General features: G+C 43.9%; 1 protein-coding gene across 2 annotated transcripts; it reads right to left on the reverse strand.

Annotated features, from left to right (window-relative positions):
- Positions 1-19,491: 19,491 nt before the first annotated feature.
- On the reverse strand, positions 19,492-120,029 carry axl (AXL receptor tyrosine kinase). 2 transcript variants are annotated; one of them, XM_062962109.1, is made up of 20 exons: positions 119,164-120,029; positions 97,618-97,816; positions 89,388-89,488; positions 88,317-88,499; positions 69,108-69,188; positions 61,164-61,279; positions 57,793-57,988; positions 56,463-56,602; positions 56,219-56,363; positions 55,113-55,139; positions 51,923-52,049; positions 51,702-51,793; positions 50,457-50,552; positions 33,130-33,207; positions 30,243-30,335; positions 26,121-26,242; positions 25,107-25,216; positions 24,784-24,943; positions 24,208-24,344; positions 19,492-23,605 (listed from the first exon to the last, which is right to left on the reverse strand). In XM_062962109.1, the coding sequence occupies exons 1-20, from the start codon at positions 119,234-119,236 to the stop codon at positions 23,242-23,244; spliced, it is 2,640 nt and encodes an 879-aa protein (XP_062818179.1). In that variant the 5' UTR covers positions 119,237-120,029; the 3' UTR covers positions 19,492-23,241. The 2 variants fall into 2 exon arrangements, with proteins under 2 accessions (XP_062818179.1, XP_008112060.1); XM_008113853.3 differs by having other exon boundaries at positions 51,923-52,052; positions 119,164-120,028.
- Positions 120,030-137,812: the final 17,783 nt, after the last annotated feature.

Raw genomic sequence — 137,812 nt, forward strand, 5'->3', positions numbered from 1 at the left:
ATTCTCCCTTATTTCCATGAAATCTATCTGTCTGCCTATATGTATTTGTACTCTTTGGGATCCCCGGAAAATATGTATTTTTCCCAGCATGGTTTATATTCCAACTTTATTTTATTTTTTCATTTCATTTTATTTCATATAATTGTCAAGTCATGAAATCAAATAGGAAAAATTTTGAACTCAACCTGAACCCCAGAACCTATCCCATTTCCTATGACCCAGGCTTCCCTTCCCAAAAACAAAAGGATAATCTGCCATCGCTAAACCCAATCAAATTCAAATTGCATGGACAATATAGGGCTTGAGTCGCCGAATTCGGAGTGTTGACCTAAAGGTGATTCGCCCCAAGGCAAACATTGTCATATCTCCTCCAAAGGGAAATCCAGGACACCTCAGGAAGGCGCCCTGCAGAGCCTGTCAATATGGCTCATCACCACCCATCTTTACTTCCACCTCTGACACCCCAAGGCATATCTAAAATCTGTATACGTGACAGAAACCCGGACACCCTTGATTGCTGCCATTAATCCCTTTAGAAATCGGTCTAGCAGGACTTAATCCGACAGTTCCTGCCCTGTCACTCCATTGTTTCAATAACTCCCGCCTTCTCTTTCCTGATTGGCCCGAGTAGAGACAAAAGGCAGCTTCCTATTGGGCCAACGGAGCAAGGCGGGAAACGAAAGCCCGCCTCGTTCAACCTTCTAGCCTATCAACGATCAGATGGGCGGGGGAGCGGGGCGGGAAATTCAAAGGGCTGTCAGACTGAAATTTTGTATAAATATGGCTTTATTTTGATTATGTGGTACCCTAGTAGACCGAATGATCGCTACTAGAGTCCTCTTCAGCTGAATTGCTCAATAAAGACTCCTTGGCGGATTTTCCTTCAACTTTGGCGGACCTTCTTCATTTCGGCTTCAGGTTGTATTGCGGCTCATATTTTCCTATTGGCTCCGCCAAGGTCCGTTCTCTCAGGACCGGATCGGGTCTCTCCTTAAGGGCCCGATCCCCTAAAACGCGGTCGACAACAGGGATAGGACTAAATGGCCCAAGGGGTCTCTTCCAACCCTCTTTATTATTATTATTATTATTATTATTATTATTAACATTGAGGCTGGGTGGCCATCTGTCAGGGATGCTTTGCTTGTGCTTTCGGTTCACAAGGCAGAAGGGGATTGGACTCAATGGCCCAAAGGGTCTCTTCCAACCCTCTTTTTTATTATTGTTGTTGTTATTGTTATTATTATTATTAATTATTATTGCTCGGTGGCCAACTATAGTCCGGCCCTCCAACGGTCCGAAGGATCATGAACTGGCTCCCAGTTTAAAAAGTTTGGGGAAGTTTGTTAATTACTTTAATTATATTAATCAAGAAATATCTTTCTAAGATCTGCAGAGATACTATTACATTGTACTAAGTGGTCTGTGGTAACCCAGCCTTCAAGTCAACAAGGGTTTAATCCACTGTGCCATCAGGGGCTTAAAAAAAAGTGTTGCTAGATGGTCTGGGGCAGGGGTCCCCAAACTAAGGCCCGGGGGCCGGATGTGGCCCTCCGAGGTCATTTACCTGGCCCCCCGCCCTCAGTTTCATAATATAATAGATTGTATATACATATAATATTTATAATAATATTATAATGTAATACAATATAACACTAATAATAATACCATATAATAATATTAATTATATATTCTATATTACATATAATATTACTAATAATATTACAGTATAGTGGTATAGTTCAATATAGTAATATTTAATGCTAATATTGTGCTATGCTAATAATATAATATATTGTATGTACATATAATTTGTAAGTCACTCTGAGTCCCGTTTGGGGTGAGAAGGGTGTGATACAAATGTAGTAAATAAATGCAGTAAATAAATAAATATTAAATAAATAAATTTTAGACTTAGGCTCGCCCAAAGTCTGAAAGGCACACAACAACAACAACAACAACAACAACCCTAATTAACTTGACTATCTCATTGGCCAGAAGCAGGACCAAACTTCCCATTGAAATCCTGATAAATGTATGTTGGTTAAAATTGTTTTTATTTTTAAATATTGTATTGTTCTTTCATTGTTCTTGTTGTTGTTGTTTTGCACTACAAATAAGACATGTGCAGTGTGCATCGGAATTTGTTTGTATTTTTTTTTCAAATGATAATCCAGCCCCTCAACAGTCTGAAGGATTGTGGACTGGCCCTCGGCTTAAAAAGTTTGAGGACCCCTGGTCTGGGGTCTCTGGGTTTCTAGAGAGAAAAAGCAGGACAATAAAAACAATAATAAACTGATTATGATGGTGTCCCATTTTCTAGCTATGTATGTGGCGCAGTGGGTTAAACCGCTGAGCTGCTGACCCTGCTGACTGAAAGGTTGGCGGTTTGAATCCAGGGAGCAGGGTGAACTCCTGCTATTAGCCCCAGCTTCTGCCAACCTAGCTGTTCGAAAACATGCAAATGTGAGTAGATCAATAGGTAGTGCTTCTGCGGGAAGGTAACGGCGCTCCATGCAGTCATGCTGGCCACATGGCCTTGGAGGTGTCTGCGGATAACGCCGGCTCTTCGGCTTAGAAATGGAGATGAGCACTGTGACGGCGCGAGTGTCAAACTATAAGTTTCAAGATTTGAATTGTTGTATCATGTCTGATTTTGCCCTTACCCTGTAAATGTAGTTGGATTGGTTATTTATATCTGTCAATCAATGTTGTTTGTACCTGTTATATTGCTTACTCAGCTAAACTGTTTGGCTCCACCTCTTCCTGGAGTAGGACTGTGTTTCCTCCTTTTCATTCCATCAGCAAGTTCTCTATCGGATGGACGTGAAAGAGAGGCTTGGCTCAAAAAGCCCTTCAAAAGTTACCTCTCAGCACCAATTCTGAGGTTCTTACCCTTGGGACTCACACTTCATGTTCAGGGCCAACCTGAACAACGTTGAGGAGTCTCAAGCGCCTTCACATCAGTCCTTTGGCAACAGAGGAAGACTCTTGTTTTCAGATATAGGTCATTGGACTGAGGCTGAGTTTGCTCCGGCATTCACAGCCAGAGAAAGAGGGATCTGGACAAGCTTCATGGACTTAAACAATCAAAGACTGTAATGTATATTTTCTTTTACCCCCTTTGTGAACAATAAACCCAGTTTTTGAGTTAACTTCAGTGTTTTGGTCCTTGGGAGTTCCAGTTTCTCTAAAGGAGGGCAAGAAGCAATCCCCTGGGGAAAGATGTCACGTCCATGCCTCTTTCACTAAGAGTTTACAGCCCCAGGCGCGACGGCACAGTGCTGAGAGAAGCCTTCTTTTCCAGGAGTACTGAGAGAGGAGCCTTCTTTTCCAGAACTGCTGAAAGAAGCCTTCCAGAAGTGCTAAGGGAAAAGAAGGAGTGAAAGGGCCTTAAATTTGCCAAGCCCATAGTCTCCTAAAGATAAAGAAGTCAAAGGAAGCCCAGCCTTCACAAAATTGAGACATTTGCAAGCTTTCCTGCTCTTTTGCATCTCGAGCCACCAGCTCTTGCAGCTGCAGCAAGTTCAAGCCTTCTGCAAAGTGGATACATTTTGCTAGAAGCCTAGCCTTTGCAAAATTGAAACATTTGCTAAGTTTCCCGCCTTTTCTGTTTTTCAAGCTAGCCAGCTAATTGCTACATTCAGCTCTTCAACTGCACAAGATCAAGCTTTTTGCAAAGTAGATACATTTCGCCAGAAGTCAGCCTCTTCCAGAACCCAGATTGCAAAGCAATAAATTCCAACCTTCTACAGTTCCTGCCATTTCTTCAGAGCTTGCTGCAAGCTTATGAAAGCCCAGGCTTAACTTCCCAGTTAAGCAGCTGTTTTAATTGTCTTGTTTAAAGTATTGCATTGCCCTTTTGTGTGCCTTTAATTGTATAGTTATATAGTATTGCATTTTGTACTGTTTGAAACTTGGGATAAGTTTCCTTTTGAACTACAGAATGTCAAGTCATAGCAATGAGATTTTGCAAACAAGGGTCAAATCCCCCCGCCCAGTCAGAGAAAGGCACCCCACAGAGAAAACAATGCTCTGCCTTTTGCAGCAGGAAGGCCAGCTTAGGCAGAGGTTTAACAGAGCTTGGCAAAACCTGCCAACCATAGCTGATGCAATAAAGGCATCCTTTTGCCCAAAGGAAAAGGAAATTCTTAGACAAGAATGTGTAAAGGCCTTCAATAATGGGAGTGCTATTGCAGAAGAAATAATCTATGTACTGAACAAAATCAACACTCCAGAGTCTTTAGATAGGGCTAAGGAAATTTCTTTTAGCCTACAAGAAGAGAGGAGGCGCTACAGCGCGGTTCTATCTGAACCAGAGCCCAGTTCCTTATTCAAAGGTGCAGAAGAAAGGGTTCAAGGCTCCCCATGTGTAAGCCTTAGATCTAGTCTGCTCAAGATTCCATCTAATGATGCTAGCCATAAATCCAAGCATTCATCTAGGCGTAGCAGTTCCTCCCAATCTACACACTCATTCATCAGTACTTCTTCCAAAGCAGCCCACTACAACAGAGAGGCTGTCCGTTTGAAAATTAGAAAAGAGGTTTTAGAAGCAGAGGCATCTGCACAAATGGCTAAGCAAGACTTTGCCTTCAATGAAGAGGAACTCCTCCTTCAACAGGCTAAAACCAAGCAGAAACGGCTTCTAGCACAGGCCAGGGCCCAGAGAGAAATAGAGCTTGCAATGGCTGAAGCCAAGCAAGATGAGCTGCAACGGGATCTAGATCTGCTTCAAGTAAAAAGAGACACAGCACAAAAGATAGTCAGAGCTAACGTTCTAGCCAAAGCCCTATCACAGGAACTAACCCAAGAAAACCTTAGTTTCCTGCCAACACAAGAGCCTACAGCAAAGGTTTCAGCACATCTGCAACTGGAATCACCTGTAGTGCAGAGTCATATCTCCTTTCGCCACCTTGAAGATCGCTCACCTGTTCCAGTGTTTGCAACTTCAAGGCCTGCCCATTCCTCAGAAGTACAGCAAAGCACGGCCGGGAGAGTGCCATCATCTCTGTCAGAGTCCATCCCTGCACTTAGGCCTCAGAGATACCACCTGTCTACTTGGGAACGAAAGGATGACGTCTTTCAACAACATCCAGATGTCCATTCACATTGGCAAGGCATGGCCGGGAGTGAACCACCACATTCATCCCTGCATACCAAGTCAATTCTCCCATCGCTGAAGATAAAAGCTTCAGAGGTGCTGCCTGCCAGCAATCTGCTGAACCCAGCATCGCCTACCATCGCGACAAGATGTGTTCAACCGAAGAACATTGAGTTTGTCACGCCACATCACACTACTCAGATGTACCCTTACACACTGGAGTCTCAATTGGGTTCCCTCTTGCGAAATCCAAGAAGAGACATCAGAGACAAAGGCGTCCAGAAATTCACTGACCGACCGGATGACTACCTTCTGTGGAAAATCACCTTCATGAGGGCCATTCGAGATTTCAAGCTAGAAGCGGATGAAGAACTGTCCCTTCTTATGGCGTGGCTTGGACCCAGCTCAGCCGAGCAAGTAAAAAGACTTTATGCTGCTCATGTAGCAGACCCCCAAAGAGCTTTGTCCACAGCGTGGTCTCGCTTGGACCAGCGCTTCGGTGCGAGCACTGAGATAGAAGCGTCCCTCATGGATCGACTCAATAGGTTCCCATCACTGAAGATGAAAGATTGCAAACAGCTTTGGGACTTTAGTGATCTTTTACTAGAGCTAGCTTCAGCCAAAGGAAATCCAGAGCTGCCAGGTTAATCATGTCTGGACCAGCACATGTCACAGAGTGCCATTCTCTGCAAACTTCCTTTTCCTCTTCGAGAAGCTTGGGGGAAACAGGTGTTCAAGTACAAAGAGGAGAATGCAAATGTATACCCGCCCTTCACCTTTTTGGTGGATTTCGTCACTAGAGCAGCCCGTGAGAGGAATGACCCTCAAACAGGTCTTCTCGCTTTGTACCAAGACCTAAAGCCTGAAAAGACCTCCAAAGAAGACAAAGCCCAGGGCAAAGATCTTAGAAGGAACCTAAGTGTCAAGATGACAGACACAACTCCTGCAGCTTCTGCTCAACCAGTCAGCAACAACACCATATCCTGTCCCATTCATCAAAGGCCACACAGCCTAGCTGAATGCAGAGAGTTCTCAAAGAAGCCTTACAAAGAACGACTCCAAATAATTCAAAAGGCCAAGGTGTGCTTTAGATGCTGCGGCGCCACTATTCACTTCTCCAAAGACTGCAAAGAAAAGGTTAAATGCCAACACTGCAACAGCATCAAGCATTGCTCTGCAATGCACAACTTCGATTCCCCTCAATTCAAAGCAAAGTCAAATTCTCCTGCCAAAGAAGAAACCAAAGAAGACCAAAAGCCTACAGAACCTCAGGTAGCCCTCAAGGCTCCTGCGGTTGCCTGCACCAAGCTTTGTCAAAATAGCCACAAGCCCAGAATTTGCCACCCAATCTGCCTGGCAGAGGTGTATCCAGACAAGCAGCCATGGAATAAGAAAAGGGTCTACGTCGCCTTGGATGCCCAAAGTGACGCATCTCTTGCAACCCCAGAGTTCTTCAACATGTTCAACCTTCATACCGAGACAATAGATTACACCATATCCACTTGTTCTGGAAAGAATAAGATGAATGGCAGAGTTGCAACAAAGTTCAAAATCTCACCTGTCGGACAAAAGGTCAGGTACGATCTTCCTGACCTTATAGAATGCAGCCTGATTCCCAGGAACAAAGAACAGATAGCCACGAAGGAGGTGGTACAAGCCCATCCTCATCTCAAAGGTATTCAAGATCTAATACCAGCTTTGGACTTGGAAACAGACATCGTCATGCTTATCGGTGCAGATTGTCCCACACTGTTCCGTGTTAGCAACCAGATTGAAGATCCTAAGGGATCACCCATGGCCCAGCAGTTGCCTTTAGGATGGACGGTGTTAGGCCCAGTCTGCCTGAACAAGATGTTCCAGCCTGTCACTAAAAAGCCTTCACTAATGCAAGGATGTGCCAGCCACATCTCAGTTTGCTGCCAGGGAGTAATGCCCGATTACTCTCCCATCATCAAAGTCACAGAGAGAGATGAGCAAACAGCCTTCTCTAAAAATGAACAGAAGTTCCTTGAGATGATGAACAGCCAAGTCACTCAAGTCTCTGAAGGTAATTGGATAGCACCTTTACCTTTCAAGCCGGAAAGACCATCTCTACCCAACAACAGAGATGTTGCCCTTCATCGTCTCCTGTCCTTAAGAAGAAGGATGCTAAAAGATCCGAAGGTAGAGACCCAGATCACCCAGTTTGTGGAAGACCTCTTCAGAAGCAACTACGCTGAACCAGCCAGCGTGAGTGCGGAGGGAGAAGAGCAGTGGCATTACATATCCACTTCAGAAAATCCGGCAGATGTGACATCCCGAGGAACATCAGCCGCAAAGTTGTCCAAGTCATCCTGGATCACTGGACCCAAATGTCTTCAAAATCCTTCCTTTCCAGAAAGCATCTCCGTGCTCAAAGACACTGAGTTGCCAGAAATTCAGTCCTGAAAATCTACCATCGATGGCCAAGACTTATCAAGGCAAGGTTTAAATCCAGCCAAGTTTGAAAGATTTTCAAAATGGACTAGACTTCAGGCAGCCATTGCCAGGCTCATACATTACATCACTACAAAAAACAGTGGTGCAATTCAGCCCCAAGATCTTTCGAAAGCCTCAACAGTCATCCTGAGATCCACTCAAAGACAGTGTTTTTCAGAAGAAATAGCTTGTCTAGAAAGAAAAGCATCCTTGCCCAAAAATAGTTGTTTAAAGGACTTGAACCCCTTCCTGGACAATGAGGGTCTCCTTAGGGTTGGAGGTAGACTAAAAAGAGCAAAGATTAGATCCTGTGTTAAAAATCCTTTTATTTTGCCACACCATAGCCACATAGCTCTGCTGTTGACACAGCATTTCCACACAAAAGTCAAACACCAAGGAAGGTCAATTACTCAGTCTGCCCTAAGAAACTGGGTTTTGGATTGTTAGGTGCCAACGTAAAGGTTGGGGATTTGGTGTTACTTAATCAAAGATGCTCCTAGATACCAATGGGCTAAGGGTATTGTGTCAAAATTATATCCTAGCTCTGACAATAGAGTGCGCAAGGCCCAGGCTAAGGTCATCTCTAACGAAAAGGTTTTTTTTATTTGACAGGCCTATCAGCGACATGGTTGTGTTATTTTCAGAAGACATACAGTCTTAAAGTTATTAGAGTTAAAGGTATTTAACTCCATTTTGTTTAGATTTCCGAAAGTCCGGAAATCTAGGCCGGGAGTGTGACGGCGCGAGTGGCGCCATCTATATGTCAAACTATAAGTTTCAAGATTTGAATTGTTGTATCATGTCTGATTTTGCCCTTACCCTGTAAATGTAGTTGGATTGGTTATTTATATTTGTCAATCAATGTTGTTTGTACCTGTTATATTGCTTACTCAGCTAAACTGTTTGGCTCCACCTCTTCCTGGAGTAGGACTGTGTTTCCTCCTTTTCATTCCATCAGCAAGTTCTCTATCGGATGGACGTGAAAGAGAGGCTTGGCTCAAAAAGCCCTTCAAAAGTTACCTCTCAGCACCAATTCTGAGGTTCTTACCCTTGGGACTCACACTTCATGTTCAGGGCCAACCTGAACAACGTTGAGGAGTCTCAAGCGCCTTCACATCAGTCCTTTGGCAACAGAGGAAGACTCTTGTCTTCAGATATAGGTCATTGGACTGAGGCTGAGTTTGCTCCGGCATTCACAGCCAGAGAAAGAGGGATCTGGACAAGCTTCATGGACTTAAACAATCAAAGACTGTAATGTATATTTTCTTTTACCCCCTTTGTGAACAATAAACCCAGTTTTTGAGTTAACTTCAGTGTTTTGGTCCTTGGGAGTTCCAGTTTCCCTAAAGGAGGGCAAGAAGCAATCCCCTGGGGAAAGATGTCACGTTCATGCCTCTTTCACTAAGAGTTTACAGCCCCAGGCGCGACGGCACAAGCACCAATCCCCAGAGTCGGACATGACTTGACTTAATATCAGGGGAAAAACTTGACCTTTACTATGTTTAGTTCTATGTCTCATTCTCCATCCCTCTTTTCTTGTACTGCTTTCAGAAGATGGCAGGGAAAACAGAATTCCCATTTTGATTATATGGCAGCGTAGATGGAGCCGGAGACCTGTTTACGATGGAGCCCTCTCCTTCATCCAGTGCTGGAGACAATGGCAACAAGGGCTTCATTTCTCGCCACTGAAGAAGAGTGAAAGGGAGAGCTTGTGGCCGGGAAAGATGCCGCTTTCAATCGTTTGCCTTGTTCTCTGTTTCTCTTAATCAGCTATTAAGCCAGCAAACCCTGAATGTGCCCATTGAGGAGCTTTGCCCTCTGCTTGCCGGAGGTTGGAAGGGCACAGTCTGGAGCTGGTGCCCCTTTCCCATTGCATGGGCTTCTGAGAATATAAAAACAATCCTTTCTAGTTGAGATCAGAAGCAGCAACATCATGGGAGCCAGGCTGAGATTTTAGCTTCCTACAATTATCAGAGTGCAGGCAGTTCCCGAGTTGCAAACATCAAAGTTAAAGATGGCTCATCATTAAGAACAGTGGTGAGACAACAGCAATTGAGAGAGATCTACCTCTAGGAAGGGAAATTCACTCCTGGAAGAGTTATTATCATGGGGAAAAGGTGTCTCCACTAAAGCTTTATCACCAGTCAATTTTTCCGTTTTTTTTCTTTTCTTTTCGTGTCAGGAGCAACTGGAGTTGCTTCTGGAGTGAAAGAATTGGCCGTCTGCAAGGACGTTGCCCAGGGGACGCCCGGATGTTTTGATATTTTTACCATCCTTGTGGGAGGCTTTTCTCATGTCCCTGCATGGAGCTGGAGCTGATAGAGGGAGCTCATCCACACTCTCCCCAGGTGGGATTCGAACCTGGCAGCTTTCAGGTCAGCAACCCAACCTTCAAGTCACTTAGTCCACTACGCCATCTGGGGGCTCCAATTTTTCCGTAACAAGCCATTATTTTAACATTTTATTTACGTACATACTAATGGCCGTGAGAATGGCTTTGGCAAAACAATGGAAATTGGACAATATTCCGACGAAAGAACAATGGCTGAGGAAATTGGAAGACATATATGACAAAGATAAATTAACCTTTCTCCTGAAAAAAAATTAGAGGAAAATCTATTAGAGAGACAAAGTGGAATAAATTGGAAGATTATACAAATAACATAATGACATAAGAAAAATGGACCAGGACGCTTTCCAAAACTTTATACCCTGTTTCCCCTAAAATAAGACATCCCCAGAAAATAAGACCTAGTAGAGGTTTTGCTGAATTACTAAATATAAGGCCTCCCCCAAAAGTAAGACCTAGCAAAGTTTTTGTTTGGAAGCATGCCCAACGAACAGAACACCAGAGCATGCAGGATTGGTAAATGTATGTACCATAAAGTGTTGTACATGGAAATATTGGTAGTAACAAGAAATTTTTGATAGGATTCACAGTTTGTCTGGTTATGCTGGTTTGTGATGATAACTACTGTACAGTACATAATAAATGTTCAATTTTTTGTTCAACAATAAATGTGAATTCTTCTTCATGGAAAAATAAGACATCCCCGGAAAATAAGACCTAGCACATCTTTGAGAGCAAAAATTAATATAAGACACTGTCTTATTTTCGGGGAAACACAGTACATAGAAATGTACTGTAAGGGAAAATAATAGAAGTTTATTGTATGGTTTGTTACCCCCTTATCCTAACCCTTATCCCTAATGTTTCTTTCCCTCTACCCTTCCCCCACCCCACTCTTTTTCTTTTCTTTTTTCTTTCCTTCCCCTAACACCCCTTTTTATCCTTCCAATTCTACCCCTCACATTCTCTCCCTCTTCCCCATTTTTAATACTTGCATTGTAATCACAAACACCTTCAATATATTTTTTAAAAAACAATAATATTAATATTATTATTATATATATAATATTATAATATTATTATAATATTTTATAGCTACTATGTCAGAACCATCTGATATGTCAAAAAGAATATACGCCCCAACATATAATACAGTCCAAACTGCATGAAATGACAGCATAGATATGGCTGTCAGCCCCATCTACACTACAGTTTCAGAATGCATATAAACCGTGGTTCAAAATGGATTATATGGCAGTTTAGACATGGCCTAAGAGGAAGGAGTTAGAGAAGATGACAGTACTACAATGTAGGGGGAATCTACACTGTCCTATTTCACAGGATCTGATCCCAGATTACCTGCTTTATTTATTTATTTATTTACAGCATTTATATTCCTCCCTTCTCACCCCGAAGGGGACTCAGGGTGGATCACATTACACATATAGGCAAACATTCAATGCCTTTTTAACATAGAACAAAGACAAACAAACATAGGCTCCGAGGGGCCTCGAACTCATGACCTCCTGGTCAGAATGATTAATTGCAGTTAATTGCAGCTGGCTTGCTCTCCCGACTGCTTTAAACTGGATTATATGAGTCTACACTGCCAGATAATCTAGGATCAGATCCTGGGATAAGGGGCAGTGTGGAAGGGACCGTAGTTAGTGCAAATATAGTCCTGGGCTTACAGTGGGGGGAGGCCCAGGCCTCTCTGGCGGAGGGTTTCCAAGGCCCCCCTCCCTCCACTGCAAATCCTAGGACTCTCAGCCCAGCGTTGGAGGAGATGAACCGCCCTTTAACAGCACAGTGAGAGTATCCCTTACGCTCTGGTTTTTTGTAGTTTACCTTATATGATTGTATCGTCTAATATTGTAATATTTAATATCTGTTCTGATTAGAATAAATGTACTGCCTTCTTTTTATTTTGGTGCTTTCCTTGGATTCCTTTGGGGAGGGGGAGGGAGACCCAAATTACCAGGACCTACAACTCAGGTCCCACCTACTCTGCCTTAGAATGAAGTTCAAACTGCACTATATGGTGACTGTCGACTCATATAATGCAATTTAACGCAGTTAAACTGCTTTATATGAATCTACACTAACCATTTAATACAGTTTGCACTGCATTAAATTGACAGCATAGGCAAGGCTTAAGAGGAAATGAAAATGCTGGTGTTTGGTTTATGCAAATATTTGTGTCATTATACTGTGTCATGTTAAGATCCTGTTGTCACCATGATGAAATGGCTGTGTAAATAAAATCTGCATATTTTTTTTAGAAGAACTGTTTGTGTGTGTGTTTATAAATGCTTTGCCAGGGGATACATTCCTTATGGAAATGCAAAACTGGGGGGAATAGCAAACCCTATCACAATGAATGACATCCTCCACGTCTATTCTGACCTGTTACGATGGGCAGGATAGAAATATTTGTCTCTTGGAAAGAAACTGTGGTCCTAGCCATACTCAATGTGAATTATCTCTCTCTTTTTTTGGCCCCAAATGGAAGGGCAGGGCAATGTCTTGGCAAGTGAGCCAGGATTTGCTGGATGGGGAATTAATCGATTGATCCCAGGTCACATTGAAGGCAGATGGGACTGAGAGAAAGGTGGGAAAGCCGCATGCAATTTCATCATTTGTGTGTGTGTGTATGTGTGTAGCAGCATTGCCTAGTTTGGAAGAAGTCAGCAATGCCATCAGCCAACAAAAAAACAACAAAGCTAGCGGACCTGATGGGATCCCTGCTGAAATCTTCAAAGAGCTGATACAACAACTCCACCAGCTCATTGAAAAGATGTGGGTGACCGAGAAAATCCCAGCACACTTCAAGGATGCCACCATCATCACCCTTTTCAAGAAAGGGGATAGAACAGACTGCGGAAACTATTGCGGTATCTCCCTTCTAACCTCCGCTGGGAAAATCCTCGCAAGAATCCTTGCAAACCGCCTTCTCCCTGTCTCAGAAGACACCCTCCCAGAATCCCAGAATGGCTTCCGTCCCTCCAGAGGAACAGTGGACATGATCTTCACTGCACGACAGCTCCAAGAAAAATGCAGGGAACAAAACCAACCTCTGTACATGGCATTCATTGATCTTGCAAAGGCATTCGACACGGTGAATCGCAGCGCTCTCTGGACCATCCTCCAAAAAATCGGGTGCCCTGACAAATTTGTAAACATCCTGCGGCTCCTCCATGATGACATGATGGCAACAGTCTTGGACAGCAACGGCTCCCAAAGTGACCCATTTAAGATGGAATCAGGTGTTAAGCGGGGATGTGTTATTGCCCCTACCTTATTTTCCATCTTCATCGCTATGATACTTCACCTTGTTGATGGGAAGCTTCCCACCAGAGTGGAAATCATCTATCGGACAGATGGCAAGCTATTTAACCTCAGCAGACTGAGAGCCAAAACCAAGGTCACCACAACATCTATTATAGAACTCCAATATGCTGATGACAACGTAGTCTGTGCACACTCAGAAGAAGACCTACAAGCCACACTAAACACCTTCACAGAAGCATACGAAAAGCTTGGCCTCTCATTGAACATCGAGAAAACCAAAGTGCTCTTCCAACAGGCACCAGCTAATCCCTCTGCAATGCCAGGAATACAGCTCAATGGTGTCACATTAGAAAACGTTGACCATTTCCGCTACCTTGGCAGCCACCTCTCCACAAAAGTCAACATCGACACTGAAATACAACACCGCCTGAGCTCTGCAAGTGCAGCATTTTTCAGAATGAAGCAGAGAGTGTTTGATGACCGGGACATCCGTAGAGATACCAATGTGCTTGTTTACAAAGCCATTGTCCTCCCAACCCTGCTCTACGCCTGCAAAACGAGGACGGTCTACAGACATCACACCCAACTCCTGGAGCGTTTTCATCAGCGTTGCCTCAGAAAAATCCTGCAAATCTCTTGGGAAGACAGGCGGACAAATGTCAAAGACCACCAGCATTGAAGCATCCTACGCCATCAACTCCACTGGACTGGCCACGTTGTCCGAATGCCCGATCACCGTCTCCCAAAGCAGCTACTCTACTCCGAACTCAAGAACGGGAAACGTAATGTTGGTGGGCAGGAAAAGACATTTAAAGATGGGCTTAAAGCCAACCTTAAAATCTGTGGCATAGACACTGAGAACTGGGAAGCCCTGGCCCTTGAGCGCTCCAACTGGAGGTCAGCTCTGACCAGCAGTGCTGCGGAGTTCGAAGAGGCACGAATAGAGGGCTTAAGGGAGAAACATGCCAAGAGGAAGGCCCGCCAAGCCAACCCTGACCGGGACCGCCTTCCACCTGGAAACCAATGTCCTCACTGCGGGAGAACATGCAGATCAAGAATAGGTCTCTTCAGCCATCTACGGACACACCCCCAAGATGGAAAACAATTGTCCTCGAACTATGAGGGATCGCCTAAGTAAGTAAGTGTGTGTGTGTGTGTGTGTGTGTGAATGATGGAACAGCAGGCAGCTTTCCTGGTTTGTCCTCTCTAAATATCATTTTATATATCCAGACACACAAACATTGGGCATATAAAATATTTAGGGAGAATTAATCAAGCACATATACAACACCATGCAAAAATAGAACGTATCAGACTTACAACACACTTTATAGCTACAATACTAACCTACAACTAAACTTCTACATACAGAAAAATACAAATGGCTTCAACCTTCCCAACTTACTGGTTATAATAGTCAAAACCCAGAAATTTCCTCTATGGGAAAAAATATTAATTGACCATAAGCGTATTCCTTAACAAGGCTGTGTTGGTAGAAGCAGAGAATTCATCTCCTCAAACTCTAATTGTTCTAATATGTCCAGGTTTGGAAAGGAACGATCCCAACTCTTTAAAGAATAAGTAAAAATAAAGCCCAAGCCTTCACCTATTTCCAGTTTTGGGGTCTGTACTTCTTTCTGCATCAGAGAGGATGAGATCTGCAAATGCTTCCAATTCATTCTTTCCTGCCCAGAGTTGAAGAAAAGCCTCCTCTTTGGGACTACAATTCCCAAAATCCCGCAGGCAGCAAGACTCGTTGGGTTTTCTGGGAGATGTAGTCCAAAAGGAAATAAAAAGAAGCCAGAATCCATCACTATTTCCAACTAGGAAAGACAGGAGCCCCCAGATGGCGTAGTGGACTAAGTGACTTGAAGGTTGGGTTGCTGACCTGAAAGCTGCCAGGTTCGAATCCCACCCGGGGAGAGTGCGGATGAGCTCCCTCTATCAGCTCCAGCTCCATGCGGGGACATGAGAGAAGCCTCCCACAAGGATGGTAAAACATCAAAACATCCAGGCGTCCCCTGGGCAACGTCCTTGCAGACGGCCAATTCTCTCACTCCAGAAGCAACTCAAGTTGCTCCTGACACACACACAAAAAAAAAACTAGGAAAGACCATTGAATCAATGTATTTATTCATCAAATCATTGGTTCCAAGACCCTGTACTGGTCTGGATTAACGATAATATTTTTCCCAATCTTTCCTTTTTTTGGTCTGAACCAAATCAAAAAAGAGAATGATCTCTGTAACCAGAGAAAGAAACTAAAACATCATGTGTTTTCAGAGGCTCTGATGCAAATTAATCTTCATGAAAGCTCATGCAAATATAAACCAATGAGTCTCAAAGGTGCTGCTGGATGGAGCCTTTCATCTGCACCCATTTGCCATGTTATGCCAGAGCAGAATAACACCATGGTCTTTTTGGAAGCTCTCCATGGGTCTGGAAACAGTTTCTAAATCAGGTTCAGCACCGTGGAAAGCTTCTTTGGGGTTTGTAAGTTCTTGAAAAGCTCAAAACAAAAATCACAATTCTGAAAGCCAGCAGAGGGCATGGATAGCCCATAGAAAAGACCCCTCCCAACGCCATAATCAGGCCAGATTTGAAAGTGAGAATGGAAAAGATATCATACTGTTTTTAATAAAATACGGTAGGTTGTTTATTAAAATATTTGTGACATTTACGTATCTGATGACCAGTGGTGTCTGTGGCAACAGGTCATATGGGTTTAGCATGAAAGGCAAAGGTAAAGTTTTTTCCCTTGACATGAAGTCTAATCGTGTCTGACTCTGGGGGTTGGTGCTGTATGGTGTTGTGTCTGTGCATCCGGTACCATGTGTCCATCCCTTCTGTACGTGGGGTGTTGTGTAGATATGTTTGAGGTGGTGTCCAATCTCTCCCTCCCTCTCTTCTTGTGTATGAGGTGTCTTCCTTCAGTGTGCCTTTGGTGTGCTGTGTCCCATCTCCTTTGCTCTCTTCCCTTCTGCCTGTTGTCTTGCTGCATTCAGTGCCATATTGTTAGATCCCAGCCAGCCAGGGCACCAAGGCCTGCAGTGTTTCGGGACTTGCACTTTGACACAGATAATGCTGAGGATTTTACTGACATTACACCCTCCACGGAGGGGCCTTTACAGCTGCAGGTGCCCGAAGATATTGACTCTGGAGACTTGCTAATTGGAGAAGATTCTTCTATTCCTCCCTCGCAGATAGAGCCAGATGTTGAAGAGATGCATGGGAACAGGGTTTTTAATTGTAGAGATTTTGTAACTAGAGAAAGAAGTGCAAAACAAGAAATCTGCCGGAGCCAAAGACTGGCAAATAGATGGGATGATGGTTAGCGTTCCCTTGGGAAAGTTTTGGGAGTTTGTACTCCCTAAATTCTGAACAGTCCAGAATCTGTTAAAAGTGTTTTGCTCAGTAGATTTCCTTGCGGTGTCAACGTTGCTTTCTTGTAGAGAGGTTTCTCCGTCTCCAGCTCCTGTTCCCAAGCCAAGTATTCCAGTTCCAGTTGGGCCGTGCCGTGCTGCGACTCTTGAGTAGACCTTGACTTTACTTCAGTTGTTATTCTTGTTCCTGTTTCAAGTTTGCTTCAGCTTTGACAACCTTGCTGCCTTGATTGTTACGAACTATTTCCAGTGGATTGAACTCTGTTTCCTGACAGCCTTGTTTCCCTGTTTCAACTCATGGACTTTGATTTCTTGGGAGAGCTATTGAGCTCTCATTGTGGATTATAATATCGGACTTTTCCCTTCACCCATTTGGAACCATCATTGACTTTCTAAAAAGAACTATTCCTTACTCAGACTCTATACCTAATTTCCTTGGGAAATAAAGATATAGTGTGTTATATTGGAGCCCCGGTGGTGAAGTGGGTTAAAGCACTGAGCTGCTGAACTTGCAGACCGAAAGGTCCCAGGTTCAAACCCCGGGAGTGGCGTGAGCGGCCACTGTTAGCTCCAGCTTCTGCCAACCTAGCAGTTCGAAAACATGCCAATGTGAGTAGATCAATAGGTACCGCTCTGGGAAGGTAACGGCGCTCCATGCAATCATGCCAGCCACATGACCTTGGAGGTGTCTATGGACAACACCGGCTCTTCGGCTTAGAAATGGAGATTAGCACCAACCCCCAGAGTCAGACATGACTGGACTTAACGTCAGGGGAAACTTTTACCTTTGTGTTATATTGGCTCTTGTCTGATTTTTGAGTGCTCACGCTGCCTTGGGTTGCAACACATATGCCCAGCCCTTCTCTGTGTGGGGTGTTCTGTAGATGCATTTGGTGTGGTGTCTCCAATCTCTCTCTCCTTCCCTTCTTGTGTGCATGGTGTCTTCTTTCAGTGTGCCTTTGGTGTGCTGTGTCCCATCTCCTTTGCTCTCTTCCCTTCTGCCTATTGTGTTGATGCATCCAACGCCATATGTCCATCCCTTCTGTGTGTGGGGTGTTGTGTAGATGTGTTGCTGTGGTGTGTCCAATTGCTGTCTCATTCTCTTCTTGTGTGCATGGTGTCTTCCTCCAGTGTGCCTTTAGTGCCTTGTGTCCCATCTCCTTTGCTCTCTTCCCAAGGCCTAGCCCTTCTGCTTGTTGTATTGGTGCATCCGGTGCTATATGTCCATCTTTCTGCGTGTGTAGACATGTTTGGTGTGGTATGTCCAATCTCTCTCTCTCCTTGTGTGCATAGTGTTTTCCTTCCGCATGCCTTTGGTGTAGCGTGTCCCATCGCTCTAGCTCTCTTGGTATGGTGTTGTGTCAGTGCATCCGGTACCATATGCCCATGCCTTCTGTACATGGGGTGTTGTATAGACGTGTTTGCTGTGGTGTGCCCAATCTCATTCTTTTGAGTATGGTGTCTTCCTTCAGTATGCCTTTGGTGTAGTTTGTCCCATGGTCTTTGCTCTCTTCCCAAGGCCTATCCCTTCTGCTTGTTGTGTTGGTACATCCAGTGCCATATGTCCATCCTTTCTGTGTGTTGGATGTTGTATATATGTGTCTCCATGTGTGGTGTATTCTCCCTCTCTTCTTGTGTGTGAGGTGTGTTCCTTCAGTGTGCCTTTGGTGTACTGTGTCCAATCTTCTTTGCTCTCTTCCCTTTTGCCGGTTGTATTGGTGCATCTGGTGCCACATGTCCATCCCTTCTGTGTGGGGGGTGTTGTGTAGATGTGTTGGCTGTGGTGTGTCCAAGCTCTCTCTTTTGTGTATGGTGTCTTCCTTCAGTATGCCTTTGGTGTGGTTTGTGCTGTGGTCTTTGCTCTCTTCCCAAGGCCTATCCCTTCTGCTTGTTGTGTTGGTACATCCAATGCATATGTCCATACCTTCTGTGTGTTGGATGTTGTTTATATGTGTCTCTATGTGCGATGTATTCTCCCTCTCTTCCTGTGTGTGAGGTGTGTTCCTTCAGTGTGCTTTTGGTGCCTTGTGTTCCATCTCCTTTGCTCTCTTCCCTTTTGCCCTGGCCCATAGCTGGGGGGGGGGGGGGCTTGAGGTGCTTCAGCCCCCCCCCCCAAATTCTCGGGGTGGTCCACGAGAAGGCCTTACTGGTATTATTTAAACTGTTATGTTTATTCATATTATGATCTGATCACAATGCTCAATATATCCCATATGCATGGGGATATTGGTATAACGATACAAAAGATTTGCTAGAGTAGATCCTCTCTCACTCAGACTCAGCCCCCCCCCCCCGCCCCCCGAATCAAAATCCTGGCTACAGGCCTGCTTCTGCCTGTTGTGTTTCCATAATAAAGCCATATCTCTCAAAATCCAATTATCACAGAAACAGGAAGTTAGACGTTGCTCAGGGGACGCCAGGATGTTTTTTTATGGTTTTACCATCTTTGTGGGAGGCTTCTGCATGGAGCTGGAGCTGACAGAGGGAGCTCATCTGCACTCTCCCCGGGTTGGATTCAAACCGGCAACTTCAGGTCAGCAACTCAACCTTCAAGTCATCAGTCCTGCCGATCCCACTGTGCCAACAGGAGCTCCAACCCCTTCGGGGTGAGAAGGGTGGAATATAAATGCTGTACATAATAAATAAATAAATACACAAATAAATATTTATTTATTTATTTACAGTATTTATATTCCGCCCTTCTCACCCCGAAAGGGGACTCAGGGCGGATCACATTGCACACATAAAGGCAAACATTCAATGCCATAACATAGAACAGAGACAGAGACAAGACGCAGGCACGGGCTGGCCTTGAACTCATGACCTCTTGGTCAGAGTGATTTGTTGCAGCTGGCTTGCTATCCAGCCTGCACCACAGCCCGGTCTAAATAAATGGTACATTTCTGATCAGGTCCATTTTTAAAATATGATTTTTTTATTTATAAGCAAAATATATCACAGAGCTCTCTCTCTTTCTCTCAAAACAGATCTTGCCCTGAGAGAGGGAAATGTGTTTGTACAAAAATGAAGGGAGTGGGAAAACATTTCATATACAGAATTTTGATTTTTTAAAAAGTATATACATACATATATTTATATATAAAAACATTTCATTTTTTAAAAAAAGGAAAATGAAAGATGCTGATTGTTCTGCAGACACATCAACGTAGCAAAGAAAAGAACTTGATTTGAACAGAAGTAGCACTTGACGGGGAAATCTTTATGTGTTATTTCATCCAAAGAAGGAGGAAGATGTATTTCACCCAATGGAATGGAAAACATGACTGGAGACCTGAAACCTAACGGCTGAAAATACGGTTTGGAAGGTCTATGTTTCTAAGACGATGCACTGATTTCAAAAGTGTTCATTTGTTTTTAATGTTTCTTCGTACCATATAATGAAAGTGACATCACGGCAAGAGTCATGGACAGCTTGGCACAAGTTAAAGCCCTGAATTAGATGGGAAGGCAGGTACCCTTGAGGCAGGTCCATTGCACAGCTCACAAGCAGGGGAGGAATTGTGTGATGAAGCTTTCCCTATCCATTACAACCCTATAGCATTATCTTCTCCAGCTCTGAGACCTGAAATACAACCCCATTTATGAATTCTTCTGCACACTAGTTTTGATGTTGGGTGGAAAACAGATGGCCACTCCTCTACACTGATCAGGATTGCTGGGAAATATATCATCTAGAGCAATGGTTCTCAACCTGTGGGTCCCCAGGTGTTTTGGCTTACAACTCCCAGAAATCCCAGCCAGTTTACCAGCTGTTAGAATTTCTGGGAGTTGAAGGACAAAACATCTGGGGATCCACAGGTTGAGAACCACTGATCTAGAGCAAAACAAATCTCAAACTCTGGGTCACAACTCTATTTGGAATCCTTTAAGTCAATGGGAAGCTTGCCACCTAGTGGCTGTTTTAGGCATTTTTGAGGAGCTTGCCACCTAGTGGCTGTTTTGGGCATTTCCATTAGCAATGGCATGCAGCAAATGCTTCAGCTGGACTTCATAACAAAATCAGCCTGCCTTGTTTAGCAAGCCTTTCAAATTGCTATATACTCAGAGTCACATAAACATCTCTTGGGCAAAAAGGGGTCACAAATGGAAAAATTTTAAAAAGCTACTGGACTGTGTGACTCCCATTCCTGCCATAACCCCCCTTTATCTGCAGCGGATACATTCCAAGATCCCCAGTGGATGCCTGGAATTGTAGAAAGTACCAACCGCTATGCATACAATGTTTTTTCCCTTATAAATACATACCTATAATCTAAGTGACTTATGGATGTATACAACATGGATACGTTAGACCAGTCGCTCCCAACCTTTAGTTGGGATCAGCACACAATTCCTAACAGCTGGTAAGATAACTGAGTTTTCTGGGAGTTGAAGTCCAAAACACTTGGAGAACCAAAGGTTGGAAACCACCGTGTTAGACAAACAAGGGTTTCCATTCCAAGCAGAATGGCATGTTTTATGACGCTACACAGAATCAAATGCAACATCAGACTTACAAACTGCTTCTTTCTGGAATTTTCTACATAATATTTTCAGATCACGGTTGGCTGTAGTTAACTGAAACCATGGAAAGCAAAACTACGGATAAAGGGGGACTACTGTGTATTGTAACAAGATCTATGCAGGGAACACTAGGGCAGTACCTATGAGCAAAACATAGTAAATAAATATCTTACCATCCTTTACATTATTGCTGATTGGACAGTAGGGATGTAATGGTTCATAAATCTCATTCTCATTAGCAAGGATGAATCCATTCACTGTTTATCTTTTGCTGTGAGAAAGTTGTCAAAAGTGTCACAGTTCTGAAGACTATACACAGGACTGCCCTTGAACTGCATTATATGAGTCCAAACTGCCATGTAATACAGTTTAATGCAGTTAAACTTCATTATATGGCAGTGTAGATGGCGCTACAGTTCAGGGTTTATTCTACAATGATAATGCATATGGCTTTTTGCACAGAAAATGAAACATTCCCGCACAAGAAACGGGTGCAGAAACAGCATGTTACACTCTATGCAAGATTTCTATGCTTTTTGTGCAGACTAAGCCCTGAATTGGACTTACGAAACTTCTCATTTGGGCTTCTCAACACTTGATTATTTTGTTAATATTTTAATACAGTAGAGTCTCGCTTATCCAACCTTCACTCATCCAGCGTTCTGTATTATCTGCCTGTTAGTAGTCAATGTTTTGGTAGTCAATGTTTTCAATACATTGCAATGTTTTGGTGCTAAATTTGTAAATACTGTAATTACTACATAACAATACCATGTATTGAACTGCTTTTTCTGTTGATTTGTTGGGAAACATGATGTTTTGGTGCTTAATTTGTAGAATCATAATTTGATGTTTAATAGGCTTTTCCTTAATCCCTCCTCATTATCCAACATTTTTGCTTATCTAATGTTCTGCCAGCCCATTTATGTTGGATAAGCGAGACTCTACTGTATTCTTTTTATACCTATTGGGCACACTCTAACTTGTGACGGTGTTTATGTGAGTATTTTTATACAACGCTGTGGCAGACAGCATGGAATGATGTGCAGACAGTACAGAACAAATCAGTAACAAATGTGCATTCATTGTGCTAAAAATACATTGTGCAGAAAGGCCTTTTCTGCAAAGGCTGGAAGAAGGCAACAGATTGGGAGAGATCTGAAGGTGGTCAACAGATTTATACCTATCTTACTTGAGATGCCTGGTCTGGAGGCATCTCAAGGAAAAGAGACCAACCTGGGAGACTTGGCAGTGAAACAGCTCATAGTGAAAACAAGGACGGGGTAATCGGGGAAGGTGGAGGCAGACACGGCTTTCATTTAGCTATATGGACAATTGTGTCCGCACCCAACCACTGCCATTTGAACAAGCCTTGCTCCTATATCTCTATGACAGGAAAAGTGTCCCCACTCCATCTTGTGCATTGGCATGACATTAAAAATGAAGAAGCAGGACTGCAACTATCTGACTGCAATGCAGTCCATGTAGCTCTGAGCTGGTGGGACACAGTACAGTTTGGACCTGCCCTATTTAGAGGAGTGGGGAGGAATAAGGGATTTCTTCCTCTGGAGGTTTTAAAGCAGAATCTGTATGGCTATCTCTTGGGAGGGCTTTGACCGGTCTTCCTGCCTGGCAGAATGGGGTTTGGATCTCCTCCAACTCAATAGTTATGTGATTCTGTGAAACTTTATTTTGAACAGGAAACGAGTGATGTGGGTTTGCTTGGATTGCTCCGTGTGGTCTTCCCCATTTTGCCATCTCCCTTTACAAAAGATAATGACTTTCCCCACTATACTGTGGAGTTGAGACTTGGGTTTCTTCCTTAGGTTAGTGGAGATAAGGGAGAGGAATGCCAATATAGCAATTGGTGAGTCGGTAGGTCTAGCTACGGGACACATTCAGGGGTCCGATCCTTTCCGAGCCCCTCCCTTAAAAAGAAGGGATAAGCCTGGAAGGAGGAAAAGAAAGGTCGGCAGAATGGAAGCAGTGGTTTGTTTGTGGATAAGGGGTGTGTGGCTCAGTTGTGGGCTATTCTGTGCATCCCTTCCCCTCGGCAAACCTCACAGAAAGCTGTTGTTGTTCGTATCTTCCTTCCTCCCCAACAACTGAATCCAAACCTCCCTCCGCCCATCTCCGTCTCAGGCTCCTTCCTCTGTGGCAGCACAGCTGGGGGACTCTGTCAGGAGTCGGCTGTTTTCATGGGGAGTGGGGCACACCACGTAGCGCCCCATGCCTTGGGGCGGGTGAACCTCAGCTGCCGTCACTGTGGGCTTCAGCGACTGGCTGTCCTTCATCGGTGCCTCATCGGAGCCTGAGCCGCCAACAGCTCCTAGCTCGGACTCCTCGGGGGCCACCCCGTCATCCATGTTGACGTAGAGGATCTCCTCGGGGTCCTTGGCAGGTGGGAGGGACTTGAGGATCTTCTCCAGCTCGTTGTGGAGGATCTCAAAGCTGGGGCGGTCCCGCGGGTTGAGGGCCCAGCAGCTCAGCATCAGCTCATATCTGTGAAGGCACAAAGATGGAGAGCACTTAGCTATAGTAGCAAAGGAGAGCTACTATAAGATTGCCAGATCTCAGGGCATGGCTTTAAGTTTCCAGGGGTCATCTTCAGGTGGTACTTATGCAGGCAGTCACCAAGTTACGAACAAGATTGGTTCTAGAGGTTTGAGTTGAATTTGAATGTAAGTCGGAACAGTTACATTTTTAAAATGTAACTCCAGCCATATGTGTGTGTGTGTGTGTGTGTGTGTGTTGGAAATAGCAACCTCCCAAGCCTTTCACTATTTATTTGTTAATGTATATATTTGCTAACCTATATTCTATGTGTATGTTGATTTGCCAGTTTAATTGTACCTCTTTAGTGTGGGAGGGGTTATAGACATGTGACTGTACTGAGCATATTCAGACTCAGAACTCCATTTTGTATTCAGTATCTGCTATCCACTCAGTGGAAGTGGATGCCTCTCTGCTTAACACTTCAGTGGAGGTGGATGCATGTTGCTGTTTGGACTTCAGTAGAGAAGTATGACTTAATGGACTTCTGTGAGTACAACTATACCTAAAGGCTATGGACTATTGATTAAGAACATTAAGGTGATGCTTACAAGCCATCTAGGCAGTCGATGGGCTGCTTAAGGCGGTTGCCTTGGCGCAGGTAATCATAAATTTCACTGTTTTCCACACCTGGGTACGGCGTTTGGCCTCGGGTTGCAATCTCCCACATAGTAACACCAAATGACCACTGTGGAGTAGGAATTAGATAAAAAGAAAAAGTGAGAGAAGCAAAAAAATGAATAATAATCATAGAACTCTAGAGCCAGAACCGACCCCAAAGGCTATGCAGTCCAACCCCATTCTGCCTTTAGGAATACACAATCAAAACACTCTCAACGGATGACTATCTCACCTCTGTTTAAAAACCTCAAGAGAAGAAGCCTCTTGAGGTACTTCTAACCCTTTTCGTGATGGAAGTAACATATCCCTCCAGATTCTGTTGGACTGCAACTCCCATCACTTCTAACAATCAGTTCTACAGGCTAGGTTTACTTGAAGCTTAGAGAGAAGGACATCAAGCAAGCATTATTTGTTTAGGATTAAAATGCTCAGAACTGTCCTGACTGCTCTGGAGGAAAGCTAGCTATGGGGTATCCAAGCCAGGCATCTCATCTTGGTTGGCTCACCACATCGCTCTTGATGGTATAGACGCGATCCGCTAAACTCTCAATGGCGATCCACTTGACGGGCATCTTGGAGATGCGGCCTTGCCGGTAATAATCCCCATTGTAGATCTTCTTGGAGAGGCCAAAATCAGCCACGCAAGCGGTCATGCTCTCGTTCAGCCTGGCACAAAACAGAAATTATACATCACTATAATGTGAGATGCGCATGCATGGAAGACTTTGGCTAGAGTGAACCCAAGGCTGTCACAAGTTGCTCATGCAATCTCCATCTCAGTTGTTCTTTAAATCCCCACTTGTGCCCATTTTCAATGCCATTCACTCACATGCAGTTACGGGCTGCAAGGTCACGATGGATGAAGTTCTTGCTACTGAGATACTCCATCCCGCTAGCAATGTCGGTCATGAACTTGACCAGCGTTTGTGTTGGTAGGTACTGCAAGATGAAGAGAACAAAAACACGATTAAATACAGGTAGGAACTGCACTGCAAACTCTTCTCCAAAAAGTAATTTGCACTCAGTTAATAGGGAGGATAGGAAGAAGTAGAATATTCTGCTGTTGAAGGCTTTCATAGCCGGAATTATTGGGTTGCTATGAGTTTTCTGGGCTGTATGGCCATGTTCCAGAAGCATTATCTCCTGAAGTTTCGCCCACATATATGGCAGGCATCCTCAGAGGATTCCCCTAGGCAGGAAGCAGCCAGGAAAGCCTTCAAACTACAGGAAAGGAGACTCCACCTGAACATCAGGAAGAACTTCCTCACTGTGAGAAGGGCAGTTCGACAGTGGAACTCTCTGCCCCGGACTGTGGTGGAGGCTCCTTCTTTGGAGGCTTTTAAGCAGAGGCTGGATGGCCATCTGTCGGGGGTGCTTTGAATGCGATTTCCTGCTTCTTAGCGGGGGGTTGGACTGGATGGCCCATGAGGTCTCTTCCAACTCTACTATTCTATGATTCTATGATTCTAGGATTTGAAGCTGCAAGACTATTCAAGGCTAATCAAGGTGGCCAATTGCAACATTCATACTTGCCTCCAACAAACAAGAGTTCTTTATCCCACTCTGGGCATTCCAGAGATATATAAACCCCACTTGCTTTCCAACAGCCCTCACAACCTCTGAGGATGCCTGCCATAGATGTGGATGAAACGTAAGGAGAGAATGCTTCTGGAACATGGCCATACAGCCCAGAAATCTCACAGAAGACCAGAGCAGAATACTATATTTCAGTTCCCTGTAGACTCAGGCAAAAGCAAACTAATGATCTTCTTCATTACCAACATTTCCCCCCCTGACCACCCTCTGAACCTGGCAAGAGACATCTCACGCAGTTACAACCTACCACCGGACTGTCTCCAAGACGGGAATATAGGAGGAAGCTGTGGAGGTCGCCGTGCTTCATGAAGGGCAAGATAACAACTGGAGAGGGATAGCCTTCACTCTCTGTGTTCTGTAAGCAGACTCCTGAAAGAAAGAAAGAAAGAAAGAAAGAAAGAAAGAAAGAAAGAAAGAAAGAAAGAAAGAAAGAAAGAAAGAGAAAGAAAGAAAGAAAGAAAGAAAGAAAGAAAATCAATTTCCCTGCCCTTCAAGTTTGCTGCAGCAAAATGTTACTGATAATAAGAAATCTTCTCTATGCTCTGATCCTTCTAAGAAGGAAGGATGGTAAGCAGAAGGCACTCTCATCTCATATGGGGTGCATCTACACTGTAGAATAAATGCGGTTTGACACCACTTTAACTGACACGGAGACTAGGACTTGGAGCAATGGATTTAAAAAAAAGAGATTCCACCTGAACATTAGGAAGAGCTTCCTGACTGTAAGAGCTGTTCAGCAGTGGAACTCTCTGCCTCAGAGTGTAGTGGAGGCTCCTTCTTTGGAAGCTTTTAAACACAGGCTGGATGGCCATCTGTTGGGGTTGCTTTTCTAAATGGCAGGGGGTTGGATGGGATGGCCCTTGGGGTCTCTTCCAATGCTATGATTCTATGATTCATGGCTCAATGCTATGGGATCATGGGATTTGTAGTTTTACATAATCTTGAGCATTCGCTGCTAAAGATTGCTTGATGCCTCACCAAACCACAAATCACAGCATTCCATAGCATGAAGCTATGGCAGTTAAAGTAGTGTCAAAACTGCATTAATTCTGAACATTAGGAAGAGCTTTCTGAATGTAAGAGCTATTCAGCAGTGGAACTCTCTGCCTCGGAGTGTAGTGGAGGCTCCTTCTTTGGAGGCTTTTAAACACAGGCTGGATGGCCATCTGTTGGGGTTGCTTTTCCTGAATGGCAGGAGGATTGGACTGGATGGCCCTTGGGGTACCTTCCAACGCTATGATTCTAAGATACATGGCTCAATGCTATGAGATCGTGGGATTTGTAGTTTTACATAATCTTGAGCATTCGCTGCTAAAGAGTACTGATGCCTCAACAAGCCACAAATCCCAGTGTTCCACAGCATGGACCCATGGCAAGTGAAGTAGTGTCAAACTGCATTAATTCTGCAGTGTAGATGCATCCAGGGCGTCTCTCTATGAGAACTGCCTCTCTCGAACCCTTCTAGTCTCAAGAGTGCATTCCTTTGGTGACTCTCTCTGGATGAATGCTATTTTTATTTCCTTCTTGATGCGAACCAGAAGAGTGTGAAGCGGGGACTGAGAGGGACCGTCCTTCCGAGCTCTGAAAGCAGGATGATTTGCATTAGCGGCGCTTCCGCCCACCCGGCCAGAGCTCCCAGCATCCTTGCCAACATCTGTTTTCTCAAGAAGTCTCCTCTCCTCTCTTCCCTCTCTCCGAGGCCTCTTCCCCAGGGACAGCTGGACCTTTTTTGCTTTTCCTCCTTCTTCCTCCACGCCCCCAAAAGTCCAAAGGCCCTTTTCTCTCTTCTGGTTTTTTCCCAGGCTCCAACTCACAAAGTCATCTTTCCCTGTAGACAGAACTGGGTTGACTCATATGCCCCAAATGCAAGTAGGCAATATTGTTTGCACAGTCTTGGTGTCACCCAGTGTGGACCGTCCCAAAAGTGGACTGTTCAAAAGCGAAGGGCACTTGTAACCCATGAATGACTACTCATCCAGATATGTTTCGGTAACCACTCTGAAGTCAAATAGGGAGAATGGTGTGCATGGTGTGCTCCAGAAGACAGAAGCAGAATTCAAAACGATCTTGACAGACTAGAGAGATGGGCCGAAACTAACAAAATGAAGTTCAACAGGGACAAATGCAAGATACTTCACTTTGGCAGAAAAAATGGAAATCAAAGATAAAGAATGGGGGACACCTGGCTAGACAGCAGTGTGTGCGAAAAAGACCTTGGAGTCCTCGTGGACAACAAGTTAAACATGAGCCAACAATGTGATGCGGCTGCTAAAAAAGCCAACGGGATTCTGGCCTGCATCAATAGGGGAATAGCGTCTAGATCCAGGGAAGTCCTGCTCCCCTCTATTCTGCCTTGGTCAGACCACACCTGGAATCACACTGTGTCCAATTTTGGGCACCGCAGTTGAAGGGAGATGTTGACAAGCTGGAAAGCGTCCAGAGGAGGGCGACTAAAACGATTAAGGGTCTAGAGAACAAGCCCTATGAGGAGCGGCTTAAAGAGCTGGGCATGTTTAGCCTGCAGAAGAGAAGGCTGAGAGGAGACATGATAGCCATGTACAAATATGTGAAGGGAAGTCATAGGGAGGAGGGAGCAAGCTTGTTTTCTGCTGCCCTGCAGATTAGGACACGGAACAATGGCTTCAAACTACAGGAAAGGAGATTCCACCTGAACATTAGGAAGAACTTCCTCACTGTGAGGGCTGTTCGGCAGTGGAACTCTCTCCCCCGGAGTGTGGTGGAGGCTCCTTCTTTGGAGGCTTTTAAGCAGAGGCTGGATGGCCATCTGTCGGGGGTGCTTTGAGTGAGATTTCCTGCTTCTTAGCGGGGGGTTGGACTGGATGGCCCATGAGGTCTCTTCCAACTCTACTATTCTATGATTCTATGATTCTATGATTCTATGTATGTGGTTTTATTATACTTCTCTTTCAGATTGAGCAGAGATTTCCAGTAGAGAAATGCCAGATTACTGAGCTTCCCAAGAGTTCCCAAGTAAACCATTCATAGTGTTGTCGAAGGCTTTCATGGCTGGAATCACTAGGTTGCTATGAGTTTTCCAGGCTGTATGGCCATGTTCCAGAAGCATTATCTCCTGACATTTCATCCACATCCGTGGCAGGCATCCTCAGAGGTTGTGAGGTCTATTGGAAACTAGGCAAGTGGGGTTTATATATCAGTGTAATGTCCAGATTGGGAGAAAGAGCTCTTGTCTGCTTGAGGTAAGTGTAAATGTTGCATTTGGCCACCTTGATTAGCACTGAATGGCCTTGCAGAACACCTGATGAACCAACCTGGACACAGCATATTATTTGAGAACACAAAAATGCTGGACCACTCTTACAACCATCATGTCAGACTTCACAGAGAAGCCACTGAAATCCACAAGTATGTGGACAATTTCAACAGAAAGGAAGAAACAATGAAAATGAACAAAATCTGGCTACTGTTATTAAAAAACTCTAAAATCAGGACAGTAAATAAAGAACAACACTCAGAAAGCAGAGGACTTCCAGACATGAATCAGTCAGGGCCAGCTAACACCTCCCAGCAAAGGATTCCTCTAAGGTAGGAAGCAGCCAGGCTTGAAGCTGTAAGGCCATTCAATACTAATCAAGGTGGCCAATTGTTGCATTCACACTTGCCTCAAACAGACAAGAGTTCTTTCTCCCACCCTGGACATTATTCCACAGATATATAACCCCCATTTGTCTAGTTTCTAACAGACCTCACAACCTCTGAGGATGCCTGCCATAGATGTGGGTGAAACATCAGGAGAGAATGCTTTGGAACATGGCCATACAGCCCGGAAAACTCACAGCAACCCAAACCATTCATTCTTCATGCTCCAGGGAATAGCTCAATTGTGCAATAAACAATGGCCAGAGAGAGTTTAAGAAGTAAATATATAAAAGTTTTAAAAGTAAAACTGGGCAGGATTCACAAGGAAAAGCATAGAAATTTTTTTTACTGTGCGTGTTCATCTTCTGGATCAGGAGAGAAGTTGGCGTTCTGTCCCATGAGAGCATTGTTACATAATGTACAATTGCGCAATTTCTCAATGACGATTTCTTAAAAGGGGCCAGTCTTGGAGCAAGTGGCAAAGCAAACTGAAGTGTGTGAATGTTATTTTGCATTCTAAATGCCAGAAGGCAAAAATTGGGAACTAATGCCATTGAAGTGCCAATGTAGTGATGGCAGGAGGCAGTGCAATGTTATCCTGCTCCCTTTCTGAATTTGGGAGACACTGTTTTCAGAAAGATACGGAACAACTGACTAGTGCGAGAAGCAACATAGATGTGATCCATCCACTAAAGTGTCCACGTGATGCAATAAAGGGTCAAAGTCATATATACTTATATATTCCTCTCACCGATCAGCTTCATGACATTTGGATGGTCGAAGTCCTTCATGCAAACAGCTTCACTGAGGAAATCCTCCATCTCGCTGCGGGTGCAAATGGCGACTGCAAGGAGAAGAGACAGGTTTGGAGCATGAGTTGGGTTTTGTGGATCCTGGGGCTCAGAAATGGCCTGAGGATCCAGATAATGTGGAAAGATAGCATGCAACAAGAGTCCCTCTGAGCCTGTGCAGAGTGCTCCTTCATCATCTGTGAAGACACTCCTGACAGTGACTTTTTCTAGGGAAGATAAGAAGCTGTCTTACACCGAGAGAAAAATCTATATTGTAAAATTAATACAGTTTTACACACTCTAATTGCTATGACTCAATCATATGGAGTCCTGGAAGTTGTAGTTTTACAAAGTCATTTGCCCTTTCTGTCCAAATTGCATAGTAATTTGCCCTTTCTGTCCCTCAGCAAACTACAAATCCCAGGATTCCATAGCATTGAGCAAAAGAATAAAATAGTGTCAACATACCTTTGGGTACATGTACACTACAAAATTAATGTAATTTGACTATATCATCATCATCATCATCATCATCATCATCCCACTTTATCTTTCTAAAAAGAGACTCAAAAGTGGTGAATAACACTAAAAACAATACTATGTCAACTATATCATTATTATTATTATTATTATTATTATTATTATTATTATTATCCCACTTTATCTTTCTAAAAAGAGACTCAAAAGTGGTGAATAACACTAAAAACAATACTATGTCAACTATATCATCATCATCATCATCATCATCATCATCATCATTATTATTATCCCACTTTATCTTTCTAAAAAGAGACTCAAAAGTGGTGAATAACACTAAAAACAATACTATGTCAACTATATCATCATTATATTATTATTATCCCACTTTATCTTTCTAAAAAGAGACTCAAAAGTGGTGAATAACACTAAAAACAATACTATGTCAACTATATTATAATTATTATTATTGTTGTTGTTGATGTTGTTATTATTATTATCCCACTTTATCTTTCTAAATAGAGACTCAAAGTGGTGAATAGCACTAAAAACAATACTATGTCGACTATATTATTATTATTATTATTATCATCATCATCATCATCATCCCATTTTAGCTTTCTAAAAAGGGACTCAAAGTGGTGAACACTAAAAACAATACAATGTACAGCTTAAACCCTTTAAAAATGACACCACTTTAACTGCCACAGCTCAATGCTATGAAATCCTGGCATTTATAGTTTGGAGATGCACCAGAGAAGGCTAAAGACCAGACCTTGTAAAACTACAGCTCCTATGATTCCATAACATTGAGGCATGACAGTTAAAACAGTGTCAAGCTGCATTAATTCTACAGTGTAGATAAGCCCTATTTTCCATATAGTGACACAAGTTTCTGTATACTAGATTTGGCTTCATGGTCTGAACAGTGAGATCAACCTTTCCACAGACTGGACGAAGGAGCAGCTCTAATTTTCCAGGGATCTCTGGAATCTGCTTCTTTCGCTCCAGCCTTGGAAGATGTGAAGCTGAAGGAAAACGGAGGGAGCCTCTAAGCATATGCAGAGTGGTATCTCTCATAAACACTTGCATAATGGAAATTATCCACAATTGCAAACCAATAAGGGGAGGGGAGAGGGAATTTTCCAAGAAGCTTGAGCCAAAGCTTGGAAAGGTTAAGATTTTGGAATTAAGCTCCTAGAGCTCCACAAACACTGTAATTAAAAATGTAACTTTACCGGGCTCTACAAAGGCCTGCTCAGAAGCTTTAGCAAAGAACTGAAGGATGGAAAGGAGCCCCCGGTGGTACAGCGGATTAGTAGCCAGCTGCAATAAATCACTACTGACTGAGAGGTCATGAGTTCAAAGCCAGCCCAGGTCGGATTGAACTCCCGACTATTAATAGCCTAGCTCACTGTTGACCTAAGCGGCTCAAAAGACAGTTGCATCCGTCGAGTAGAAAATTTAGGTACCACTTTATGCTAATTTATGACACCATAAAGGCCCGGTCTGTGGCGCAGGCGGGAGAGCAAGCCAGCTGCAACTAGCTGCAATGAATCACTCTGACCAGGAGGTCATGAGTTCGAGGCCCACTCGGAGCCTGTGTTTGTCTTGTCTTTGTTCTATGTTAAAAGGCATTGAATGTTTGCCTATATGTGTAATGTGATCCACCCTGAGTCCCCTTCGGGGTGAGAAGGGTGGAATATAAAAGCTATAAATAAATAAATAAATAAATAAATAAATAAATAAAAACTTCCAGCAGCAGCGTGCACAAAGAATGAGGAAGTACTCCATGAAGGACTTGGTGTCACAAGTGGACGGTGAAGCAACAGCTCCCCCTGTGGCCGGAATCGAGCATACCCTCATGAAGCCAGAAGCTGGAAAATGTTACATTGCCTCTGTGTCTGTCTGTATATGTCGTATGTCTACTGGCATTGAATGTTTGCCATGTATATGTGCATTGTGATCTGTCCCTTCGGGGTGAGAAGGGTGGAATATAAATACTGTAAATTAAATAAATAAATAAATAAACCGCTGAGCTGCTGAACTTGCTGGCCAAAAGGCCAGCAGTTCAAATTTGAGGAGCGGAGTGAGCTCCCGCTGTTAGCCCCAGCATCTGCCAACCTAGCAGTTTGAAAACGTGCAAATGTGAGTAGATCAGTAGGTACCACTCCGACGGGAAGATAACAGTGCTCCATGCAATCATGCAGGCCACATGACCTTGGAGGTGTCTACGGACAACGCCCGCTCTTCGGCTTAGAAATGGAAATGAACACCAACCCCCAGAGTTGGACACGACTGGACTTAACATCAGGGGAAAACCTTTTACCTAAATGATGGGAAAATTGAGCATTTGTTTCTCCCACTTACTTTTCATGGTCTTCACAGCAACCTTAAGCACGGCCCCATCTTGACTAAGTTGCCCTTCCATGACTGAGCCAAATTCTCCTGTAGTGTCAAAAAAGAAAAAAAATAATCATACCATATTTATCTTAAGGCAGCTGCACTTTCTTTGCCATTATTCAATGCAGTGGAATCAACGGATTTGTAGTTTGGGGGAGCACTGTACTGTAAAGACCTTCTCAAACTACAACTCCCAGGATTCCGTAGCAGTGAGCCATGGCCGTCAAAGTGGTGTCAAACTGCATTAATTCTACAATATAGATGCACCTCGAATGGGTAGGAAAACACTCCTAGGAAGCAAGAGACGTCTGGCAAGAATCACTTCTTTTTTTAAAGGCAGCATATGATTAATCTGGCACGATAGTAAACTATTTTTGTTCCTCATAATGTTTGTGGAAGCTTCTGTTGTTTGAACAAAACATTCCAGGAATTTGATGGGAAATAAAGAACTCTGACAATCTCCCTAAAAGGTCTCTCATTCCCATGCATCTCTCTCCTCTGCAGCAAATACAAACACACATCTATGTATTGGACAGCTCTGATGCTAAAGAAATAGAAACTCTGGGGGTGATCTTGCGAGAAAAGGGAAAAAACATCCCTATAAAATGCCCAAACCATTTCTATCCAAGCTATGGAGAAATCCGGAGAAAATAGTCCCATCAGCCAAAGCAAAATGTTTTTCCTGGATAATTGGCAAAACAGCTGTTTTTAGTTCCTTTGCTCCATTTTCAGATCAGAACAAGTTTGCTTCTTTGGTTTTGTATATCATTCATACAACGCATAATTGAGATGCAGGATTCCTTGCCACAACATGCCCAATGGAAAACAGGATGAGGTCAAATTCATGGAATATTAATGAGTAAAATTAATGCAGTTTGACACTCCTTCAATTGCCATGGCTCAATGCTATGGGATCCTGGGATTTGGAGTCTGGCGAGGCACCAGCACTATTTGATAGGGAAGGCAATACAGTAGACCTACAAAGCTACCAATCCTAATATTCCATGGCATTGAGCCATGGCAATTAAGGTGATGTCCAATTGCATTAATTTTATAGTGTAAATGTACCCAGAACTTTGAAAAGTTGTTGTTGTTGTTAATTTACTTTGTGTTGTCGAAGAATTCATGGCGGAATCACTGGGTTGCTGGGAGTTTTCCAAGATCTATGGCCATGTCCCAGAAGCATTCTCTCCTGACATTTTGCCCACATCTATGGCAGGCATCCTCAGAGGTTGTAAGGTCTGTTAGAAAGCAGGCAAATGGAGTTTATATATCTGTGAAATGTCCAGGGTGGGAGAAAGAACTCTTGCCTGTTGAGGCAAGTGTGAATGTTGTAACTGAATAGCCTTGCAGCTTCAAGGCCTGGCTGCTTCCTGCCTGGGGGAATTCTTTGCTGGCCCTGATTGTTTCTTGTCTGGAATTCCCGTTTTCTGAGTGTTGTTCTTTATTTACTGTCCTGATTTTAGAATTTTTTTTAATGCTGGTAACCAGATTTTGTTCATTTACATGTTTTCCTGCTTTCTGTTGAAATTGCCCACCTGCTTGTGGATTTCAGTGGCTTCTGTGTAGTCTGACATGGTGGTTGTTTGAGTGGTCCAGCATTTCTGTGTTCTCAGATAATATTCTGTGTCCAGGTTGGTTCATCAGGTGCTCTGCTATGGCTGACTTTTCTGGTTGAAGTAGTCTGCAGTGCCTTTCGTGTTCCTTTATTATTGTTTGGGCAATGCTGCTGCATTTGGTTGTCCCTATGTAGACTTGTGCACAGCTACATGGTATACGGTAGACTCCTGAAGAGGTGAGAGGATCCCTCTTGTTCTTCTCCATGGCTCCAAATGGTGAAGGCATTATTGTTGTTGTTGTTGTTGTTGTTGTTGTTTTTATGTTTAATTATATCTTGCTTTTTCTCTCCATAAGGAGACTCAAAGTGGCTAACATTAAAATTACATTACAATACAATTTAAAATATACAAATATTAAAGCAGTATTAAACATCATTAATATCAAAAACAATTCAGATTAAATCCATAAATCCAAGTTACTTATTTAAAATGTTAAATGTTTAAAAAGTTTAAAAGCAATGCTTTTGGGTTGGAATGCGGTCGCTGTTGCCTGCTTTTGGTTTAAAACTATTTAGCTGCTTGTAATTTCCTTTAGTTCATCACTTTTAAATTTATTTATTATGCAATGCTTTTGACACGAAATAAATAAATAAATAAATAGTTACTTATTTGGATCACAAGGCCAAGAGTCCCTTTCAACCAGGATAGGCTTGGAAAAAGAAGACAAAGAAAAGAACTTTTACAAACACTGTCAACAATTCAGATGCCGAGTTTTGCCTTCTAAACTACGGCCTTCACACTCTATTTGTAGGCTTCGCATTTGGCTAACTACCATTGGAAACTGGATACTAGATTAATTTACTCCCCTGCGTGGCTCTTCTTTTATTTTTATTTTTATAGGGAACAAGTCAGAAAGAGAAGGAAAAATTCTCTGCTGCCCTAAAAAGCAGCAAGATGAAGGAAGAAGCCACAGATTCGCATCTGGAGGATCACATGGCATTCACCCCGGTCAAAACAACGGCATCTGGATGGATAGGAAATGCAGACAGGTGGGAAAGCCATCTTCCCTGCTCCCCTCCCGGGGCAGAAAAACATGAGTCTTGTAAGGCTTTCCGCACGCGACGCAAGCCCTTGAAGAGCAGAGCCAACGGCTGACATTTCGGGACTGGTTAAGACTTTCCATGTGTGACTCAGTTCAGCTGCCTTGGCTGGCTGAAATCTAGGGCATTCAAAGGACAAACCCAGATGGGAGATCCAAGTAAAAGGCGCGGGGGGGGGGGGGGGATTGGGTTGGGAGTCTAGTTACTCAATGATTCACCTTACCATCCCAGACCCAAAAATGTTGCAGAGAAATGCAAGGAACACATGCACCCCAAAGAGAAAGAAAAGGATTGAAGCCCTGACTAGACAGAGAATATAGGACCACTTGGATTTTGCTGGATTGCAGTTCCCATCAACCTCAACCATTGTAGCTAGTGGTATGAGATGATGGGAACAGACAACAAAATAAGGAGACAAGTTGCCCAAGCTGGGCCCAGAAACGTTTTGTGTTGCCAGGCTTCCACCAAGAAATATGGTTGCTGTAGTCCAAATGATAACTTTTCCAAACTGTTTGACTGTCTATTCGAGGCATATACATGTCAATTCATATGCCCTATGTGGGATTATTTTCTCCCTCTTTCTTCAGCTTCCAGAGCATCCCATGGGACATTTTATATAGCCTCGTCTGTCTTCCAACTCTGTGCCAAACGGAAAGAAGGCAAAACCAAAGGAACATCTGGATATGTATGCATATATAGCCAGTTGCAAAATGAGATCTCCAGATTTTGACCTTCCACATTTGCAGATTTCGCTTGTGCTGATTTGATTGTTCGCAGCTCTGATTAATATGCTTTCTCAAGGCATCTCCAAGTCTTCCAGCAGCTTCAGCCCGACGTTTGATCATCGAGTTGCACTTTAGGACCGAGAGATTCCTCGAGAGAACACTTCTCTTCACATTTGTAGGTCCTTCCCTTCCACAGAGTTGTGCTAGAGGACCTCGATATTCTTAGAGAGGTGTTCTCTCATATTTATATATTTCCTAATTTCAAACTGTATTGCAAGGCTTTCAATGTAAGCTGCTTTGAGTCTCCTTGTTGGAGAGAAAAGTGGGGTATAAATAATAATACAGTATGTCTCGCTTATCCAACTTTTGCTTATCTAACGTTCTGGATTATCCAACGCAGTCTGCCTCCCGCCCGGATCCACAGCTAGACAGCAAGGACTAAACTTTTTATGAATTTAACTTCCAACAGTGTTGTTACTTATTTTTGTTAGTTCATTTTATGCAATTCTATCTTTTATGTAATACCTCACAACCTCTGAGGATGCCTGCCATAGATGTGGGCAAAACGTCAGGAGAGAATACTTCTGGAACATGGCCATACAGCCCGGAAAACACACAACAACCCTGCAATTCTATCTTTATTTGTAGTCAATGTGTTAGTAGCCATTGTTTTTGTAGTCAATGTTTTCAATACGTTGCGATGTTTTGGTGCTAAATTCGTAAAGACAGTAATGGCTACATAACGTTACCATGTATTGAACTGCGTTTTCTGTCATTTTGTTGTAAAACATGATGTTTTGGTGCTTAATTTGTAAAATCATAACACAATTTGACATTTAATAGGCTTTTCCTTAATCCCTCCTTATTATCCAACATTTTCACTTATCCAACATTCTGCCAGCCCATTTATGTTGGAGAAGTGAGACTCTACTATAATAGTAATCAATAATAATAATAATAATAATAATCATCATCATCATCATCATCATCATCATCATCATCATCATTTGAAAACTGATTTCTGAGATTCAGGGTTCTTCCAGACAGAAGTCTTGAAAAAGCTAGTTTTGGGACTATAACTCCCAGGATCTTTCAGCTACCAAGTTCAGGAAGTTATAGCCTGAATAAAATACGTGTCCAATCTCTGTGTAGTGCTATTTCTAACACTCCTAAGCTGTTCAGCAGCCTGCCTTCCCCCGTTGATGGACGTTCTTCCTGCTTAAAAGTAGTGGGGAAAACACCATTTGGGTTCTTATAAAAGCCCATGAACGAAGCAATACAGTTGCCCAATAAGGACCACATCCGGACGCTGCCTTGATATGCTTGAGGAAAGTAAGCTAATTGTTTGACCACCAAGAGAAACAGGCACCGGATATATTATTTTATTACTTTTCTGAGAATTAGCTTTTGTCCCTCTTTCCCGCAGTATTAATTTCAGTTCCAGGATGGTTCTCTGGTTTGGATCCTAGCTTTTACGAAAAATTTCACTGTGTTTCTAATCAAATGTTCTTTTTTGCCTTTTTTTGCATGCTGTTTTTATTTCATATTGACTTCAGTTGAGTTGCAGAACATTCAGGGAAAATAGCCACGTGAAACCTTGAAGGTTTTTTTTAACTTTGAATCCATTTTAATTGAATGTAACTGTGAATTTTTAAATACTGTTTATATTTCATTCTGTTTTAATGTTTTCCTATTTGTATATTTTGAATGGTATGCTAATGCTTTTATGTTACGCCACTTTGAGTGGAGAGATAAAGTGGGATATAAATATAATAATAATAATAATAATAATAATAATAATAATAATAATAATAATAATGTTAGCACCCCAAGAATTCTGGGGTTTGTCAGAATCTTTTGGGGGTCTTTGATGGAAAGCTGAACTCTTGGCACATTTGGGGGCACTGCAGATCTCACCGATATCCTTGGAAGTATGTGGATAAGCAATATCAGAGTTTAGTCAAAATGACAGAAGTTATGAAAAGGAAAGAACACACAAGTTCAGAACGGGCTGCAGTAATTTGCTTTTGCCTGAAAGGACTGAGAAGAGTAAGATTCTGCTATGTTTACTGGACACAAATGCCACTTTGAACCCAATTTGTAATGATTGACGTAAGCTGAGGACAAAGGTGGAAAATGGGAGAAGGAGAGAAAAATTACAACATTTTAAATGCAGCTGAGAACTAGTAAAGCAGAGATTTAATCTGAATGGTCCCTGCCAAATTGAGACAGTTTTTTTGTGTGTGTGTGTGTCAGGAGCAACCGGAGTAGCTTCTGGACGTTGCCTAGGGGATGCCTGGATGTTTGATGTTTTACCATCATTGTGGGAGGCTTCTCTCATGTCCTCGCATGGAGCTGGAACTGATAGAGGGAGCTCATCCGCGCTCTCCCCGGGTGGGATTCCAACCTAGCAGCCTTCAGGTCAGCAACCCAACCTTCAAGTCACAAGGCTTTTATCCCCTAGGCCACCAGAGGCTCCTATTGAGACATGCTGTACATCTCAGGTGAGTTGGAAATTGGCAGTCACCTGGCATTACACTCTAGCCCTTGAATTGTATTTATTTTATTTATTTGCCAGAAGGGACAGAGAATTTCATCTACGCTGACGATTGTGCCATCACCACTCAAGCAGGGAGCTTTGAAATGATTGAACAGAAGCTCTTCCAAGCTTTAGGTGCTCTTACTGCCTATTACAGGGGAAACCATCTGATTTCTAATCCATCTAAAATGCAGATGTGTGCTTTTCATTTTAAGAACAGACAAGCATCTCGAGCTCTGAAGATTACCTGGGAAGAAATCCCACTGGAACACTGCAGCATATCAAAGTACTCGGGAGGTACTCTGGACTGTGCTCTGACTTACAAGAAGCACTGCTTGAATATCAGGCAAAAAGTGGGTGCTAGAAATAATATCATATGAAAGCTGACTGGCACAATCTGGGGATCACAATCAGACACAGCAAAGACACCTGCCCTTACGCTTTGCTACTCTGCTGCTGAATACACATGCCCAGAGTGGAATACATCTCATTATGTTAAAACAACGGATGTGGCTCTTAATGAGATATGCTGCACTATCACAAGATGTCTACGTCCTACACCGCTAAGGAAATTATACTGTTTAGGAAATATTGCACCACCTGATATCCATTGGGAAGTAGCAGCCAACAATGAAAGGACCAAGGCAGTGACATCTCCAGCCCACCCTCTGTTCGGATATCAGCCAGCATGCCAACCTCTTAAATCAAGAAACAGCTTTCTAAGATCTACAGAGACACTTGCAGGTACACCTCCACAAGCAAGAGTCCAAAAGTGGCAGGCTAAACCCCAGAACCTCAATCAGTGGCTGATACTGAATGAGAAACTTACTCCTGGGTACACAGAAAACTGGGTGACTTGGAAGGTGCTGAACAGACTGCGCTCTGGCACCATGAGATGCAGAGCCAATCTTAAGAAATGGGGCTACAAAGTGGAGTCTATGACATGCAGGTGTGGAGAAGAGCAAACCACAGACCACGTACCACAATGTGGCCTGAGCCCTGTTACAGGCACAGTGGAGGACCTTCTCACAGTGACACCAGAGGCACTCCAAGTGGCCAACTTCTGGTGAAAGCAAATCTAGTATCATGCCAAATTTTTAACTTTGTCTATGTTTTTAAAATACATTATCAGGGCCGGTTGTTACTAGGCGGCCGCGGACGCGGCCGCCTCGGGCGCTGGCTGCTAGGGGCGCCATTCGGGCCTGACTTCCTGGTCGCGGCCGGCGATCGCCCGGGCGGTCGCCGGCCGCGACCAGGAAGTCAGGCCCGAATGGCCTAGCTGTGCTGTGCGCGTGCGCACAGCACAGCTAGGCCATTTTGCCCTTAGTAACAAACTAAGGGCAAAAATGGCTTCTCTGGCTGTGCGCATGCGCACAGCCAGAGAAGCCATTTTTGCCCTTAGTTTGTTACTAAGGGCAAAATGGCCTAGCTGTGCTGTGCGCACGCGCACAGCACAGCTAGGCCATTCGGGCCTGACTTCCTGGTCGCGGCCGGCGACCGCCCGGGCGATCGCCGGCCGCGACCAGGAAGTCAGGCCCGAATGGCCTAGGTGTGCTGTGCGCGTGCGCACAGCACACCTAGGCCATTTTGCCCTTAGTAACAAACTAAGGGCAAAAATGGCTTCTCTGGCTGTGCGCATGCGCACAGCCAGAGAAGCCATTTTTGCCCTTAGTTTGTTACTAAGGGCAAAATGGCCTAGGTGTGCTGTGCGCACGCGCACAGCACACCTAGGCCATTCGGGCCTGACTTCCTGGTCGCGGCCGGCGACCGCCCGGGCGATCGCCGGCCGCGACCAGGAAGTCAGGCCCGAATGGGCTATCTGCGCTGTGCCCGTGCGCACAGCGCAGATAGCCCATTCGGGCCTGACTTCCTGGTCGCGGCCGGCGATCGCCCGGGCGGTCGCCGGCCGCGACCAGGAAGTCAGGCCCGAATGGCCTAGCTGTGCTGTGCGCGTGCGCACAGCACAGCTAGGCCATTTTGCCCTTAGTAACAAACTAAGGGCAAAAATGGCTTCTCTGGCTGTGCGCATGCGCACAGCCAGAGAAGCCATTTTTGCCCTTAGTTTGTTACTAAGGGCAAAATGGCCTAGCTGTGCTGTGCGCACGCGCACAGCACAGCTAGGCCATTCGGGCCTGACTTCCTGGTCGCGGCCGGCGACCGCCCGGGCGATCGCCGGCCGCGACCAGGAAGTTCCTGGTCGCGGCCGGCGATCGCCCGGGCGGTCGCCGGCCGCGACCAGGAAGTCAGGCCCGAATGGCCTAGGTGTGCTGTGCGCGTGCGCACAGCACACCTAGGCCATTTTGCCCTTAGTAACAAACTAAGGGCAAAAATGGCTTCTCTGGCTGTGCGCATGCGCACAGCCAGAGAAGCCATTTTTGCCCTTAGTTTGTTACTAAGGGCAAAATGGCCTAGGTGTGCTGTGCGCACGCGCACAGCACACCTAGGCCATTCGGGCCTGACTTCCTGGTCGCGGCCGGCGACCGCCCGGGCGATCGCCGGCCGCGACCAGGAAGTCAGGCCCGAATGGGCTATCTGCGCTGTGCCCGTGCGCACAGCGCAGATAGCCCATTCGGGCCTGACTTCCTGGTCGCGGCCGGCGATCGCCCGGGCGGTCGCCGGCCGCGACCAGGAAGTCAGGCCCGAATGGCCTAGGTGTGCTGTGCGCGTGCGCACAGCACACCTAGGCCATTTTGCCCTTAGTAACAAACTAAGGGCAAAAATGGCTTCTCTGGCTGTGCGCATGCGCACAGCCAGATAAGCCATTTTTGCCCTTAGTTTGTTACTAAGGGCAAAATGGCCACGCTGGGCGGGGGCGGGGCCAACTGTGGCCCCGCCCCCCTCACTAATCGCCCTGGCCCCGCCTCCCACGCAGCGTGGGAGGCGGGGCCAGGGCACGCTGGGCGGGGCCAGGGCGCGGGTGGCGGGGGCGCTTTTCAGCACCCCCGCTTCCCATTAAAAAATATCTCCGGCCGGCCCTGTACATTATAGAGGAAAGAAGGGCAGAAAGAGTGGAAATGTCCATGGGGAACATGTGTGCCACTGCCAGGGCCTTTTCCATTCCCACTTTCCGGAATGCTTCCAAACTAATCCCAGCTGTCTTTGGAGGAAACTTTGTGACTCCTGAAGTGAAAATGAGAATGGAGCCTTTCCAGGCTTTCGATCCAAACGAGCAAAACAGGCCTCCGTCTCTCTGCATTTGTCCTCCAAGAACACTGGGATGAAGTTCCATCTAGCACTTTGTACCGACATGTTATTCATTATCCTCACCAAGTTGGAAACATGGTTGTGACATTGAAGCTGAGATGGAAAGGGGGTGGAGGAAGTTGTCTGTCTCCGGAACATTAATTAATTCCTTAAAAGTCTTTTAACTTGAAACCTTTTTTCGTAATCCTGAGTAGGTATAGTTTTCATGCAGCATGCAAACACTTCATCTATGCTTACAGACTCTCTTTGCCTTATTATGATGCACTAAAATTTGCATGAACACTCAAGCACAGAAAGCAGAAGCAGCCATGTCGGTCATAAGCCAAAATTTCATAATCCTTGTTCATAGTATCAGACATTTCACAGATGAAAACTGGGACGGATGTGGCCATGCATCATCAGACTGTGGTCAAGATGGAAAAAGTTATGTAAACAAGGTCAGAAGGTGCAGCAGTTTGCTTTTGCCTGAGTCTACTGGGAAGGGCATGATGCGATCCTCTCTGCCCTGAAGCTAAGGGAGTGCAAGCTTTTTGTGACTCTTTGCATTTACTTTAAACCAACCAAGTGCAATAAGATAAAAAGGCTTGTAGTAGCTGGCTATGAGAAAAAGTAGTTAACAGGATAAAGACCTGGAGAGGACATATAGTGGTGACCAAGCCTATTTGTCACAGAGGATGCATATATATTGTAAAATTGATGAATTGACATGATTGTTAGCACCTATGGTTCAATGTTATGGAACCTTAGGAGTTGTAGTTTGGTGAGGGACCAGCACTCTTTGTCAAAGAAGACTAAAAACATTGTCAAGCTACAACTCCCATTACAGTACATCACACCCTTGAGTGACAGCAGTTAAAGTGCTCTCAAATTACATTAATTCTATAGTTTAGAGCAGTGATTCCCAAAGTGGGCACTAGCGCCCCCTGATGTGCGTTGCAGTGATCCAGGGGGGCGGTGATGGCACCTATTAGGACATGGGGTGGGGCCAGGGGAGGGGTGGGGCCTCTTCCCAAGTGCCGGAGACAGGGCTGAGCACCTGAGGTGCTTGTTAGGACACAGGGGGCGGAGCTAGAGGAGTGGGCGTGGCTTCTTCCCAAGAGCCTGAGACAGGGCTGAGAATCTATACCTCTCCTGAGGTGCTTGTTTGGACACAGAGGGCGGAGCTAGGGAAGGGGGCAGGGCCTCCTTCCAAGAGCCCGAGACAGGGCTGAGCCTCTATACATTTCCTGAGAGTGTGATGACTCATGGGCCATGTAGTCCCGTTCCTAGCGCTGTTGTGACAGATGAAGAGGAAAACTTAGGTTTCCCACCGTTTCAGCCAGAATTGGAGCTTTCTCAGCCAGAATTGGAGCCCATGCACCTGCAGGAGATTTGTCTTCCAGAAGTTTGTCAAACAAGCCCTGAGCCGAAATCTCCCCCATTTTCTCGCCATGATTTTTGTAAACAACAGAGGGGCGCTCAGCAGGCGTCTCGCAGGAGCGCTAGGATAGCTGCAAAGCATTCAGCTGATTAAGCCTGCTTCCCATGGGAAACTTTAAGGAGTCATGCATCTGGACTCAGAGAATAGCTTTCGTTTCTGGTTCCCCAGAGAACTGCTCTTTGGCGGGAAAACGAGACCCTACTTAGGTGTTTTGCCCACGAAGGAATCTTGCGGAGTCAATTCGTCAGCTACGGGAGTAGGTTGTGTGTGGACTACGCTACTCCCGCGGTCGAGTTCTTGCTCCTGTTTCCAGCCCTGTCTTGCTTCCCAGGACCTTGCCTTGCTCCACGGACCTTGCCTTGCTTTTGGACCTCGCCACGAATTTACCACGGATCCTGTCCTTGCTCCACGTTCCTTGTTGCCTTGAATCAAGCTTTGTGTTCCAAGAATCAAGTTTACTTCCTAGCCTTGCTTAAGTTCATGGATTAAAGGACCTTGTCATCTCCCCTCACTTTGCTTGGCAAGTGATTGTTTCGGTTATTGGATTACAACTTTGGACCTTACTATTTCATATTGGACATTGTTTTTCTGGACTATATTTGACCTTTCCTGAAAGGTCGTCTTCTGAACTATATTCTACATTTACTTTTACTGACTTTACATATTTCCTTAATAAAGATATTAGATAGATTCTGGCCTCTGTGTATGGTTATTGGTGCTCTGCAGCCTGGGTTGTGACAGTTTGACTCCGCCTACTTAAGCACCAATTAAACCAGGCCAGAATGTCTACCGGAGCCGGACCGGGTGACCAGCCACTCAGCTACACCATCGCCAAGGATGAAGTGGACCGAATCCGGGATATGCTCAATACACAGGCGGGAGAGATACGGGGCTTGAAAGACCGCGGAGCCCGTCTCCCTGCCCTGGCGTTGCCAACCAAGTTTTCTGGGGAAGCTTCCAAGGTTCATGTTTTCCGTCGCCAATGCCAGGCATACCTAGAGGCCCGTAATGCCGAGTTTCCCCAAGAAGACATCAAGGTGGCGTGGATTTATAGTCTCCTAGACGGGCCAGCGGCCAACTGGGCGATGGCGCTGTTCGATCAAGCCTCCCCACACCTAAGTTCCGCGCAAAACTTCTTGGATCACCTTAAGGCAACTTGGGGGATCGAGGACAATTTAGAGGCGGCCGGCCACAAACTCCGACGCTTTTCCCAAGGGGACAGGCCTTTGTCCCAGTACATAGCCGAGTTCCGAGTGCTGGCCCATAACACCGGCTGGAATGACATAGCCCTCAGAGGACAGTTTCGGGAGGGTCTCAGCATCGAGATGTTGGAGGAAATCTCCAAGGTGGATCCTCCAAACTCTCTTGAAGGACTCATTGATCAATGTTTACGGGCCGAAGTCATGCTTGCCAACAGAAAACAGTGGATCCGAGGCCAGAGTGGAAGAGCTGGAGCAAAACCTCCCGCTCCCACCGGCATCCAGCCGCGTCCAGTGTGGAGACCCCCGCCACCAGCCCCATACCCCAGAGAAAGCGGGGAGGTGCCGATGCAATTGGGCAATGTGCGTCCCAGATTAGACGTTGCCGAGAAGGCCCGCCGCCAACGTTTAAACCTCTGTTGGTACTGCGGAGACGGGGGCCACTTTGCCAGAGAGTGTCCAGCCAAAAGAAAGCCCGCCGCTCGTTTGGCGGCGGCGTCCTCCGTGGAGAAGGAGACGGCCGAGGCGGCTGGCGCAAAGCCGGCGGGGGAAGCCAGCGACCGGGCGTAGACAGGCTCGCCAACCCGGTCAAAAACCCCACTCAAGAGCCGCCAACCGGGGTCCTATTTCTCCTAGTGGTCACCTTGTGGTCAGCGAAGAAAGGACCCGTCATGATCCATGCCATGATAGACTCTGGAGCCACAAACAATTTCATTGATAGAGAGTATGCCGACTCTCTGGGACTACAATATCACGATTTCAAGAACGCCCGTGTGGTGCAAGCCATAGATGGCCGCCCCCTCAAGACAGGTCCAGTAAGCCAATGGTCTGAACCCACCAGAATGTGGATAAGGGAGCACATGGAAGAGATTTCCTTCTTTGTTACCGAGGTTCCCCACTTCCCTGTGATTTTGGGAATCCCATGGCTGACACTCCACGACCCCAGCATCTCTTGGACCAACAGAGAACTGCAGTTTGCGTCCAAATATTGCCAAAACCATTGTCTTGTAGCCAAGGTTTGCCACGCTACAGACGCTGAATCCATCATCACCTTGCCCAAGAAATACTCAGACTTTTGGGATGTTTTCAATGAGAAAGAAGCCGAGAGACTACCCCCGCATAGACCTTATGACTGTGCCATAGACTTGGTGGAGGGGGCCCCGATTCCGCGAGGACACCTCTACTCTTTGACTGAACCAGAGCAAGAAGCTCTCAGGGAGTTCATAGAGTCAAACCTCCGCAAGGGGTTCATCAGACCCTCTCAATCCCCAGCCGCTTCTCCAGTGATGTTTGTGAAAAAGAAGTCAGGGGACCTACGCTTGGTGGTAGATTATAGGGCATTGAACAATATCACTAAGCGGAACCGCTATCCCCTGCCTTTGATCTCGGACCTATTAGACCGGCTTCGAGGGGCCAAGGTTTACACCAAGCTGGATCTTCGAGGGGCTTATAATCTAGTTCGCATTAGGGAAGGGGACGAATGGAAGACCGCCTTCCAGACTAAATTCGGATTATTCGAGTCCCTGGTCATGAATTTCGGTTTATGTGGAGCTCCCGCAACGTTCCAGCATTTTGTCAATGATATCTTTCAGGATTATCTAGATCGGTTCTTGATCATCTACTTGGACGATTTTTTGGTGTTTTCTAGATCACAATCAGAACATGAGAACCACATCAGAATGGTGTTACAACGATTGCGGGATCATGGACTTTATGCCAAGCTGGAAAAATGCGCTTTTGATCTACAAGCGGTAGATTTTCTGGGATACCGTGTCTCGCCACTAGGACTCTCCATGGACCCGGCAAAGGTTTCAGCAGTATTGGAATGGCCGGCGCCAACCAACAAGAAAGAGGTGCAGCGTTTCTTGGGGTTCGAGAACTATTACCGTAAGTTCATTCCAGACTTTGCCCGCTGGTCTGATCCAATCACCAGCTGCATCCGTGGGAAACAGCCTTTCCGCTGGACGGAGCAAGCAGAGAAAGGATTCCAGCAACTAAAGAAACTATTCACATCCCAGCCAATCCTTCAGCACCCGGATTCTCAAACCCCTTTTGTTGTACAGGCTGACGCCTCCGATGTGGCAATTGGGGCTGTACTTTTGCAACCAGTGGGAGATCATCTTCACCCTTGTGCTTTTTACTCCCGTCAACTAACCGCCCCAGAGAGAAATTATACTATTTGGGAAAAAGAACTTTTGGCCATAAAGGCAGCCTTTGAAACTTGGAGGCATTGGTTAGAAGGGGCCAAATTTCCCATTGAGGTCCATACTGATCATCGGAATCTAGAACATCTAAGAACTGCCCGCAAATTAAATCAGAGGCAACAACGCTGGGCTTTATTCTTTGAGCGTTTTGACTTCCAGATCCATTATGTAACCCCAGCTCAGACCAAGCAAGCAGACGCTCTATCAAGGAAACCAGAATATGCTGCAGGGCGCAAAGAGACCTTTGAATCCCAATTGCTGCAGCCCGAGAACTTTGCCACACTCACAGTGGGAAATACCAAATCCACTCCAATTGAATCTACTTCCTCTACTCCAGGGCCCCTCTGTGCTCAGGAAATCAGGGCCAGTCAACAGGCGGATGCCTGGGCTCAAGATCAACTTCGCCAAGGACTACATTTTCCCTTCTCGCTTAAGGATGGGTTACTTTGCTATAGAAATCATGTCTACATCCCTCCAGGACCGGGCAGGGAAAAGGCACTTCGTCTGTGTCATGACTGCAAGCCAGCAGGACATTTCGGACTATTTAAAACCATGCATTTGATCCTAAGAGACTTCTGGTGGCCCAAGATCCGCAAGGATGTGGAAAAATATGTCTATACCTGCCCAGTATGCCAGCGTTCCAAGACAAGAAGGGAGAAGCCCTCGGGGCTACTGCATCCCCTACCTACCCCATCCCATCCATGGGAAATAATCTCTGCGGATTTTATCACTGACCTACCACCTTCCCTTGGATTCACCACGATCCTAGTGGTGGTGGACCTTTTTACCAAGTTAGCCCATTTCATTCCCTGCGATGGCCTCCCTACGGCCAAAGAGACTGCAGATTTATTCCTTCAGCATGTTTTCAGGTTACATGGTTTGCCCAAAAGTTTGGTCACAGACCGTGGGTCCCAATTCACCTCACGGTTCTGGAAAGCACTACAAAACCTATTGGGCATAGACTCTCGTTTATCTTCGGCTCACCATCCCCAAACGGATGGGCAAACTGAGCGCACCAATGCCACTTTGGAACAATACCTTCGCTGTTATGTAAACTATCAGCAGGACAATTGGGCTTCCCTGTTGCCGCTGTCGGAGTTTGCCTACAACAATAGTGTCCAGGCTTCAACTAAAGAATCCCCGTTCTTTGCAAACTACGGCTTTCATCCACGTTTCTTTCCTTCTGTTATTGAAACCTCAGAAGTTCCCGCAGCAGAGGACTGGCTGCAAGAACTCACAGCGGTGCAACAACTTTTGCTCCAGCACCTAGATCAAGCCAAGGAGGATTATAAACGCCACGCTGACAGTCATCGCCAGCCGGGCCCCGAAATCAAGGTAGGAGACCGGGTTCTATTGTCCACCCGCTTTTTGCCCTCCCACCGTCCCTGCCGGAAGCTAGATGCCCGTTTCATTGGTCCCTATCCAGTGGTGGCGCAACTTAACCCCGTGACTTTCAAACTCCAACTTCCGCGCTCTATGCGCATTCATCCAGTGTTTCATCGCTCCCTGCTCCTTCCGGCGGATGGTGTGCGCCCTGATGCAGACCGGCCGGCCCCCACCCCTGTTTTGGTGGATGGGGAGGAGGAATTTGAGGTTCAGGACATTTTGGATTCTCGCTTTCATCGCCGCCGCCTTCAGTATCTCATTGACTGGGTGGGTTTTGGCCCCGAAGAACGCTCTTGGGAAGACGCTTCCACAGTCCATGCCCCCGATTTAGCCCGCCGCTTCCATCAGACCTACCCCGCCAAGCCGCGGCCCCGCACCTCGGGGAGAGAGCCCATTTTTGAGAGGGGGCTTGAGGAGGGGGATAGTGTGATGACTCATGGGCCATGTAGTCCTGTTCCTAGCGCTGTTGTGACAGATGAAGAGGAAAACTTAGGTTTCCCACCGTTTCAGCCAGAATTGGAGCTTTCTCAGCCAGAATTGGAGCCCATGCACCTGCAGGAGATTTGTCTTCCAGAAGTTTGTCAAACAAGCCCTGAGCCGAAATCTCCCCCATTTTCTCGCCATGATTTTTGTAAACAACAGAGGGGCGCTCAGCAGGCGTCTCGCAGGAGCGCTAGGATAGCTGCAAAGCATTCAGCTGATTAAGCCTGCTTCCCATGGGAAACTTTAAGGAGTCATGCATCTGGACTCAGAGAATAGCTTTCGTTTCTGGTTCCCCAGAGAACTGCTCTTTGGCGGGAAAACGAGACCCTACTTAGGTGTTTTGCCCACGAAGGAATCTTGCGGAGTCAATTCGTCAGCTACGGGAGTAGGTTGTGTGTGGACTACGCTACTCCCGCGGTCGAGTTCTTGCTCCTGTTTCCAGCCCTGTCTTGCTTCCCAGGACCTTGCCTTGCTCCACGGACCTTGCCTTGCTTTTGGACCTCGCCACGAATTTACCACGGATCCTGTCCTTGCTCCACGTTCCTTGTTGCCTTGAATCAAGCTTTGTGTTCCAAGAATCAAGTTTACTTCCTAGCCTTGCTTAAGTTCATGGATTAAAGGACCTTGTCATCTCCCCTCACTTTGCTTGGCAAGTGATTGTTTCGGTTATTGGATTACAACTTTGGACCTTACTATTTCATATTGGACATTGTTTTTCTGGACTATATTTGACCTTTCCTGAAAGGTCGTCTTCTGAACTATATTCTACATTTACTTTTACTGACTTTACATATTTCCTTAATAAAGATATTAGATAGATTCTGGCCTCTGTGTATGGTTATTGGTGCTCTGCAGCCTGGGTTGTGACAGAGAGGCCTTTTAGGACTAAAGGGCGGGGCTAGGTGTGGGGGCGGGGCCTCTTCCCAAGAGCGCGAGACAGGGCTGAGCCTCTGTATACCTCCCCTGAAGTGCTTAGAACACGGGGGCGGGGTATAGAGGTTCAGCCCCGCCAAGCACTTGGGAAGAGGCCCTACCCGCTCCTCTAGCCCTGCCCTGGCAGGCGCAACAGGACAGGGATAGAAGCTCAGCCCTGCCTCAGAGCTCATAACTCCGCCCATCCCAGTCCTGGCCGCCCATTTGTGGCCCCGCCCACCTCCCCCTCCCCCTCCCAGCCCTGCATCTTGGACTAGGAGAGAGGCTCAGCCCCATCCCCTTGAGCAGGAGCCATGCCCACCCCTCTAAGCCACACCCCCTTTCCAGGGGGCATTGAGTAATATTTTTTCTGGAAAGGGGGCCGTAGGCCAAATAGGTTTGGGAACCACTGGTGTAGATGCACCCTAGTTGGTGTCTGATCCCTGTCAACAATAGTGTTGGCTTATTTGGCATTCAAGCAACAGATCTCAAAGTTACTGCAGGTCAACCATTGGTTCTTCGGGGCAATAGCCACCATGGAAAGTTGTCAGCACTCAGCTTACCTTCCCCAAGTGTCTTCCCAAGGGCCACTTTGTGGCGGTCAATCATCACATCTCGTAGTTTCTCCTTTAGCTCTTCACTGATGCCCAGACCATTCACTGCAAGAAATAATAATGATATATCTTGGTGCAACATTCCAGAAATAAAGAAGGAAGCAAATGCCCAAATCTTGTCTCTGGCACAGGCAGAAACATTTGAGGCTCAAATGAAAAATCTGGGGAGCAGAGGGATTTGGAAATGTCTGGAATACCAAACATTTCAATTTTTCCTCCTTTTACTACACTTTGTAATTGGGGGATCAGTTCAATAATGTATTGACGTCTTTGTATTTTGGTCAGTTATCACTGTTTCAGGAGATGGATTTGATAGTTGGCTTTCACTTCAGCTTGGTTTAGCCTTGGGTTTCTTCTGTTTTGATATGTTTGTGTATTTATTTCGTACATGCAGCAAGACCCCTGTGCCTATGGGAATGCAATCCTGAAAGTACTCTAAAGGGGCAGAAAACTGTTTAGGTTTCTGAATCCTATTGAAATGAAGGATTGCTCTGGAGGACCTAGGAAATCCCTAGAGTTGTGTTTTCTCTAGGAATTCTCTAGAGCAGGCATGGGCAAACTTTGGCCCTCTGGGTGTTTTGGGCTTCAACTCCCACAATTCCTAACAGCCAGTAGACTGTTAGGAATTGTGGGAGTTGAAGTGCAAAACACCCGGAGGGCCAAAGTTTTCCCATGCCTGCTTTAGACCCTCCTGGGTAACTTCAGTCCCATATACACTGCCATATGATATAGTTTCATAATGCAGTTTAGCTGCATTGAACTGTATTATATCATATAATGTGAGCTCTCAGTGTGCAAGCTCTCAACAACTGGCCGGCCAGCATCCTTTTCATCTTCTGCTACTACTGAAGATCTCCCAAGCCCTGATTCGCTTCCAGACAAATTTTACAATTGGCCGAGAGCCCTCTATAAGGCCTTTCAAGTTTGGGCCAATCCTCCCACTCTTGGGTTTGTCTCTCATCGGCCGAGAACAAAACCAAGAAGAAGGGGCTTCCCCAGTGCAGACAGGGCTCTCCCGACCTGAGGCTCTGATCCTCCCAAACCGGCTGCTTGCCTCAGAGGTTGACTTCCCACTCAACACAATATCCCTTGCCAGCAAAACCAATGGGTTGTAATACTGGGAGTTGAAGTCCAATGATATTAGGAAAGCTGCGTGATTCTCATCCCTGCTTTAAAATGTAATGTAATACTCACGGGTAGCTTCGGTGGTACGGCGGCTATAGGATTTGCGGACTCGGTAGTGAACCACCAGCTCCCCTTGCTCCATACTTGGTTCGAAGGCTTCCCTGAAGAATGAACAGATATAAAAGGAAGACCATAAAGCAGAAGAACCACCTACCGATACCCATCCAGTTGACCCTATCGTAGCCTGGCTTTGCTAGAGAGCTGTTTCTTGGATAGGGCTTCCTACTTACCCATAGCGGGTTTCCTTCCTCCTCATCCGTGCCAAGAAGAAGGTGACGAAGGTGGCAGCAGCGATGGTGGCAGCTATGGCAATCACCACATACCACCAGTGCCAGGAGAAGGCAGGCGTGGAGATCCCTACTATGGAGAAGAATGTCAAACGTTAATGGGCAGAGTTGGGTCAGCAACCATCGCATGTTCAATGCAGGTCTTTGATTATTTTGTTAACCTATGTCCGGACAAATATCAGTCAGCCACCCATGCTCCCTGAATTAGAGGGATAGAACCCCTTTGAAAGAGGAGCTGAGCATAGAATTGCATTGAAGGATCTAGAGATACTTAGAGAAGGGTTCTCTCTAGATCAGTGGTTCTCAGCCCAGGGTCCCCAGATGTTTTTGGCTTTCAACTCCCAGTATTCCTAACAGCTACCGGGTTTCCCCAAAAATAAGACAGTGTCTTATATTAATTTTTGCTCCCAAAGATGTGCTAGGTCTTGCTTTCAGGGGATGTCTTATTTTTCCATGAAGAAGAATTCACATTTATTGTTGAACAGAAAAAGAACATTTATTATATATTATATAGTAGTTGTCATCACAAACCAGCATAACCAGACAAACTGTGGATCCTATCAAGAATTTCTTGTTACTACCAATATTTCCATGTACAACACTCTATGGTACGTGCATTTACCGATCCTGCATGCTCTGGTGTTCTGTTCGGCAGGCATGCTTCCAAACAAAAACTTTGCTAGGTCTTACTTTCAGGGGAGGCCTTATATTTAGCAATTCAGCAAAACCCCTACTAGGTCTTATTTTCTGGGGATGTCTTATTTTAGGGGAAACAGGGTAGTAAACTAGCTGGGATTTCTGGGAGTTGTAGGCCAAAAACATCTGGGGACCCCATGTTGAGAACCACTGATCTAGATATCTCCAGGTCCTCCAGCATAACTAGAAGACGTTGACCAGGGGTCCCCAAACTAAGGCCCGTGGGCCGGATGCGGCCCTCCAAGGTCATTGACCTGGCCCGTCCTAAACTTTAGACTAAGGGTTGACCTAAGTCTGAAATGACTTGAAGGCACGCAAAAACAATCCTAATTTTGGACTATTTCATTATAGTCCGGCCCCCTAACAGTCTGAGGGACTGAGAATCGGCCCTCCACTTAAAAAGTTTGAGGACCCCTGACGTTGACTATCGAGTCACATCAGAGGAACTAGAGATTCCAAAGGAGAACAATTTAATAAAATCGAGAAATAATTAAAACTGCAAAAGTAAAAACCACAAATGCAGAGGAACCACTGGTTTCTATTTTTCTCCATGTTGTAGATCAGTGGTTCCCAACCAGTGGTTCCCAAGAACTAAAATATGGACCGCGGCCTCACCCTTACTACACTGTTGCAACGAAAGCGACTGGTCTTGCAAAACCCTCTTGTAGTGCCAAGGCAACGGGGATGTCAGGAGGGGAAGGCTGACTACCCACGGAAGACATGACAACAAGCCTCCTGACTGTTGCTTCTCCCCCTCCCTCCCTCCCTCCCTTTGAGTAAAGCCGTTCCATGTGGCACCTGAAAGCCTTAGTGTCTTCGTTTTTAGGCCTGTTCCTGGGGTTATTTGGGGTGCTGATTCAGAAAATTGCATTGGATAGACCACATCATCTCTAGATTATTAAATATGGTTTTCTGTGGGCGAGCAGATGGTGACTACTGGATGGCATGTGTTCTGTATCAGAAACTAGATCTGATGTGGTCTATTCAATGCAATTTTCTGAATCAGCACCCTAAATAACCAAACTGAATCTAGAGTTGACCAAAAACTGATTTGTGACCCTTTGGCTACTAATGTTGGAGAGTGGTTCCTGGTAAAAATGGTCCCTGGTTAAAAAAAAAAAAAAAAAGGTTGGGAACCACTGTTATAGATGAAAACAAGTATGTCTGTGCTCAGTTTCCACCTGGCATTTGCAAATCCCAATGCGTTCTGGGAATTCATTCTGTGCAAAAATACATATGTGGGTTTCCTTGTCGGGAAATGAAAACATGGTTTTGTGTAAACACCAATATTGAACCCCAAAACCACATGGTTTTGAAAACAGTTTGGAAAAAAATCAATATAGGGCAAATACACCAACTTCTGTAAAAACCCTGCTGTTCCAGGAACAAATGTTTCTGCACAAAAACTATATTTTTGTGCTTCTAGAAAGTGTTTCCCCCCCCCCCCTACAAAATATGTCTTTGGTGGTGGTGGTGGTGGTGGTGTGTGTGTGTGTGTGTGTATGTATGTGTGTATATGTATATGTGTGTGTGTGTGTGTGTGTGTGTGTGTGTGTATATATATATATATTGCTATATATATATATATATATATATCACAACAACCTCACTCCCCCCCTCCCCATTTTTGCACAGAATATGTTCTCAAAAGACTTGGAGAAGTGGAAACAGTAGGTGAAAATTGTTGAAGGAAAGTGCTCGAAGTTTGTTATTCTTGCTTATTCTTGTTTTTCTGAGTGTTATTTATTTTTCAGCTATGAAATGAATAGTGGCCATTCCCATACTGTACTCCTTTTTCCTGTCACTACATGGACTTAATACAGAAAGAGATCCAGTGACTTAATCCAGTGACTTAATCCAAAGGGAAGATAAAACCATTTAACTTGGTTCAATCCCAGTCAACACCACTTCCTTACTGGGCTGTATGGCCATGTTCCAAAAGCATTCTCTCCTTCTTGCACATTTTTGTTGACATGCTCATTGGGAACATAGATGAAGCTAAGTATATTCATACTTTTCACAATGCTTTCTACTCCCATCCTTATGGCCTTTCATACTACACCATTATGATCCCACTGCTATGGCTGACTCTGGGGATTCATAGTTTGGTGAGATCTATGGCTGAGTGTATTCCTCCTTAACCTGAAAATCCCACGATTTTATAGACTAGAACTATGAAAATTGAAGTGGAATGATAGTGCTATAATTGTGCAATGTGAAAGGGCCTCATACACATACATGTATACAAGGAACAGGATATTTTTAGCACCAATGTTTAGTCCTCCAAGTGTTTTGGACTTCAGTTCCCAGAATTCTTGACCATTAGCCAAACATCCCAAAGGTTGGGAATCACAGTTCTAGAAGATAAACATCTCCTGTCCATACAAAACCCAGCCCATTTCTGGTGCTTAATAGAGCATTCGGAACAACATCTCACCTGACAAAGGTTCCGGAAGATTTTCACCTGCCAGAAAAGAAAAACAAGTCAGAAATTATTTGTATGCGGATTCTAGTTGAACCAAACACAAGGCCAGTCTTCTAACAAACTGAATGAAAACCAGGCCACTTTCAGGGCTCATCAAAGAAAATCAAAACATCTAAATGGCAACACTTGGGTCCTATTTTGGAGCTGGCTTTAGGCTCCATGACAATCCAAGGTTTCGAAGCCACAACAAGTGGGATCGAAACGAAGACCAGGGGATCTCAACATGATCAAAACAAGGTGTGAGTTCTTGTATTGCCAGACTCAGAATCATTCACGGAGAGCAGAAATCAAGGGCCGAATCCAGAAACAACAGCAACCTAGGAATCAAAATCCGCTTTGGGAAAAAGTGCCAGAATTTAATCCAGGAATATTGAAATCAGTTTGGAATTATTCAGCTAAAAAGCGTGGATTTGGGTAGCTAAACGGCTTGCTCCCCCAATATATCTCTGATGCTTCTTTTATGTGCAGGGATAGCTGCCTGCCAAAATTAAACTTTTATTTATTTTTTTAATAGTGCTTTTAAGTGTTTCCATCACCCCTGGTCCAAACCTTTGGATTCCTTGTTTAACAATAAAATAAGCTTTTGATCTATTTGTTTAGATTTTGGGCCCATCCAAGCAAACTCGTTTCATGCTTTACAGTTTAATGTGTCTTCTGCAAAACTCTCCTGTTTATTAGAGGGGAAAGTCAATAAAAATGCAGAAAAATCCTACCATTTTGAGTTGAAACTTTTAACACTCCTCTTACAGAAAGACTCAGCAATAACAATGAATAATTGGAAGAAGGGACAGAGGCAAGGAAAAGCAGAAAGACATCTGAAGGCATTGCAGTGGCTCCACTCCTTCCTGGAGTAGGTATCTATATTTTTATGTTAGGGGTCTATATTTATTATAAATATATTATGTATTATTTTCATAAACTTATTGCTTTCTGTTTTAGAAAGGAAAGGCAATGGCAAATTTCTGTTGAAGAACTCTTGCCAAGAAAATGTTAGCATAGGCTCACCATTCGACAGCGTCAACTTCAAGGAAAATAACTTTCCGCCTCCCATTTCTTACCAAAACCAGGGGAAGAAATCATGATAGCCCTGCTCCACGGCCCATCGCCTGCTTGTGTGTAGGCTGCAACTCGCACTGTCAGGTTCTGTCCTGTTGAGTTGAGTGTCAGGACGGTCTCATTGGTCAGACCCACGTCCACAACCACCTGGTGGGAAACGGTTCAAAATCGTCAAGTAGGTGGTTAGTTATAAGATAGATAGTTCAATGGGGAAGGGGGTTCTACATCGAATGAGAATTCACTGACCTCTGGTGAGTCGTCACTCTGACAAACCAGCTTGTATCCCCGCAAGATCCCATTGATGTTGCCCCGTGGTTCTTCCCACTGGATAACGGTACAGGTGCCATTTTGTGTGGCCATGATATTTGCTGGTGCGGCTGTGGGCACTGACATGAAAATGATACGTTACTCTAGAGCACATGTCACTCAAAGCCTGCGGGCTGGATCTGGCCCACCGTGTCACTCTTTGTGGCTCTCCAGATACAACTACAACTCCTGAATCATTAGACATCATCACTGAAGCTGATGGGAGTTGTGATACATCTAGAAGCAGTTTTTTTCTGTATAATACAATAGTCGGGTTTGGATTTAGATACAAAGCTTGTGGATATGATATCTTATTCTAAAATCCTATTTAACATTTACATAGCCTCTGAACCACTAGTGCTGTTGAGTTGCAACGTCCATTATCCCCATTCTGCATGGTGGATAATCAAAAGGGATGGGTGTTGTTGTTCAATAACATCTGGGGACCCAAACTGGGTAAAAACTAAAGAGCACCAATCACGATGTGAAAAAGTATAGTTAGCTCTTTGTATCCACGGATTTTCCATCTATAGTAATAATAATAATAACAACAACAACACCAACAACAACACAGTCCTAAACACTTGGGAAGTTTTCGATTTGTGATTCTGTGATACAAAATCCAGCATATATATCTCGTTTGCTATGTCATTCTGTGTCTTAGTGTCAATAATAATAATAGTTTATACGATATGAGGATTTAAAGATCGAACTGCAAAGATTCTGGCACAAGCCAGTAAAGGTGGTCCCAGTGGTGATCAGCACACTGGGTGCAGTGCCTAAAGACCTTGGTCAGCACTTGAAAACAATTGGTGCTGACAAAATTACCATTTGTCAGCTGCAAAAAGCCCCCCTACTTGGATCTGCACGCATTATTCGCTGATACATCACAAAGTTCTAGACACTTGGGAAGTGTCTGACGTGTGATCCCATACAACAGCCAGCATAATGATCTTGTTTTCTGTGTACTAATTTTGCAGTGTATCTAATAATAATAATAATAATAATAATAATAATAATAATAATAATAACAACAACAACAACAACAACAACAACAACAATACTTTATTTATATCCCATCCTATCTCTTTTAGTTTCCGACAACCTGTGATCAAAACTCAAAGTGATCATATGGTCACCTCAGAGGTAGGGCAGTCCATGGAATATTCACAGTCGCCCATTCCTTGTCCATCCGTTACTTCACCCATGATTCTCCAGAGATAAAATCAAAATCTGGGAGGCCCACCTCTGTCCCTGATTTCCAGCTCACCTCCTTCCAGAGTCTCCATAGCCACCCAGTGAGTCCATGGGGAGTTGCCTTCCCTGGAGCGACAAGAGACACGGACCTTGTACGTGGTGAAGGGGATCAGGTCTTTCAGGGTGTGCCGGAAGGGGGGCACACGGAGGTTCTGGTTATAGAGCTGCCTGTCCGACACAGTGCTGAGGTCTTCACTGGAGCGCACAGCCTGTGGAAAGCAGGTGACAGAATTAATTTAAGGTGCAAGACAGGAGGAACAGATACAGCAGCCCTGGATCTGTTGAAGCTACTAGTCTGCCACTGCCACTGCCACCCCGAGGCTGGATCTACACTGTCTTATATCCAAGGTATCTGATCCCAGTATCTGCTTTGAACTGGATTATATGACTCTTCACTACCATATAACCTGGGATAAGCAGATAATCTGGGATCAAATCATGGAATATAGGGCAGTGTAGAAGAGACCCAAGACAGGACAATACAGCACCTTCCTGTATTACATTTACAGTAGAGTCTCACTTATCCAAGCCTCGCTTATCCAAGCCTCTGGATAATCCAAGCCATTTTTGTAGTCAATGTTTTCAATATATCATGATATTTTGGTGCTAAATTCGTAAATACAGTAATTACAACATAATATTACTGCGTATTGAACTACTTTTCCTGTCAAATTTGTTGTATAACATGATGTTTTGGTGCTTAATTTGTAAAATCATAACCTAATTTGATGTTTAATAGGCTTTTCCTCAATCCCTCCTTATTATCCAAGATATTCGCTTATCCAAGCTTCTGCCGGCCCGTTTAGCTTGGATAAGTGAGATTGTACTGTATTTATAGAAGCCAACTGGGGCTGGTAGTGTCGTCTAAATTCAGCACTGGTGACAGCATTGCCAATAGACCCACGTAGAGAAAGAAGGAGTACACACAGCTCTGTCCTCTAAGGCTGGATCTACACTGCCATATAATTCAGTTCAAAGCAGATAATCTGGATTCAGAAATTGGATCATATGGCAGTTTAGATGGCACCCATGACAATAATGCTCAAAGTGATAGTCCCTGGATTGGTTCCAGTCCCCAAACCAAAGGCTGATGGCCCCTGCTGAGTTTCAAGAAAGGAAAGAACTTATTTTATTTTGTGTCAAAAGCATTGCATAAATAAACAAGTATAAAACTCATAAAAACAGAGGGAACACAAGCGGCTAAATAATTTTAGATCAAAAATAAGCAACTGCAACTATAATAGTCTATAGCTTTAAACAACTCTGTGCATGAGGCAGGGCATTGTGGTCCAAGCATACAGGTGCAGAGTTGTTTGTTCTGCTCCACAGTCACACAAGTTGGGGGATCCTTCTAGACAGTGCCATTTTGCCAGGTTGTCTTTTGATCTTCCCACTCCGCTTCTGAGTCTGTTCAGGGACTTTCAAGTGATCATTCTCGATTTGCCCCTGGAAGCAGACCCTCATGGGGGGCCATATATTGGGGATTTCCTGGTTTAGCTGCCCAGTGGGATACTCTTGCTATTGCTGGAAGAACATTAAGAGGAGTGGTGGTTCTCATGAAACTTTTCCTTGAATTAAGTCTACTGGGAGGAGGCTGATAGCCATGCAGTGGATGGCTTTCCCAGTGTTCGATCTTATTTCTCTCGTAGTTAGCATAAACTGCACAGGGGAGTGGGGGGAAGGCCAGCTAGCTTATAGAGTCTATCAACAGGTGGAGGTTTAAGACATTCTGTATTCTACATGTTTCATTCAGTGCTATATTCACCTGCTTCGCATGGGCAGACTTGTGCCAGACAGGACAGGTGAACTCAGCAGTTGAGTAAGACAAGGCCAGGGCTGATGTTCTTATTAATTTTGGGTCTGCACCCCATGCACTGCCAGTATCTTTCCTCAGGATGATATTGCATGCAGCTACTTTGTTCTTGGTGTTCGCACAGTGTTTCCTAAATGTTTGAGTTCAATCTAAGGAGACATTGAGATATTTAGGTTGGGAACAGTGTTGAGCTCTTGACCTTCCCAGATAACTTTCAATTTCCTGTTGGCTTTGCGGTTACGTAGGTGGAAACCACACACTTGTGTCTTGGCAGGGTTAGGCTTCAGGTGTCTATCTTTTTAGTAGCTGGAGAGATCTTTCAGGGCATTGGGAAGTTGGTTTTCAACTGTTTCAAAGTCTTTTCCTTGTGTTGTTAGGCCAAAGTCATCAGCAGGAAAGAACTATAGTGGGCCCTCCACCTTCACTGAGGGCACTTCCACACAGCCATATAACCCAGAATATCAAGGCAGATAATCCACAATATCTGCTTTGAACTGGGTTATCTGAGTCCACACTGCCATATATTCCAGTTCAACATAGATAATGTGGGATTTTATTCAGCTGTGGGGAAGGGGCCTGAGTCTCCTTCAGGAGAGATAAAGCAGGGTATAAATAAAAAGAAGAAGAAGAAGAAGAAGAAGAAGAAGAAGAAGCAGAAGTTGTTGTTGTTGTTGTTGTTGTTGTTGTTGTTGTTGTTGTTGTTGTTGTTAGGGGGCTAAAAAAGTGGAAACCTGCAAAAGTGGGGGGAAATAGGAAAACCCCCACTTTAACCCAAGAGATCACCTCTCTAGAAATCTCTAGGTGATCCAGCACAAGTTAATGGCTAACTTCCACCACCGGAAGACCTATATATGCTTAGAGAAGTGTTCTCTCTTGAATTTCTAGGTCTTCTAGTGCAATTTTATGGTCAACCTCCATTGGTGTTTGACCATAGTCTAGCCCCAGAGAACCTTGATATTCCTAGAGATAATGTATTAACCAAATCTGTGAATAATCAATTTGGCAAAAGTTAAACCCGCAAATAGCCAATTGATATCTATTCTAGATGCTACCCACATATAGAAATCAACTCACTGGGGATTGCTAGGACCCAGAGGGATCAACCTTCTACTTTGGAGCAGTGTGAATGTGTTGGTAACATGGGAAACTATTCAACGTGGAGATCCTCCACTTCCATCCAGAAATTATACAGGCCACTCTCATCGTCTCAAGGGTTGGATGGGAGCCCACATGAATTGTCACACATTGAAAACCCCCTCGCTGCTGTCAGTTTTGTTTCCCGGTTCCTGCTTTCCCTTGCTCAGGTTTTTTCAGTTCCCCATTGGTTTGGTGGGAGGAATGTCACATTTTATGCGGTTGAGCCACGCGGATTGGGAGGGGGCTGGTGTCGGATGTCCGAGGGAAGCAGAAGCTGGACAGGAAATCGTTCCTAAAAATAAAACAGTCCCCCAACAGGGCAGAAAATGAAAATAGCAGAGGGGCACGATAGCCTTCCTCAAAGCAGCTAGGATTCTTGGCTAGCTTCCTTACATCAAACCTCTGTTTTTCTAAGCCTTCCTTTGCTTTCTTACCTGGATGGTGCAAAGCTCCAAAGCATACGCTCCGCTGGACCTGGGTTCCCACGACACTTCCAAGCTGCGGTCGCTGCGATACATAACAGACAGGTTGCGCGGCCGTCCAGGTACCACTGTAGAGATAAGCAAGGACAGAAGGGATGAAGATACCACAAAAATATGGCTACTGTGTCCCAGAAAATCAGTGTTTATGCATATGCTTCTTAGCAGGGGGTTGGACTGGATGGCCCATGTGGTCTCTTCCAACTCTACTATTCTATGATTCTATGATTCTATGATTCTATGTATTATGTATTATGTATTCTATGTATTAGGGATAGAAAGTGTTTTTGAAAGTCTAATATTAATTTAAAAGATAAAGGTTTCCTCTGACGTTAAGTCTAGTCATGTCTGACTCTGGGGGTTGGTGCTCATCTCCATTTCTAAGCCGAAGAGCCGGTGTTGTCCGTAGACACCTGTAATGAAGTGTGATTTTTTATTTACAGATGCCAGGTTTAACTGTGTTTTAAAAAGGGTTAATATTTCAGTTACTCTGCACCATGAGTTGGTTGCCATGGAGAAGGGGGCGGAGCCAACTGGGTTAGCTGAAGAGAGAGCAGAATTTGGAGGGAAACTCAGTCAGTCAGTGTGTGGTCAGAGAACCACAGAGAAGGTTGATTTCAGTCTGGGCTCTGTTGAAGCTCAGGGAAGGCTGATCCTAAGTTAGGGGATCAGGGATAAAATAAGTTTGGTGACTTATTTTAAGGTAGTCTGTAATTGGAGGAATTGCAGTTAAGACTAATTCTCAGTTGGAGAATCAGGGAAACTCAAATGTTTGTTTTTTGAGTCAGTTTAAAATAGGTTTGGTGACTTATTTTAAGGTAGTCTGTAATTGGAGGAATTGCAGTTAAGACTGATTCTCAGTTAGAGAATCAGGGAAACTCAAATGTTTGATTTTTGAGTCAGTTTAAAATAGGTTTGGTGACTTATTTTAAGGTAGTCTGTAATTGGAGGAATTGCAGTTAAGACTGATTCTCAGTTGGAGAATTAGGGAAACTCAAATGTTTGATTTTTGAGTCAGTTTAAAATAGGTTTGGTGACTTATTTTAAGGTAGTCTGTCTCCTGACTAGGAACAGATATTCTGTGATTGAAGTGGAATTTTAAAGTTTGAAACACCTCAATATAACTTTGCAACTGTTCAGTAACGTGCCTCAAACAAGAAGAAAAGTTATTGTAACCATCAAGCTTGTGCCTAAATAAATGTGTTATTATTCCTTCAAACATCTCAGTCTCTGTCATACACACACACATCAAGAATAAACAAGAAGAAGAAAGAAAAATAAAAGTCTCCTCTCTAAGTAGCCAGTGGCTAAATCTTCCAATAGTGGTGGCAAGAGTTGATAATCCCCTTGACATTTGGTGGCAGCATTATAAAACCTCTATAATTTGGTGGCAGCATTTTAAAATAAAACACATCTTTAATAAGTGGTGGCAGCAGATATAATAATATAAATATAATAATATAATATATAATTAAAAACAACCTCCATCTCCACATCCCCGCAATTGGTGTTAGAGGTGGGATTCAAAAAGATTCCCCCCTGCCTGAGTTCCTTACAAATTGGTGGCAGCGGTGGGATTCAAAAAGATACCCCCCTGCCTAGAAAAGGAACCTCAGTCATTCATAGCTTCTCCACAACACCTCCGAGGTCATGTGGCCATAGGCATGACTGCATGGAGCGCTGTTACCTTCCCGCCAGAGCGGTACCTATTAATCTACTCACATTGGCATGTTTTCGAACTGCTAGGTTGGCAGAAGCTGGAGCAACAGCGGGCGCTCACTCTGCTCCCAGGATTTGAACCTGTGACCTTTCGGTCTGCAAGTTCAGCAGCTCAGTGCTTTAACACACTTCGCCACCGGGGCTCCTTGCAAACTCAAAAAAACAGATTTCCAGATGGTCAGGAAACTTCATTGAGCAGTGAAACTTTGGCATAGCTTCCTCCCAGCATTTAAACATCCCAATGTGTTGTGGAAGAATTCTGGAGGTTTTAAAGCAGAGTCTGGATGGCCATCTGTCGAGGGTGGTTTGATGGTGTGTTCCTGCACGGCAGGGGGTTGAACTGGATGCCCCTTTTGATCTCTTCCAACTCTATAGCGCTATGATTCTAATTACTCTTTAGCCCCTTCTACACTGCCATAGAAAATCCAGATTATATGCTTTGAACCGGTTTATATAGCAGTGAAGACTCATATAATCCAGTTCAAAGCATATAATGTAGAACAGGGGTCCCCAAACTTTTAAAACAGGGGGCCATTTCACGATCCTTTGGACCGCTGGAGGGCCGGACTATAGTTGGCCACTGAGCAGTAATAAATACTAATACTAATAATAATAATAATAATAACAGTAATAAAAAAGAGGGTTGGAAGAGACCCTTTGGGCGATTGAGTCCAATCCCCTTCTGCCTTTGTGCATCTAAAGCAAAGCACCCCTAACAGATGACCACCCAGCCTCAATGTTAATAACAATAATAATAATAATAATAATAATAATAATAATAATAATAATAAAGAAGGTTGGAAGAGACCCCTTGGGCCATTTAGCCCAATCCCCTTTTGCATTTGTGCACCAAAAGCACAAGCAAAGCACCCCTGACAGATGGCCACCCAGCCTCAGTGTTAATACTGTAATAATAATAATAATAACAACAACAGCAGCAGCAACAACAACAACAAAGAGGGTTGGAAGAGACCCCTTGGGCCATTTAGTCCAACCCCCTTCTGCCTCTGTGCACCAAAAGCACAAGCAAAGCATCCCTGACAGATGGCCACCCAGCGTCAATATTATTATTAATAATAATATAATAAAAATAATAATCCCCCTCGCAGGTGCCACCTTGACGTGGTGGTGGGGCTTAGCCATTCCGAGGATGCTGAGGGCTGTGCTGGCGGTAGTGTAACTACGGGCAGGTCCAACCAAGCCAGAGAGGCCTCAGCGGAAGAATGCAACCAAGTGCACCTAACCCATTAGCATTATGGAGAATCAAACCCAAACGAAGTCTATACTGGCTTGGTCGTCGCCCAGGATAAAAAGGACCGCGGTGGATGCTGCTGATTCTGGACATCCATCGACAAGTGGGCTACGGAATCATCAAAACCCAAATGAACAGTCACAGAAGCGGCAGAAACATACAATGCCAGAAAACCGCACAGTCATGAAATACTATTACAACTCTGAACCTGAAAAGCGCGGCTACCAAAAAAGGATGCATCAGCTATGGAAACAAGAGTACCCTGACTCACAGATAACAGAACCCCGACTGGCTGACCAACGAAGATTCATAATCAGAAACAAAGTGTTCAGTGAAGTTGAACTCGAAGAAATCCAGAAAATCTGCAAAGCAAATTACCATCAGACCACAGCACAGACAGCAGCAGAGACTCCAGCAACACTTGGAATGGTGGAACAGATTGAACCAGAAGAAAGTGTGGAGCTTTTGCAAGAATTTCATGAACCAGCACTTGAAACACCTGTTGAACCACCAGGAACCTTGACAGCAAGACAACAAGAGCTCAAGGATAAGATCATGGCCCATGCTGCAGCAAATGCAATAAGACAGCGGCTCCCAACTCTAAAAACAGTGCCCAAGAGACACCTGGCGCCTCTCATGAAAGATGTGAATGCAGTACTCTCCACTGTCCAGATAACATCAATTGAACAAACAAACCAGTATGCCTACAGTGCAGCAGTGATAGTAACAGAAGAGCTTGGGCTCCTACAACCAAGGTAGCCCCAAAGAAAATCGACTGGAAAACCAAAGTGGAAGGTCAGGCTAGAGTTGAAAATCAAGAAACTTAGATCAGATGCAAGTAACCTGAAAAATATGAAAGAGAAGAAATTGAAGAATGACAAAATCAAGCAATACCTGATCAGAAAGTACTGGCTGAACACCAGAAAAATTGAAGAAGCTTTGGAAATTGTGAAAGAACAAATTACAGCAACAGCCAGAAAAATTGAAAGATATGAAGCCAGAATCATCCAGTACAGACAAAATCAATTGTTTCAATCAGACCAAAGACGGTTCTACCAGAGTCTGAACCAAACAACAGACACAGTAACCATAAAGCCAGAGAAAACTGCAACAACGAAGTTCTGGAAAGAGCTTTAGGAAAATAATAAGAACTACAACAAAAACGCTGGGTAGATAAAGGAGTTTGAAGGAAAATTATCACAGAACAAAATGGAACAGATGGAAATAACAACTGAAATGATCAGCAAACGAGTGCAAAAAGACAAGAACTGGACATCGCCTGGTAGTGATCAACTTCATGGATTTTGGCTCAAACATCTGATTAGTTTACATGGAAAAATGGCCCAACAATTCAATGAGATGCTGCAGAAAGGAAGTATCAGCGAATGGCTAACAACTGGAAGAACCTACCTGATACAAAAGGATCCAACAAAAGGAGCAGCACCAGGAAACTACAGGCCAATAACGTGTCTGCCCACTATGTTTAAACTACTGACTGGCATCATAGCTGACAGAATTCAAGACTATCTTGAAGAAAAAAATATCTTGCCAGATGAACAGAAAGGCAACAAACGGAAAAGCAGGGGCACAAAAGACCAGTTATTGATTGACAAAATGATTCTGGAGAACTGTAAAAGCCGAAAAGCTAATCTTCACATGACGTGGATTGACTGCAAAAAGGCCTTTGACTCACTCCCACACAGCTAGATCATCAAGTGTCTGGACGCCATCGGAATTAGTAAAAACGTTGGCACCTTTATTGAAAACATGATGGAGCACTGGAAAACTGAACTGTTTGTTGGAAATGAAATCTATGGACTTGTCAACATCAGGAGAGGAATTTTCCAGGGAGACTCATTGTCCCCTCGGCTTTTCATTATTGCCATGATCCCTCTGTCAACAATCTTACAAAAAACAAATCTCGGCTATCAAACATCTAAGAATTCTCACAAAATTTCACATCTGATATACATGGATGACCTGAAGCTGTATGGAAAAATGGAAACTGAAATCCAGTCTCTGACTAACACTGTCCGAATCTTTAGCAGTGATATCAGCATGAAGTTTGGCTTGGACAAATGTTTGACAGTGGCATTGAAGAAGGGAAAAATCATTGAAAGTGAGGGCATAAATATGCCTAATGGCCAAACAATAAAGTGTCACCAGCCAGAGGCCTATAAATATCTGGGCATACTACAGCTGGACAACATCAAGCATGAACATGTGAAAACTGTGGTCAGCAAAGAATACACACAAAGGGTCAGAAAAATTCTCAAAAGCAAGCTCAATGGAGGCAACACCATCAAGGCCATAAACACCTGGGCCATACCTGTCATAAGATATACTGCTGGCATCATAAACTGGACACAGATGGAACTGGACAATTTGGACAGAAAAACAAGAAAACTCATGACCATTCATCATTCACTGCACCCTCGCAGTGATGTTGACCGGCTGTATCTGCCTAGAAGATCAGGGGGCAGAGGACTCTTACAAGTAAAACAAGCAGTCAAAGAAGAAGAACATGCCCTGGCAGAATATGTAAAGCAAAGTGAAGAACCTGCTTTGATTGAAGTCAAAAATCAGAAACTCCTCAAAGCACAGCAGACAAAAAACCAGTACAAGAAAGCCACACTACAAACTAGAGCTGACAGCTGGCACAACAAAACATTGCATGGAAAGTTCCTTGACAAAATAGAAGGAAAAGCTGATAAGGAGAAGACCTGGCTCTGGCTCACGAATGGGACCCTGAAGAAGGAGACAGAAGGCCTGATCCTTGCAGCCCAGGAGCAAGCCATCAGAACAAATGCAATCAAGACCAAGATCGAAAAATCAGCTGATGACCCAAAATGCAGACTGTGCAAGGAAACCGACGAAACCATTGATCATATCCTCAGCTTCTGTAAGAAAATTGCACAGACAGACTACAAACAGAGGCACAACTATGTGGCCCAAATGATTCATTGGAACTTATGCCTCAAGTACCACCTGCCAGCAGCAAAGAACTGGTGGGATCACAAACCTGCAAAAGTATTGGAAAATGAACATGCAAAGATACTGTGGGACTTCCGAATCCAGACTGACAAAGTTCTGGAACACAACACACCAGACATCACAGTTGTGGAAAAGAACAAGGTCTGGATCATTGATGTCGCCATCCCAGGTGACAGTCGCATTGACAAAAAACAACAGGAAAAACTCAGCCGCTATCAGGACCTCAAGATTGAACTTCAAAGACTCTGGCAGAAACCAGTGCAGGTGGTCCCAGTGGTGATGGGCACATTGGGTGCCGTGCAAAAAGATCTCAGCCAGCATTTGGAAACAATAGACAATGACAAAATTACGATCTGCCAGCTGCAAAAGGCCACCCTGCTGGGATCTGCGCGCATCATCCGAAAATACATCACACAGTCCTAGACACTTGGGAAGTGTTCGACTTGTGATTTTGTGATACGAAATCCAGCATATCTATCTTGTTCGCTGTGTCATAAAATAATAATAATAATAATAATAATAATAATAATAATAATAATAATAATAATAATAATAATAAGGGTTGTAAGAGAAGAAGAGACCCCTTGGGTCATTTAGCCCAACCCCCTTCTGCCCTTGTGCCATGGGGGCCGGATAAATAGCTTCGATGGGCTGCATCCGGCCCCCGGGCCTTAGTTTGGGGACCCCTGGTGTAGATCTGCTTTGCTCATCTGGATTATATAGCAGTGTGGAAGGGGTCTATGAAGTTTTTGTGCAGAAAACTGCCCATCCCAACAAGATTATTTTCTCTACAACAGTTTAGGATGTTTGAGAGCATTAACTCTTTCCTGTCCTATAGTGGTCCTGAGGAAAATCCCTCCTCAAAATCTTGTATCTGCATTGGCAGGAAAGTCCCCACAATGGTTTCTATTCCTGCAAGAACGAACACCAGATTCATTAAGTAGATGACAGCAAGATAGGAAATTAATTAAATGCTCTTCCCAATGCCTTCTCTGATTCAGGTGGAGATTCCCTTATTAGGAAATATGAAATACCCCAAAAGCAATGCTTTTTGCCACTAGGCAGGCACATCAGCCTTTGGGGAAAGGGGGCTAGCCACACAACCATTGAGTTTTTCCTTAGAGCTATGGATGTGTAACTAGCCCTTTCCCCCATTCCTCATTCACTATACAGGCAGTTCTTGACTTACAAATATCCAACTTAGAAACAACTCATAGTTAAAATGTGGATGAGATAACAGGAAGTGAGAGAATCTACTCCTATGAAGGGAAATTCACTCCTGAAAGAGTTATAACGGGGAAAAGGTGTCTCTACGGAAGATTTCTCACCAATCCTGGTTTTCACAACAAGTCACATTTTTCAAAATCCATATTATCCCAGGGACAGAAAGTGAGGTGGAATCTTCTGAAAAGGGGCACAGACAGCAGAGGAAACACCACAGGGGTGGTAACCATTCCCTATGTGATTCAAAGCTTGCACGCGCGCACACACGTGTATGTATACACACATACATACACACACACAGTAGAGTCTCGCTTATCCAGCATAAATGGGTCGGCAGATCATTAGATAAGCAAAAATGTTGGATAATAAGGAGGGATTAAGAAAAAGCCTATTAAACATCAAATTACGTTATGGTTTTACAAATCAAGCACCAAAACATCACGTTTTACAAGTCTGCCACTTGTTTGGGAGCATGGCTGCACTTATGTTGTTGTTGGGCATGTGGATCCAGGCAGAAGACAGACTGCGCTGGATAATACAGAACATTGGATGAGTGAAGATTGGATAAGCGAGACTCTACTATATATATATATATCTCCAATCAAAATTGTTAACCCTTCCCTATTCTATCCAAAGGATACATACAGATAGATAGATAGATAGATAGATAGATAGATAGATAGATAGATAGATAGATATCTCTCTCTCACCTTTCACCACTGCTGTTCGAGACGAGCTCACGCCTTTCGCATTGTTGGCTTCGCATGAGAAGGAGGCACTGTGATTGAGACCTGAAAGACAAAAGACACAGATGCATGGATTGATACTAATTCAATATGAGTAGAACATTTCAATGGAAATGCTTAAGGGTGTTTTGACTTCACTTTTGTGTTCAATATTGCTTGGTAGCTCCATAATCTTCACAACATTCTTAGAAAGAATTCCCAGTGTTCCCAATTTAGGGATTGAGAACACTAAGATGACAAGATCATTGTTTACATTCAAGCTAACACAACACCTTCAAAATGTTGTAAAGACAATATAGTAGATCCTCCATCTTCGCTCTGGTTAGAAGTATGAACATAAAAAATGATTTTAAAAAATCAATGTTTTATTTAAAACCTGGGAGGATACCGTTTTAGGACTTTTTACTGATAATGTTATTGTGATTATTTATGTTTATGTACCTTGTGTTTTATTCAATGTTGGGATTTAGTGTTTACATGTTGGGTGGGTGGGGTGACTGGGTGGATGGGATGATTGTTTTTGTATTATGTAGTTGTCCTTTTTGCTTTTGTGCGTTGCTTTGAGTTCCATACATGGGAGAAAAGCGGAATAAAAGCATATTATTATTATTATTATTATTATTATTATTATTATTATTATTATTATTACAGTATTATGTTTATTTATATCCCCTTTTTCTCTCCATAAGGAGACTCAAAGCAGCTAACATTAAAAAGCATTACAATAATTGAAAACATACTAATATACAAGTATTAAAGCAAATGACCAGAGGGGTAGGGCAGGGCTGTATCTTAGCTCCCACTCTGTTTAACTTATTCCTGAATGATCTTGAGGAAGTCATGATGGACCCACAAGGTCACCTACCCAGATTGGGTAAAAGGAGAGTCCCCATCTTGCTGTATGCAGATGATACAGCCATCTTTCCAGGTCTAGACCAGGGCTCATACACCAACTTAGGAACTTTACAGAATACTCAAAGTATTGAAACATGAAAATGATAACAGAGTTACCCTGGAAGATCTAGAAATTCTTAGAATTAATGTAGTAATTAGATCCACAAATAATCAAATCTGAAAACATTAAACTCACAAATATGAATTATACTACACATCATTAAGGCAAAATTAAATGTGGTGGCTTTTGCATAACAAATCATTAAAAGCCACCCAGTAAAGCAAAGACAGGCCTTCTGGATGTTGCAAGACTACAACTGCCATCATTCTTGATCATGCTGGGACAATAGGAGTCATAGTCAAACAACATTTGGAGGAACGGAGCTGGCCCATCTCTCTTTGTTGTACCAGTCCATCCATTTTACCGACTGGGAAATAAACTGAAGGTAGATCTGTACTGTAGAACTAATGCAGTTTGAGATCCAGCCAGTCAGATAATGAATCACCGAGCAGAAGGAATAAACTAACTCTCAAATCATGAATGAAAAGGGAGGAGGGGAAAGAAAACCTTTAACGACATTCTCAGTTTTGCGGAGTTACCTGACCACCGTCAGCTTTAGTAGAGCATGGCTCCTTCCTTTTGAAAGCACAAAACCATCCAAAAAATGATCATAAAAAGGGCCGTAAGATAAATGGGAAACTTACTTTCCCACTAAAGCCATAAGTGGGAAAGGAAGTATTCTCATTCTGCCTATAATCTGAGTTGCTGGAATCAACCCAGGCTTCCTCCTCCCACACTAATGTTTGACACAGGGGACTTCACAAGAGTAACCTACAGCAGCCTTGACACGCGCTCTGTCCCGATTCAGCTTAAAGGTGGACAAAAACCCGGGCAAAACTCTTCTCGCAGATGATTATAGCATGCAAAAATCCTCCCAGGCAAAGCTTTCCACAGCACCAACCATCCAGTTCCCATGCAGAAGTCAAAAAATGCACAGCAAAGTAAAAGCCACCCAAAAGCATTGTTTAGTCTTATCCCCTATCATGCCTGTATGAAGAAGAAACCGATAATATTTCTACCATGTTGTCGAAGGCTTTCATGGCCGGGATCACAGGGTTGTTGTATGTCTTTCAGTCTGTGTGGCCATGTTCCAGAAGTATTCTCTCCTGACGTTTCGCCCACATCTATGGCAGGCATCCTCAGAGGTTGTGAGGTATGGACAACCTCTGAGGATGCCTGCCATAGATGTGGGCGAAACGTCAGGAGAGAATACTTCTGGAACATGGCCACACAGCCCGAAAGACATACAACAACCCAATATTTCTACCCTTTTCTTCCTCAGTCCTGCAAAAGCTGGACATCTCCAAGTATCATTATCAGCATTATCATCCTCATCATCATCATCATCATCATCATCATCAACATCATCATTGAATCATAGACTCCTAGAGCTGGAAGAGACCTCATGGGACATCAAGTCCAACCCCCTGCCGAGAAGAAGGAAATCACCCCCGACAGATGGCCATCTAGCTTCTGCTTAAAAGCCTCTAAAGAAGGAGCCTTCACCACACTCCGGGGCAGAGAGTTCAACTGCCGAACAGCTCTCACAGTGACAAAGTTCTTCCTAATGTCCAGGTGGAATTAACAACAACAACAACAATTTATTTCTTACCCGCCTCTCCTCAAGGTACCCAAACTGCCAACCTAAAACCTATAGTGCCTCTTGTTATCAGCCATAACAAAAGCTATAGGCTGGTGGTTTGGGTACCTCAGTTTGGGAAACTCAGTGTAGAGTTTCACCTGGATAGAGAATGGTTGGTCCAGAGTGATATGAACCTGGGACTCCATGGTCTCCATATTCCAAGAGGGTTTGTGGATATCATTCTGTACAGTGTTCCCTCACTACTTCGTGGTTCACTTTTCGCTATTTCGCAGTTTTTCAATAGACTCTAAAAGGGTATTATAAATCATAAAAAATACAATTTTCAGCCTAAGGAAGGGATGGATGAAAAGCCAAAGGGAGAGGGAAAAAAGCCCAAGTGGCAATGGGAAGAGAAGGAGGTGATTTATCAGCACCTAACCCCAGTGAGGGAACACTGTACCTTCAAATTGCCATGCATCTACACTGTACAATGAATGAAGCTTGACACCACTTTAACTGCCATGGCTCAATGCTATGGAATTGCCTGAGTTGTAGTTTAGTCCAACACCAGGAGCTTTGGGCAGAGATAGGCTAAAGATCTTGTCAAACTAATCTTGACTCAAGATTCCATCATATTGAGCCATGGCAGTGAAAGTCAAATCAAGCAGCATGCATTCTACAGTATAGATGCCCTTTAGGGAGCCCACGATAGAAGTGGTATCCAGTTGCTGTAACTTGCAGCTACAGCACTTTGAGACTCTTGATTTGTGGGCGAAGGACCGGACTAGCATTGTTTTCTTTTGTGTGAAACCACGTCCCTTCCCTCCCTGCCTTATCCAAGAAGGAACATCTGGGGACCAGTCCTGTGTCCCAGCTGGTATGTCCTGTTCTTCCGCCCACCCGTCATCTGTGGTTTGGGTTTCTTTATGTCTGGCTCTTAATCCTGGCCCTTTTTCCAGGCTCCAGCCGGTCCCTTGAGCCAAGGCTCCTGAGTTTATTCATCCTGATTAAAGCAAAGGGAGGTCAGCATAAGAAAGATAGGCTGCAAAGGACATTTGGAGCCAGGACTTGGGGGAAAACATCTTTGCGGGGACTACAATTCCCAACTAGTATGTTGACTCTGAGATGGTGGAGTTGTGATCCAAAAAAGTAACCTTTACTACCAGCAATACTAGACACTGTTGAAAGCTTTCATGGCTGGAATCACTGGGTTGCTGTGAGTTTTCTGGGCTGTATGGCCATATTACAGAAGCATTATGGAACATGGCTATACAGCCTTGAAAACTCACAGCAACCCAATACTAGGCATCTTAATTTTAGTCTCAGCTTTAAGATTTCATGAGAATGGTGTAGCCAGATTGTCAAATTAATGTGGTTTGACACTACTTAAACTGTCATGATTCAATTATAGGGAATCCTCAGAGTTGTGAGACACCAGCACTCTTTGGCAAAGAAAGGTCTTGTAAAACTACATTTCCCAAGTTTTCATACTATTGAGCCATGGCAGTTAATTGGTGTCGAATTGCATTCATTCTATAGCATAGATACACCCTTGAATTGTATTTGCTTCCAGATTCCCTTCATTATGAAACACTTGTCAAAAGTTTTTCGACACACAAGCAAAACACAAAACAGCACATTGCATTCCAAGAAAAGCGGAAATGTTGCAGTCCCAAATATTTTTATTTTTAAAGGATAGCTAGATTGTGAAGGCATTGCTACAGTTTGTCGACACACTTTTTTGCTGAGAGGGCTACATTTCTTCCTTTGTTTAGTCAAGGACCTTTTCTTTCCGGGTAATGGATACAGTCGAAAGATACAACAAGATGCTCAAAGCATTGGAAAAATCAAAAGCAGATCTGTTGGTCTGCTCTCAATGTACAGAAGAGTTTATCCAAAATAGGTAATACTGTATGTACTCGAGTATAAGCCTAGTTTTTCAGCCCTCTTTTTAAGACTGAAAAAGCCCCCCTCGGCTTATATTCAGGTGAGGGTCCTGATTGGCTTATATTTGGGTCAGCTTATAAGGTACATTTATTATTTTTCTCTATTATTATTGGTATTATTACATTTATTATTTTTCTCTATTATTGTTGCTACTATTACATTTATTTTACTCTATTTTAATTTTTATTAATAATAAATTTATTATTTCACTCTGATCTTCTTATTATTATTGCATATATTATTATACTCTATTATTACATGTATTATTTTCCTGTATTTATTATTATTATTATTATTATTATTATTATTATTATTATTATTATTATTACTACTACTACTACATGTATTATTTTATTATATTATTATTAAAAGGATACATAAGCACATTTACATTGAAGAAGATGAGAATAATGATTTGATCAGAGTTGAACAGTCTTATCTTAAATTTGAGCTTTATGTAAATACAGTAGAGTTTCACTTATCCAACATTCGCTTATCCAACATTCTGGATTATCCAATGCATTTTTGTAGTCAATGTTTTCAATACATCATGATATTTTGGTGCTAAATTCGTAAATACAGTAATTACTATGTAGCATTACTGTATATTGAACTACTTTTTCTGTCAAATTTGTTGTGTAACATGATGTTTTGGTGTTTAATTTGTAAAATCACAACCTAATTTGATGTTTAACAGGCTTCTCCTTAATCCCTCCTTATTATCCAACGTATTCGCTTATCCAATGTTCTGCCGGCCCGTTTATGTTGGATAAGTGAGACTCTACTGTATTCAAAAACATTTAACCTACTGATGCCTCAATTAATGTAATTTTATTGGTATCTATTTTTATTTCTAAAATTTACCACCCTCGGCTTATACTGGAGTCAATGTTTTCCCAGTTTTTTGTGGCAAAATTAGGTGCCTCGGCTTATATTCGGGTCGACTTATACTCGAGTATATACGGGTATATTACACATATTAAAACAAAATGAAAGTAAGGAAACAATTACCATAGTATGAGTTGGAAGAGACCCCAGGGGCCATTCAATCCAACCTGATCCAGCCATGCAGGAAGACACAATCAAAGCACTCTCGACAGATGGCCACCCAGCCTCTGCTTAAAAGCATCCAGAGAAGGAAACTCCACTGGACTCTGAGGCAGCATATTCCACTGCTGAACAGCACTTACTCTCAGGAAACTCTTTTTTAATGTTTTGGTGGAATCTCTTTTCCTGCAGTTTGAACCCATTGTTTCATGTCCCAGACTTTAGAGCAGCAGCAAACAAGCTTGCCCCCTCCTCAATGTGACATCCTTTCAAATATTTAAACATGGCCATTATGTCCCCTCTCAGCCTTCTTTATTTTGGCTAAACATCCTCAGCTCCCTCATCCATTCCTCATAGTGATTCATGGTTTCCAGACCATGGACCATTTTTGGTCGCTCTTCTCTGGACACCTTCCACTTTTGTCAATATTCTTTGTCAATATCCTTGGGCACCAACATTCAAGAATGATACTGATAAGCAGGAATGCCTATTCCCAAAGTATGGCACTCTGTTGTCAAAGGCTTTCATGGCCGGAATCACTGGGTTGCTGTGAGTTTTCCGGGCCATGTTCCAGAAACATTCTCTCCTGATGTTTCGCCCACATCTATGTCAGGCATCCTCAGAATGTCCAGGGTGGGAGAAACTCTTGTCAGTTGGAGGCACATGTGAATGTTGCAATTGACCACCTTGATTAGTATTGAATGGCCTCACAGCTTCAAAGCCTGGCTGCTTCCTGCCTGGGAGAATCCTTTGTTTGGAGGTACAGTAGAGTCTTGCTTATCCAACATAAACAGGCTGGCAGGACATTGGTTAAGCAAAAATCTTGGATAATAAGGGGTTTAAGAAAAAGCCTATTAAACATCAAATTACATTATGATCTTACAAATTAAGCACCAAAACATCATGTTTTACAACAAATTGACAGAAAAAGCAGTTCAATAATGGTAACATTATGTAGCAACTACTGTATTTACAAATTTAACACCAAAACATTGCAATGTATTGAAAACATTGACTACAAAAACATTGACTACTAAAAGGCAGACTGCATTGGATAATCCAAAATGTTGGATAAGCGAGACTCGACTGTATTAGCTGGCCCTGAATGTTTCGTGTCTGGAATTTCCCTGTTGAATGAGTGTTGTTCTTTATTTACTGTCCAACAAATGATAGCCTCAGGCAGGAAGCAGCCATGTCTTGAAGCTGCAAGGCTATTCAATGCTAATCAAAGTGGCCAATTGCAACATTCACAATAGTTCTTTTTCCCACCCTGGACATTATTCCACAGATATATAACCCCCATTTGTCTAGTTTCTAACAGATCTCACAACCTCTGAGAATGCCTGCCCCAGATGTGGGTGAAACGTCAGGAGAGAATGCTTCTGGAAAATGACCATACAGCTCAGAAAACTCACAGCAACTCTATGGCACTGTACTGGTGCAGAAAATGTGAATCCCTCTCCCTAACAACTAGCAACCCCGGTGACACATGTAGAGCATTGGCAAAATAACCCCCACTTTGTGGCATTTGAAACCCAATCCTTTGGAGAAAGGCCCAGCCTGAACAATATCCTCCACCACAACGGGTGCTCCTTTCTCCTGAATCAGCTAGTGGGCACTCAAAGGCCACCACCTGCGCAAGCAGATGGCATTGACAAAAAAATGAGTTGGGCAACCTGCTGGCATCGACATCACTGTGGGTAAGCAAGGAATGGGGGCACAATGCCACAGGCAGCTGGTGAAAGAGGCGAGAAGCAAAGGGACGGAGGCTGCGCCCAGCCCACTCGCTGCTGCATTTTGACCACTTCGTTCCTGTAAGATCTGAGTCAACAAGTGGGCAAGTGCAGGGAACAAAACCAACTTCTTTACATGGCATTCATGGACCTTGCAAAGGCATTTGACACAGTGAATTGTAGCGCTCTCTGGACCATCCTCCAAAAAATCGGGTGACCTGACAAATTTGTGAACATCCTGCGGCTCCTCCATGATGACATGATGGCAACAGTCTTGGACAGCAACAGCTCCCAAAGTGACCCATTTAAGGTGGAATCAGGTGTCAAGCAGGGATGTGTTATTGCCCCTACCTTATTTTCCATCTTCATCGCTATGATACTTCACCTTGTTGATGGGAAGCTTCCCACCAGAGTGGAAATCATCTATCGGACAGATGGCAAGCTATTTAACCTCAGCAGACTGAGAGCCAAAACCAAGGTCACCACAACATCTATTATAGAACTCCAATATGCTGATGACAACGTAGTCTGTGCGCATTTAGAAGAAGACTTACAAGCCACTCTAAACACCTTCGCAGAAGCATACGAGAAGCTAGGCCTCTCACTGAACATCGAGAAAACCAAAGTGCTCTTCCAACAGGCACCAGCTAATCCCTCTGCAATGCCAGGAATACAGCTTAACGGTGTCACATTAGAAAACGTTGACCATTTCCGCTACCTTGGCAGCCACCTCTCCACAAAAGTCAACATTGACACTGAAATACAACACCGCCTGAGCTCTGCGAGCGCAGCATTTTGCAGAATGAAGCAGAGAGTGTTTGATGACCGGGATATCTGTAGAGATACCAAGGTGCTTGTTTACAAAGCCATTGTCCTCCCAACCCTGCTCTACGCCTGCAAAACGTGGACTGTCTACAGACATCACACTCAACTCCTGGAGCGTTTCCATCAGCGTTGCCTCAGGAAAATCCTGCAAATCTCTTGGGAAGACAGGCGGACAAATGTCAGAATGCTGGAAGAAGCAAAGACCACCAGCACTGAAGTAATGCTCCTACGCCATCAACTCCGCTGGACTGGCTACGTTGTCCGAATGCCCGATCACCGTCTCCCAAAGCAGTTGCTCTACTCCGAACTCAAGAATGGAAAACATAATGTTGGTGGGCAGGAAAAGAGATTTAAAGATGGGCTCAAAGCCAGCGTTAAAAACTGTGGTATAGACACTGACAACTGGGAAGCCCTGGCCCTTGAGCACTCTAATTGGAGGTCAGCTATGACTAGCAGTGCTGCGGAGTTCGAAGAGGCACGAATGGAGGGCTTAAGGGAGAAACGTGCCAAGAGGAAGGAGCGTCAAGCCAACCCTGATCGGGACCGCCTTCCACCTGAAACCAATGTCCTCACTTTGGGAGAACATGCAGATCAAGAATAGGTCTCTTTAGCCATCTACGGACACCCCCCCAAGATGGAAGACAATCATCCTCGAACTACGAGGGATCGCCTAACTAACTAACTGCTGTCACCCACCGAAGAAGCAGATGACACTGACCAAAAGAAACAGATGGACAGCAAGGGACACCCACTTGGAGGCGTTACATTCAAAGGTCTGCTGAGATAAAACAGAGAAATACCACTTAGGGTTACCATAAGTTAGAAACAACCTGAAGGCAGACAACAAGAACAACCAATGTTTGCACGCTGGCATAACAACAGAGGAAAATGGGACCCCACGCCTGCCCAAACTATGGAATCAATATAATACTATGGGATAATGGGAGTTGTAGTTGGACAAGCCTTCCCTGCCCAGAAGTGTCGGTGCCTCACCAAACTACAAACTCATCACTGCCATGGCTCAATGTGCTGTGGTTATGGGAGTTGTAGTTTTCCATGGTCTTTTGCCTTCCCTGCCAAAGAATACTGGTGCTTCACCAAACTTCAAATCCCACAATTCCATAGCATTGAGCCATGGCACTTAAAGCAGTATCAACTGTGTTGTTGTGCATTTTCCAGACTGTATGTCCATGTTCCAGAAGCATTCTCTCCTTACGTTTCACCCACATCTATGGCAAGTATCCCCAGAGGTTGTGAGGCATACTGGAAAAACCTCAGGAGAGAATGCTTCTGGAACATGGACATACAGCCCGGAAAATGCACAACAACATAGTGATTCCAGCCATGAAAGCCTTCAACAATACAGTATCAAATGTCGATGCACCCTTCATGCCAAAGAGTGCAGACCGCTTTGACTTCTGTTTGGCATTTCTCAATTCAAAGATGGACAAAGTTCAGCCTTGTGGCCCCCAAAGCCATCTTTCTGGTCCTTTACCCTTCCAGATTTCCCACTGTCCTTTTTTCCTGTAAAAGAAAGAATTGTTTGTCTCTCCCAAAACCTTTTAAAGAGTGGTAATTATCTCAAAAAGGGGTCGAACCCCCCTCTTCTCTGTTTAACATTTTAAAAGTTGTGTTTTTTTTCCTCCAAAACCAAACAAGGATTTCTGATTACTTCTGCTTTTACTTTGCTTTCTCATGGTTTGGCGTTTTTGGCCCTACATTCCCTGGAGAGTCCCAAGGGCAGAATATTGACCCTCAGATCCACCGCAGTTGTCTACTCCAGCCACAAATAAACTTGATTTTGGCCGTTCTGCATTCCAGAAATCCACCCTTCCTCTTTGTAGCTGTTAGGACTCAGAAGAAGATCCCCAGCTTAGAAATAAAAGCGATGTGTTTGTCATCAGTTCAAAGAAGGGGGGAACCGAGAGCACTAAGAAAATGGGTGATTCACCATTTTAATAGTTATTATCTTTTTATATCCTGCTGATTTGCGGTTGTGTGCCTTTGAGTCATTTTTCATCTTACAGAGACCCTAAGGGTTTTCTGAGGCTAGAGTATGTGACTCATTAATGGTCACCCAATGGGTTTCCATGGCTGAGCAGAGAACGGAACTCTCCAGAATGGTAAGTCAGAGTTCAAACCACTACACAACATTGGCTCTCATCTGACTAATATTAGGAGAGATAGGGAAATATGATGCACATATTCAGGGCCGGTTGATTATAAGAGGCCGCTGACGCGGCCGCCTCGGGCGCTGGCCGCTAGGGGCGCTGTCGAGGCGTCAACAAACTAAGGGCAAAATGGCTTATCTGGCTGTGCGCATGCACACAGCACAGATAGGCCATTTTGCCCTTAGTCGACAAACTAAGGGCAAAATGGCTTATCTGGCTGTGCGCATGCGCACTGCCAGATAGGCCATTTTGCCCTTAGTTTGTTTAACTCGCTGCGCCACCGGGGGCTCCATATACTTTGCCTCAATTTCTCCAGTGTTCCCAAAAGCTCTCCTTGGAATATGGGATCCCAATCCCTGACTCAGAAATGTGTCACCTCCTACCTCACATTCCCTTCCCTTGACTCACTGGGAGCTGGCACAGGGAGGGCAAATTACCCAAAGAAAGAGAAAAAGGAATGGAAGGCATGTGGGGTGAGGTCAAACTCACAGGCCGAAAATCCACACCCTGTAAATGCATGGTGTGGTTTCATTTTGGCAAAGGCGAAAAGGGTAGTAAGAAAGTACATACATTAATAAAAGAGTGAACATTTCACAGCTGAGTTCCTCTTCTGGAGATTAACAACAACACTAGAAGGAAGAACTGGAAGTCCTTTCTGTGGCACCGGGCTTTGCTTTCCATGGGGTATTTGGACTGATGTTAGGTTTTTTTGTCCCATTGTCAGCCAAACAGGTCTGGCAGAACGAAGCTTCTGGGGCAAGCAGGTGTGTTAAAGCATTTCAAAACTCTGCCAAACCTGTTTGTCGAGGGGTGACAATGGGACAAAAGGCACACTTTGTGAGAGGTGTGACCGCATATCCCACCAGCAGAAATTCCTCTTTCAAACTGCCCTTGAATCTCATGGGAAAATCGGAACTAAAGAAACGCCTGGGGAAATGTGCCGCGAGAATGGGACCTGGCTTTGTTGTCTTAGATCAGATAAGACCATAGATCAGGTCATAAATCCATACAGTTGAGAGAGGCCCCAAGGGCCATCCAGTCCAACCCTCCCTACTGTGTTGTTGAAGGCTTTCATGGCCGGAATCATTGGGCTGCTGTGATTTTTCCAGGCTACACGGCCATGTTCCAGAAGCATTCTTTCCTGATGTTTTGCCCACATCTATGCCAGGCATCCTCAATGTGTTGTTGAAGGCTTTCATGGCTGGAATCACTGGGTTGCTGTGTGTTTTCAAAGTCAGTTTACCAGCAGTTAAAAAATTAAACCTGGGTTCATCTCTCTTTCCATTAATGTTGACTGTTTGAGACAATGGAAGACCATGAAAAGGAAATTGCATAACCATTGTCCTGCTTTGAATCGTTAAAATAATTTGGGATCATTTGCTGTTTTGTTGATTTATTTTCGCAGGTCGCAGGTTCAAATCCAGGGAGCGGAGTGAGTACCCGCTGTTAGCCCCAGCTTCTGCCACCTAGCAGTTTGAAAACATGCAAATGTGAGTAGATCAATAGGTACTACTCCGGCAGGAAGGTAATGGCGCTCCATGCAGTCATGCCGGCCACATGACCTTGGAGGTGTCTACGGACAACGCTGGCTCTTCAGCTTAGAAATGGAGGTGAGCACCAACCCCCAGAGTCGGACATGACTGGACTTAAACATTTACCCTGATTGTTATTATTATTATTATTATTATGTTGTTGTTGTTGTTGTTGTTGTTATGCTGCTGCCTTTTCTCTCCTAAAGACATTCAGAGTGGCGAACAGTGCTAAAAACGCTCTTTGTTTATTTTACTATTAGTAAATGTAAAGGTTTTCCCCTGATGTTAAGTCTAGTTGTGTCCAACTCTGGGGGTTGGTGCTCATCTCCATTTCTAATCCGAAGAGTCAGCATTGTCCGTAGACACCTCCAAGGTCATGTGGCCAGCATGACTGCATGGAATGCCATTACCTTCCTGCCGGAGCGGTACCTATTGATCTACTCACATTTGCATGTTTTTGAACTGCTAGGTTGGAAGAAGCTGGGGCTAACAGCAGGCGCTCACTCCGCTCCCTGGGTTTGAACCTGGGACCTTTCGGTCTGCAAGTTCAGCAGCTCAGCACTTTAACACACTGAGCCACCGGAGGCAATTGCATAGATGAAAACATTTCATGTGAAAATGGCACAGAGGAGCCTTAGTAATATATTGAACACATACATTCTTGATCTGGAGGCTGTGTGGAGTAGAAATTCACCAATTTGGGGGGCAAAAAAGGATCCGTCTGGGAATGCCAGAAGAGTTGGCAACCTTGGTTGTCCATTCCTGGCATGTAGCTTTGCCTGGATCCACAAGAATGGTGTCTTGAAGCCCTCTTGTTGCCCTGATGCATTTTCTATTCCCAGAGGTGCAAGAAATTTCCCTTGGCCCACAAAACCCCTCCGGAACCACTTCCTCCTACACGGCATCTGGTCTGTCCATTTGCAGCTGCAAAGATCAGCAAAAGACAAAGTTGGGGAGAAAAGGCTCCCACGGCGGTAGCTGCCTTGGTGCATATTGCTCACCGATAAAAGAGCCCAGTGGTGAGGATGCTGGGAAGCTGCTGGGAAGGAGACCAAAAAGCATTGGAGCTGATCCTCAAAGTAGTGGAAAAAGGAAAGGCCAGAAGACAGAGCCAGGTGAATCAGGCTTGCAATGGCAAACAAGAGCCAGGAGTTGCTTTTCATGGGTTACAATGCTCAGGATCCCTGAGCCAATAGAACTGGGAAATTATTGGAGGCCGAATTCAAAAGTTCCCAGCTCTGGGTGAGGAGATTCTTCCCCAAAACACCCGAGAACCATTCCTTTACAAATGTATCATGAATGCAAACCAGCACAGACGTGGCCAAGTAATTAAGTGTGGTCAAGTTATTATGAAGAGGATGCACATTAGGAGAAGATGCAGTGGTTTGCTTTTGCCTGAGCAAACTGGGAAGAGCGAGGCTCCACCTCTTCGCTCTCTCCTAATGAGTGGAATCAAGTGCAAACTACATAGGATTTCATAAGAGGCAGCCATGGGAGTTAAAGTGGAGCCACACTACTACAGTTGTGTAATGTAAAAGGCGTCTTTGACGATGAAAGAACACTAATTTCCCATTATCTATTAACTCCAAATAGTAACTTTCTCTGTAAAGAAAAGTAGGCATGATGGACCATACAGTATAGCTGTACATCAGGGGACATTTATGGGACAGCTGTCAGTGGGGTTAAGCTATTCGGCCAGAAATGGAAAAGAAAAGCACAGGATCGCATATTTTGGCAACTAGTAGAATTGTGTGAAGTCCAAATGAGCAGATTAACTACAAATAGGATCTTCTTATTGTGTCAAAAGTGAATTGGGTCACTTCTGGTGTGAGAGAATTGGCTGTCTACAAAGACGTTGCTCAGGGGATGCCCAGATGTGTTACCATCCTATTGGGAGGCTTCTCTCATGTCCCCACATGGGAAGCTAGGGCTGACATATGGGAGCTCACTCCGATTTGAACTGCCAACATTCAGGTCAGCAGTTCAGATGACACAAGGATTTAACCCATTGCATTAACAAATACGATTTTCCTAAAGCATACCCAAAAAAGAAGTTCAGTAGAGTCTTGCTTAGCCAACATAAATGAGCCAGCAGAACGTTGGATAAGCAAAAATGTTGGATAAGGAGGGATTAAGGGAAACCCTATTAAATGTCAAATTATGTTATGATTTTACAAATTAAGCACCCAAACATCATGTTTTACAACCAATCGACACAAAAAGCAGTTCAGGACACTGTAACGTTATGTAGCAATTACTATATTTATGAATTTAGCACCAAAATATCAAAATGTATTGAGAACACTGACTACAAAAACATTGACTACTAAAAGGCCAACTGTGTTGGATAATCCAAAATGTTGGATAAGCGAAGGTTGGATAAGCGAGACTCTACTGTAATTTATAGAACATAAATATTCTGGATGCCAAAGATGTCACCAAAGTAACACTACCTTTTGAGTTCTCCAGAAGTCTGTGCCGGGCAAGATGGCACAGTAATGAAGGTATGGGGAAGAAAAAGATATTTAGTGTGGTGCCAGGAGTAGCTAAAGGCGAGGACACAAAAGCATTGCTCCATCAATAGCTTTGCTTGGTGTCTTAAATCTTCAAACGTTTAGTGTTGGAGAGAATATAATTGAAAGGGGTACAGGAGTATTTGCTGTGTTCACATTCCTTTGGTCACTTGTCCTAATCCTTTGTTTTAAATATTTCTAAATACTCAACTGCAGTTTTAAATTACTGCAGTGCTAGCTATTTGGGACTGAAGGGCAATTTCATGGGAGTGACAAAGAATTTATTAGGAAGCAATGCCCTAATTTTACCCCCATATATTGGCTATTCGACTTTTTATCGGCAGCTGCAAGGTTGGAATTGAAGTGAAGAGCTATTAAGGTGCTTCCAATTTTACACCGTCCTGTCATTTGCTGGGATGCACAAATGACAGCTCATTGCAAGCAGGTTCTGCTGGATTTTTCCCCCTGCACTTCTCCTCCTCAAATCCTGGGTCTCACAGTTTTATGAATGGAGGAAACTATTTCACAAGGTTGTTTCAGAGAGATAAAACGAGAGCAAAAGGTGACAGGGAACCATGGGCATTCCCGTGAGCAATCTAGATGACAAAAAGCAGGACAGAGATAGAATCAAAAATGTGCGTGATGCTTTTCCCTCGACTTCATTGCATTATCCCAGTTTGGAAGGTACAGCCACAATTAATCCTTTGTCTTGCCACTTTTTCAGTTGCCATAAAAATGTCCCAGTTTCCCTCTCTTCTCACTTGTCCTCAGCTTGCTTTAATTGCTGCAAGGATAAAACTACTTTGCATTCAGTTAACCCAGCAGAGTGGCAAAGAAGACTGAAGGCACAATCTTGCCCTTCCCAGTTGGCTCAGGCAAAGGCAAACTGCTCCAGACACTCCTAGCTTTTTTATTCTTACTCATTAAGAACTTTTCCCATCGTTTCCCATCCTTGACTATGTTATATCTTCCAACTGACCCCATCTGATAGTGACAGTCCCAAATAATCTTCTGTCATCCCATTTTCCCAGTTGACTTTAAAACGTCCTAGTTTCTTTCTATGACCTTTTCCCTATGTTTACTTCAGTTGCTGCTAATGGAGTTCAAAGAGTAGTTTGTGTTGGGAAAAACTCCAAAAAATACAGCAGAGCATCCAAATGGAAACAGGATACTCATAGTTAAGCATTCAGCTCACAGCAAGCAGAGCGTGAAGTGTTGTGGCTGGAAAAGAATTTAGAGCTTAGGAAGTTCAGTCTTTAAAGCCTAATCCTAAACTAACTAATTGTTCCTCATTGAGGACTGCAGACTTGGGCAGTGTGGGGTTAAATTCCAACAGTTTGCACTCAGGCCCCTTCTACGCTGCCATATAAAATCCAGATTATCTGTTTAAAACTGGATTATCTGGCAGTGTAGACTCATATAATCCAGTTCAAAGCAGATAACGTGGATGATCTGCTTTGATAATCTAGATCAGGGGTCCTGAAACTATGACCTGTGAGCCACATGTGGCCCACTGAAAACATTTATCTGGCCACCAGGTTTTTTGCCACTGCTGCCTGTCCTATGGGTTTGTCCTCACAGCAGCAATGTTTGTCCCCACAACGGCAACTCTCTCCTCTCCCACCAAGGAAGACGCATGCGACACGTGCCTTCCATCTGTTGGGGATGCTTTGCTTGTGTTTTTTGTGCATGAAGGCAGAAGGAGGTTGGACTAGATGGCCCAAGGGGTCTCTTCCAACCCTGTTTGTTATGGTATTTTAATTGTTGTTGTTGTTGTTGTTGGGTGGCTATCTGTCAGGGGTGCTTTTATTATGTTTTGGTGCACAAAGGCAGAAGGGGGTTGGACTAGATGGCCCAAGGGGTCTCTTCCAACCCTCTTTATTATTGTTGTTGTTATTGTTATTGTTGTTGTCGTCATTGAGGCCATATTTGTTCCGTTTTGGGTTTTTTTTAACTTCAAAATAAGATATGTGCAGTGTCCATAGGAATTTGTTCATTTTTTAAAAAAACTATAGTCTGGGCCTCCAACGGTCTGAGTGACAGTGAACTGGCCCCCTGTTTAAAAAGTTTGAGGATCTCTGATCTAGATAATATGGCAGTGTAGAAGGGGGCTCAGTTGATTCACCACAGAGAAAAGGAGAGGGAGGAGTCTTGCCCTTCCCAAGAGGCTCAGGCAAAAGCAAACTGCTGTATCCCTTCTTAGCTTGTCTGTTCTTCCTCATTTGGAACTTTCTGGACCACACTGATGTTGTCTGGCCCGCTTTCCTTTGCGAATACTGGTGGGTCTGTTTGACTCATGGCATTGCCAGGAACAAGGGGAAATCTTTGTCATCAACCCACCTCCTGTCAAAAATAGTCCTTCTCCACCCTGCCTATCTGTCTGGCCTACTTTACATGGTTATTTGTAGAGATTACTCTGGGGATCAATGCAAAATGAGGTGTTGTTTCCAGCTATAATGAGCGACAAGGGCCACAGACAGATACACACGCTCACGCTTGCCCACTGCCCAATTGGTATTATTTGGCAACCCTTGCCATGGCCGGCGTCTGTTCCCACGCTCAGAGCAAACCCCCTCCCCACCCAAGCCATCAGAATGGGCCACTTGCATAGAAAAGGGAACAAAAGAGGCCGTGGTTTGGGGACAAGCCGGGCTTTGAGCGGAGGGGGAGACATGAGACAATTAGCAAGGACCGAAATGCCAAAGAGAGAGAAGGGGGACTCATGAAGCGAGGCTGAATGGGAGGCAAGGACTGTGGGGAAGGGGGTCTCTCCCGTGCACTCACTCTCCTCCCCTTCTGAACCAGAGAATCAAAATTCCCTCTTTGCAAGTCAGCGGAACAGAGAGCGGGAAACGGGACACACAAAATGAAAGAGTGCTTTTTTGGCTCAGCCATCCAGATAGGGAAAGCGAGATACAAGCGCCACAAACAAAGCTCAGTCTGAAGCCAGGCTCCTTCTGGATTCAGCCCCAGAACTATTTTCAGCATCAGTGTCCGCTGGCTTCTAGGACATGCCAAGCGGGCAAGAAAAAAGGATGTGTGTGGAGCTGTTACGCACTGGGAGAGTGTGCCTTTGTACACTGAATAACCCAGAGCGAGTTCCCACACCTCCAGGATTAGCATTTAGGGCTCCCAAGATGAACATGGGATTGTTCGGAGTAAAAAAGGCTTTCGCCGTAGGAAGAAAATCCAGCAATGATCAGAAAGGCAAAGCCTTTACAGTTTGGTAAAGAAGGAAGGAAGGAAGGAAGGAAAGAAGGAAGGAAGGAAGGAAGGAAGGAAGGAAGGAAGGAAGGAAGGAAGGAAGGAAGGAAGGAAGGAAGGAAGGAAGGAAGGAAGGACTCCAGTATCTAATACTAGACATGGCAGGAAAGGAATCAGATGATATAAAGAGACCCATCCCAAAGACCAGATGTGTTCTCTTCTAGAAGGATTTTCTTGCCCGCGAACACACAAGTCATACACGGCTCAATCCACCAGCTGTTCACATGGGTGTAGCTACAGGAGAGGGGAGAAAATGAGGTCACTGCCCCCCTGAATAAGAGTTCTGACTTCTCAAATGAAACTTTCCTTTAGTCAGCCAAATTTCTAGCATTGCCTAACTCAAAACCTCACTCGAGTATTTACGAAATACATGTTTAGAGTCCAAATAAAGGAGGTCAAGTGGCCAAGGGAACGTGGAACCAGCAAACTGAAAGGTCCTACACACAAATGATCATCATGTCTCGCTCTCTAAAACTATAAATTTGTGGATTGCAGAAAAAATGTCATGGTGTTGTCGAAGGCTTTCATGGCCGGAATCACTGGGTTGCTGTGAGTTTTCCAGAATGTATGGCCATGTTCCAGAAACATTCCCTCCTGATGTTTTGCCCACACACCTATGGCAGGCATCCTGTGGAGCCACAAATGGTCCTCCCGCCAATGACATTGCAGGTTATAGCGAGTGCCATGAACATGTCCAGTGAAGGCTTTCATATGTGGGCAATTTCATCCTAGATTTCCTGTTTTTCTTCTACCAAAGACACCTCCCAGTGTTCTTTTCTCTCCCGACTGAACATACTGGAGGAGTTTGGGGGACTGACTCAACATGATGGAAGTTGTAGTTCACCCTGCATCAAGAGACAGCACTATGACCCCCAGCGACTGTGGACCTCAATCACATTTGGCACACAGAACCCCCACGACCAACAGAGCATACTGGAGGGATTTGGAGGGAATTGGCCTTGGCATTTGGGAACTTTAGGTATTGGGATTTATAGTTCACCTGCAATCAAAGAGCATTCTGATCCCCACCAATGATGGACCTGAACCACACTGGCACACAGAACCCCCAGGCCCAACTGAACATACTGAAGTGGTTTGGGGGAAATGAACATTTCTGGGAGTTGTAGTTCACTCACAACTTTATGCAATCTGGCATGGTGTGAGTTGTAGTTTACTCACAACCTTATGCAATTTGTTAAATTAAAAAATTACTTTTTCAAATAACCTGGGCAACGTCGGGTACCCAAGCTAGTACATAAATATTTCTTGAGGCTCCACGAGAAACTTTTGCTTCAAAAAGGGCTCTGCAGCTGAAAAAGTTTGAGAATCCCTGGCCTAGAGGGATGGTGAAATCCAAATGTAATGATCTGAAGTTACAGGAGGGTAGATTTTGGCTGAACCTTAGAAGGGACTCCACGATGGTAAGAGCAAATTGGCAGCGGGACCAATTGTGGTGTCCTTCTCTGTATTAGATTTCCAAAAAAGAGTCTCGACGCCTACTTGCTGGGGATGGTTTACCGGGGGATACTGAATGGGTTGGACTTGCTGGCCCATGATGCCCTTTCCAAAGATAGGATTCTTGAGTGCAGCCTGGAGTGACTCACCTCTCACTACTAATACGGAAGGGGTCTGGGCCAATGGGTCTCCAAAGGAGTTCATCGGGATGCTGTCTTGAAGCCAAATCACCATTACCGGGTCCGGAGGCCCTTGCGCCTGGCAGCTGAGGTTGAAGGGAGTGTTGGCGGCCACCTCGAGGTCTTGGGGCTCCTCCGTGAAAAAGGGGAGACCTGAGTCAAAAAGTGCAAGGAGACATAGAGTGAGCACATGAACACAATCAGTATGCAATCCGGACAGGAGTTGGGAAACTGGGTACATTAGTATCCGATAACGACTACCAAGGAGCCCTCAGTGGCACAGCAGGTTAAACCGCTGAGCTGCTGAACTTGCTGACCAAAAGATTGGCAGTTCAAATCCGGGAAGTGCAGTGAGCTCCCGCTGTTAGCCCCAGCATCTGCCAACCTAGCAGTTCGAAAACATGCAAATGCGAGTAGATCATGTCAGAGTATTTTGCAGTGCAGCAGTAGTTGGATGGAATCAGTGGAGCGCAGAACGAAGAGACATCAGAGACGTTGGTAAAACTATATACAAAGTTTTACTGACTTCAGTAATAATCAAGACAAACAGGCTTGCAGACAAAAGACGAACACAGGACTCTCACTCTAGGCAGACAGAACTCGACTCAACTCAGAACTGAATGCAATCAGCAATGCACACACACTTGTGTCTGGACACTCAAAGTCATCACAGCTTCTTAGTAATTAACTCTTTCCAGACTATTTTACACTCTGGATGATGCAATCAGTATGCAATACAGGCAAGACACAAATTTCATTTAAACACTACCAATACACAAATCCCACATTAACAGATCAATAGGTACCACTTCTGCGGAAAGGTTAACAGCTCTCCATACAGTCATGCCGGCCACATGACCCTGGAAGTGTCTACTGACAACGGCGGCTCTTCAGCTTAGAAATGGAGATGAGCACCAACCCCCCGGAGTTGGACACGACTAGACTTATTGTCAGGGGAAAAACTTTACCTTTACTAACGCCTACCAAATGATACCACTTTTTTGATATTCTAAGATACAAATGGAGTCAATGTTTTTTTACCTTCTAATAGCAGGTAAGCTTCATCCGAGAAGATTTCAGATCCGTTGAGCCAGGTCACACACTGGTAGTTTCCCATGTCGGAAAGTTGTACCGATGGGATGCTGTGGAGCAGAGGAAGAGAATAAAGTGTTCACAAAGATCGCTCAAACCATTGTGCGACACCTGAATTTTACCCCCAATTTGCGACAAAGGTTTCTCAATTTGTTGTCGGAGGCTTTCATGGCCAGAATCACTGGGTTGCTGTGAATTTTCCAGGATGTATGGCCATGTTCCAGTAGCATTCTCTCCTGACATTTCACCCAATAAATATGTTTTATGTCTGTTTTAATTTTTATAATTCTATCTCATGTCTGTGTTTTATGCCTAAGGAATTGTATAAGTGCTCTTTGTAAGCTGCCTTGAGTCCCCCTCGGGGTAGAAAAAGGTGGGATATAAATATGGTAAATAATAAATAAGTAATAACTTTATTTTCTACCCCGCCTCCATCTCCCCAAAGGGACTCGGGGTAGCTTACATATGGCACAAAGTGCCTAAAACAACACATAAAATAAACACACAGTACAATACAAAATAAAATCAATAGTATATAAAGCAAGAATGTGAACTCAGAACAGCACCAATAACCCACATCAATGGCAAACATCCTCAGAGGTTGTGAGGTCTGTTGGAAACTAGGAAAGTGGGGTTTATATATCTGTGGAATGTCCAGGATGGGAGAAAGAACTCTTGTCTGTCGGAGGCAAGTGTGAATGTCACAATTGGCCGCCTTGATTAGCATTGAATGGCCTTGCAGCTTCAAAGCCTGGATGCTTCCTGCGGGCTTCTTACTCCTTGATCTCAAATACGTGACATGATGGGGCAAAGGATACAATCCCTAACAAATAGGGATTGGGTAAATATGTGGCCGAGGATACAGAGACTTGCAGTCCAAAAAAAGTAACTTTCAAGCCTGCTCAAAGAGCATGGCTCTGGAAAGACCACAAATAGCGAATCGTATTGAAATGAAGGACTTCAAGAACATCATGGAGGATATATTTTGTCAGATATGGATGTATAACACTTATACGAGTGTTATACTGTACTGCTTAAAAAAAATCAGGAATGTCAATGTTTTTAAAATAAGTTATTTTTTGTTATGGAGTCTTTCTATCTCTGAGGCCTCTGTCCTTTGGGCAAAAGGGCCTCCAAGATAAAAACAAAGATAGTAAAAAAAATGTACTCTAAAAACATTGAGATTCCTGTTCCGTTAGGATGAACAAAGACATACACATGTACTTTGCCCACCGAAACATTCATATCCAACAAAGAATGGCTGCTAAACAAACACAGCTCCGTAAAATCCTTTTTAGGAGAAAGCCCTGGAAAAGCAATTAGTCTTTGGGGTTTTATTTATCTGTAGTTGCTAAGAGCTGCGGGTAGATCGCTCCTCTGTTAAGGTTTGTGACTTTTTATGCCCTAACCTGAGAGTAAATGGGATTCGATTGGGATTTATTTTTGAATATGTAACTGCAGGATTCAGACGTTACTCAACTGTCACCGTCACCTATATGAAGAATTCAGAAAAGTTACTTTTGGGGGCAATTGCTCTCAGAATCTTTGCTGATACAGCTTTAGCCAAAGTCGGCTTGAGGACTGGGTGAGACATTTCACTCCTTCCCACTAAGCCCGCTTCTACACTGCCATATAATCCAGATTATCAAAGCAGATCATCCACATTATCTGGTTTAAACTGGGTTATGAGTCTACACTGCCACACAAACTGGTTCAAATCAGAAAATCTGGATTTCATATAGCAATGTAGATCTGGCCTCAATTTCCAGCAGGTGGAATAAGCATAGATGGAGAAACTGGAACATTTTAAAAGAATCTGGAGAATCTGGAGGAGACATGATAGCCATGTACAAATACGTGAAGGGAAGTCATAGGGAGGAGGGAGCAAGCTTGTTTTCTGCTGCCCTGCAGACTAGGACACGGAACAATGGCTTCAAACTACAGGAAAGGAAGGAGATTCCACCTGAACATCAGGAAGAACTTCCTCACTGTGAGAGCTGTTCGACAGTGGAACTCTCTCCCCGGGGCCGTGGTGGAGGCTCCTTCTTTGGAGGCTTTTAAGCAGAGGTTGGATGGCCATCTGTCGGGGGTGCTTTGAATGCGATTTCCTGCTTCTTAGCAGGGGGTTGGACTGGATGGCCCATGAGGTCTCTTCCAACTCTACTATTCTATGATTCTATGATTTTATGATTAAGTGGGATGGCAGAGGATTAATTGCTACTCATTTTGCCAAACTGGGACACTTGAAGGGTAAGGTGGCCACCAGCTTAACGAAAACCTGCAACAATATAATTCTGGTTAGAAATTGTTTCTGGTTTGGTGAGAGGACTGGCATGTTTTCTTAGAGAAAGCAATCTCTGGGATGCTATGCATTTTCCAGACTGTATGGCCATGTTCTAGAAGCATTCTCTCCTGACGTTCCACCCACATCTATGATACGAACCCTCAGAGGTCTGTTGGAAACTAGGCAAGTGGGGTTTATATATCTGTGGAATGTCCAGGGTGGGAGAAAGAACTCTCGCCTATGTGAGTTTTTTAATTGGCCCCCTTGATTAGCATTGAATGCTCTTGCCGTTTCAAAGCCTGGCTGCTTCCTGCCTGGAGGAATTCTTTGTTGGGAGGTGTTAGAAATGCTGGACCACTCTAACAACCACCATGTCAGACTACACAGAGAAGCCATTGAAATCCACAAGCACATGGACAATTTCAACAGAAAGGAGAAAACCACAAAAATGAACAAAATCTGGCTATCAGTATTAAAAAACTCAAAAATCAGGACAATAAATAAAGAACCACACTCACAAGACAGGGAAATTCCAGGCATGAAATAATCAGGGCCAGGTAACACCTCCCAACAAAGGATCCCCCCAGACAGGAAGCAGCCAAGCTTTGATGCTGCAAGGCCATTCAATGCTACTCAAGGTGACCGATTGCAATATTCACACTTGCCTCCAGCAAACAAGAGTACTTTCTCCCACCCTGGACATTATTCCACAGATATATAAACCCCGCTGTCCTAGTTTCCAACAGACCTCACAACCTCTGAGGATGCCTGCCATAGATGTGGGCAAAACATCAGGAGAGAATGCTTCTGGAACATGGCCATACAGCCCAGAAAACTCACAGCAACCCAAAGCAATCTCTGTTTGTGGGTCGAGACGATTTCCCCTTTTTCGTCTCTGTTCGTGAAGGCCAGCTGCTGCCGTCTCCTTTCTGTTCCAAGTAGCAGACCAAACAAAAATGTATAATCTGCTAGGGGTTGATCTTGTTTGTTTTTCAAGAATTCTTCAAACCCACTTCAGCTGCTCATTGTTGCTCTTTCTGTTTGTCAAAACAGAGATGAATGTACAAGCATTTTTTTAAGGGAGAAAAGTAACCACACTGTTACTTTTTAAAGAATTAAATGTAACTCCTGCAGTGAATTAAACAAAGTTTACAAATTGCAACATATATTTTTGTCAAGTGTGGGAATTAAAGAATAATCTGTTGTCGAAGGCCTTCATAGCCAGAATCACTGGGTTTTTGTGGTTTTTTTCCAGGCTGTATGGCCATGTTTCAGAAGCATTCTCTTCTGACATTTCTCCCACATCTATGGCAAGCATCTTCTGAGATTGTGAGGTCTGTTGGAAACTAGGTTCCAATCTCTCCGTAGAGATGTTCAATGTGTTGCTGAAGGCTTTCATGGCCGGAATCACTGAGTTGCTGTGTGTTTTCCAGGCTGTAGCAGAAGCATTCTCTTCTGACGTTTTTCCCACATGATTCCGGCCATGAAGTGCATCTGCACTGTAGAATTAATGAAGTTTGAAACTAGCATGGCTCAATGATATGGAATACTGGGAACTGTAGTTTTACAAGGTCTTTAGCCTCTTCTACCGAATAATGTTGGTGCCTTATCATAGAATCATAGAATAGTAGAGTTGGAAGAGACCTCCAACCCCCTGCCAAGAAGCAGGAAATCGCATTCAAAGCACCCCCGACAGATGGCCATCCAGCCTCTGCTTAAAAGCCTCCAAAGAAGGAGCCTCCACCACACTCCGGGGGAGAGAGTTCCACTGCCGAACAGCCCTCACAGTGAGGAAGTTCTTCCTAATGTTCAGGTGGAATCTCCTTTCTTGTAGTTTGAAGCCATTGTTCCGTGTCCTAGTCTGCAGGGCAGCAGAAAACAAGCTTGCTCCCTCCTCCCTATGACTTCCCCTCACATATTTGTACATGGCTATCATGTCTCCTCTCAGCCTTCTCTTCTGCAGGCTAAACATGCCAAGCTCTTTAAGCTGCTCCTCATAGGGCTTGTTCTCCAGACCCTTGATCATTTTAGTTGCCCTCCTCTGGACGCTTTCCAGCTTGTCAACATCTCCCTTCAACTGTGGTGCCCAGAATTGGACGCAGTATTCCAGGTGTGGTCTGACTAAGGCAGAATAGAGGGGGAGCAGGACTTCCCTGGATCTAGATGCTATTCCCCTATTGATGCAGGCCAGAATCCCGTTGGCTTTCTTAGCAGCCGCATTACATTGCTGGCTCATGTCTAACTTGTTGTCCACGAGGACTCCAAGGTCTTTTTCACATGTACTGCTGTCTAGCCAGGCGTCCCCCATTCTGTATCTTTGCATTCCATTTTTTCTGCCGAAGTGAAGTATCTTGCATTTGCCCCTGTCGAACTTCATTTTGTTAGTTTCTGCCCATCTCTCTAGTCTGTTAAGATCGTTTTGAATTCTGCTCCTGTCTTCTGGAGTGTTAGCTATCCCTCCCAGTTTGGTGTCGTCTGCAAACTTGATGATCGTGCCTTCTAACCCTTCATGTAAGTCGTTAATAAAGATGTTGAACAGAATCAGGCCCAGGACGGAGCCCTGTGGCACTCCACTTGTCACTTCTTTCCAAGATGAAGACAACGCATTAGTGAGCACCCTTTGGGTTCATTCGCTTAGCCAATTACAGATCCACCTAACCGTAGTTTTGTCTAGCCCACATTTTACTAGTTTGTTTGCCAGAAGGTCGTGGGGGACTTTGTCGAAGGCCTTACTGAAATCTAGGTACGCTACATCCACGGCATTCCCTGTATTAAGCCAGGGTAGTTAAAGTGGTATCAAACTGCATTAAATCGACAGTGTGGATGCATCTTAAAACAAGGGTGGACAACAAGATGCGCTCCAGATGTTTCAAACTACAACTGTCTAATCAGGTCTGAGCAATATGGGACTGATGGGAGTTGTGGTCCAAAGGAACCTATCTCTTTTGCTTTTGCTTTTCAAAAGCAGCATATTTTCATCTCTCACAGCAAATGTGTAAAACAGTAAATGAAGTCACTATGAAACAAGTGGAAACTATATGCCATGGAAAATCTCGAAATTGTCTTTGATGCCGGATGCTCAAAAGGGGCCATGAACTTGAGTTGGTTTCACGTGAACAGGGAACCATTTTCCTCCTGAAGATGAGGATGAGCTGACTTTGAGAGTTTGCAGGCACGATGCACGAGTGTGTATGTGTGACTCATGTGTTTCCAGTTGCTCAACTCAATGTAGGAGAAAAGCTGGCAGGATGTCCCCAGCTCGAAGACGGTGCCTTTCTGCTTTCCCTCTCCCATTGCCTTCAAAATTCAAGAAAGTGTGGAATGGATGAAGGAAGCAGGAAATTCAGGCTGGATCTACATTGCCATATAATCCATATTATCAAATCAGATAAGACTAATTATCTGGTTTGACCTGGATTATATGAGTCTACACTGCCATATAATCCAGTTCAAATCAGATAATCTTGATTCTTTATGGCAGTGTAGACCCAGCCCCTGTCTCTAATCTATTAATCCCAGAAACCATGGCAATTAAAGTGGAATGAAGTGCTATAATTCTTTAGTGAAGATGGGCCCAAGGTCTCCCAGAAACTCCCTCCATTTGGGGATGCATCCACACTGTAAAATTAGTGCAGTTTGACACCACTTCAACTGCCATGACCCAATGATAGGGAATCCTGGGAGTTGTAGTTCAGTGAGGCCCAAGCACTCTTTAAAAAAGGTAGCTAATAACCTTGTCAAACTACAACTGCCATTATTCCCTGAGTCCCTTCAGAGAGAGAGAGGGTAGTTATAAATAAAGTCTTGTTGTTGATGATGATGATGTTGTTATTCCATAGTATTGAGACATAGCAATTAAAATGATACCAAACTACATTAATTTGACAGTGTAGATACACCCCATCTGGGTCTATTTGAATTAAGCCTCATCTCTGAGGCCCCTTCTACACTGCCATATAATAATAATAATAACAATAATAATAATAATAATAATAATAATACAGCAAAAACAGCCGCTATCAGGACCTCAAGATTGAACTTCAAAGACTCTGGCAGAAACCAGTGCAGATGGTCCTGGTGGTGATGGGCACATTGGGTGCCGTGCCAAAAGATCTTAGCCGGCATTTGGAAACAATAGACATTGACAAAATTGACAAAGACATTGGCAAAGCTCTGTCAAACTGGCTACGTGCTAGCAGACTGAAGGTGAAGACCGAGATTCTCTGGCATGGCCGCTCGACCGGTCTGACCCACTTGCTACCCACCTTCGATGGTGCTGCCCTATCTCCTTCGCCTACCGTTAAGAGCTTGGGTGTCGTTTTAGATTCGCAGCTGACAATGGAAGCTCAGGTCGCTGCTGCCAGCAAACAGGCCTTTTTCCATCTACAGCAAGCGAGGCAACTGGCACCCTATCTATCTGATGAGGCGCTGGCAACAGTCATCCATGGCACGGTCACGTCTAGGCTGGACTATTGCAACGCCCTGTATGTTGGCCTTCCGATGTCCACGACCCGAAAGCTGATTACCGTGGTCTATATAAGATGCTAGTTCTGACTTTTAAAATTCTTTACAGTCAGGGCCCATCGTACCTTAGGGACCGTCTCTCCTTCTCCCATCATCGGAGGTCGCAACGACCATCCCAACAAGACTTACTTTATGTACCGGGTCCTAGAGAAGTGCACTTGGAAAGGACCAGACTCAGAGCTTTTTCTATTTCTGCCCCTGCCTTATGGAATGCCTTGCCGCCCTATATGAGAGCCATGCGTGAGTTAGGGCCTTTTACCCTAGCACTCAAGACCTGGCTCTTTACTAGAGCTTTTAATCTATGTTAATTTTATTAATATTTTTATGTATGTATTTTTATCCTTTACAATTTTATCTTGTAAATTGCCTAGAGCATCGTGGATGAAGGGCGATTAATAAGTAATTAAATGATGATGATGATGATGATGATGATGATGATGATGATGATGATGAAAATTACAATCTGCCAACTGCAAAAGGTCACCCTACTGGGATCTGCGCGCATCATCCGAAAATACATCACACAGTCCTAGACACTTGGGAAGTGTTTGCCTTGTGATTTTGTGATATGAAATCCAGCATATCTATCTTGTTTGCTGTGTCATACAATAAAATAATAATAATAATAATAATAATAATAATAATAATAATAACAATAATAATAAATCATTTATATCCTGCTTTTCTCCTGCGGGTGGGATCAAAGCGGCGTACAACATATAAAATTCATACAAATACATCAGACAGCAATACATAATCAATTAAAACATCATATCCTGATATAAAAAACCCAATTAACATATCAAATAAAACAAATTTAAAAACTTACAGCAGGACATTTAAATATATCCATAATATAATGTATATTTCTAATTCATAATGTATTTTAATAGTTTTAACTGTTTTATGTGCTGTTTTATATTGGTTTGTATGGGCACCTAATTGTTGCCACTGTTGTAAGCCACCCTGAGTCCCTTCGGGTGAGAAGGGCGGGATATAAATGTGAGAAATAATAATAAATAATAAATATAAAATCCAGATTATCTGCTTTGACCTGGATTATATTAGTCCGCACTGCCATATAATCCAGTTCAAAGCAGATGATCTGGATTTTATATGGCAGTGTAGAAGAATTCTGAAGTCATCGTATGGCTAGAGAAAAACGAATGGGGGAATAAATGGAGGGATGAATGAATGGCAGACATGCGTCTCTGTTTTGTCATATGCTGGGAAACTCAGACCATCCTTCTGCAAGCCATTCACAGACCCAATTTACAACTCTCGCCCTCTCTGGACAAGCAAATCGGCCTCAATAGCATGGCAATGTGCCCACGCACTAAACCATTTATTTGAAAGTCGCACGTCACTTACCTCAACTCACTGGTGGCCATCCATTCTTCATCATCCAAGGGCACCTGCACCTGGTTGCTGTCCGCAAACTCCAGTGCTGTGCCATCTCGCAACCAGCTCAGCTCCGGCGGCCCTCCCAGAGCATGGACTGAACAGGAGAACTTCACATCTTTGCCCAAGGAGGACGTCAGGTTCGATGGATTCTCTAGAAAATAGATGGCTAAAGGGAGAAAACAGTGGAGAATTAGGATGGCATTGCAAAGGAGAAAACTATGTCAGGGTGGACTTACGTCAGGGGTATCAAACCCATTTTCATTGAGGGCCACATCAACCTTATGGTTGCCCTCAAAGGACCGTTGAATCCATGGATGGAGAAACCAATCTATCTATATAAAAGGGTAATGAAATTTCGGCCTAGGACAAAACAACAAAACTACACATCCCAGAAACACTAAACTTGGCAGCACAACCCGTCATCCATGCCTCTATGTTCATACAACAAAAAGAAAAGAAAAATAAAATCCTAATTAGAGGGAGAGGAAGAATTGTTTTTAATCCAATTGCTGCCAGTTAGAAGGCTAAGCTCCGCCCCCTTGGTCTCCTAGCAACCCACTCAGCCCAGGGGACAGGCAGAGTTAGGCCTCACTTAGGCCTCTTCCACACTGCCTATAAAATACAGATTATCTGATTTGAACTGGATTATATGGCAGTGTAAACTCAAGGCCCTTCCACACAGCTATATAACACATTTATAATGGACTTAATGTAAGGTAAAACCTTTACCCTTTACCTTAACTATCACCAATTCCTCAATACTTTATTTCCCATACCACCATACTTCGCCACAGCAACGCGTGGCCGGGCACAGCTAGTCTATTTATATATAAAAGGGTAATGAAATTTCGGCCTAGGACAAAACAACAAAACTACACATCCCAGAAACACTAAACTTGGCAGCACAACCCCTCATCCATGCCTCTACGTTCATACAACCAAAAGAAAAGAAAGATACAGTCCTAATTAGAGGGAGAGGAATAATTGTTTTTATCCAATTGCTGCTAGTTTAAAGGCCAAGCTCCGCCCACTTGGTCTCCTAGCAACCCACTCAGTCCAGGGGACAGGCAGAGTTAGACCTCACTTAGACCTATAAAATACAGATTATCTGATTTTAACTGGATTATATGGCAGTGTAGACTCAAGGCCCTTCCACACAGCTATATAACCCATTTATAATCTTATATTATCATCTTTGAACTGGATTATCTTGACTCCACGCTGCCAGTGTGCAGTCGGACACAACTGGACTTAATGTCAGGAGAAAACCTTTACCCTTTACCTTAACTACCACCAATTCAATACTTTATTTCCCATACCACCATACTTCGCCACAGCAATGCGTGGCTGGGCAGAGCTAGTTATATATATTTTTAACCTAGTGGTTAGTGCTCTTTAGTTTTACCCAGTTTGGGTCCCCAGATGTTACCAAATGAAAACTCCATTCCTTTTTATTATCCACCATGCGGACTGGGGATAATGGGAATTGCAACCCAACAGCACTTGAGGATCTGAGGTTGGAGAAAGCTTAAAGGACATTGTAACATCAGGCATCCTATCCACAAGTTTTGTGTCTACATTAAAACTCAGGACTAAATGGAACAAACTGCAGCTTCCCAGATGTTACTGTATCACAACTCCCATCAGCTCTAGTCATGATGTCTAATTGTGAAGAATAGAGATGTAGTCCTGCATCTGGAGGACCACATAAAAGGACATGGTGGGCTGGATTTGGCCCATGAGGCTTGTGTTTGCACATATGATCTACACCAGGCATGGGCAAACTTCGGCCCTCCAGGTGTTTTGGACTTCAACTCCCACAATTCCTGATAGCCTACTGGCCAAAGTTTGCCCATGCCTGATCTACACCATAAAATTAATACAGGTTAACATCAGCTGAACTGCCATGGCTCAGTGCGATGGGATCCCCACCTGTCCACGAAAACCCACTGAGTGAGCTTGGGCAAGTCACACACTCTCAGCCTCAGAAATGTCACAGTCAGTAAGAAAAGCTGTAGTTCCTCTTGAAGGTTGTAGATAAAAATAAACAGAAGCTTTACCACAGTTTCTGAATCAAGATAGACCCTGCAGTATAATAAAGTTTCACTCAGGCTTGTGTAACAAGTAACAGTACCTTTACTTCAGTTCAAAAGATCAAACAGGGCAACAATATATATAGCAGTCTTTCTGAATTCACACAGAGAACATAGGGAATAAACAGTCCCTTTAAACAGTCTTTAAATATGCCTCTTTTGCCTTATAAATAATCAGGCTTCAGGGAGTATTTATTTATTTATTTAATGTATATTCCGCATTTATTTATTTATTTATTTATTAGCGACATTTATATCCTGTCCTTCTCATCCCGAAGGGGACTCAGGGCAGCTTACAAGCCATATGTACATACAATATATTTTATTATTCGTATAGCTCTTCTCCCCCAGGGGGACCCAGTATGGCACCCATTTCCTTCCTGACCATTTCCAGTCAGCACTCTCTTTACTCTCTGAGGTGAAAGTGACAGTTAAAACCATTTGTCTCAGCACCAAGCTAGAGACAGCAGCCAATCAGAATTCTGGCTCCTGGCTGGATCAGCCAATCAGCTCTCAACACATGCCTTTCAACTCATTTACATCATAGTGCCTCTTTACAAATCCTCACAATACTGCTAAACTAAAAATCCGAGAACTTGCTCCTTGTTTTTCCTGGTATCACTTATCTAGTGTGAAGGGGCCCAAGAAGCTCATGATTTCCTTGCTGTCTGTTTCCAGTTATAATTCAAAAGACAGGTTATAATCACTAGAGCCTTGTAAACTTAGTCCAGTATTAATGCTTTGCTCTGATACAAGCTTCTCTCGATTACATCTTTGATTGTTCCATTACCACTTGGTGCCAATACTGTTGTTTCATTGCACAGGAGCAGGGGCTGGTTTCAAAGTTGGCAACCTCTTAGTGTGTGTGGCTACGTTCCTTCTCTATTTCTCATCTTTACTTATATACCAATGGAAGGAGCAATGACGTCCTGATCTGGCCATCTGGGCATCGGATGTGCTTCAACTTGCGTCTGCATCATTCGCTGCCAAGACTGGCAGAAAACCCCACCAGCCTCACCCATTTAATGATAGTTTTTTGTAACTTTCTGGCATAGGGCACGCCGAAAATGCTATGTGGGGATCAAAGCAGACCAAAAAAAGTGTCTCCAGCTAACAGCTTCAAAGTTTCCTCAAAACAGTCCTAGAGTTGGAAGAAACCTTGTGGGCCATCTAGTCCAACCCCCCGACAGATGGTCATCCGGCCTCTGTTTAAAAGCCCCCAAAGAAGGAGCCTCCACCACACTCCGTGGCTGTCAGTCCTCGGAAGCTATAGGACACAACGCAGGACTCACACAGATGTTCCATGGAAACGCTTTATTGAAATCCGTCTTGCCAATATGAACACAAAGCTAGCACTAACTCTTTCCCGCCAACCCTCCAGTATATCAATCTACTCTTTTCCCCACAGCCCCCTTCCACCTTCACACCTCTCTGTCAAATAGTTCCTTCCCATCCTTGAAACCCAGAGCAGGCCATAAATCAATCCTCCCAGCCAAATGGTTCTTATCATTCAGGCTATCTCCCTCCCCCATTGCTCTGGCAGGATGTGAACAGGTCAGCTAGGTGAATGCTGGGCTTTTGCATCCTGACAGCGGCAGAGAATTCCACTGCTGAACAGCTCTCACAGTGAAGATGCTCTTAGGAAGTTCTTCCTATCCAGTATGAAACATTAGTTGACTATATCTGTAGCTATGACTGCATTTTATGAATTTTAATGTTTTACATTGCAATTATGTATGTGTGTGGTTGTAAATTTGTGGTTTTTATCATTTCAGATTTATGTATTATCTATATGTGGAACTTTGCTGTATTTCGTTGGCCGCCCGAGTCCCTTCAGTGGTAGAAATAAAATTTATTGTTAAATTTATTATATTCAGAGAAAGGAATGGTCACTTCCTTCTTATATGTTTTATTGAATTGTTTATATATTGTTGTGTCTTTTATACTGTCTGTAACCACCTGGGCCTGGCCTCATTTAAGCCGCCCCGAGTCCCTTCGGGGAGATGGAGGTGGGGTATAAAAATAAAGTTGTTATTATTATTATTATTTTATTATGACACAGCAAACAAGATAGATATGCTGGATTTCGTATCACAAAATCACAAGTCGAACACTTCCCAAGTGTCTAGGACTGTGTGATGTATTTTCGGATGATGTGCGCAGATCCCAGTAGGGTGGCCTTTTGCAGTTGGCAGATCGTGATTTTGTCAATGTCTATTGTTTCCAAATGCCGGCTGAGATCTTTTTCCTGTTGTTTTTCGTCAATGCGACTGTCACCTGGGATGGCGACATCAATGATCCAAACCTTTTTCTTTTCCACAACTGTGATGTCTGGTGTGTTGTGTTCCAGAACTTTGTCAGTCTGGATTCGGAAGTCCCACAGTATCTTTGCGTGTTCATTTTCCAATACTTTTGCTGGTTTGTGATCCCACCAGTTCTTTGCTGCTGGCAGGTGGTACTTGAGGCATAAGTTTCAATGAATCATTTGGGCCACATAGTTGTGCCTCTGTTTGTAGTCTGTCTGTGCGATTTTCTTACAGCAGCTGAGGATATTGATCAATGGTTTCATCGGTTTCCTTGCACAGTCTGCATTTTGGGTCATCAGCTGATTTTTCAATCTTGGCCTTAATTGCCTTTGTCCTGATGTCTTGCTCCTGGGCTGCAAGGATCAGGCCTTCTGTCTCCTTCTTCAGGGTCCCATTCGTGAGCCAGAGCCAGGTCTTCTCCTTATCAGCTTTTCCTTCAATTTTGTCAAGGAACTTTCCATGCAATGTTTTGTTGTGCCAACTGTCAGCTCTAGTTTGTAGTGCTGTTTTCTTGTACTGATTTTTTTGTCTGCTGTGCTTTGAGGAGTTTCTGATTTTTGACTTCAATCAAAGCAGGTTCTTCACTGCCAGGGCATGTTCTTCTTCGTTGACTGCTTGTTTTACTTGTAAGAGTCCTCTGCCACCTGATCTTCTAGGCAGATTTAGCCGGTCAACATCACTGTGGGGGTGCAGTGAATGATGAATGGTCATGAGTTTTCTTGTTTTTCTGTCCAAATTTTCCAGTTCCGCCTGTGTCCAGTTTATTATTATTATTATTATTATTATTATTATTATTATTATTATTATTATTATGCTATAACATGTATAGGATGCCATGTCAACAGGCAACTTGAAGATGCATATATTTGCTGGGATCCATTTCTTTCAGAGAGAGACATATGACTGAACTGATCAGATAACCCTAGACATCCAAACAAATCTTCCTATATTTTCTTCTGAATCTGTATCACTAAGTTGACACAGCTGCAAGGCCCTGCAGTCCAACAACATGCGGAGAACCACATCATCTTCGCCCACTTTGGGGAACCGAACATTGAAGCAGCATTGGGTGGATCGCCATTTCAGTGGCAGATCTCCAGATGATTTGCGTTTGCTTGGCAAGAGCTCAATCCCCTTTTTAAAAAAACAACAGCAACATGAAAATGACAACATTCCTCCACCGCCATCCCATTCTCGCCGCTCCAATTAGTATGTTGAAATGAAGGATGATTGGGTTGACCAAAAATAGACTCTTTTGTGAGGTCTGTCCAGTACTACAACCGAAAACAAAAACTCCAAGGCTCAGAATGTAGACTTTGAGCGCAAGTCTTTGGCGATTGGTTCTTAGTTTTGAAATAATAGTATGATTGGGGTTTTGAGGTGGCACGTTAATATTTTAGTGTTTAAGGCTGGGCACGTGTATTCAGCAGCAGAGTAGCAAAGTGCAAGGGCAGATGTCTTCACTGTATCTAGTTGTTATCCCCAGGTTGTGCCAGTCAGCTTTCGTATATTATTTCTAGCACCCACTTTTTGCTTGCTATTCAAGCAGTGCTTTTTATAAGTCCGAGCACGGTCCGGGTATTTTGGTGTGCTGCAGTGCTCCAGTGGGATTCCTTCTCAGATAATCTGTTGAGGATTGAGTGCCCGTAAGCCCAGAGTCACCCTGCAGAATGATGCACCACTCAGCTTTGCAGAACAAAGTAACACAGGAACTTTTACTAAATCCAAGAGATCAACAGAACAGTGGTATTTACAATAGCCTCTCTGATTGCTTACAGAAATCAGCAGTCATAAGCAGTCTTTCCTTAGTCCATAAATCTGCTTCAGTGAAGATCAACAACAAACAAGGCTTCAGAAATAGTCAGGCCTTTCTGAGTACAGAGCCATCTTCTTTCCAGCCAGTACTAAGTAGACTCTCTCACACAGAGAGAAACCTGTTCAAACCGGTTTTCCAGCAGCAGGCCAGCAACAGTTACAAACAATTCCCTAAGTCCTTGCAAACTTTGCCAATCAGTTTCATGTATTTGATTTTCCATTTAACACACATATAGTATCTTTGCAAACCATGACATAATTCTCAGAGCTTGAGATGCTTGTCTGTTCTTAAGATGAAAAGCACACTTCTGTGCTTAGATGGATTAGGAATCAGCTGCTTTCCCCTGTTATAGGCAGTAAGAGCACCTAAAGCTTCGGAGACCTTTACAGAAGTAATTGAAAGACAGTATCATTTCTATCTCCGAGAGGCAGAAGGTTGATTACCATGTTTTAGTCCAACCTCAAAAAACTGTCCAAAGTACTGACTCTCAGCTTCAAAACAGGTTCAGCCCTTTGGATAATGCCTTTAAAATCTGGACTAAGGTTAAACCTCAGAATAGCTCTGTCACCTTCATGATAGGGGTGCCACTAACCTCATCCCAGTTTAGACCCAAATGACATCAAATTGAGAGAAAGTTGCGATCTGTGACTCATCTCCTCACTTTGTTTATCTCAAACTGGAAAAGCCAGCTCTTCAAAGTCTGATATTTGGTGGCATTTGTCTCAATCGGGGCCAACATCAAGGCTGAGCGAAGGACTGAACCTGTTTTCCTTTGGCTGAAGAGACCAATGTTCCATTTGTTGCTCATTGTATTTTCCTTCCTCATCAAATTTCCGACTTTCCATTGAGAAACCCGAAAGACATTTCCAAAGAAAAGGGGAAGGCAAGGTCATCAAGGGAATGCAAAGAGAAGAGAAAGAGAAACGCCAAAGAAAAGAGTTCAGGGTGTGAACACTGATTTCAACATCTCACTCTCTGCAAAGCTAGAAGTTTTGAGGAATGTATTGTCGAAGGCTTTAATGACTGGAATCACTGGGAAAATATGGTTAAAAAACACCAGAATCAAGGCAGTAAATAATGAACCTCACTCAGAAACAGGAAAACTCTAGAAAAAAAGGGCCAGTTAACAGCTCCCAAACAGAGGATGCCTCCAGGCAACGAAGGCCAAGCTACCTCTATGCAGATACCCTCACTGATTGACTCTGCAAACTTCATGGCTGCTCAAATGCCAATTCAAGCTTGCCAATTGCAACATTCACACTTGCTTTCAACAGACAAGGGTTCTTTCTCCCATCCTGGACATTCCACAGGTTTATGTATGTTGGGGGTTGTAGATGATAGATGGGAGATCTTATGTGTGCCCGTGAACCCAGAGACACCCTGCAGAATGATGCACCACTCGGCTTTGCAAAACAAAGTAACACAGGAACTTTTACTAAATCCAAGAGATCAACAAAGCAATGGTATTTTACAATATTCCCTCTCATTGCTTACAGAATTAAGCAGTTATAGGCAATCCTTTCTTAGTCCATGAATCTGCTTCAGTGAAGATCAGCAGAAAACAGAGCCTCAGAAATCGTCAGGCTTCTCTGAATACAAAGCCATCTTCTTTCCAGCCAGTACTCAGTAGACTCTCTCTCACACACACACAGAAACCTGTTCAAACTGGTTCTCCAGCAGCAGGATAGCAACAGTTACAAACCAATTCCCCAGGTTCTTGAAAACTCAGCCAATCGGCTTCATGCACTTGATTTTCCAGTTAACACACATATTGTATCTTTGCAAACCCTGACAATATACACTCTACTTGCTTCACTGCCAACAGAACCTCTGAAGATGCCAGCCACAGATGCAGACAAAACATCAGGAGAGAATGCTACTGGAACATGGCCACACAACAACCCAGCTTTGAGGAAATTTCATTGGAGGAGAAAGTGTTTAATCTGGAAGCACCATGGCCTCGTCTTCTCCCCCCAAACATGCTTCATTCAATATGTGGCCCTCCAGATGTTTTGGGGACTACAATACCCATCAATACATAAATGGCAAATGATCGTGGGAGGTATAGTCCAACATCTGAAGGGGCACAAATGACTCATCCTCGACTTCAGTGGTTGCTAACAGCCCTTTTCTATATGGTGTAGTTCATATTACGACAGCTGGATAAGAGAACATAGAAGTAAGTCTTATTTCCAGATTTCAAGCAAATAATGTGGAGGAAAAGTGCGTCACGGCAGGGGCTCCTCCATCTGTCTCTCAGCTGGAAAACTAGGGGAATTTATGCAACTCTTCTTAGGAAAAAGGGACACTTACCCCAATGGAGGGATGGAGGGTGTGTGCGCATGTGGAACAGGGAAGGCGAGTAAATAAATCAGTCTGAGAATATCCTGCCTCACAGCCGCAGTTAACCCTTGAGGAATGAGGGACATATTTTGGGGCCTGAGAAACAAACATTGTGCACTTGGACGGCAAGCAAGCTTCAGTCTCCAGCTCTTTTTTTCTGTTCGAGATGACGACATCCGACGAGGGATTCATGCTAACCAAATGTTAAAGTGTGAATCTATATATATAATAGGGTAATGAAATTTCAGCCTAGGACAAAACAACAAAACTACACATCCCAGAAACACTAAACTTGGTAGCACAACCCTTCATCCATGCCTCTACGTTCATACAACAAAAAGAAAAGAAAAACGAAGTCCTAATTAGAGGGAGAGGAATAATTGCTTTCATCCAATTGCTGCCAGTTAGAAGGCTAAGCTCCGCCCACTTGGTCTGCTAGCAACCCACTCAGCCCAGGGGATAGTCAGAGTTAGGCCTCACTTAGGCCTCTTCCACACTGCCTATAAAATACAGATTATCTCATTTTAACTGGATTATATGGCAGTGTAAACTCAAGGCCCTTCCACACAGCTATATAACCCATTTATAATGGACTTAATGTCAGGGGAAAACCTTTACCTTTACCTTAACTACCACCAATTCCTCCTTTGCAAAAGCACACCCATATCAGCGGGCTTCCCATCGCTGGATAGAGACTACTATAGGACTTCATCACATTGAAGTAGGGAAGTGTTTGGCAGAATCGAGCTCAGTGTTGAAATGAATCTGATGATTTCCCTACCTTCATCACACTGTTAAATCTATCAATGTGACTCAGAATTCTTTCAGTTGATTTGCCATCACACTGTAGGACCAGGCTGTGGCGCAGCTGGTTAGTAGCCAGCTGCAATAAATCACTACTGACTGAGAGGTCATGAGTTCGAAGCCAGCCCAGGTCAGAGTCAGCTCCCGACCATTAAATAGTCTAGCTTGCCATTGACCTATGCAGTCTGAAAGTCACTTGCATCTGTCGAGTAGGAAATTTAAGTACCGCTTTATGCGGGGAGGCTAATTTAACTAATTTACCGACACCATAAAACCTTCCAGCAATGTGTTGAAGATGAGGAAGGACCCCATCAAGGACTCGGTGTCGCAAGTGGACGGCGAAGCGGCAGCTCCCCCTCTGGCCGGAATCGAGCATACCCTCATGAAGCCAGAAGCTGGAAAATGTTAAATTGCCTCTGTATCTGTCTATATGTCATATGTCTAATGGCACTGAATGTTTGCCATGTATATGTGCATTGTGATCCGTCCTGAGTCCCCTTTAGGGTGAGAAGGGTGGAATATAAATACAGTAGAGTCTCACTTATCCAACATAAACGGGCCGGCATAATGTTGAATAAGCGAATATGTTGGATAATAAGGAGGCATTAAGGAAAAGCCTATTAAACATCAAATTAGGTTATGATTTTACAAATGAAGCACCAAAACATCATGTTAGACAACAAATTTGACAGAAAAAGTAGTTCAATACGCATTAATGCTATGCAGTAATTACTGTATTTATGAATTTAGCACCAAAATATCACGATGTATTGAAAACATTGACTACAAAAATGCGTTGGATAATCCAGATAAGCGAGTGTTGGATAAGTGAGACTCTACTGTACTGTAAATAAAATAAATAGATAGATAGATAGATAGATAGATAGATAGATAGATAGATAGATAGATAGATAGAGATTTGGCCCCATCCACCATCCCCACCCCAACACCCCCGTTCTTTGTTTACAAAAAACTTCCTCTCTTTGACATGTCAGCTGTTATGTATCTTCAATTCCTTGAGCTTTTGGCCTCTCTAGAAGGGAGGGAAAGCTGTGATCCACTCTCCCTCTCTCAGCTGCCCCACAGAGAACAGTGTTGACTTTGGGAAACTATAACTCCCAGGACTACATAGTATGGAGCTATGGTATTTAAAGTAAGGTCCAGATGCATTCATTACACAGTGTAGACCAGGCATGGGCAAACTTCGGCCCTCCAGGTGTTTTGGACTTCAATTCTCACAATTCCTAACAGCCGGCAGGCTGTTAGGAATTGTGAGAGTTGAAGTCCAACACACCTGGAGGGCTGAAAATTGCAAATGCCTGAGTTATAAGAACCCACCAAGGTGGACAGAACAGCCCTTTGGGTTGCTTTTCCATCTTAATGGTGTCACTGAGCAAATGGTGCAAATCAGCCAACTCCTCCCAATCCCAAAGGGAGGAAAGAGTTGGCAGGGATGGTGAGCCCTTCCCTTCCCTTCTTAACTAGTTTATCGCAGACCAGGAGGCAGACTGGAAGGAGTCCCTGCGGCTTGGATGACATGTCTTCACTTCTCTGGATTGAAAAGAGACAGAGCTGGTTGACACTCCTTCTTTATGACTTCATTCACCAGATACAGCCCTCTGCTAACCAAACAACTGAATGTTATCCCCACCTCGCTTCTCACATCCCCCGTCCCTCCCAGGATCCCAAGACAATGAGTGCATCTCAAGTTCGGCCTTCCAGGTGTTTTGGACTTCAACTACCACAATTCCTAACACCTCAGGCCCTTTCCTTTCCCCCCTCAGCCGCTTAAGGAAGGAGAAAACCATTAAAATATGGCTACCAGTATTTAAAAACTCTAAAATCAGCACAGTAAATAAAGAACAGCACTCAGAAAACAGGGGAAATCCAGATAGGAAACAATCTGAGCCAGCTAACACCTCAAACAAAGGATTCTCCCAGGCAGGAAGCAGTCAGGCTTTGAAGCTGCAAGCTATTCAATGCTAATCAAGGTGGCCAATTGCAACTTTCACACTTGCCTCAAACAGACAAGAGTTCTTTCTCCCACCCTGGACATTGTACAGATATATAAACCTCACTTGCCTAGTTTCCAACAGACCTCAGTCACACAACCCGGAAAACTCACAGCAACCCAGTGATTCTGGCCATGAAAGCCTTTGACAATGCATCAAACCAAAGTTTAACTTGTAGAATGGATGGTGGTGGCATGTGGAGGAATGTTGCCACCTATTATTATCTGTGGCCTCGCCCACATACATTTCTCTTGGCCGTTGAGGACCACTTTGGTCTTTCTTATGGCCTTCTCCATTTCAAAAAATCATTGGAAGATTAGGGATGAATTGGGTCACTGAATGTAATAGGACTCAAATTCTTATCAGCCTTAAATAACCTGGCAAATATTGACAGGAAATCAATATAATGAGTAACGGACAGAAAAGGTTCATCAACACCCAGAAGGCTAGAGCTTCCCTACCTCTAGTTAGAGGAATTTGTATTTTATTTGAATTTTACCATTTGACACTGCCTTTAGTGGAGCGCTGTCTTTTTATGGGTAGAACGATTACACCATGAACAGCCTGGCTGATTCAGTCACAAAGCCTCTGGGGAGTTTTATTGGCACAATTTGAAAACAAGCATGCTCCATTTATGGCATATCCCGTTGGTCTGGGATTGGAGGGTGCCAAGTTACCAGGGGGAAAACAGCTCTAGCTTTGCTCCTCTGCTTTTTTGGCAACACGTGGCTCTGAACAAAAGAACAAGCTGAACTCTCCATGGCCACAGAGGTTAACATGAACACTTTCTAACTGTTCACAGCAGACAAAAGAAAAGATTGGCAACTATCTCCATGATAAGGCATAGCTTAGAAACATTGCTTTTTAGGACTGTAGTTCTCACAATCCTAGGGCTTGTATTCCAGCCTTGTTCCTCAAAATAACTTTTCCATGGGGTTGATGGGAGTTTTCCGGGTTGTATGGCCATGTTCCAGAAGCATTCTCTCCCGACGCTTCGCCCACATCTATGGCAGGTTTCCTCAGAGGTTGTGAGGTCTGTTGGAAACTAGGCAAGTGGGGTTTGTTCCACCCATGACTCACCCATCTAAAAAAGGAAGGAAGAGAGAGAGGAAGGGAGAAATAGATAGATAGATAGATAGATAGATAGATAGATAGATAGATAGATAGATAGATGATAGACAGACAGATACTAGATAGGCAAGTAAAGATGAAGCTGCTGGGGGAGCCATTGGGGGAAATAATCCAGAGTTTTGGAGTTCGATCCCATCTGTATGCAGATAATGTCCAACTCCGAATGCTAAGGAGGTTGTTCAGGTCCTGAACCCGTGCTTGGCAGGTCTGGATGCAGGCAAACAAATTGAAATTGAATCCAGACAAGACAAATTGAAATTGAATCCAGATAAGGCCGAACAAGGTATAGGATTACAGCCTGTGTTGGACGTGGTTACACTCCCTATGAAGACATAGGTTCACAGTGGTTCTCCTGGACTCAATGCTGAGCCTAGAACCCCAGATCTCGGTTGTCACTAGGGGAGCTTTTGCACAATTAAAACTTGTGCGCTAGCTGCACCCATATCTTGAGAAGCCAGACGTGGCCACAATGGCTCATGGTCTACTTGCATTTTGAATAGACTACTGCAACGCACTCTATGTGGGGTTGCCTTTGAAGACTGTCTGGAAGCTTCAAGTGGTCCAACGGGCGGCAGCCAGATTCCTTACTGGATCGGTGTACAGGGAGCATACAAACTCCCTGCTGTGTCAGCTCCACTGGCTACCAGTCTGCTACCAAGCACAATTCAAAGTGTTGGCTTTAGCCTATAAATCCCTAAATGGTTCCAGCCCAGCTCATCTGTTCAAACGTATCTCCCTTTATGAACCGGTTCGGCTGGGGAGGCCCTGCTCTTGGTCCAACTGCCTTTACAGGTGCGAATGGTGGGGACGAGAGACAGGGCCTTCTCGGTGGTGGTCCCTCAACTGTGGAACTCCATCTCCAGCAAAATTAGATCAGTCCCTCCCTCCTGGTGTTCAGAAAAAAACTCAAGCAGGCATTCAACAAGTGACATTCTTACTGAAGCAGCTAAATGATAACCATGGGGCTAGTGCAATGTCTTTATGTTCATGTTATAATGTTTCTTTGAATAGTTTGTATGGTGTTAACTTATATTTATATGTCATTGATTTAGTTATGTATTGCATTTATATGTATGTTCGGCATTGAATTTTTGCCATTTTGCTACATTGTACACAACTTTGAATAGGCAGATAGAGACAGAATAGGCAGGATGGATAAGACAGAATGGATGGGTAGGCAGGTATAAAGGTAAAGGTTTCCCCTGGCATTAAGTCCAGTCATGTCTGACTCTGGGGGTTGGTGCTCATCTCCATTTCTAAGCCGAAGAGCCGGAGTTGTCCGTAGACACCTCCAAGGTCATGTGGCTGGCATCATTTATTTATTTATTTATTTATTTACAGAATTTATATTCCGCCTTTCTCACCCCGAAGGGGACTCAGGGCGGATCACATTACACATATAGGCAAACATTCAATGCCTTTTAACAAAGACAAGAACTCGAACTCATGACCTCCTGGTCAGAGTGATTCATTGCAGCTGGTTGCAGCTGGCTTGCTCTCCAGCCTGCGCCACAGCCCGGCATGACTGCATGGAGCGCCGTTACCTTCCCGCCGGAGCGGTACCTATTGATCTACTCACATTGGCATGTTTTCGAACTGCTAGGTTGGCAGAAGCTGGAGCTAACAGCGGCTGCTCACGCCGCTCTCGGGGTTTGAACCTGGGACCTTTCGGTCTGCAAGTTCAGCAGCTCAGTGCTTTAACGCACTTCGCCACTGGGGCTCCTGGGCAGGTAGAGATAGGATAAATAGATACGACAGTAAGATGGATAGGGAAATAGAACTGGGACACATAACATTGGATGAATGATAGACAAATATAAGATGGATAGATAGGCAGATAGGGATAGGAAAGATAGATAGGATAGATAGATAGATAGATAGATAGATAGATAGATAGATAGATAGATAGATAGATAGATAGATAGATAGGGCAGAATGGATAGATAGACAGTTAAGAGATTGTTCTTTTTCTCTAGGTATGTTCATGTTTTCTTAAAATCAGTTTCTGAAACCTTTAGCAGGCACTCCCTCCAGTTCTGGCCTCATGCTGACAGATCATGTTCCCTAAAGACCTGGTTTAAAATGCATATTTGAAATCTGGTGTACAGATGGCCGGTTGATGCTAGTAGAGATTTGATGAAAGCTGTATTTCTTCCCCTTGATCAGGGTGGAAATCGTACGACCTTCTAGATGTTGCTGGACTGAAACTTTTAGTAGCTCAATCTTGGCTGTGCTGGCAAAAACTGTTGGCACCTGAGGTCGAACAACATCTGGAGGCTTATGTGATTCTCATATTCTCCTTCCTAGATGGTGATACTCCATCTATGGTCCCCATCAATCTGACAATGTTATGCACTTGCTGTGAGTTTTCTGGGCTGTACGGCCATGTTTCAGAAGCATTCTCTCCTGACATTTCACCCACATCTATGACAGGCATCCCCAGAGGTTGTGAAGTCTGTTGGAAACTAGGCAAGTGGGGTTTATATATCTCTGGAATGTCCAGGGTAGGAGAAAGACATCTTGTCTGTTTGAGGCAAGTGTCAATGTTGCAATGGGCCAGCTTGATTAGCATTGAATGGCTTTGCAGTTTCAAAGCCTGGCTGCTTCTTGCCTGAGGGAATCCTTTGTTGGGAGGTGTTAGCCAGCCCTGATTGTTATGCACCATTTCATGATGTTCTGCACCCATTTCCCCATGGAAATGTTGTGCCTTACCCTTTGTCCTTTCACAAAGGCAAATACATCTTTATGTAGGAAAATGCATGCCTCGCTAAGCAGACAGCCTCCTTAGAGTTTGCAGTTAAGATAAAAACCGGGCAAAACATTGACTATTAATTGTTCAAGCTGCAATGTTTGACCATGATTATCTTGAATCATGATTCTCACCTTTAATAAGAGGGCTTAAGTGCCTCACTACATAATACTTGGTGGCTAAAAACAATGAAAATGCTTATACTTGTTTTGCCAATTCTCCCGAAAAGCCAGGCAGCCGGCCAACAAACCTTTTTCTAGCATGCATTTCCAAAGGACCATTTGCATAGATGCCCCACAGAAACACCTGTTCAAAAACACAAATCAGTTCCTCTCGATCCACTGTTGTTGCTGCTATTGTGTGTCTTTAGGTTTTTGACTGACAGTGACCCTAAAGTGATCCTATCTTGGGTTTTTGTTGGCAGGATTTTTCAGAGGAGGCTGCCTTCTCCCTGAGGCTAAGAGAATGTGACTTGCTTGAGATTACCCAGTGGATTTTAGTGGTTGAGTGGGGATTCAAACCCTGGTCTCCAGGAGAAAGCCACGGTGGCGCAATGGGCTAAACCATTGTGCTGGCTGAACTGCTGACCTGAAGGTTGGTGGTTCAAATCTGTGAGATGGGGTGAGCTCCCGTCTGTCAGCTCTAGCTTCCCATGCGGGAATATGAGAGAAGCCCCCCACAGGATGGTAACACATCCCGGCGTCCCCTGGGCAATGTCCTTGAAGACAACCAATTCTCTCACACCAGAAGCGACTTGCAGTATGTTCTCAATTCACTTCTGACATGATAAAAAGCATCATACTCAATACTCAAACCACTACAGTATGGCAAACCTATCACAAGGTTTTCTTGGGTGAATTTATTCAGATAAGGTTTGACATTGCTGTGCTCTTAAATTGAGAAAGTATGTGACTTTATCAAAGTCACAAGGTACATATCCAATATATCAATGGTCTATTTTCCCCGAAACTCCACCAGTGTTCACATTTGGGAATATTGAGTATCTGTGCCAAGTTTGGTCCAGATCTATCATTGTTTGAGTCCACAGTGCTCTCTGGATGTAGGTGAACCCACCAAACCCTTCCAGTATTATGTGTTGGTCATGGGAGTTCTGCGTGCCAAGTTTGGTTTAATCCCATTGTTGCTGGAGTTCAGAGTCCTCTTTGATTGTAGGTGAACTATAAATCCCAGCAACTATAACTCCCAAATGATAAAATCAATTACACCCCCCCCCCCAACCCCACCAGTATTCAAATTTGGGCATATTGGGTATTTGTGCCAAATTTGGTCCAGTGAATGAAAATACATCCTGCATATCAGATATTTACATTACGATTCATAACAGTAGCAAAGTGACAGTGATGAAGTAGCAAAGAAAATAATTGTATGGTAGGGGGTCACCACAACATAAGGAACTGTATTAAGGGGTTAGGAAGGTTGAGAACCACTGCTCTTACTGTTAATTCAATAGACAGAAAGTAGAGGTGTGTGTGAATCTTGTCGTTCTGTGGACACTCAGGTAAAAGCAAACTGCTTCAGTCTGTCTTAGTGTGTTCTTCCTCATTCATAACTTTTGCCAACTCTTCGCCACAGTCTGATGTTGTTTGGCAATGCCTATCCTGGTTGCAAAACATTGGGTGATAGGAGAGTGGGTTTCCATGGCTGAGTGAGAATTTGAACCCTTGCCTCCAACCAAGAGTCGAACCCTCAAACCACAACACCAATCTGGCTCGCTTTCCTTTGGGATATCCTGTTATACAATTAGGGTGGACAAGGAGTACGAGAAAAGCTGTTCTTTCAGTGCAATCGTCTGGGTGGAGTGAGGATCGTAATCTATATGAGGGCCTACAAATATCCTACAAGAAGGCGGCAATGCAGAGTAGTCAGGAATAGGGATCCTCTCACCTCTGCAGGAGTCTACCGTATACCATGCAGCGGTGGACGAGTCTACATAGGGACCACCAAACGCAGCATTGCCCAAACACGAATCAAGGAACATGAAAGGTGCTACAGACTAACTCAACCAGAGAAATCAACCATACTAGGGCACTTGATGAACCAACCTGGACACAGAATATTATTTGAGAACACAGAAGTGCTGGACCACTATAACAACCACCATGTCAGACTACACAGAGAAGCCATTGAAATCCACAAACTTGTGGACAATTTCAACAGAAAGGAGGAAACCATGAAAATGAACAAAATCTGGCCACCAGTAAAAAAAAAAAAACCTCTAAAATCAGGACAGTAAATAAAGAACAACACTCAGAAAATAGGAGAATTCCAGACAATCGGGGCCAGCTAACACCTCCCAACAAAGGATTCCCCCAGGCAGGCTTTGAAGCTGCAAGGTTATTCAATGCTACTCAAGGTAGTCAATTGCAGCATTCACACAGACTAGAGTTCTTTCTCCCCATTTTGACATTCCACAGATATATAAACCCCACTTGCCTAGTTTCCAACAGACCTCACAACCTCTGAGGATGCCTGCCATAGATGTGGGTGAAATGTCAGGAGAGAGAATGCTTCTAAAACACAGCCAATACAGCCCGGAAAACTCACAGTAACCCAGTCAGAAATACATTTGGAATTCTTCCATCACTGATTCAGTGGGGGGTACCAACTCAAAATTAAAAATTCCTGGCGCCAGTCTGTGGGTAACCTCGACGGATTGTTCTATTGTTGTATTTGTTCTTTTTAGTGTACAATGGAGAGGCTGCCATTGTTTTACGACTCCAAGATGCCCCAAGGACTTTACAGAAAGGAGGGAGAGAACATGAAGAAATGATCATTTCACTCTCCAGACTCGAACCCTCCTCTTACACAAGGCACTAGATATGTGTGGCTACACCCTTGGAGTTTGGCTCCATTGCAGAATATGATTTTGGAGAGCGCTCCCTGGCATTTCTCATCCTCCAGCATGACTGAGAATCATAACTTTACCCAAGGAAGGAGAGAAAAACACGTCTTGAAAAGCAACACCTTGTAGTCCTCTTCTCCAGCGTAAATGAGATTAGATCCCTTTGGCTGGCATACTCTTCTCTCATTCCAGACTTTCACTTCAGACTTACTCAAAAATTTTGCCAGTCAATACCTCCCGACAAAAGATCCCTCCAGGCAGGAAGCAGCCAGGCTTTGAAGCTGCAAGGCCATTCAATGCTAATCAAGGTGATCAATTGCAACATTCACACAAGTGTTTTCTGAATGATGTACTTTATTTACTTTCCTGATTTTAGAGGTTTTTTTTAATACTGGTAGCCAGATTTTGATCAATTTCAAGGTTTCTTCCTTTCTGTTGAAATTGTCCACATGCTTGCGGATTTCAATAGCTTCTCTGTGGTTGTTAGAGTGGCCCAGCAATGGTCAGCTAACACCTCCCAACAAAGGATTCCCTCAGGCAGGAAGCATCCAGGCTTTGAATCTGCAAGGCCATTCCATGCTAATCAAGCTGGCCAATTGCAACTTTCACACTCACCTCAAACAGACAAGAGTTCTTTCTCCCACCCTGGACATCATTCCACAGATATATATACCCCACTTGCCTAGTTTCCAACAGACCTCACAACCTCTGAGGATGCCTGCCATAGATGTGGGCAAAATGTCAGGAGAGAATGCTTCTGGAACATGGCCATACAGCCCAGAAAACTCACAGCAGCCCCCTATTTTGCAAATTCCTAGGAACAAGGTTTTGTTTAAGAGGTCTGGTAGAAGTCATGCATAGCAGTGGCATGAATGACCAGTAAGTGAGGGTTGGAGCGGTTTTACCTGTTCTGTACTACAGTGCCCACTATGCCTACCATCCTGGGCATTAGTCCAAAACAGGTAGTAGGCAGTGATAACTGGTGTTGATTCCTGAACTGCTAACTCACAGAATCAGAGCATTACAGCTCTTGAAGGCATCAGGTCACAACACTGAAGCTCTCTCTTAGCTCCGGCTAACAATTGTTGTTTGTAACTCTCAGGTTGCAAAGAGTCAAGTTACTCCTCTAAACCCAAAGGCGAAGGGGGTGTTGTGATTTCGCAGCGGTGGTGATTGATGTGGCCCAGCTGAAGGCACCTGGAGAGGCCAAATTCCTGAAGCGCACAACATCTCCCAAAACGGACAACTGAATCATCAAGCCCCATCATCCAATCCCCAAACGCCGCAAGAAAAGGGAGACTTGGCTGCTTTGAAATCCCACCCTGTTCCATTCTCTTGTCGGGAGTGGAAGAGATAAGAACATCAGACCTGGGGTAAAGAGATTATTATTGAGCTCCTTTATGGAGTTACAGAGTTCACAGGCTAGCCTTGACCTATTAGCTTCACCTTAACTGACCTTACAGGGCTGTTAAAGGTAAAGGTTTTCCCCGGACATTAAGTCTAGTCATGTCTAACTCTGGCGGTTGGTGCTCATCTCCATTTCTAAGCCGAAGAGCCAGCGTTGTCCATAGACACCTCCAGCATTACTGCATGGAGCGCTGTTACCTTCTTGCTGGAGCGGTACCTATTGATCTACGCACATTTACATGCTTTCGAACTGCTAGGTTGGCAGAAGCTGGAGCTGACAGCGGGAGCTCACTCCGCTCCCCAGATTCGAAACGGCGACCTTTCTGTTAGCAAGTTCAGCAGCTCAGCAGTTTAAACCACTGCACCACCGGGGGCTCCTACAGGGTTGTTATAATACTGCTAAAAGGTGTCCCTACCTCAGACCCTGAACTGAGACACCTCTACCTCACAGAGATGTTGTGATCCTGCCAAGAAGTATTCCTACTTCACAGGGCTGTTGTGAACCTACAAAGAGGCATCCCTACTTTGCAGGGCTGTTGTGATCTATCTATCTATGAGGTTTTCCTCTGCAGGTTTTTAGACAGTGCTTTATCCTCCATGCTCATTAGCCCATCAAGCTTCTTAAAACTTCAAGGCAACACACACAAACATGTTATTCTTACAAAAACCTTAAGAGATCCTTTTTTTATCGTGACTTGAAAACATACTGCAAGTTGCTTCTGGTGTGAAAGAATTGGCCGCCTATAGAAACATTGCGTTACGATCCTGCTGGGATGTTTTTCTCATGTCCACATAAGCTAGAGCTGACAGACGGGAGCTCACTCTGTCTCACAGATTCAAACCGGCAGCCTTCAGGTCAGCAACCCAACCTTCAGGTCAGCAGTCCATCCAGCACAAGGGTTTAACCCGTTGCACCACTGCAGTTAAGTGAGTCAAGAAGGGTCTTTTGGCCATTTGACCCAAACACACCAACCCTGCAAGGCAGGTAAAGACTGGGTCATGAGGAGGGTCTCCCTGGGCCAAAATGCATTGTGTGTCCAGATAGTTTGCTCTACTTTCAAGAGTCTAGGGATGCACTGAAACTGTAGAATGAATGCAGCTTGACACCACTTGAACTGCCATGGTTACAATGCTCTGGAATCACAGGAGTTATAGCTTGACAAGGTCTTTAGCCTTCTCTGCAAAAGAGTGCTCACTAGTATCCCAGGAATACGACTGCATTCATTCTTCAGTGTAGATGCAATCCATATCAGGAAGCATCCCAACCAATGCAGGATTTTCTTTCATCTGATCCTGATGCCAACTCTACAAGGTGGGATAAGTCTATCCTACCTCTTGCTGCCAAAAAAAATGCATTTGTGGGTTGCTGTGAGTTTTCTGGGCTGTATGGCCATGTTCCAGAAGCATTCTCTCCTGATGTTTCGCCCACATCTATGGCAGGCATCTTCAAAAGTTGTGAGGTGTGTTAAAAACTAGGCAAGTGGGCTTTATATATCTGTGGAAGGTCCAGAATGAGAGAAAGAACTCTTGTCTGTTTGAGACAAGTATGAATGTTGCCATTAGCATTAAATGGCCTTGCAGCTTCAAAGCATGGCTGCTTCCTGCCTGGGGGAATCCTTTGTTGGGAGGCATTAGCTAGCCCTGATTGTTTCTTGTCTGGAATTCCCCTGTTTTCTCAATGTTGTTCTGAGGATGCCTGCCACAGATGTGGGTGAAACGCCAGGAGAGAATGCTTCTGGAATATGGGCATACAGCCCGGAAAACTCACAGCAACCCAGCTATTCCAGCTATGAAAGCCTTCGACAACAAAATGCATCCTGTGCCCAGATATTCGGATATACTTTCAAGAGTCTATCATATTGCTCTGGCTCTTGACACTTTTGGTGATCTCCACTTTGTCATTTCGTTTTAAATCACCGATGGCCAAGAAAAACCCATGCTGTGGACCTTGTTTTGCATTCCCACACCCACATACAGGTGTACTCTTACCTTCTTGGGCACTGGAGATGCCCGTCCACCAAACCAGCAAACAGGAGAGAAGAGAGTGGCCAAGGTGACCCATTTCCCAAGACTCCAGACAAACTTCGGCTCCAAACAAACTAAAGGCTCATTGGTAGAGATGTAGGGCTCCTTAGAAATAGTAATAATAACAATAATAAAAATCAGGAGAGAGTTTCTCCCAAGTCTCCTGGAGAAAAGGCCGAAGGAATTGTTGTCGCCGGAGCCCTGTCTCCACAAAAACAAGTGACGAAACCCAGAATGAAGTCAGCAGTCAGCACCCAAGAGATGGATGGAAGGATGGATCCAACAAAGCAACAAGACCGCTTCTTTCTCTCCCTTGGCTTGCCAAAAGCTCCTGGTGGGAATTCAGAATAATTCCCTGGCTCCTGAGTTTTGTCTGTATTGCTGTATCTCGGAGTTGGAGAGCCAAGTGAAAAAGTTCTTGCCTTCAAACACTTAAGAGTTGGTTTCCAAGGCAGGGTGTTGTTTTTTCCACCCGGCTTGCCTCAAAAGTCTTGCACCTGATCTTTTTTCCTCCTCTGTTTGGGCTTAGGTTTCAAGATGAAAGCAAGAGTTCTCTTTCACCAAGTTGACCACCCAACTTCTCCAACAGACTCTGCCCCTCTTTCCCCTTTCTCTCCAGGACTAGAGTGCTGACTTCTCCCAGAGAGAGTGAAAAAGAAAATTAGGGAAATGTTTTTTTCCCCTTTCTGCTCTGTTCCTGACTCACCCACTCCCACACACCAGTGAGAGACTGAGAAAAAGTTCTTTAGTGGAAGGAGAAAAGCTTGCCAAAGATTCGCAAGTTGAAAGGGAGAGGTTGGGGTGGGTGGAAAGAGACAGGAAGATGTGCAAATTCCATCCAGCTTTTCCAGGGTTAAGGGGAGGAGGAGAACAGAGGAGCGAGAGAATGAAAGACAAACTTTTTCTTAAAGTTACACGCACCCACTTGCTGGGGAATTTAAAAAGGGCATCTGCAAGGGATGCTTCCACACTGCAACCATAGATTCAAGGCCTGACCGAGAGATACAGAATATTATTATTGTTGTTGTTGTTCATAGAATCATAAAGTTGGAAGAGACCTCAAAAATCCTCCAAAGAAGGAGCCTCTTAAGCAGAATAATAATAATAATAATAACTTCAAAGACTCTGGCAGAAACCAGTGCAGGTGGTCCCGGTGGTGATCGGCACACTGGGTGCCATGCGAAACGATCTCAGCCGGCATTTGGAAACAATAGACATTGACAAAATTACGATCTGCCAACTGCAAAAGGCCACCCGACTGGGATCTGCATGCATCATCCGAAAATACATCACTTGGGAAGTGTTCGACTTGTGATTTTGTGATAAGAAATCCAGCATGTCTATCTTGTTTACTGTGTCATAATAATAATAATAATAATAATAATAATAATAATAATAATAAGTAACCTGAAAAATATGAAAGAGAAGAAACTGAAGAATGACAAAATCAAGCAATACCTGATCAGAAAGTACTGGCTGAACACCAGAAAAATTGAAGAAGCTTTGGAGATCGTGAAAGGACAAAATACAGCAACAGCCGGAAAAATTGAAAGATATGAAGCCAGAATCATCCAGTACAGACAAAATCAACTGTTTCAATCAGACCAAAGACGGTTCTACCAGAGTCTGAACCAAACAACAGACACAGTAACGGGCTGTGGCGCAGGCGGGAGAGCAAGCCAGCTGCAATTAACTGCAATGAATCACTCTGACCAGGAGGTCATGAGTTCGAGGCCCGCTCGGAGCCTATGTTTGTTTGTCTTTGTTCTATGTTAAAAGGCACTGAATGTTTGCCTATATGTGCAATGTGATCTGCCCTGAGTCCCCTTCAGGGTGAGAAGGGCGGACTATAAATGCTGTAAATAAATAAATAACCATAAAGCCAGAGAAAACTGCAACAACGAAGTTCTGGAAAGAACTTTGGGAAAATAATAAGAACTACAACAAAAACGCTGGGTGGATAAAGGAGTTTGAAGGAAAATTCTCACAGAACAAAATGGAACAGATGGAAATAACAACTGAAATGATCAGCAAACGAGTGCAAAAAGTCAAGAACTGGACATCGCCTGGTAGTGATCAACTTCATGGATTTTGGCTCAAACATCTGATTAGTTTACATGGAGAAATGGCCCAACAATTCAATGAGATGTTGCAGAAAGGAAGTATCAGTGAATGGCTAACAACTGGAAGAACATACCTGATACAAAAGGATCCAGCAAAAGGAGCAGCACCAGGAAACTACAGGCCAATAACGTGTCTGCAGACTATGTTTAAACTACTGACTGGCATCATAGCTGACAGAATTCAAGACTATCTTGAAGAAAAAAATATCTTGCCAGATGAACAGAAAGGCAACAAACGGAAAAGCAGGGGCACAAAAGACCAGTTATTGATTGACAAAATGATTCTGGAGAACTGTAAAAGCCGAAAAGCTAATCTTCACATGACGTGGATTGACTACAAAAAGGCCTTTGACTCACTCCCACACAACTGGATCATCAAGTGCCTGGATGCCATCGGGATTTGTAAAAACATTGGCACCTTTATTGAAAACATGATGGAGCACAGGAAAACTGATCTGTTTGTTGGAAATGAAAGCTATGGACTTGTCAACATCAGAAGAGGAATTTTCCAGGGAGACTCATTATCCCCTCTGCTTTTCATTATTGCCATGATCCCTCTGTCAACAATCTTACAAAAAACAAACCTTGGCTATCAAACATCTAAAAAATGTCACAAAATTTCGCATCTGATGTACATGGATGACCTGAAGCTATATAGGAAAACGCAAACTGAAATCCAGTCTCTGACTAACATTGTCCAGATTTTTAGCACTGATATCAGCATGGAGTTTGGTTTGTACACATGTTCAACAGTGGCATTGAAGAAGGAAAAATCATTGAAAGTGAGGGCATAAATATGCCCAATGGCCAAACAATAAAGTGTCACCAGTCAGAGGCCTATAAATATCTCAGCATATTACAGCTGGACAACATCAAGCATGAACATATGAAAACTGCGGTCAGCAAAGAATACACACAAAGGGTCAGAAAAATTCTCAAAAGCAAGCTCAATGGAGGCAACACCATCAAGGCCATAAACACCTGGGCCATACCTGTCATAAGATATACTGCTGGCATTATAAATTGGACACAGGCGGAACTGGACAATTTGGACAGAAAAACAAGAAAACTCATGGCCATTCATCATTCACTGCACCCTCGCAGTGATGTTGACTGGCTGTATCTGCCTAGAAGATCAGATGGCAGAGGACTCTTACAAGTAAAACAAGCAGTCAACGAAGAAGAACATGCCCTGGCAGAATATGTAAAGCAAAGTGAAGAACCTGCTTTGATTGAAGTCAAAAATCAGAAACTCCTCAAAGCACAGCAGACAAAGAATCAGTACAAGAAAACCGCACTACAAACTAGAGCTGACAGCTGGCACAACAAAACACTGCATGGAAAGTTCCTTGACAAAATTGAAGGAAAAGCTGATAAGGAGAGGACTTGGCTCTGGCTCACGAATGGGACCCTGAAGAAGGAGACAGAAGGCCTGATCCTTGCAGCCCAGGAGCAAGCGATCAGAACAAGTGCAATTAAGGCCAAGATCGAAAAATCAGCTGATGACCCAAAATGCAGACTGTGCAAGGAAACCAACGAAACCATTGATCATATCCTCAGCTGCTGTAAGAAAATTGCACAGACAGACTACAAACAGAGGCACAACTATGTGGCCCAAATGATTCATTGGAACTTATGCCTCAAGTACCACCTCCCAGCAGCAAAGAACTGGTGGGATCACAAACCTGCAAAGGTTGTGGAAAATGAGCACGCAAAGATACTGTGGGACTTCCGAATCCAGACTGACAAAGTTCTGGAACACAACACACCAGACATCACAGTTGTGGAAAAGAAAAAGGTTTGGATAATTGATGTTGCCATCCCAGGGGACAGTCGCATTGACGAAAAACAACAGGAAAAACTCAGCCGCTATCAGGACCTCAAGATTGAACTTCAAAGACTTCAAAGACTGGCAGAAACCAGTGCAGGTGGTCCCAGTGGTGATGGGCACACTGGGTGCCGTGCCAAAAGATCTCAGCCGGCATTTAGAAACAATAGACATTGACAAAATCATGATCTGCCAACTGCAAAAGGCCACCCTACTGGGATCTGCGCACATCATCAGAAAATACATCACACAGTCCTAGACACTTGGGAATGTTCGACTTGTGATTTTGTGAAACGAAATCCAGCTTATCTATCTATTTTGCTGTGTCATACAATAATAATAATAATAATAATAATAATAATAATAATAATAATAATAATAATTTTATTTTTATATTCCACCACCATCTCCCCGAAGTGACTCGGGGCAGCTTACAGACGGCACAAGGTGCCTAAAAACAAACATAAACGTGAACACAATATAAAATACAATAAAATAAAACACTTGCAACATATAAAACATCAATTCAGTAGAGCTTTCTGGCTGCGAATTCTAAATGGTTGGATGGCCATTTGTCAGGGGTGCTTTGAATGCAATATCCTGCTTCTGGGCAGGGGGTTGGATTGGATGGTCCATGTTGTTGTTGTTGTTGTTGTTGTTGCTGCTGTTGTTGTTGTTGCTGTTACTGTATTTATACCCCATCCTTCTCACCTTGGAAGGGACACAGTGGCTTACAAAAAGGAACAATCCGATGCCACAAATACATATAGGTAAAGATAAAGGTTATCCCCTGACATTAAGCCTAGTCGAGTCCGACTCTGGGGGTTGGTGCTCACCTCCATTTCTAGGAGATGTAGATGAAAGTGCATCCCACTGAAACTGATCACCACCAAGGAGGTAGACATTTATTGCATTCCCAAGAAGATAAACTACATTGGAGAATTAATACTGTTTGACACCACCTGAACTGCTATGACTCAATAGTATGGGATGGTGAAAGTTATAGTTTGGTGAATCCACAGTGCCCTTTGGTAAGGTAAAGATAAAGGTTTCCCCTGACGCAGAGCTGGCCCTAGGAATTTTTCAAGTGTAGGCAAACAGAATTTTGCCCCCCCCCCAAACCAATCACTGAAAAATGAAAGCGTTGGATAAGCAAAAGTGTTGGATAATAAGGAGGGATTAAGGAAAAGCCTATTAAACATCAAATTACATCAAGATTTTACAAATTAAGCACCAAAACATCATGTTTTACAAGAAATCAACAGAAAAGCAGTCTCAACTGCGCCCCCGTATGTTTTGCGCCCCAAGCAACCGCTTAATTCGCCTCATTGTTGGACCAGCTCTGCCCTGACGTTAAATCCAGTCATGTCCGACTCTGGGGGTTGGTGCTCATCTCTATTTCTAAGCCGAAGAGCCGGCGTTGTCTGTAGACACCTCCAAGGTCATGTGGCCGGCATGACTGCATGGAACGCCGTCACCTTCCCGCCGGATCTGCTGAACTACTGATCCCGCCTATTGATGTACTCACGTTTCATGTTTTTGAATTGCTAGGTTGGCAGAAGCTGGAGCTAACAGCAGATGCGCACTCTGCTCCCCGGATTTGAACGTGGGACCTTTTGGTCTGCAAGTTCAGCAGCTTAGCGCTTTAACACTGGGGGCTCCTTTGGTAGAGAAGGCTAAAGACCTTGCAAAAGTACAACTGTTGGGTTATCTAAGCAATCATGCATGCATTTTCAATGTGGGATGGTTTATGTAGTTAGTTATGTTTGTTGCTTAGTAACCTGAGCCAAGCTGCAGTCCAAAGTTGATGACACCATTTAGGGGTTTTGCATGTAGGAAATGGGAGTATCCTTTCTGGGGACACACAGGAAGTGATGTACATACCGTGTTTCCCCGAAAATATTATAGTGTCTTATATTAATTTTTGTTTCCAAAGATGTGCTAGGTCTTATTTTCAGGGGATGTCTTATTTTTCAATGAAGAAGAATTCACATTTATTGTTGAACAAAAATATTGAACATTTATTATATACTATATAGTAGTTGTCATCACAAACCAACATAACAGGACAAACTGAATCCTATCAAGAATTTCTTGTTACTACCATTATTTCCATGTACACCTGGTATGTACATTTACCAATTCTGCATGCTCTTGGCAGGCACCGGGCATGCTTCCAAACAAAACCTTTGCTAGGTCTTACTTTCGGGGGAGGCCTTATATTTAGTAATTCAGCAAAACCTCTACTAGGTCTTATTTTCCGGGGATGTCTTATTTTCGGGGAAACAGGGTATGCCTCTTCCAGTCTCTTTCTCTTCGCTCCTGCCTGACCATGCCATTCCTTGCTGATGTTGCTCTTGGTTAAGAGATATGTAGTATCCTGAACTGTATTCTTTTGGAACTAAAATGTTTTTACCTTTATGACCATCATCATACAAGATTGTGAGTAAACATATTTTTACTGTTTTATTTTGATGTCTCTGATGTTTATTTTATGCGCATGACTTTTTAAAGGGAAAGGGAGGCTGGCTATTTTGTTTCTTTTGCTTTTGTATTTATTTTTTACCTCTGCTCACATAAACCCCTAGTCTTCTGCGTTTTTGCTACTCTGCGCCAATATCTAACCATTTTGGATTTCATAATTCTAACAGGTTATGAATATATATTTCTATTAACAACTCCCATAGCATTGAGTCAGGGCAGTTCAAGTGGTGCCAAACTGCATAATATAGGGTAGATGTGCCCTATGTCAGAGAGTGAAAACTGCAAACCCCCGGATTCCAGGATGGAGCCATGGTAGTTAAGAGTGGTGTCACTTTTGCTCTCATTTTGATCTGGGACAGAGGTGGATGTCACAACCCAAAGTTTGAAAGGTTGCAGGAAGATTTCACAGCACATTTATCACATTTAAGGACCCAAAAAGCCTGACTCAGCTGTGGATGGAGAAAACAAAAGGAGAACTCGCCTCCCTTGGCCTTGAAGGTCAAATTTCCTGACTAAACACTTTTTCTAGATTAGTCTTGTTTTCTAGTGTTACTTTTAATCATAGCCAGGATATTGACAAAAGTAACACTAGAAATGGACTTAAACCCCCTTTTCTCACTTTTTAGCCTTGCTTGGCCAAAGAGCACTGGTGCCTCACCAAACTACAGCTCCTGTAATTCTATAGCATGGCAGTTCAAGTGGCGCCAAACTGCATTAATTTTACAGTGCAGACAGTAGAACAAGTGGATTGTTGTGAGTTTTCTGGGCTGTATGGCCATGCTCCAGAAGCATTCTCTCTTGATGTTTCGCCCACATCAATAACTATTACTGCTCAGACTATTGCCTGTTTTTATGTTATTGTCTTCTTGCAATGTTGTTGAGATGTTATTACAATATGTTTTAATCTATGTTTCGTTTTAATCTTTGTTGGATTGGGCTTGTCTCCTTTGGGGAGATGGAGGCAGGATATAAAAATAAAGTTATTGTTGTTGTTGTTGTTGTTATCTGTGGCAGGCACCCTCGGAGATTGTGAGGTCTGTTGGAAACCAGACAAGTGGGGTTTATATATCTGAGGAATGTCCCAGGTGGGAGAAATAACTTTTATCTTTTGGAGGAAAGTGTGAAGGTTGCAATTCCCCCTTGATGGATTGTCACCTTGCCGTGGTGAGGGGGCTTGCGTGTTCCAATGAACCTGCGGACACAACCAAGGGAGTCACACACAGGGGAGAATCCAGACCAAGAACAATCCAAAAACCCAAAGACTTCAACGGCAGAGCAGACAGACGATAACATGGTACATGTTACAACGGCTGTGAAAGCGGAAGAAGGCTGCTGGGATGATGGGATTTGCAGTACCTTCAAACAATTTAGTTCTGACTTCCACAGGCCACTGAGATCCCCATGAATGACAGACCTGGACCAAACTTGGCACACAGAACCCCCATGACCAACAGAAAATACTGGAGGGGTTTGGGAGGAATGGACAGTGATTTAGAGAATATGTAGTTTACCTACATCCGGAGAGCACTGTGAACCCAAACGATGAGGGATCTGGACCAAACTTGATACGAATACTCAATATGCCCAAATTTGAACACAGCGGAGGAGGGCTTTTGGTGGGAGGATTCGCCGTCTGTTTCCAAAAAGGAAGAGAAGGATCAGTGGAGAGATCTTCAGCCTTCTCTGCCAAAGGGGTTCCTAAGACCACCAGAAATATGTATTTGTGATGGTTTTTGGCGACCCCTCTGAAACCCCCTCGCGACTCCCAGGGGTCCCAACCCCCAGACTGAGAGTCTATGCAAGTTGAAAAGTCAACAAAAGCCTTGTTAAGTGTAGGAATCAAGCTGAGTTGGAGACTTGCACCCAGCTTTTTCATCTTGTCTGGACCTGGGCTCACCAAGGGAGTACAACAAAATGCTTCCCCATCAGGCCAATTTTTTATGCTGGTTAAGCATAGACAAAACTCTCCACCCCAATCCAAGGCTCTCTGGAAACCCCCTTCTTCTCTTCCTTCCTCTTACCAGGAAATGGCCTGAGTTTTTTGGCACTTATTTGCAAGGATGGGATGGAGGTATGTGAGCTGGGTTACACAAACAGCGAAGCCAGGCAAAGGTGCTGACAAGCAGCTGAGCAAAAAGTAGGGTCAGGTTTCTTTCTAAATAGACCTCCGTTGATGGATCCTTTGGAGACAGGACCTGTTGCTGATCGTGGCCAGCATGAATCCATCCCAAGCCCGAACCTGATCCGGAGTCAGGTCTATACTGTAGAATTAATGCACTTTGACTGCCATGGCTTAGAGTTGTAGTTTAGTCAGGCACCAGCCAAAGACCTTATAAAACAAATTTTTAATTCATGTGTATGTGTGTGCGATTTTCGTTTTTAGGATGCACATAACTAAAAAACTACTGAATGAAATGATACCAAATTTGGCCACAACATACCTATCAATCTAATGTGTGACTGTCACAAAAAAACAAAAAACTAACTAAAACTAAAAAACCCCAAAAAACCCCGGCAAAGACTGAAAACCCCCCAAAAGCAAGAAGACATTACAGCGCATGCGCTGTCCTAGCTCCGCCACCCATAAAACCCTGGATGCTTCCTAACTGGAAGATACTTTGTTGTCCAGTTTGAATAGCATTGAATAGCCTTGCAGCTTCAAAGCATAGCTGCTTCCTATCTAGGGGAATCCTTTGTTGGCCAGCTAGAATACCACTCAATAACCTTGCAGCTTCAAAGCTTGGCTGCTTCCTACTTAGGGGAATCCTTTGTTGGCCCGCTGGCATAGCATTGAATAGCCTTGCAGCTTCAAAGCCAGGCTGCTTCCTATCTGGGGAATCCTTTGTTGCACAGCATACCACCAGACTACGCCACAGCAATGCGTAGCTTGGCACGGCTAGTGTGTGTGTGTGTGTGTGTGTGTGTATATATATGCTCAGTTTTGAAATTCTATTGTATTGTGTCATGTCATTGTGAGCCACCTTGATAAAGTAAACAACAACAACAATACTCCCAAGGTTCCCTTGCATTGAATTGTAGTGCCAAAGACACAGTCTTATTCTAGATATGGTCTGACCAAACCAGAATAGAGTAAAAACTTGACTTTCCTCAGATGCTAGTCTCCTCTTGATGCTGCTTAGAATTGCATTGGCCTTTTTAGATGCTGCATCACACTGTTGGCTCCCATTCATTTATAATCTGCTAGATCCCTTTTACATATGTTTTCAAACCCTATGTCACCCATCTGATATCTGCTTCATCTGTTTTCTGCCTAAGCTACATTTCTCCCCCCTGAAATTCAGGAGATCGGGAAGAGAAAGGGGAGAGGAAGGCAGACCCCTGAAAGACCACAGACACTAATACTTCACATTCCAGCTGTGCCCTGAGGGTATATTGATGTTTACATGTCGGAGGTTGAAAGCAAACAAGGAATAATTGTGTTTACTAGGTACAATGTGAAAACTAAACAGAAACACACACCAGCTCTAGTCCGACTCCGATCACATTCCTCCCTCCTGCTTTGGGACCTTTGTGGCATATCTTCCAAACATCCTGATTCTGCAGGGGCAATTCCAATTAATCCTCTGCCCTCTCATCTATACACATAATAAAATTGAAAATATGGATGTGTGTGTACGACTGGGGTGTCCACTTACACAGACATGCTCCCAGTTCCACAAATAGCTATACTGGTGGGTTTTGAGGGGAATTGGCCTGGACATTTTGGAGTTGTAAGTACAGTGTTCCCTCACTTATCGCTGGGGTTAGGTTCCAGGACCATCTGCAATAAGTGAAAATCCGCAAAGTAGGGACACTATATTTATTTTAATATTTGTACATTATTTTAGTAGTTATACACTATTTTAAGTCTTTATCAACCAATTGTGTGTTGATAAATCGCCTCCTTCTCCTTCTGTTGCCGCTTGGGCTCCTTTTCTCTCCCTTTGGCTTCTCCTTCCTCCCTTCCTTAGGCTGTAAATTGTAATTTTTTATGATTTATAATAGTCTTTTAGAGTTTATTGAAAAACCGCGAAACCGCAAATCCATGAAAAGTGAATCGCGAAGTAGTGAAGGAACACTGTACTGAGATTTATAGTTCACCTGCAATCAATGAGCACTCTGAACTCCACCAACGATGCAATAATACCAGACTTGGCACACAGAGCCCCCACGATCAGCAAAAAATACCAGAGGTCTTTGGGGGAAAATCACCTTGATTTGTGGGAGTTGTAGTTCACCTACATCCAGAGAACACTGTGAACCCAAACACCGACAGATCTGAACTAAACTTGGCACACAGGCATGATATGCCGAAATTTGGTTACTGGAGGGGTTTGGGGGGAATTGACCTTACTTTCTGGGAGTTATAGTTTACCCACAACTAGAGAAACTGTGACCTCCACAGCTGATGGACCTGGACCAAACTTGGCACACGGACCCCGCATGACTAGCTCAACCTACTGGAAGGGTTTGAGGGGACTGACTCACCATAGTGGGAATTGTAGTTTACCCTACAGCCAGCACACTGAACCCCACCGATGATACACCTAGAGCTAACCTGCCCAACACAACAAACTTTAAGTACTGATGGAGCTTCTCAGGGTTAACCTGGCATGATGGGAGTTGTAGTTAATTCACAAACTTATGCATTTTGTACAATTAAAAACTGACATTTTCAAATAACCCAGAAAACACTGGGTACCCAAGCTAGTGTTTTAATAAAATACACTAGTATGGTGGGGTCTCCTTCTCCTGAGGTTTTAAAGCCGAGGCCAGATGGCCATCTGTCGGTATTGCTTTGAATGTGTCTGGACTGCATGGCCCTTGGGGTCTCTCTGATTGTAACCATCAGCAACAGACTCTATCCTACTTGGAAATCTCTCCTATTCGTTCTTGGTGGTCTCTTCTCCAGGCGCAATCCTGCTAAGCTTCTGCAACCAGACCAGATTTGGTGCATTTTCAAACATCAAAGCCTTTCCTTTGCCTTTATTGTCAAGCCCGACTTTGGGCCAGACAGTCCTCCAAACCCAAGACTCGCCTCTGGAAAAACCGGACACACAGCAACTTCGCAATGTTCCCAAATGCCCCTTTCCCCCACCTCGTGGTCCTTGTTTTCTCCATCTATCAACAAGGAGGGAAGTACACTCTGATCTGTGCTGCTGCCCAAAGGAACCGTCTCTCAGGGTCATGCTATCGATGCTCTTCATACTCCCCCAGAAAGTGGTATTTTTCCAAAGAAGATAATAGGACTCATTCTTCCAAGCATAGAGGCTTTGGGCATTTCTATCGTGGAAAACAGGGCTGCGGATATTGTTGGGCTGCAACTCTCTCACCATTGACTATGCTAGTAAAATCTGACGGGATTTGCAATTCAAATCATATCAGGTCCAGAAGCCAGATTTTGCAGTGGGAGCGAGGAATGCCTTTGTACAGTTAAAGCTACTGGATCTGTTGCATCCTTTCCTAGAGATGATGAATTGGCTACCAGGTAGACATATCTTGAATATATATTAGAGTTGAGCATGGAATCTGTTTTCCTTCATTTCATCTGTTCTTTCGTATTTTCGTTACCTTTGGGAGCATGTAACGGGAAGTCAGCTACGAAAATCAGCTCAACATGAAAGCAAGTGGGAGCCAAACATCAGCTCTTGACTAGTGTGGATGGTTAGCTACCTTGAGTCCCTACAGGGAGAAAAGTGAGGTGCAAATAAAGATGATGGTGATGATGATGATGATGATGATGATGATGATGATGATGATGATGATGATAAATGGTAGCAATTATTTCTGTGAAGCTGTTTTAACAAGGGAGTTATCTGCTCTCGAGAACTAGCCTAAGACATTCTGGCCACAGCATTTTGGAACCACTGCAGTTTCCCATTTCCAAGGGCAGCTCCACATTGAATGCCTGACAGTAATCCAGACAGATTGTCGGAAGGGGGAAGGCCAAAGCATTTCAGAACTGCGTTAATTGGTGACCTGATTAATTTCATAGGGAATTATTAGGCAAGGAATCCTCAGAGGTGGTTTTACCAGTGCCTTCCTCCAAAGCAAAGAATACAGTGCATACTATTCCTTGGTGGCCTCCCATCCAAGGACCAACAAGGGGTTGATACTGCTTAGGTCCAAGATCAGAGCAGATCTATCACCATTAGGGTATTTAGGCCTCCCTACAATGCTCCCCAACATTTCAGATACATCTTCCTTGTTTCCTTCTGTTAAAAGGCCATAATTGGATTAGCACCTGGGAGACTTCTAGTGGAGAGCAATTTCCAATATCTCATTTACCTGTAATAGGCAGTAAGACATGCCACAATATCACAGGATGTCTACGCCTCACACCACTGGAGAAGTTGCAGCCAATAATGAAAGGACCAAGGCAGTGACATCTCTGGCCCATCCTCTGTTCGGGTATCAGCCAGCACACCAACACCTTAAATCAAGAAATAGTTTTCTAAGATCTACAGAGATACTTGCAAGAACACCTCAGCAAGCAAGAGTCCAAAAGTGGCAGGCTAAAACCCGGAACCTCAAGACATGGCTGATACCAAATGAGAGACTCCCTCCTGAGCACACAGAAAGACTGGGTGACTTGAAAGGCACTGAACGGGTTGCAGAGATGCAGAGTCAACCTTAAGGAATGGGGCCACAAAGTGGAGTCCACGACATGCGAGTGTGGAGAAGAGCGAACCACAGATCACCTATTGCAATGCAGCCTGAGCACAATAGAGGACCTTCTTATAGCAACACCAAAGGCACTCCAAGTGGCCAGCTACTGGTCAAAGGATATTTAGTATAATGCCAAGTTTTTAACTTTTTTTGGTGTTTTTAAATACATTACAACTGTATCCTTGGTTTGCTTCTGATACGATAAATAAATAAATTTGGTGTAAAATGTGGTGGTGGGTATAAATCACATGGCAACTCCACAATTGGGGGGTTGCTGAAAGTTGCAGCCCAACAGCATCTGGAGGGCTGCATAAATCCCACCCCTGGCCTTATGCCAGCATTTTCCAGTTGTGTGGCCTTTATGTGCTTTAGTTTTTCATTTCTTTTTTTCTAAGTTGTAGATGTTAATTCCGAGGGTTATTGGAGCTCTATCTGGTGGCAAAGTCTTAGTACTGCAATTGCGTGAGGAATTTTTGTTGTTAAATGTGTCTGAGGCACACTTCTCCCATTTCCTGCCCACACTGTATCTACCCCAGGCTCCCAAACTGATGTTCACTATGAGGCTTTTCTGTGGTATTTTATTGTTGTATTGCTAGAACTTTTATTAAGGCTTCTTGATGGAAAATATACACCGTGGAGGCTTTTGAAAGCTGAAAATAGAATAAAAATTTATTTTCTTAAAAACAGGCAAATGATTACTTCAGAGCAGTTCATAAGCGTAATTGGTTACAGACGTTCTTCAGCTTAACTTAGTTGTATGTTTCAGAATTGCTTCACTTAGTTTCAAACAGTTCCAACCAACCAATCTATCTATTGGTCACAAAAAAACCCTCGCTCTATTTGCTGAGAATAGACACAAGTTCTCCTGGGGTTGTTAATTAACTCTAACCTAGAGTCCTTCTATTAACCAACCCAGTAGTGAGAGTCAATCCCTTATCTTCCCCCAAGAGATCCAAACTGCCTGACTTAACCTCTCAGTTTCCACAGCTTTCAGTTCTCTCTCACACACACTCCCAACTCCAAAATCGAACTGCTCTCTTCAAACCCTAAAACAGAACTCCCTTCTTCAAACCCCAAAACAGTGCAGTGCAATCTAAGAAAAGAGCCAAGCACACAGCTTCCCAATGCAATCTAAGGAAAGAGTCAACACAAACTAAGCTTTTAAATGCAATCTCAGACAGGGCCTACCTAAAGCAAGGAGTAAAGCTTACTTCTTGCCTCCTCGTTTCTGTGTGAACCCACTGCCACTTGAGTTCAGCCTCTGGCTCAGAAAGCTTGTTATTTTGTTTTATTGTAATTGTTTGGGCTTGGCCATGTGTTAGCCACCCCAAGTCCCTTCGGGGAAATGGAGGCGGGATACAAAAATAAAATTATTATTATTATTATAATTATTATTATCATCATCATCATCATCATCATCATCATCATCATCATCACCATCGATACAACAACATAGTATGACACTGCAAACAATATAGACATGTGGATTTCATATCACAAAATCACAAGTCGAACACTTCCCAAGTGTTTAGGACTGTGTGATGTATTTTCGGATGATGCGTGCAGATCCCAGTAGGGTGGCCTTTTGCAGTTGGCAGATCGTGGTTTTGTCAATGTCTATGGTTTCCAAATGCCGGCTGAGATCTTTTGGCATGGCACCCAGTGTGCCGATCACCACCGGGACCACCTGCACTGGTTTCTGCCAGAGTCTTTGAAGTTCAATCTTGAGGTCCTGATAGCGGCTGAGTTTTTCCTGTTGTTTTTCGTCAATGCGACTGTCACCTGGGATGGCGACATCAATGATCCAAACATTTTTCTTTTCCACAACTGTGATGTCTGGTGTGTTGTGTTCCAGAACTTTGTCAGTCTGGATTCGGAAGGCCCACAGTATCTTTGCGTGTTCATTTTCCAATACTTTTGCAGGTTTGTGATCCCACCAGTTCTTTGCTGCTGGGAGGTGGTACTTGAGGCATAAGTTCCAATGAATCATTTGGGCCACATAGTTGTGCCTCTGTTTGTAGTCTGTCTGTGCAATTTTCTTAACAGCAGCTTAGGAGATGATCAATGGTTTCGTCAGCTTCCTTGCACAGTCTGCATTTTGGGTCATCAGCTGATTTTTCGATCTTGGCCTTAATTGCCTTTGTTCTGATGGCTTGCTCCTGGGCTGCAAGGATCAGGCCTTCTGTCTCCTTCTTCAGGATCCCATTCATGAGCCATAGCCAGGTCTTCTCCTTATCAGCTTTTCCTTCTATTTTGTCAAGGAACTTTCCATGCAATGTTTTGTTGTGCCAGCTGTCAGCTCTAGTTTGTAGTGCGGTTTTTTTTGTACTGGTTTTTTGTCTGCTGTGCTTTGAGGAGTTTCTGATTTTTGACTTCAATCAAAGCAGATTCTTCACTTTGCTTTCCATATTCTGCCAGGGCATGTTCTTCTTCTTTGACTGCTTGTTTTACTTGTAAGAGTCCTCTGCCCCCTGATCTTCTAGGCAGATATCGCTGCAAGGGTACAGTGAATGATGAATGGTCATGAGTTTTCTTGTTTTTCTGTCCCAATTGTCCAGTTCCACCTGTGTCCAGTTTATGATGCCAGCAGTATATTATTATTATTATTATTATTATTATTATTATTATTATTATTAATTATTATTATTATTATTATTATTATTTCTCCCTTCTATTCCTGGACAAAGCGTGAACATTTACAGTAACCAGACTCTTTCTTGGTTTGAAACCTGAGCTAGAGCATGAATGCAAAAGATAGTACCCCTCTCCATAAAAGATCTGTTTGCTGGACCACAAGAAAGGGGGCTGTCGAGATGACAAATCATTTCCTAAAGGACACATCAGCAAAGAATTTCTGAGCGCTGCCAGGGAAAGCTGGCTCTTACGAAGTTGTTTCATCTTTTGCTGGATCATGGCTAAACTATTTCCTCCGGTCGGAAAGACCAAACAGGCGCCCTTCTCAAGCCCAGCTTCGCGGCATTTCAGTTCTATGAATAAAAAGGGAAGCTTTTGTTGAAAGTTTTGTCACTGACATGGATTGGATGACATGCCCTTTAAGATCCTATCTGCCTTTATAATCATATCTTCCCACTGTTAGCAATTATAGTTTCACCAAGGTAAAGGTAAAGGTTTTCCAGTAAGTCCAGTTGTGACCGACTCTGGGGGTTGGTGCTCATCTCCATTTCTAAGCTGAAGAGCCGGTGTTGTCCGTAGACACCTCCAAGGTCATGTGGCTGGCATGACTGCATGGAGCGTCGTTACCTTCCCGCCTATTGATCTACTCACATTTGCATGTTTTCGAACTGCTAAGTTGGCAGGAACTGGGGCCAACAGTGGGCACTCATTCTGCTTCCGGGATTTGAACCTGGCACCTTTTGGTCCGCAAGTTCAGCTGCTCAGCGCTTTAACACACTGTGCCACCAGGGGCCCCATAGTTTCACCTACACTGTAGAATTAATGCATTTAGACACTACTTTAACTGTCAAGGCTCAATGCTATAGATCCCTGGGATTTGGTGAAACACCAGCAGCCTGGGAGAGGAGAAATACCTTGGAATAATAATATAAGAGGACTCAGGGCAGTTTTTGACATAGCAAAAAAAAAAAGACATACAACATAATAATGAATAATAAACATGAAACAAGAACATACAATTCAAAGCAACCATAAAAATAAAAAAACAGTTACAAAATGCTCTGTCAGTGGGATCAGATATAATGACCAGGGCTTCAAAGTGGGCAAGGCCAATTATAAAGTGCTAGGCAAGACAAGTGCAACAGAATATCATAGGGCTGGGAAGTGGGTAAAGTGTTGAGAGGGGTCCTAGTTAAACTACAACTCCCATTATTCCAGAGCACTGAGCCAGTGGCATTGAACTGCATTAAGTCTACAACGTAGACAGGAGCCCCTGGTGGCGCAATGGGCAGGACTGCTGGTCTGAAGGTTGCTGGTTCAAATCCAGGGAAAGTGCAGATGAGTTCCAGCTCCCCATGCGGTAAAACATCAAAACATCTGGGCGCCCCCTGGGTAATGTCCTTGCAGAAAGCCAATTCTCTCACACCAGAAGCGACTTGCAGTTTCTCAACAGTGTAAGTGCACCCCTAAAGGATAACTTTATACTTTTGGTGTTATGTTTGAACTCCATATATAGCAACAGGTGTGTGTAATGTCACATGTATTCTTTGTTCCACAATTTGGTTCTGCTATTCCTTTGGGATATCCTTGTGATGAAGTTCCGATATTATATCAATGGAACCGGTTTCATTGATCACTAGGCACTTTCTAGTGCAACTCTGTGATATCCTTGAGCGAAAAGTCCTTAATTTCAAATAGGGTTTGTTTTTCCCTCTGATTTCCCGCAGTCCAAGAACGTATCCCCTGTAGATACAGGGGCCATGCTCTGTTTGTATCCAGTTGCTGGGTGACCAGTTGCGTAAAAGAGGGAATTTTGGACTAAGCAAAGCACTGTCTTCCAGGGGGAAAAATCTTTGCAGCTAAAAAAAAGGTACAAGAGCACATCTAGTACTCCCAGCAAGGGAAACCAAGACCCTCCTCTTGCACCGCCTGGACTTTTGTAGCTTCAAGTTGGATCTTGCCCCTGAATTGCTACATGTTGAGGTCAAGAAAACAAGTTAGTGCTCTGGGGCCTCTTCAAGGATACGGAAAGTGAGGACAAGGCTTGTAACTGCTTGAGTGAAAGAATCTGGGAGATCCAGGAATGGGTCGAGCGGACAGGGACAAGAACTTTGTTTCCAATAGTTCAACTCTTCTGGCTTTAACCCTCCCCAGTTGGGTTCCCCATCAAGATCCTCAAAGCCACAATAAGAGAATCAGAGTTGGAAGAGATCACAAAGGCCATCCAGTCTGATCCCTTGCCAGGCAGCCATTAAAGCCCTCCCAACAGATAGCCATCCAGCCTCTGCTTCAAACTATGATGCTCTGTTTTGCATCCATATATGATCCCCCCTTTTTGTCATATGTCAAGAAGGAAGGGGACATACAGTATTTTGTTTCCAAGACAAATGTTTAGAAAGGCAAAAAAGGATGGCAGAAAGACAGCCCAGCCCCAATGCGCTGGATTGGGCAGAGAAGTCTGCACAAAATGCATTCCTGAGGCATGACCACCCATGTACTTAGAGGAAAAGCATTTCCTGCCGTTAAGGGTAAGGAGAAAGGTTGGCTGGCGGTGGACAAGGTGGCTATTTTAATCTCAGAATGGTTTGGTTTTGTGGCACCGGAGACTGGTCTGTAAAGGAGGAGGAGGAGAAAGCCGTCTCGCTACTTTGGAAGCATCCATAGCCAGGGCAGTGCTGTGAATGCTGTTTTCGGAGATTTGCTGTATTTTGGCTAGATTTTAATACTAGAATTAGAAATTTCTAATACCTGTGCTGCATTGGGGGCAGAACTTTACAAAATCCTATTTACACTAGCTGTAAACAAATTTTAGCAGATTTCTTCACTAAAGGATCAAAAAAGGAGGGTGTACAAAACAGTCCTTTTCATTCCCTTC

This window comes from Anolis carolinensis, unplaced genomic scaffold, assembly GCF_035594765.1.
Source record: "Anolis carolinensis isolate JA03-04 unplaced genomic scaffold, rAnoCar3.1.pri scaffold_10, whole genome shotgun sequence".
NCBI classification, from domain to species: domain Eukaryota; kingdom Metazoa; phylum Chordata; class Lepidosauria; order Squamata; family Dactyloidae; genus Anolis; species Anolis carolinensis.

Bases quoted from the DNA above. Each gene is read 5' to 3' on its own strand.
- axl (XM_008113853.3), bottom strand. From the start codon at position 119,236: ATGGGTCACCTTGGCCACTCTCTTCTCTCCTGTTTGCTGGTTTGGTGG. The intron at 25,217-26,120 runs GTAGGTTGTAAC...TTCATCTTGCAG, and splicing joins GTCTTGGAGACAGTCCGGTG to TACCTACCAACACAAACGCT. The intron at 23,606-24,207 runs GTAAGCATCACC...GTGCCTTCACAG, and splicing joins ATCGACTGCCTAGATGGCTT to ATATGAGCTGATGCTGAGCT.